The sequence below is a fragment of the Schistocerca gregaria genome, chromosome 3, assembly GCF_023897955.1.
Source record: "Schistocerca gregaria isolate iqSchGreg1 chromosome 3, iqSchGreg1.2, whole genome shotgun sequence".
Lineage (NCBI taxonomy): Eukaryota > Metazoa > Arthropoda > Insecta > Orthoptera > Acrididae > Schistocerca > Schistocerca gregaria.
Window position 1 is genome coordinate 294,344,641 of NC_064922.1, and position 144,179 is coordinate 294,488,819.

Sequence of the window (144,179 nt, forward strand, 5' to 3'; positions counted from 1 at the left end):
TTTCCCATTTGCAATCCGTCCATTCGCTAGGGTGATCCCCCATCCGCGTCTGCTTAGCTTTCTTTCTTTTGTCACAGCCTCACGTGCTGCAACGCCACCAGGCAGCATTCAACTTCGCCGTGGGCAGTGGTCATAATGTATTGGCTTCTTAGTGTACATTTACCTACAAGCATGATACATTACAAGAGTTTTGGAATTTAGACAAAAGAGAAAAAGATAAAAAAGATTTTTGCCTGTGGAGAACTTTGAGCCTTGCCACAGTACACAGTATTTCGACGAGATACTTTGCAAGCTTGCCTTATTGTTCGCGCAGTTATGAAGGCAAGTATTACTGAGCTATACAATTTCGTTTAAATAGCATGTCTAGAAAATTTTATCATCACAATCATCCCATCTTACTTCTGAAACTATTTTTAAGAATAGTTTGGAAGGAACTTTTGTTAGACCTGGATATAGGACCCTCAAGAATGCTTTCTTAAGATATCTTCAGCAAACGTTTCGTGAATCTACCGACTGCTCTGATGGAACACTTTTTTTTTCGCTATTCGCTCTGTAAAGTCTAGCTGCATGACTCACTTCTCATGTTGGCGAATGCATTGGGTGCACGGCTGAAGAGAGCTGGCTGAAGCAAAAGCGCCTTAAACTTCTTTTGTCCAGGAGAGTAAGCGGCCACGGTAGACCACTGCAGAAGCAGCCAGCCGTAAAACTCCGGTCAAAGCTCTAAAGCTCTTCCTCATTTCTCCTGCTGCCGCAGACATTTTGCAGTGTATGCCGGTGTGTACCTAATCTGCACTGACGGTACCGTTTCCACATTCATTTTTTGGAAAGATGAAATAGATTATCGAAAGTTTCGTTGTTAGCACTGTTACAATAGTCTGTCCTAGTTTGTAAGCTGCAGAAATTAAAAACAATGAGTAAAAAGAAACAAAAAGGAGATACATCATGATCTATGTCCCAAGAGCGATGTGATTGTGTAGCATTCGTAAACAACGGTTGGCCAAGAAATGTATAGGAATTAAGATTACATACTGCATTATACAAATGTTAGAATGGTACAAGACATTGTGTGAAAGAAACAGTGGAAGAATGGTCCACAAGGTCCTAGCAAACGTCATAAAACGGTACAAGGTGACATTCAATTATCCAGGTGTACGATATACTTTATCACATCCAGATACAGCGTACTTATGCATAACAAATTCACATGCGGTCATGGCGGAACAAGAGACGGCAAAGTTTTTAGTGAAATGCCCATATGTAACTGATGAGATGAAAAATTACCTCGCCAAACGGAAAGACCTACAGGACCTTCCGTGTGAAAGGTGAACGGTGTGACGTAATAAGTGTCTTGTCAAATAAACATTCAAATGAATATCTCCAAATGGACTCGCGTTATGTTCGACGCATGATCTGAGTGCGACTGGTGTCGGAGTTAAAACGTTAATACAGAAGCTACAGCTACGACCATATCTCACCCAAGAACGCTGCACTATACACTAATAGTGGCTGAAGGAGGACCTGTTTAAACTAATGACCTGTAACAATATCCGTAAGGCAGATTGTACCATAGCTGTGATACGAAGCAGTTACCTGAGACCAATATGCGGGAGTAAACCAAAGAGTAGCGACAAATTTCATAAACATATTCATTCCCACACAATATGAGGAGCTATAGGTATCATTGACTGACAGCAATGGAATGTTTCCTCTACAACTACCTTGACAAAATTTTACCCAACTGATACCCCTTATGTAAATTGAAGGTGGCGCTGCATCGGGACTTTATATGGAATCAGCAGCGACGAGTGAAAATATGTGCTGGACCTGGACTCGAACTCAAGATCTTCTGCTCACTAGGCATTGCGTTAACCCCTACGTCGTCCGAAGACTGTGCTTATCGCAATTACGCAGACTATCTCGGCACGTCTCCAGGCCAATCCCTATTCCCACCTAATACCGCCTGTCTTCAGTCCCCTCCATGTCCTCCAAGCACGCTGCTTTGAGACTCCCGCAGGAGGTAGAATGTATCTGTGCGTCCACAATGAAGGTGATGAATTCGTTGCCCATCCAGGCAAACCAGTTATGTGAATGCCTGAAAGAACAGCCACCACACATTCATAAAATTCATAACTCGTCGTTTCTGAGATGTGGCGTGATGTATCGATCCCGCTTGTGGCGAGTTACATTTGGTCAATAGATGGCATCTTCGGCGGTTGTCACTAATGGGCATCCGGAAGTTGCTTGGGTATAGACGCGCGCAAGCGAGGATGGGGAGCTCTGGTGACAGTACTCTTAGAGCGGTAATAGGCGGTGGTGCTTTGGTCTGTAAGCGGTGTGAGAGCGGTGTTCTCGACAGGAATGTTCAGTTGTGTGTCCGGGTTCGGCGTAGTACAGGAGAGGGCAGCGCAGCGTGGACAACAGTAAGCAACAGGGCTCGGTGTCCTATCAAATGGCGTGAATTTTTCGACAGGGGTCTCTAGCGCCGGGCGCAACAGACAGATTTGCCTCTACAGTGGCACGCCTCGGGAGGAGCCGTTGAGAGAATGGCACGCATTTGGGCCGCATATTCAAACTTGCACACTTACTCGATCACGCTGTGGTTCCTACTTCTTCTGCAGTTTGCCTCGTACGGGCTGCGTCTATGTCAGAACGATTAACATATACCTTTACTAAGTTCTTTCAAGTAGTTACCCTCTTCGTTCTAAGGAGTCCACAGTCTATATTATCCTGGTTTCCTATCTGTCGCCTGCCGCGGTGGCCGTGCGGGTCTAGGCGCTTCAGTCCGCAACCGCGTGACTGCTACTGTCGCAGGTTCGAATCCTACCTCGGGCATGGATGTGTGTGATGTGCTTAGGTTAGTTAGGTTTAAGTAGTTCTAAGTTCTAGGGGACTGATGACCTCAGATGTTAAGTCCCATAGTGCTCAGAGCCATTTGAACCATTTTTCTATCTGTCGCATAGTGGTTTATTAAGATTTCACTGAGAGTGTGCTGTAGTCTAAAACGTATTTAGAATACTATTAAGTAATATGTGTTCCGCTGCCTTGGAGTTAGGGAAGCGGTGCCTTTGGAAGCTTAGTTTGAAAATCTTTTTTTCGTTTGATTTGACCTTGAACTTGTACTAGCTAGGTTGGTTGTTTGGTGGTAACTTTAACGTTGTTTATCTTTGGGTGATTATGTGCATTTTCGGCTGTGAAAGAAACCTAATATATTTGCATGCGAGAATACAACATAAATTTGTCCCTATTTTGTAATTTTCTAAAAAAATATGCATACTGATAAAATCCTGAACGTAAAGGATTTAATTTCTCAATGTGGCTCCCGTGCGTTAATAATTTTCGTAGCAAACTGATCCTGAAACGAAAATATCTTACCTCGTAATGCAACTGCTTCGAAACGCAGTGCTTTGCTGCCCTCTGTGCGCTAGCTGCAAATTTCTAACTACAGTAGCTGAGAGCAGTCTAAGAGGGAACTATTTTATACACATCGTTGAGTGAAACACTCTCTAAATAAAAATGACTTGGATCGAGGATGTGGACAATGCTCTTAGGTGAAATAGCCGGCCGCGGTGGCCGTGCGGTTCTGGCGCTGCAGTCCGGAACCGCGGGACTGCTACGGTCGCAGGTCCTAATCCTGCCTCGGGCATGGATGTTTGTGATGTCCTTAGGTTAGTTAGGTTTAAGTAGTTCTAAGTTTTAGGGGACTTATGATCTAAGATGTTGAGTCCGATAGTGCTCAGAGCCATTCTTAGGTGAAATAGTTATTTAACAAACTGTTTTTAAATTAATCAAAATATCCACAGGTGTACTGCCGGTCTATAGTGTCCATCGGGCACGAGCACAGCGCCCGTTGGACACTATAGACCGGCAGTACACCCGTGGATATTTTGATTATCAAATACGCCGGGATAAACTCAAGAATCATGTTTTTAAATTATCTGATATATTATTAACAATATGAAATTCATGTTCCGAGTCTCACAAATGTTAGACAAATAACTGATCAACATAAAAAATACCTTACAGTGAAAATTACACAATCTTCAATGAAAAATTTATTGGTCCCTGATATGGATGTCTCATTCAGCAATGATTCTAAACTGCGACCCACTGCAGTGGAACTAAATAGAGTCATTGCCTTCATTCCGCTTCACACTCTTTTTCTAATCTCATTGCCTCTCATTTCATTCTAAATCGCTAGTAGAATCTTTCTCCTCTGTTTCACAATATTCGGACAAACATCATTTTACTCAGACACAGATGCACTTACCTTTACGTCTACATTGCCACGAGTGCTCTGCTCGGTGTCTGTCTCACCACTCCTCCAACGATAGAACTGCCGCGCTCATCGCTGCCAAGCATTGATGACAAAACCAGCACATCTTCCAGCGACGCACCAACTCTGACCAAAGATTGTGCGCGTATAATCAGCAAATTCGAATTGTCGCCTAATATTTTAGACATCGAAAGTATGTACAAATTCCTGAAATACAAATAACAAACTCCGAACAGACCTGTTTCAGCATTTCCCAACAGTTTCTGCGTAATTATGACTTGAGTGACGGGCGAGTGCAGCTACAATTAAGTTATAGTAACGGTTAAACAATACTTCTCTGTATATCAACTGTAAATTTCGTGAGCTGTTTGAAACTTATTTCAAGAAAAATATAAAGTTTATGGCCCATTCAGCTATGACCGTTGTGTAGCAATTTAAAGGCTGTTTCCAAGTTTACTTTCGGCTGTTGAAGTTAGGAAGGGTTATTTTTTTGTATGTGTGTGATAACTGTGCTGAAAATGGCTTATTTATTGTATTTCAGAAGACTTGAAACTATACGTGGTTACGTGGAGCCTGTGGTGTACGCTATGGAAAACAAAAAGTAGGCCGTTGTGACCCCACTGCAACTGGCGTCTTCAATTTGCGCACCAGAGCTTGCGTTCAAATGGCTCTGAGCACTATGGGACTTAACATCTATGGTCATCAGTCACCTAGAACTTAGAACTACTTAAACCTAACTAACCTAAGAACATCACGCAACACCCAGCCATCACGAGGCAGAGAAAATTCCTGACCCCGCCGGTAATAGAACCCGGGAACCCGGGCGTGGGAAGCGAGAACGCCACCGCACGACCACGAGATGCGGGCAGAGCTTGCATGGACGTTACTTCTGCAGTTTTAATTGGCTGAGGAATTTGCTTAAATAACTCCAGACATCAGTCGAATACATGCCACCTCCTGTTGCGGCACTTCTGCGTGCGCCGGCCGCGGTGTTCGAGCGGTTCTAGACGCTTCAGCCCGGAACCGTGCGACTGCTACGGTCACAGGTTCCAATCCTGCCTCGGGCATGGATGTGTGTGATGTCCTTAGGTTAGTTAGGTTTAAGTAGTTCTAAGTTCTAGGGGACTGATGACCTCAGATGTTAAGTACCATAGTGCTCAGAGCCATTTGAACTTCTGCGTGCTCGCGGGGGCCTATACGATATTAGGCAGCTGTACCAGTTTCTTTGGCTCTTCATTGTATATGCATTCTTTAAGGGTAAATACCTAGCTGAACGTCTCGCACACTTTGTAACTCCGAAGGAGTATGCGTTAGATCCTGATGGTGCGACCCTTCGTGATCACTATGACATACCAGTTTTCGTTCGGTATTCACGGTGAAAGTTAACGGTTTGTTTTCAAGATTTATTGAACGTCGACGATGTTTATTTTGTGAAGTATTCTACACACGTTGCAAAGAAGGTTGATCTCGGCACCTCCCAGGCACTCATTATCTGTCGTCCTGATGCACTCGGTGAGTCATTAGCCGCTAAAATTTTTCCTGTCATAATTGTTAACACAATACCTTCAAATGAGCCTCACTGTCTATTGGACCTGCGACCTCGAGCTCAAGGAGTTCCTCGTTAGTGTAGGCTGCGCGCGGCGTGTCTTTGGCCGCGGCTGCGCTGGGCCGCGGTGCGCCAGACCGGAACGCTTTGCGGGCAGCGTCGTGTCGCGTCGGTAGGCTGCCGCCGGCCTTGACGCATTATAATGCTGGCTGGCTGCATTACAGCTTAGCCGCCCCACGCGTGCACCTGTGCTCCGGGCTAACACGGGTGCCCGGCGTTATCGCAGTTCACTTTCTTACCAGAATATGTTAGTGATCACTTTCGTGGTAACGGCCCGGAGGGCAGGGGGTGGAAAGCCTGCTTATCGAAGAGCTTCCAGTCACTGGTAATTTCCTCACCGTCGACGGAAGGTGTCAGGGCCGAATATGATGGAGGCCGCACTGGAGGAAAGGTTTCTTGTTGCGTGGGTGAGACCGGTGTTCATATGTACAGTGTGAATGAGCGGGAGTTACAAATTCTGTTTTATGCAACCCGCACTACGTCTGTATGAGGTACGGTATCAAGACAGGCAACAGTCAAATGATCGATATACGTAAGTTCCCTCTCGGAGCTTTGGGCGAATGTTAGCAAACAGAATCATGCTTTAAAAAATACAAGTGAGGATAGGCCATGAGTTACACAGTATTCTTGGACAACATGTACCGTACTTCTGCCATACTTATCCCCGTGTCTCCAATCTTCCTTCGTGTAATTAGTGGTGTACTTGTGCAGGTTTTGGGTATCTCTGTAAGGTTGTTTCCGTTAATGGTACTTAATTTTTCATATGTGGTTGTGAAACGTTTCCTTATAACGTGTGTTTCTTAATCGGAAACAGCGAAATATACGGGAGATATCAAAACTGAAAACGTGGATGCAACAAGTATAACCCAGTGGAAAGATTAACATACAGAGTGATTCAGCAGCCCCTAGCAATATCGTTTTATGCAAACCCACACGATCAGGTACGGTATCAAGACAAGCAACTGTCAGATGATCGATATAAGTTCCCTCTCGGAGCTTTGGGTGAATGTTAGCAATCAGAATCATGCTTCAAAAACTACAAGGATTGGCCGTGAGTTACACAGAATTTTTTGACAAGTTATACGTTACTTCAGCCATACTTATCGACGTGTCTCCAATCTTCTTTCGTGTAATTAATGGAGTAGCCGTGCAGGCTTTGGGTATATTTGTAAGTTTTTCCGTTAATGGTACTTAATCTTTCAGAAGTGGTTCAGAAATGTTTCCCTATAACGTGTGTTTCATCATCGGAAACAACTTAATTAACGGGAGATATCACAACGGAAAACGTGGATGTAATATGTATAACCCAGTGGAAAGAGCAGGCCGCGGTGGTCTAGCGGTTCTAGGCGCTCAGTCAGGAACCGCGCGACTGCTACGGTTGCAGGTTCGAATCCTGCCTAGGGCATGGATGTCTGTGATGTCCTTAGGTTAGTTAGGTTTAATTAGTTCTAAGTTCTAGGGGACTTATGACCACAGATGTTGAGTCCCATAGTGCTCAGAGCCATTTGAACCCAGTGGAAAGACTAATAAACAGAGTGATTCAGCAGCCACTGGCAATATCGTTTTATGCAAACCCAAATGACCCAACAGTGTTGTTGGTCAGTTCGCTCAGGAGATTTCAAGCATATTCTCAAAATGTCGCAGAATACTTAGTAAGGTAGGTGAAGATATCTCAGACCTGTTGTGCAAATTTTATGACACTTTTTAAGAACATTAATGCGGTGCGTCATTTATTAACCTTTTCATTGGACTGTATGAAGGGAAACTGTTACTTACACGCTTCCCACTTTTGATATCTGATCTTAAGCTGAATCAGCCTGATAGCACAGTCAACAAGACCACAGTCTACAAGACCATAAAAGAAAGAATATTGGAACAAATTTCTGTAGCCGCAAATCTTAGTGCCGTGACAAGAAACTAAAATCCTGACCAGTAAGGTGCGATCGTGGTGGTGGAGGTGTATTTAAAAGGTGCTTCTTTATGTTTTTCTTGAATGACAGGAAAAAAACGTGTCTTCTAGCGAAAATATTTCCTTGTACAATATTAAAGTACATTGACTTTCTTTCGAAAAATGTCGTATTCATTGTTTTCTCGGGACTAATAGCTTTCGAATAGCATTTGTTGCACAAGTGTTTTAGTGGTGTAAGGTCAATATTTATTGTGAAGTGAACTGTGCTAAGAACAAATATTACATATGATAGTACCATATCTACGTACTCTACAACATTACTAAGTATTACCTATTCTTGAGTACTGCTCGAGCGTTTGGGATCCCTATCAGGTCGGATTGGAAGACGACATAGAAGCGATTCAGAGGCGGGCTGCTAGATTTGTTACTGGTAGGTTTGATCATCACGCGAGTGTTACGGAAATGCTTCAGGAACTCGGGTGGGAGTATCTGGAGGAAAGGAGGCGTTCTTTTCGTGAATCGCTACTGAGGAAATTTAGAGAACCAGCATTTGAGGCTGACTGCTGTACAATTTTACTGCCGCCAACTTATATTTCGCGGAAAGACCACAAAAATAAGATAAGAGAGATTAGGGCTCGTACAGAGGCATATAGTCAGTCACTTTTTCCTCGTTCTGTTTGGGAGTGGAACAGGGAGGGAAGATGCTAGTTGTGGTACGAGGTACCCTTCGCCCCGCACCGTATGGCGGATTGCGGAGTATATATCTAGATGTGGATGTAGAAGTGATAAATTGTATTCTGGGATCTGACGGGATTGGGGTTGTCGGGGGTGTGTAGGGGCTAGACGCATTATGGTAGGCAGCTCTCGCTCTTTCGTAAGCTAACAGACAAGCGAGCCCGCGCTGTCCCAGTCTCTCTCTACCCTAATAAGTCATAAGAAGCAACTACAAGGTGTGTCACAAAGCTATACCGATTCTTTCACAACTTGTCTTATGAATCACTGGCAACGCACTGTGCAGATACGCTTGTGGAGGGGGGAACTAAGGGGGGGGGGGGGGAGAGATAGAAGGTGTTCATTTTCTACTAAGTGCGTTGGAACATCTTGGAATATAGATATGAGATAGCAATTCGACTAACACAAGAAATGCATACATAAATCATTGCCCAGTGCTCGAATGGAAATTGATTCTTGTTCATCCTCCTGTACGGCACTTGTAGTAATCTTCCGGCAAAGGCGACTAACCGCATTACGATCGCTGCTCTCTTCTGAGTTTACAGAGAGACTATAGCTCCCCACCATGTCCTGTCCAGTTATTTTGGGTGAGTAGACAAAGTAACGTCACTGAGGTCGTATGATTTTCATTTTTTACTTGGGTATTTATTTGCCGTTGTTATGTAAGCTTTTATGTAAAATACGTTCCTGTAAACAATGGCTTACAAGTGTTTAATTTGTAACTGTTATCTTCTCAAGAACTTATGTAGTGTCGGTGGGAGAGAGGTTGAATGGTAAATGTGTTATCTTGTTGCTGTCTGTTGGTATCCGTGTATTCTAAAGCTGTTTGACCGTGTTGCTGTCACTTAGTACTGATTTAATGAGTAACCAGAAAGTTCTGCACTCCTGACACCAGTTACTGTGTTACTGGTGGACTGCATAAATCGTTTCCATTCGGGAACCGCTGGCACTTTAAAAGTTGGCTGCACTGAGTGAAGCTGCTTACCACGCAACCACAGTACGCAACTATCTTGCGAGGGGAGTTTCACATATAATGTGACGGAATGTAACTGTTCACTTTCAAGTCTAGAACAGTAATCTGCTGCAGTGCATTACTTGATGTATATTGAAGTATACAAAGTTTCATGACATTTTGTTGACCTGCTTCTGTTGCAGAGGGAGCTAATTTAAGCCTTTGGACTTCAGATGTTGGGAGACCTGAGGCTGGGGTAATGCACTTGATACCTGCAACTGCCGCGCGTGATAGCCAAGCAGTCTGAAGCGTCTTGCCACGGTTCGCGTGGCTGCCCCCATCCTAGGTTCCAGTCCTTCTTCAGGCATGGATGAGTGTGTTGTCCTTAGCTTAAGTTAGTTTACATTAGATTAAGTAGTGTGTAACCCTAGGGACCGATGACCTCAGCAATTTGGTCCCATACAAACTTACCACAAATTTCCTATTATCTGCAACTCCCAGTGTTAGTGTCCCACAATTTGTCCATAGTTGAGCGACACACAAATAACAAATACAAACTTATGTATACTAAATCTGATGTCCTCACTGGGGCAGTGTTTTTATTATGTGCCGTGGTCAAACTCAACGATTAGATAAAAGAATGAGCACTGCACTCGCCTTTTTTGTGTGATTAAAGACTTGTTCCACACCGGGTATTGAACTTGAGTTCGCTGACGATAATCTGGATATACTCCATCAAGTTGCTTTCACTCTCTCCACTCACGCCAATTTTAAGCAATTACAGATGGCAGTGTGGGCACACAATAGCAAGGTCTTTCCTGAGTGAATACTATGCAGCAGAAGGAAAACTTCATGAAGTTATTCCTAACTGGAAAAGGATCAAGAAAGTTTATATGGAAATGTCCAGAAATGGACACTTAGACCGTCTTGAAGGAGTCAGTACTTGAATTACATAGTTTCAATTCATTGTTTAACTAATATTTGCCAAATTACAAAGGTGTGCTGAATAAACAATCACTAAATGTGCGTGAAAGGATGCACGGTTGCAAGAATTTTGATGCTGTAGTTTGGTTAGAAGAGAGTCATTTAAGTAGTAGGGGCCATGAAGAACTAAAGAAATTATAAAGGTTGTGTAAAGGGATATAGCTAAGTGTGACACAAGAAGATCATGAGGAACAGAAGTCATGTTTCTCTCAAGATTATGTGAAACAGTTTATTGGCGACATCCACATCTATCTCTATGGTACACATAAGTTCAAAATGGCTCAAATGGCTCTGAGCACTATGGGACTTAAATGCTGTGGTCATGTCCCCTAGAACGTAGAACTACTTAAACCTAACTAACCTAACGACACCACACATATCCATGCTCGAGGAAGGATTCGAACCTGTAACCGTAACGGTCGCGCGGTTCCAGACTGTAGCGCCTAGAACCGCTCGGCCACTCCAGCCGGCCGGTACACATAAGTTATATGAGAATTTACAAGATAAGGTCATCTTCTGCAACGTGTCCCTAAGGGTTAGAAACAGCTTGAGATCTGTCATAAATGCCAGAGATACAAAGACTTACAGCCTTATGGCAGAGTATGTGGAGTTTCCAGAAGGGAAAGTGATTACACAATAAGGATAGAAGAGTATGTGGAGTTTCCAGCAGGAAAAGTGATTACACAACAAGCACAGAAGAGCTGGTAAAGTAAGTTATGGAGGAAGGAGCTGAGGAAAGGAATAAAAGACACAACAGTGAGCTGAAAGAGATAAAGTTAGACATTGGGGACCTGACATTGGTTGGAACTGAAGAAAATTACGAAGCAAAGTTCATTTGGACATACATGCAAGCATGTGCAAAAGGAATTTTGCATCGTAAATCAGAATAACGTAGGCACTGATATAACGTATTTATCCGCCGACACCGGGCAAGCGACATTCAAGCAAAAAGTATCTCACCTGTTCGTGAATATACAATACATAATGGATTAACGAGTACAGGTTGTAGAAGCATGGTTGACGACATGTGGAAGTTTGGGTCTGGCCGAGATAAGCGGGAAATCCGGGTTCGAGTCACGGTCACGGTCCGGGCCAAATTTTCACTGTCGTCATTCCATTCTACAGTCCATATTAGCAATTGCGAACACATTTCATGTATCAGCTAGAGAAAGCCCAAATCCATCTGATAGATATTCAACACAGAAACATATACAGAGACAATATATATGCAAGTGGATTGAGGATAGAAACTCCCTGCAGAAGAAAATGGCGGAATCATGGAAGATCAGAAAGAATGGCCTAATGAGGCACAATGTTTTGCGTGATTCTACAGGGTTTCGGCCCAAATAGCAATAATTATAATAACAATTAATAATAATAAAAATAATGATATATAGGAGGACTGTCTATTAAGTACAGACGTTTTTTATATATATAAGCTCTTTTCACATGATCTCAGTTTAAATTAAGGCACTGATCATACGTTGCACAAGTTATTCAATATCGTCTCTGCAGAATTCTTTTATTTCGCGTTAGTATCAGAGCGCAGTGTAGTGAGTCATGTCTTCATTGCTGCAAATAGGTAGTTATCGCTCGGAGCCAAATCCAGGCCGCATGATGAACGATCAAACACCGTCCACCCAAAACCCCATAAGAGCTCTCGGGTAAGACTGATAGTGTGGTGGAGATGCATTCTCTTGAAAAAATGTGTTACGCTAAGGTTTCCCTGAGACCTGTTTTGTGTTTGCCCGACATAACTTTTTCAGTCTTTGGCAATACCCCTCTGAGTTAACTGTTGTGCACCGTTCAAAGATATCAGCGAGAATCACTTCCTTAGAGTCCTAAAATACAGTAGCCACGGTCTTCTTCGCAGACAGTGTTTGCAAACACTTACTTGGTTTCTTGGGAGAATTTGTGTGTATCTATTCCATCGACTGCCTTTTCGTTTCACATTTGACACGTTTCACCCAAGTCTCGTCCCCAGTTACGATACGATAGATAACTTCGTTACCACTTTTCTCGTAGTCTTCGAGGAAGGTCAATGCTGCAACTGGTCTGTTTTCTTTTGTGACCTACAGTTAACATTTAGGGAACCCAACAAGAAGAAAATTTGTGGTAACCAAGCTTCTCAACCACAATTTCATACACCAAAATCCCTAAAATTTGGCGAAAATGTTGTGAAAGTTCCGTAATAGCGACACGACGATTTTCGCGGATTTTGTCATTGATTGTTACCGCCAGTTTGTCAGCCATAAGTCTGGACCTACCAATGCGGTCCCATCGAGAACATTGGTACGGATATTTTTAAGAATAACACACCACATCCTCACTCGGCATTCACTTATTATTCTTTTTTCCGTACACACAACAAAGATCGAAATAAATTGCAGTTGGTTCACAGTTTTTTGTCGACAAAAACGTAATCACAGAAGTCATTACACAAGTGGCGGCATTTTCAATTGCAGCACATTATTTACAAATCACAGAAACCAAGGGAGGCGAGACACAAACCACGCGCTACCAATGCTGTATGTCTTTTGGACTCAAGATGATTCCTGTAACCGGGGTGATCTGTAGCAGACACGTACACTACTGGCCATTAAAACTGCTACACCAAGAAGAAATGCAGATGATAAACGGGTATTCATTCGTCAAATATATAATACTAGAACTGACATGTGATTACATTTTCAGGCAATTTGGGTGCATAGATGCTGAGAAATGAGTACCCACAACAACCACCTCTGGCCTTGATACGAATGGGCATTGAGTCAAACACAGCTTGGATGGCATGTACAGGTACAGCTGCCCGTGCAGCTTCAACACGGTACCACAGTTCATCAATAGTGACTGGCGTACTGTGACGAGCCGGCTGCTCGGCCACCATTGATCAGGCCTTTTCAGTTGATGAGAAATCTGGAGAATGTGCTGGCCAGGGCAGCAGTCGAACATTTTCTGAATCCAGAAACGTCCGTATAGGATCTGCAACATGCGGTCGTGCATTATCCTGCTGAAATGTAGAGTTTCGCAGGGATCGAATGAAGGGTAGAACCACGGGTAGTAACACATTTGCAATGTAACGCCCACTGTTCAAAGTGCCGTCAATGTGAAAAAGAGGTGACCGAGACGTGTAACCAATGGTACCCCATACCATGACGCCGGGTGATACGCCAGTATAGCGATGACGGATACACGCTTCCAATGTGCGTTCACCGCGATGTCGCCCAACACGGATACGACCATTATGGTGCTGTAAAGAGAACCTGGATTCATCCGATAAAATGACGTTCTGCCGTTCGGGCACCCAAGTTTGCCGTTGAGTACACCATCGCAGGTGCTCCTGTCTGTGATGCAGCGTCGAGGGTAACCGCAGCCAAGGTCTCCGAGCTGATAGTCCATGCTGCTGCAAACATCGTGGAACTGTTCGTGCAGATGGTTGTTGTCTCGCAAAGGTCCCCATCTGTTGACTGGATCGAGACGTGGCTGCACGATCCGTTACAACCATGCGGATAAGATGCCTCTCATCTAGACTGCTAGTGACACGAGGCCGTTCGGATCCAGCACGGCGTTCCGTATTACCCTCCTGAACCTACCGATTCCATATTCTGTTAACAGTCATTGGATCTCGACCAACGCGAGCAGCAGTGTCGCGATATGATAAACCGCAATCGCGATAGGCTACAATCCGACCTTTATCAAAGTCGGAAACGTGATGGTACGCATTTCTCCTCCGTACACGAGGCATCACATCAACGTTTCACCAGGCAACCCCGGTCAACTGCTGTTTGTGTATGAGAAATCGGTTGGAAACTTTCCTTATGTCAGCACGTTGTAGGTGTCGCCACCTGCGCCAACCTTGTGTGAATGCTCTGAAACGCCAATCATTTACATATGACAGCATCTTCTTCCTGTCGGTTAAATTTCGCGTGTGTAGCACGTCGACTTCGTGGTGTAGCAATTTAAATTGCCAGTAGTGTATGAAGTACTGAAAAATCGGCTGCCAAAGTAAAACATATTCGGATGAAATGAAACCGTTGAATGAACAAACAACTTTCAACTCAATTTATTGTTCTTCGTCATCTGCGGCAACATGCATCAGTTTCTTCTGCTATGATTTTGTATGTTTAAGATGCTATTAACACATATTTCCAAATTACTTTTGTCTTCACTTTCTCTTAGAATTTAAGATATAATTGGTCTACACTTGGAGGGAATGGAAACCGTCTCTTAGGAAGATGTCAAGAGAATATTTATCTTTTTTAATGTTGTAAATATGACGTTTAACCGCATAAATAAGTGCCCGCAAGGAATCTGTGTTGATTGATCTTTTCATATTGCAAAACAACTACGTTTTGGACGCCTGAGGAAGCAGCAAAGCCAGGACCGAACTTGTTTGGGAATTACTAAGCCCGATTGCCGGCTTGATTTTCCAACTGGTGCATAACAAACAGCGTAATCTAGGGAGTGACCAGGGTTGTGTACTGAATACGCTGTAAACAAGCACCCCCACCACACACACACACACACACACACACACACACACACGAGCGCACCTACGCACACTGGCCGTCTCGCAGAAGGCAGCAATCGAAGGCCGGATAATTCCGTAGCGCTCTATTTGTACAGCTAACAGACTTTGACGAACGGTCATAGGCGGCTAGCGAACTGGCTCTGGCTGGTGATCGACTGCTGCGCGCGTCGTTTCAGAGGCAAACACGTGAGCACGCCCACCGCCCAGCGCCAGGCTGCGCTGTTTGCTCGGCTCTCGACCTTCGAGGCGGCGCGCGCTGCACAGTACCCGCACACGTGCGATGCATCTCTCTGTGAGGCTACGTCTGCCTCCACTTCAAATACGCCGCTTCTGACTTATTTATCTATCCACTCTTCGCAGAAACCTGACACAGAACATACCACGCAAATTTTTGTTATACACTCTTCGCTCCTGAGACTAAAAAAAAAAAAAAATCACAGTAAATTTTTCTTGTCATTTTTCCCTCAAATCAATTTACTTAAGGTTTTTAACATGGCTGTCAATCAGCGACTGTTGCATAATACAAAATTTTGAGAAACACAGCCATCAGTCGCGAACACAATTAATTTGTGACCTAGGTTTCGGTGTCTCAAGGGACACCTTTTCCGGACGAAATTAAAACTAAATGTTACGGCATAACATACGAAAAATACGAAAGCTGCGCTCATACCTGACAGCGACAGATAGTAAGAATTAAAATAAAATGCAACAGAGGTGCAAGCCACTGCCGGCCGCTGTAGCCGAGCGGTTCTAGACGCTACAGTCTGAAACCGCGCGACTTCTACGGTCGCAGGTTCGAATCCTGTCTCTGGCATGGATGTGTGTGGTGTCCTTAGGTTAGTTAGGTTTAAGTAGTTCTACATTCTACGGGACTGATGACCTCAGATGTTGAGTCCCACAGTGCTCAGAGCCATTTGAACCATTTTTTTGCAAGCCACTAGCGACTGCCATCTGTCCTCTGCTACAGTCCTCTGGAGTTTTGTGTTGACTGTAGCAGAGGACACATATGCAGCCCCTAGTGGCTTGCACCTCTGTTGCATTTTATTTTAATCCTGACTATCTGACGCTGTCAGGTACGACCGCAGCTTTCGTGTTTTTGGTACGTTATGCAGTAACATTTAGTTTTAATTTTGTCCGAAGACGGTGTCCCTTGTCACACCGAAACCTAGGTTACAAATTAATTCTGTTCGCGACTGATCGCTGTGTTTTCCTAATTTTTTTTTAAACTCAGTTTACAAGCATGATACAAATGCAGAAGAAGTAGTTTTTGATGATTCACAAGGTATAAACTAAACGGCCACGTGTGTGGACCTCCAATCTCACAGATCGAGAAAAGCACTGCTTTTTCTTTGTACCCAAACATGTTTCCGCGCCTCTGTGCCATCGTCAGTGGGTTTTATTTATTGGACAACTGTAAAAGCGAACATATTTTAGTTTTAACTTATCTAACAAAATGAGATCCATCTGAAAGGTGTCCTTCACTGATAGCCTGTCATTTGCAAACCAAACGATGTAAACGTGAATTCTATCAGCGAGTTAACCTATCTCTTGATTTTTTAAAAACGTATTTTGCTGTGGCAACATGTTTTATATACATATGGTAACGTATATATAACCAATATGTAACGTAGTTACAGCCAATATGTAAAGCATATGCAACAAATATTGCCTATGTTCGTCTGTGAAAATGGACTAGATAAGCAACGTGAGTTATCAGTAAACGGAAATAACCTGCATAACACTGTGTGCGGGTCGCATGATTGTTGGTTTAACTGTCATTTAAGCCCTCAACAGATTGTTACCTGAAAAACGTCAAACCAACATTTTCATAAGCTATCTGACCGCGTATTTGAATATGAAAAACTACAGGAACAAATGAACCTGTATCAACGAATACCTAAGCTATCTGACTGCATTTTTGAACGAGAATTTACAAGTGGTACATAATCTGACTTGTGCAACGGAATTTACTGGATTAGAGTACATGACATGTTGTGGCGTGTCTGTGTGTCTGTTTTGGCCCTAAGTTTTGCACTGACCTCTTCAGATGACTGCCTTTTTCCATGTGGTTTACGGCAATTCGCAACAGCATTAGAAGGGATTTCATTAATTAAGTCTACTTAAAACTTCAGAATCATCATGAACAAGTATTAATAATGACGATGACATTGACATATGTGTCAATAATGGCTGAGTTCCAGATTAACAAATTATTTCAATTTCAGTGTTACATTACCATTTAATAGCCACAGCATATTATTTAGATGCGGAGATTAATTATTATTATTATTTGAAGGATAGCGACGTTCCTTTAATTGACAAGCAAAACATGGGATTATTGCAATCTCGGAGTAACAATCACGAGTCTAACCCGGCAATTTCTTTCGCACTATGTTTGCGTATTTTACCTTGAATTCCATCTTCAAGTGTAGGTAAGCCATCTAAATCTCTCCTGGTTACATGAATGAAATCAGACCTTGAGTGTGGAAAGCTCTGCCATCACCGACGTGAGGGCAGCGTGACACGTCTTCTGCGTCCGAGCTCTCGACCGACACTATTCCTTCCACTCTCAAAGACAGAGACCTCGTCTCACAACAATGCTTGGAATCGTGCTCCCATGTTTCCCCTTCAGATTGTTATGATCGATATTTGAGTGCTTACAAAGTGCAAAGAATAGCGTTGACTATATTCTTTTCAATGTAATGGAGAGTTATGACACACTCCTTACAATATTTGTTATTACTCACGTTTTGTGGTGACTGATTCTTCATCTTTCTCGTTCCGAGGGTACTGTACACACACACACACACACACACACACACACACACACACACACAAATTAAATGTAGTTCGCGTATTTTCGGTTTTGGAACATCATCGTGTACATCATGACTTATGAAGTGAAAAGGCGACTGCAAAACTGAAAGTACGCGAAGTACATTTAATACGTGTGTACAGTGCCCTCAGAGCGAGAAAGAAGAATGATCAGTCATATATACAATATGTGCATAAAACCACTTTGTTTTAAAAAATCTGGGAATAGGTTTAATCGATGATAACATTCACATTTACATAGTTTTGTTTACAGTTGAAAAGCTATTATTGCAGAACTCCCTTCTGATGATCCTACAGAACCATATAATGTCAAATCAAAGTAAGAACAGAAACTAACAAAACTGCCTTTAGGCCTAATTTTGTTAGATAAGCTACAACGTAAAATATGTTCATTTTTACAGTTGTGCAGTAAACAAAACCACTGATGAAGGCACAGAGGTGCTGAACATGTTAGGGTCAAAAGAAGAAACAGTGTTTTGCAAAAAAATAAAAGACAGTCCCTGCATCGCGTAATTTAACTGCAAAACGCAGATGAAATACAAAACCTCAAAACCCAAAGATGGATCGTACTAGCCTTCGCTTTTTATTTCCTCTTCCTGTTACAATAAAATATTCCTTTTCTTTGAAATAGTTATCTCCATACGTTAATGTACACAGAAAATAGGTTTCTTGATGTCAACACTTTCTAAGTACACAATTACCAATACAGGTTTTTGTTGATAATTTGCTGCTGTCAGTAAAAGTTTTTAGTGTAAACTGCAAAACAATTATTTTCGGCAGTATATAAATGAATTTCATGTCTGATGATAGTGACGCTGTCATTGAAACTGCAGCGAGGCTTTCTGCATTTTGGTAGGTGCTCAACAATGTCAAACCTAATTTCTACTATTTGCTCCAAAAGAGCTCTTCTTGGCTATTTATTCATATTTCCTTTATCATCTACATCTACACTGTCACAGAAACTTACTGTATAATAATGTCTACTTCCCCTAACAAACGAGCCTGACGTATTTCCGATTAATTATAGCTTTGCCAACATGTATTTTGTAGCCAAGCACTGACAGCCTTCTTAGTTTAGGTAGGTGGTTCAGCAGGAAATCATATTGGTCTATAAAATTATTAAAAATTCACACCATCCAATTTTCGTATGAAAATGTAACGTCTGTAATATGATTAAAACCTGTCACAAAGATCAACATCTTCCATGTTTTCATTACAGAGTTGCACTGTCATTGGTTGTAGAACATCTAACATCCTTCCCGTTATCCGCATTATGTCCTGAGGTCTACGTACAATGACGCCCAGAAAGTGCTTCATTTTATAGTAATTAAATAAATTTATGCAGACGTGAATTAATACCCACCATCTATAATATTTAGCGAACTGAAGATAAAAAACACAGATTCTCAGTCTAATATTTAGCCATGATATTTTTCGTCATACCACGAACTCGAAACTAAAACACGAATCCTTTTTGCAGGATGATACCAGAAAGTCTACACTAGTGGATCATAGTTCTAAAAGTGGAAACATCGAATTTGTGGGAAAAAATAATGAGTGAAGCTCCGTATTTGTATGTCGGGAGAATGAAGGGTTAACAAAAAGTGTATATGTTACAGACATACCATGAAATCTGGCATTTAATGGAATGCCTAGGTAATAAATAGAAATACAACATGTCATTAGGTGGGGAATGAAATGCATCTTATTCAATACTTTGCCTAGCCATTCCATAGACTGACGAGCCAAATAAATTGGTATACCTGCCTAATGTAGTGTAGGGCCAAAGCGGACACTAAGGAGTACCGCAGCAAGACGTGGCATGAACTCGATTAATGTCTGAAGTAGTGCTGGATGGAATTGGCATCATGAATCCTGCAGGTCTGTACATAAATCCGTAAGAGTGCTAGGTGGTGGAGATCGCTTCTGAATAGCACGCTGCAAGGCTTCCCAGATATACTCAATAATGTTCAAGTCTGGGGAGTTTGGTGGCCAGCAAATCTGAACGTATGGGGTGTCGCACTGTCGTGCTTCAATTGCCCAAGTCAGTCGGAATGCACAATGGAATCGTTCAAATGGCTCTAAGCGCTATGGAACTTAACATCTGAGGTCATCAGTCCTCTAGAACGTAGAACTACTTAAACCTAAGTAACCTAAAGACATCACACACATCCGTACCCGAGGCAGTATTAGACTCTGCGACAGTAGCGACAGCGCGGTTCCGGACTGAAGCGCCTAGAACCGCTCGGCTACAACGGTCCGATGCACAATGGACATGAATTGATGCAGTTGATCATACAGGATGCTTACGTACGTGTCACCTGTCAGAGTCGTATCTAGACGAACCAGGGGTCCCATACACCAGCTGCACACGCCCCACACCATTACAAAGCCTCCACCAGCTAGAACAGTGCCCTGCTGACACGAGGTTTTCTCCATACCCATACACGTCTATCCGCACGATACAATTTGAAACGATAATCGTGCGACCAGGCAACATGTTTGCAGTCAACAACAGGCCGACGTCGGTGTTGACGCAAAGCTTTGTGTCGTGCAGTCATCAAGAGAAAACGAGTGGGCCTCCCATCTCGAGATTGTTTCGTTGAATGGTTCGCACACTGTCTCTTGTTGATGCCCCAGTATTGAATCTGCAGCAATCTGCGTAAGGGTTGCACTTCTGTCACACTACACGATTGTCTTCAGTCGCCGGCCGGTGTGACGGAGCGGTTCTAGGCGCTACGGTCGCAGGTTCGAATCCTACCTCGGGCAGGGATGTGTCTGATGTACTTAAGTTAGTTAGGTTGACGTAGTTCTAAGATCAAGGGGATTGATGACTTCAGATGTTAAGTCGCATAGTGCTCAGAGCCATTTGAACCATTTGTTCTCAGTCGTCTTTGGTCCCGTTCTAGCAGGATCTTTTCCCGGCCGCAGCGATGTTGGAGATTTGATGATTTACCGGATTCCTGGTTATTCACTGTACACTCGTGAATTGGTCGTACGGGAAAATCGCCACTTCACCGCTACCTCGAAGATGCTGTGTCCCATTGCTCGTGCGCTGACTATAACACCACGTTCAGATTCACTTAAATCTGGATAACGTGCCATTGTAGCAGCAATAATCGATATAACAACTGCGCCAGAGACTTGTCTTATATAGGCGTTGCCGATCATAGCGCCGTATTCTGTTTACATATATCTGTATTTGAATACGCATGCCTATATCAGTTTGTCTGGCGCTTTAGTGTATGTTGATTCCTATTTACTTTTCTATCAGGTCATCAGGCGTTTCCCCTCGTAGAGAATTCCGCTCTGTTGGAGCTCAATTGATTCAGAGTGCCACATTCGCTAAAACAGGGGCTACACGTGATGATTTAGAAATGCAATGAATCCAATACTTTGTAGAGAGTTATGGGTAATGATGAGTAATTCTTCAATAAAGAGTGTTTTTTTCTAACAGACGATAGCTATAAGAAAATAATTAGATACATGAATACGCCTTTTTCAGAATCCAGTTGTAGAGCGTACAGCCGGCCGGAGTGGCCGAGCGGTTCTACGCGCTACAGTCTGGTACAGCGAGACTGCTACGTTCGCAGTTTCGAATCCTGCCTCGGGCATGGATGTGTGTGATGTCCTTAGGTTAGTTAGGTTTAAGTAGTTCTAAGTTCTAGGGGACTGATTACCTCAGAAGTTAAGTCCCATAGTCCTCACAGCAATTTTTTTTAAATTTTTTTTTAAGAGCGTACGCTGTGAACGGTAGGTTAATTTTAACGCCACGTGTTAATGTCAAGTGTTGGAAATCAAATCAAGTGGGAAAGGGGGATTGGGTACGGATATTGCATGTCCACTTTGCATGAATAACAAAAAGCTATTATTGGTCGGCAAAACTCGATGAAAAATCTAGTCTCAGGCAAAGAAAAAGAACATGCTCTGTGACAAAATATCCTCGTTAGCTGAAAAAGGATCTACAATTAGAGTCCCGGATCCTGAAATATATAAACGTCGTGGTTGTAGTGAAAAACAACGGCTTCTATGAACTGCGTACCAAACAAGGGATTCTAAAGCAATTGTACACAAGCTCATAGTTGCAGGAAATCTCTTGTAAAGTTCGGAGATGTTGTGACGACCAAAAAAAGCATCTCTTAAGTTCAGCTGCAAACAGTGATTTCTGTACTACCTCGATGTAGATCTCTGATCTCAGAGCATGGAGCTTCGGCGTGCCTTCAGACTGTTGTCCTCTGCGTAGTTCGCCATGTTGTAGTTAGGGAAAAAAGTTTCCGCTTCCCTGTAGGTGATACAGAATTCCTTACTTACTTCTAGCGTTGAACTTCATACCAGTACAAAACGTGTTAGGCAGATGTGGGAGCAGAAACGGAATGTTTCATTTTGCATCCTCGTGACATTTCGTGGCAGCCATGTTGTTGTAATATCGAAACTACAGAACTTTTTCCATATTACATTGGTTTAGGTGCATGTACATTGTTAACACGATCAGTTCAGTGTATTAGTTTTATTGTACTTTTATTATCTTATAAAAATCTGATTCAAGTGGTACAGAAATTAGCACACTGTACATTCGTAACGGAACGGCAAGCCACATCATCTATCTATCTTGCTGCTATTTGGCGCCATCTATGAACTATTCAGTAAATAAGAGCAACCACAGACGTCGTCGAGATCATTAAATTAGAAGAAAAATAGTTCAACAGATAAAATATTTAAATAAAATCAATTCTAACAGTCGCAGCATACATCGTATGTGTAAGTATTTTATCGATCTGACGTTACTCATGTGTGTTAAAGAATAACAATTAATGGAAAATCTCATATAAAGATGTGAAACAATTACTACCAAAGAGATAGAGGGGCTGGCCAGTACTTACCTCAGCTCAGTACAGCCTATAGAAACACAAAAAACAACCGAAAATTTAAGTTCCTAGCTTTCGGAATAAATGTTTCTTCATCAGGGAGGAGAGAGGGGAAAGAAAGGGAAGAAGGGAAAGTGGATTTAGTTACTCACAACCCAGGTTATGAAGCAACAGGGAAAGGAAAACAGGGAAGGTAGCAAGGATGGAGGCATGGTTGTCAGAGGGAAGCTCTGTTTTCCTTTCCCTGTTGCTTCATAACCTGGGTTGTGAGTAACTAAATCCACTTTCCCTTCTTCCCTTTCTTTCCCCTCTCTCCTCCCTGATGAAGGAACATTTATTCCGAAAGCTAGGAACTTAAATTTTCGGTTGTTTTTTGTGTTTCTATCGGCTGTACTGAGCTGAGGTAAGTACCGGCCAGCCCCTCTATCTCTTTGGTAGTAAAAGAATAACAATTGTCTCACAATGAGAGAATCTGGATTTTTTTTTACATCTTTTGTGTTTACTGTTAAATGTGGCAGTAAGTCAGACTCCAAAGTAAATGATTTTATTTGCGTTTTGTTTTTTGTTATTCCTATGAAAATTTTAAGTTTTTTTTTTTTGTAGACACTATAACTGATTTTCTATGAATGTTACGCATTACGTAGTTTATATAGAGGGCGCCATACAGGCAACCGACGTGTTCTCCGCAAAGCCTACCTTCATTATACTGTGGTCTTGAATGAACTCTCCCAGAAGTTCGAAAGCAGCAGGCTGACTTACTGGAGTATGTATTGAAAATATGAAATATTGGTACGTAATCTAGTGTATAAGCGATCTAGGCTATGACACGAGTTATAACTTTTTATATTAATCTCCCAACTATATACGTCTTGTGGTTTCCAGGATTGATAATGGCTAGACACTAGCCGGAATCTAGATTTGCTTTAATAAAACCTGTAAGAAAAGGGCGACTGAGTGCTGAGCTCCGTTATTTTGAAAGTTTATTACATTCCACGTCTCTAATGGAAGGTAATTTGATGAATATTTTTTTTTTGCTTCGTGTTGGTCTTTGCAAGAAAAAAAAAAAACAAGAGGCCTTTGCTTAGTGGATGCGCCTTGATTTTTCAATACAGAAATTGAGTGTAAAGCCTATGTGTGAAGCCCAGACTGACGCGTGAATAGCTTGAAGTGTGTTTTCCGTGCTACAGCGATTTCTTTGAGATACTTGCGCTGATTACAATGTCACAACTTTTACATTGCCCAAGAAGTATATAGGGACCATGGTAAGACGGAACTTTTGTAAGTGTATGCTACTTTATCACTTTATATCTAAGTAAATGCAGGCACAATAGCGTGCTTTAACCATAGAAATATGTTTCTGATGACAACAGTTATGTAGCTGAAAGATTTAACGATCTGAAGATGGGCATGAATGACCGTAACCGGTTTGGGCTATAAAACAGAAATTTTAAATTCATTTGTGGCTGGATGAATAGTTCACCAACAATCTTCTCGGCATTGACTAAGCGATCAGTGCTACAGATAGTGTTGCCAACTTAGTGGATTTTCCACTAAAACCGGTGGTTTCTACCCTCCTTTTAGTTGCAAAATATTGCCTTTGGTGGCTCGTGGATTTTATAATGATTTAGTAGACTTTATTTTCAGTTATTGAAAAGGCGGTCTGCCAACCACTAAGCTATTTATATATTTCGAAATATGTTATTTCTGCATTATTTGATTTCAGAAGTATTTAACTTTTACTGGTGCATTACAACGTCACATCAAACGAACATCACACTTGCATGCGGACATTCTCTGCAGAATGAACAGTATTTAGTAGCACCTATTTATAGATCATTTAACGAGCGAAGGGGGCTTCCGCAGGTGCAAGGAGTGCAGCAACCGGTTTCAAACGAGGGGTGCATACTAGTATGCGTGTAGTTGGCCATTTGGGAGAGGTAATTAATCACAGTCATGAAAAAGATATTGAAAAAGGTGAGCTGCTAAGAACTAAGTTCACCTCAGTTACAAAAAAAAAAGTGTTAGCGCCATATTTTGCTGACGTTCTAAAACAAGATTGCAAAGATCAACCATTTAGCTTATAAATTGATGAATCTACTGATACTGCTGTACGTAAATACTTCGGATTGACTGTAGTTTATTACAGTAAATTACACGAAAAAATATTAACTACATACCTTGACCTCGTTGAACTGCACGAGTGTAATGCCAACGCTATTGTCTCTGTTATAAAGAATACACAAAGATTCGATTTGCGAGTTGAAAATTTGATGGTCGCTGGCACAGATAATGCTTCTGTCATGGTTAGCGTAAATAACGTAGCATTTACGACGTTGAAAACAGAGGTACCACACCTGATTTTAGTATGTTGCTTGTGCCATCCTTTGCAAGTGGATGTTTCAGCTGCTGCAAAGGAATTTTTACCGAGAAATTTGGAGTTTTTAATTAAAGAGACATGTGGTTGGTTTACTCGCTCCTCTTCCAGACAATCTCTTTATAAGGAGCTGTACAAAACCATCAACGATGGACAGAAACCGTTTAAAAATAGATCACGCGCCAGACAAGGTGGTAATACAATCCGATGTATCAAGGAAACGCACGCAATGGTCAGAGCTAAAAACACAGTTTTCCGTATATAATGTGCGCGAAAGGTGCCATATGGCAGAGTTACTGTACGCTATGTATGCGAACGATATTAATTTAGCATATATTTCATTTTTATATCCAATATTAATTGAAATAAACAGTCAAAAAATGCTCTAGTCAAAAGATATAGATCACACCAAACTCTTCGATGAGTTGAACAACCCGTTAGATATGCTAGTCAGCAAAGTTACGTTACCTCCGAATAAAATTAATATTTTTACTCAAAATATTCGTTATTTCTTCGATCGAAGATGTTATCTGTGATTCCTCTTTGAGAAGCAGTTGCTTGCAACGAGAGAAAAGTGATTATCACGGGAAGACGAAGAAATCTTGCGTCATCGGTGGATAACATTTATAGTAAGTCTGATTGAAGGAATAAAAAATAGCTTACCAGAAAATTTTACGTTGATGAAAATTTCCAGAATAAGTGTTGAACAAGGACGTCATCACAACAAAGAAAATCTAATGGATAGAAGTTCTCAGTTCAATAAAGCTGTAGAATTTGTACCATTTAGGGGAATCCAGATTTGAGTAAGTAGCGACTTTTGCGATTACTCTCCTAATACTGCCTCATTCCAATGCCGATATTGAGAGCCTATTTAGCAGTTTGAATATAGTAAGAAACAAGCAGAGGAATAGAATGAAGTTTAGTCTTTTAACTGCTATATTAATAATACGCTGTGTTATGATGTTAGAAGGAAAATGCTGCAATGAGTATAGAATTCCGATAAACGTAGTAAAACAAATCGGTACCAAAGAATCATATCAATCTGAAACCGACGATGATGATGATGATGTAGTCAAAAATGATACATCTGAAGGAGACGAATTCATTTAAATAATTAGCTGTTGATATAGAACTTTTTGTTTGTTCCTGATCTTGACTTGCTGATTTATTTATTGTATGTTGATTTAATGACTGTGAATATTTTATTATTTAATAATAAAGGAAAATAATTACTGATGTACTTATTGTTTTATTTCATAATAATTTAAAAAACTGTAGTGGATATCTTAGCGATTATGAGAGTAATGACATTTTTGTTAGTGGTTTTCTGGTGGTTTTTGCACTTGCAACTGGTGTGGAGCTCGCTTTAACTCTTAGCAAACACTGGCTGCAGACCGCAACTTCATTGTCGTCAGTACATTTACAGGCAGCAGTTGCGAGCTCAGTTATCGCGTCTGCCCGATACTTACCGTGTTCCATTGTCCTCTCATCCCACCGACCTTGGGGCAAAATAACACCTACATTCACATTAAGCGATCGCTGTAGTCTCATAATCACTCTGGGGCTTCAGAACAGTGGTAAAAGCACTCTGAAGACGCAAGCTGTCTATGTCACCTAGGCTGTTGTAAAATGTATATGTCTAAAGTAGCAGCTATTACGACTGGAACGACACAACGGCCAGTACGAGAAAGAGTCTTAAGCACGAGAGGAAGACTCAGTAGTGGCAACCTTGACATCGTTGTTGCGATGCACTTGTAGGCGACAGGGGCTGTCGTCTCGCCGGCACGGACGACCTCTAGGCCTCTGGTGACAGCGACCGCTTGCGTCATCCTCTGCACGTTGTGCAAGAGGCTCACAGCTGACTACCAGAACACCAACCGAGTTGTCTGCAAGGTCACGCGAGAAAACAGTACCTCTGGCATGTGCACCATAATTCCAGATGCAACTGAGGACTGTACCAAACTGTAGGAACGTACGTACTACGGTGGTTATCTCGAAGGATTCTTGTTGCTGAAATTATGTTTATACAACAAATTACGTGTATGACATTTAACGAATGCTTAGGATTGCAGAGCCATACGTGATCTGTGATTGCCGGTTCTGTACAGTGTTGGGGCCCACGTTGTGTATTGGAGCTTCTAATCGCCATTGTTATATCGTAATTAAGGAAACGAATATGAGTTATTCTAGGGTACAAGAATCTAAAACTGGAGAGCTTCTGTCACGACGGTTCGCAGCCCATGCGCTCCTGAAAGAGACCCGTGTTTCTCGGGGTTTATTCTATTTTATTTTAGCTTAACAGATAACAGCTTTCAGCCCATCTCTTTCATTTGACCAATATTTTACACACTCATCGAACCACAGTTTTCTTAAATAATGTTAGTTCTTCATCTCTCATGTGCTTGACCTTGCTCGGCCAGTTGCAACTACATTTGGGCCTTCCGCGTTTTTGCTAATGTTTTAGTGCTTCTTTTACCCTGCGAAACATACTACCAGCAATGTGTTCCTAATCTTGTCTCTTCCATTGTCAACAAATGTTATATCCATTTCTACCTGTTTTCTTCAACCTTTCCGTTCATCTCAAATATTTCCAATTTCTTCTTGATATCTTTCTTTTTACAATCCAACTTGATGTTTGCTACTATGTTCCTGGGGAAATGCGTCACATTGGCCTGTAATCTAATATTATCTTATTTCATTACCCAAGATTCACTCCCATACAGCAATTGTCGTACAGACATAACTTTATATAAATTAAGATAAGTTTGTTTCTTACTTTCTTTTTTTGAGATTTGTACTGATATTACTCTTTAGGTAACTGAACTTTTCAGTTTTTTCCTTTACATCTAGATCTCTTCTCTACATTAGCATGGTCAAATTTAAATCTAACCACTTACTCTATTATCTTGTTTCCTAATACTATCTTCGTGATTAGTTGTTTTTTCCTACTGAAAACCATGGGTATTTTTCGTACCTATATTGACATTTTATGTATATGACATAATAATAATAATAATAATAACGCAATACAGCTACATCCAAACGTACATATACAACTACAGAAATCTGTAATTATTGATACATTTTGAAGTACCCGAAAGTTCCTAAATGCAATGTAACATATACCGTGCAGTTAGAAGGAAGTCACGCTTGATCAAGTTCCGCGTCACTTTCCATTTTTAACCAGACGTAACGTCTGAGACAGGAAGGAGAAATAATGATAATGAAGTTAATGATAATGATGATGATACTCACGGGCGAGGCCTGTGCAACTTCTGCAATCCATCAGTCACGTCTTTCCAGGTATTACAAGATATCTGTCGGTATTCGACAGCTTATTTTGGTAGATGCTCATCGCTCACTCGAAAGACACTGTTAAGCCTTTTTCCTTATACTCTTTGATTTTGTGTAGTATTGAGAAGATTTTCAGTTCTCTTATGGTGTCTTCATAACGGATGATCCTATATACGACCATCTCTGATTCCTCTGACAGATTTGCTTTCTGTGGTCTGAATTCTGGTCCTGTAGTTGGTCTTCGTGATCCATACTTCACAGCATAGTTGAAACTGTCATTGCATTGCACAGTTGTGTTTGGATCTCTAAGTGGGAGGTTTTTGACAGATTTCTTCGTGTGGCAAAGCGATGAGAAATTAGCCAAATTTCTCTCGATTCCTCGGTCCTATTCATACTGGAGCCTAAGTAATTAGCATTTGATATTCGTTCGACACAAGTGTCGACTAAGGATAATTTTTAAATATTCTAGTTTCTCTTCCCTCAGAGATCAGTTTTACTTTCTGATATTTCACATTTGTAGGTTTTGGCTGTGATATGTAGTAAGTGAACTGGTTTGTGTCAGCTATTTGCAGAGTAGGTGATAACGCCACGCTCATCGGCAGAATATTCAGTAATAAAAGTAGCGTTCAATAAGTAATGCAGCACTTTTTTCTAAGCGTAGGTTGGTTTAATTCCGGATTCCAGCAGAGCAAATTATTTCCCACTCCTTTGACTACAAAACCCTATTTTTGAACATAATCTGCCTTCAATGCGACGTCCATACGCCTGTATGACCGTGTGGTACCACTCTGCTGGTAAACGCCAGAGCCAACTTTTTGTTGCATGATTAACCTAGCCACCATCCACGTAATGCTTCTGGCGGAGTACCCCTTCATTGGGCCAAACAGATGGAAGACGGAAGGTGCATGATGCGGGCTGTAGGGTGCCTGAGGAAAAACTCCCATGAAGTTCTGTGACTTCTACAGGGCGCGGTCTTGTGTGAAGCTTTGCATAATCACGGAGAAGGAGAAGTGCGTTTGCAACCGTCGATGACCTCGAATGAGAGTGTCTGCACTTTCCAACATTGCTGGGGTCACTGCTGAGTGGTCACTGCTGTATGCCAGGTGCACGGAGATCGGACAAGTTCGCGCGACCTTGTTGCGGTGGTTATAGACAGCTCGTCCAACAATTCAACGTTATTTTGTTCAGCGCCAGTTCTCCATAGAGATTCTACAAGCGTCTAAGAGTATCTCCGATGCTTTGTTTTGTCACCATTAGAAACTCAGTGACAGCTCTCCTCTGCGAACACACCTCTGTCACTGACGCCATACTGAGGGCTAAGAATAGCGCCGCCACCATTTATCGAAACTTCATGAAACTATAGGGGCTGAAGCGGGAATATTCCGCGATGTCCCACAACAAATTTCGCATTTCTACGGCAGAAACTGGCCAACACAAAAATGTGTTACATTAGATATTGAAAGTTCCTCAAACCTGTTGCTTTATATTACTTTAACACGTCATTAGAGTACAGGGGGAATAAAACTTGCAAGAGGCAGCAATCTCCTCTAACCCTTTGACTAGTTATTATAGGTTCTATGGTCTCGGAATTGTCCAAGTAAATGGAGGTGTACAGGTATAGACTTTTTACAAATTACATCTGTGTTCTGGTATATCCTTAATTTCAACCATTTTGCATGGCTTACTTCGCATCACGTTGCCGAAAGCTTTGGCATTGTCTATGAACGCAAAGTGCATTTCTAGGTGTACATAGACAGCATTGATTTTCTCGAAAACTATCTTCAAGTTAAGTGATCATCCGAGAACTAGTGGTGTTTTTAGATGGACAGAGCGGGTGACACGTCATTGACGTATAGTGAGAATAGACGTAATACTGTCCACTCATGACGCTGAAACTGCCTCCATCGCGACTCGGTAATTCTAGATATGACGCAATGTTGACCTCTAAGGTATTTTAATTCAGTACTCCGAGCATCAAACTGAATGCCTTGGTGCAGTGGTAAGACACTAGACTCACATCCGAGAGAGGAACGGTTCAGATCTCTTGCAGGATACCCAGATTTAAGTTTTCCGTGGCTTCTCTCACTTAGGACAAATGCGGGAGCAGTTCCTTTGCAAAATGGAAAATTCGAAGTCTTTCCCCTGTTCCCACAACCTGAACCTCTGCTCCGTCTCTGACGTCATCGTCCTGGAAGGAACTTTAAATATTAAACTTATTCCCTTCCAAGTCCCAAATGCGTACACTGAAACACGCAGATGTTTTTTGAATCTCTAGACTGCTCCTCAGGAATTTGTTAATTGTCTTAAATTTAAACTACCCGAAAATTTCCAGAGACCAAGAAATCAGAAAGACCAAGAACTGTGCTGAAAAGCCACTGCATAAACAAAGAGATGTACAAGTGTGCACAGTTACGTAATTTCACCAACGGAAACAATGGAGTACACAGGAGGGATGGAGGAAACAAAATGAAGACACAATTCCTGTGGTTGCTGAAGTCAAGGGGACATTTTTTTAGGTTGGAGTCAAAATAGACAGACAGTCTTGAAAGAAATTAGAGCAGAAAAGGGTTGTGATATATGTAACAATTTCTAGAAAAGCAGACTAAAATACAAGATAGATGAGCTTCTTGTATGTCTAGAAGATGAGGAAAATTCTGAAGTCATGGATATTCTGCGCCTCTCTGAACACCATGTAACGACAGGGTTGAAAAAGTTAGATATGAGGAATTATAGGCCAACAACACTTCCGTTGAGGTGGAAAAAGGGAGAATCGCAACATTCGCAAAAGTTGGAAATAAAGCCAAAACTATTGAAATAAACAGTAAGGTAGTAGCACCCTGTTTGATAAAAATTTTATAGACAGTGCTCAGGATGAAATAATTAATATATACCCAACTGGTATACGACTGAAAGAAATACAGCACGTTGACAGGCATGCCGTATGTTCATAAGAAGCAGTGAAGTTTATCAGTGAGAATGGGACCCAGTCTTTAAGAGTAAGTTGAAAGTGATTATATGGGGTGAGAAATATATGGTTAGAGATACTACTGCCAAATTCAGTTTATCCTGATGTAAACTTGTGTCAATATTTGAACGTAGCTTTCCTAAAAGTTATCCAGAAATTCCGCTAAAAAAAGTATAAGTGAGGGAATCAAATCTCAGGTAAGACATCCAACATTCCTTGAATAAAACAAACATACTTTAATATTTTAAGGAAAGTCATTAAAATGCCCAGAAATATGCACATCCTGAAAGAACAATGCACATAATGAGATTAAAAATATATGGGGAATTGTCAAATAGGAGACAAGACAGCCAGTCAGTGTACAATACATTACAACCGTTAAGCTAAATTACAATGTTTTAACCGATAATTTACAAATTCTGAGTACTTTTAAAAATCACTTTCAAGATGTAGCAACAAAAATGAGGAGTATTTTTCCAAAACTCTATAAAAGCAAAAACAGTAGACTTTTGAAGAAATTTTTAAACATCATACCGAGATACTAATTCAAAATTGTGACTGTATGTTTCACTGTTTTAAAATGTATTCTATTCATTTCAGAAAAGAGGGACGAAGTTTCCAAGTTTCTAAAAATGTCAATAAATGCAGACAGAAGTTAAAGATTTATTAATACACACATTGGAATTGACTTTTTCTGATTCTCTTTTACGCGTAACATTAATTGCAGATAAAGCTACATCAGTGTTAAGTCTGCTTAGAAATACAGTAATACATGGCAATATCATTCCTTTAGTATCATACTTTCCCATAAATGATTGATAAACGGAAGAGTAAAATAGTAATAAACACTACTGAAATACAACACGAAATTCTGGCTACAGGAATTATAAACTAGAAATCTATTGATCACTTTCATCAATGTCTTTATTAACGTCAAATGCTCCTACTGGTAAGTTCAAATGCCTCATAGGTATTAAGACATTCATTTTGTATTCCTTGCTGTCCATTTTATTCTTTTCCAAGGAGGGTGCTTCCCTCACTTTCTGGCTGCAGTTTCTGAATTCCTGTACCTCAACCTCTACAAGACTAGTGTTATAATTGTCTGATTCTTAAAACACTTCTTCAGACTTTTCATAAGCCATCACTCGCTGAGCAGTTATTTTGAAAGGCATTTTAGATTATAGCCCTTGTAGTGCTGTGGACTTGAGATACCTTGCTTCTCAATCTCCATTTAATGTGCTGATGATGCCATCTTGTTCCAGCACTTCACAGTATTCATTCAGTGAAGTAGTTTCTTCTTTCTTCCGGTAGCTGTTATCCACTCTACATGGAATCTGTCTGGCTTATAGCTGTGACGAGGAATAGGGAAATAATGTGCCAAGTTATACAATTTTCTGATTTCTTTCTTCGAGACCATTTGTGTGCATATCGTTACTGTTTTTTTTTTATTTTGGCTGCTGCAGTTGTGTGAGAATAACTAAATCTCATTTGAACCATTTTCTGACTGTATAAAGTCAAGGTTTCTAAGAAAATCCACTTGAGCAGGAGCCACTTAGCTGCATCCTTCCGATTCATTTCTTTCAACCGAAGTATAGGAAGCAATCCTTTCCTTTGCCTGTACACAGGAATAAAACAATGTACAACTTTTATAGCATAAATTGTCTTCAATAGATTGCTTCACCTATGGAGAACATTGGTATTGGGTGACTCTGTTGTCCACCAAAAACACTTAACCTCATTTGGATTTGCACTTCATTATTGCATAGAGCTTCTTTGCATTAAGTTTGAGCAACCTCTTGTTTGTTATTAACTGATTCTTTTTCTTCAGACGCTGTTCCATTTGAAACTTTATCTTTGGACATCCCTGATGTTCCTTGAAATGTTTTGCCACATACAAGAACCGTCTGGCTGTATTTTTCATTATGCTGTACTTTATCGAAACAGTGTTCTTCCTTTTTGCTTCTCTCTTGATTTTCCTACTCGCTGACAAAGTTTGATCGCACTGAGCAGCAATTGCGAATTACTCTTCTTGCGTAAATCGCTCCTAATTTTGGTCTGGTGGCAAGTGCTTTCCAACGGTGTATGTTCTTTTTATGCAGAAAATTCTCTCACATTATCATTGACAATGACGTTCTGCCATGTCATTCTCCCTTCAAGTCTCTCACAAGTAAAGCAGTCTTTTTCGTTTTATCGGCTTTTGCTTTAAGTGGCTGAGAATCAGTATCGAGTACTGCGAAGCCTTCTAGTTTTGAACGTTCTGTAAAACAGAAAATATCGGCTTTTGACTAACAAATTGCCGAAAGTTGTGCTGAATAATTTCAATTCAATTTCAATTTTAGTTACTGGGAATATCACAAGTGGAGTCTCACAGGGATCAATTTTGGGCCCACTACTATTCCTTAGGTGCATGTGGAGGACGATTTGTATCTAAACCCACAAGAAAAAAGAACACCCACAAGGAGATTTTCAGTGAATAGGAATAAAAATAATGTGTTCACTAATGTCGACACTAACCGTTTTTCCATATCTTCTAAACTGACTCATTCCACATCATTTCGATAGAAGAATACATTAAATGCAATCTGGAAATCATAACTCTGAACAAATTGAAATTATACACACATCAAAAAGAGTTTTACATCACCTTGGTTCCAAGATTTTCGGAACCTGTACAGAAAATTGGAATACAGATCAGCATAAACATAATTTCCGCCCTTTTTCATTGCTCATGAAAACTACGCATTGCATGCTGTAATACCATACAGTAAGACCTTCACTGGTGGTGGTCCAGATTGCTGTACCTCTAATACCCAGCAGTACGTCCTCTTGCATTGATGCATGCTTCTATTTGTCGTGGCATTCTATCCCTAAGTTTATCACGGCACTGGTGGTCCAGATTGTCTCACCCCTCAACGGCGATTGTCTGGTTGAAGGCATATGTGACACTCATCGGTGAGGAGAACTTGATGCCAATACTGAGCGGTCCGTTCGGCATGTTGTTGGGCTCATCTGTACCGCGCTGCGTGGTGTCGTGGTTATAAAGATGAATCTCGCCATGGACGTCGGGAGTGAAGTTGCGCATCATACAGTCTATTGCACACAGTTTGAGACTTAACATGGCGTCGTGTGGCTGCACGAAAAGCATTATTCAACATGGTGGCGTTTTTGCCAGGGTTCCTCCGAGACATAATCCGTAGGTAATGGTCATCCACTGCAGTAGTAGCTCTTGGGTGGCTTGAGCGAGGCATGTCATCGACAGTTCCTGTCTCTCTGTATCTCCTCCATATCCGAACAACATCGCTTTGGTTCACTCCGAGACGCCTGGACACTTCCCTGGTTGAGAGCCTTTCCTGGCACAAAGCAACAATGCGAGCGCGATCTAACCGCGGTATTGGCCGTCTAGGCATGGGTGAACGACATACAACACGAGCCGTGGTTCCTTCCTGATGGAATGACTGGAACTGATGGACTGCCGGACACACTCCGGCTAACAGGTGCTGCTCATACATGGTTGTTTACATCGTTCGGTGGATTTAGTGACATCTTTGAACAGTCATAGGGACTGTGTCTGTGATACAATATCCACGGTCTACTTCTAACTTTGAAACGTCCCCTTAGAAAAATGTATACTAGACTGTGCTTAAACTGACACACAATATCTTTAGCGCAACGCAATCTGACTTCCAAAAATCCCTATGAAAGAATGTCCCTGACTAGCATTAATCTATACCTTTCATAAATCACTTACCTCAGAAAAAATCTTCGTTACTCGAACTACTGCAATACAGCGAGCACCACTACTGCCAGCTAAATAAAAGATTCTAACTACGGAAGGCACTAACTACTGATAGGTATAGTTAGCAAATGAAAGATTTTAATAGAGAACAAACAGTGTATTTACCTTAATAGTCAAAAAATATATGATAGTTCATGACATCCAGTCTTACAAATTACAAAACTCCGCCATCTCTCTCCCCACGTCCACTACTGCTGGCGGCTTACCTCCAACCGCGCAACGCTACGCGCTGTTAGCATCCAGCTGCCGCTGCCCAACACTACAGTGGCGAGTATTACAACAATGCCAACCAGCCACAGACTGCACACTGCACAGCCAGTGATTTTCATACAGAGCGCTACGTGGCGGCGGCGTTACCAATAAAAAAAACTTAACCAGCCTACTTACATAGCCCCCATGTTCCCCACAAAAAAATTTACAAATTGTTTTGGGCAGTGGCCAATACAGATTTGAAAAATTTTTTCATAATTACAATGACAAAGAAATGAAATGCACACACTTATCGATACAATGTTGGTCAAAAGCTAAAATTTTCTCACAGTCCATAAAGACAGTCCTGATCATTCATCAAAGTAAAATTGCAGTGTTTTTCTCAAAGTCTGAGTAGTAAAAGAAAATGGACACGGAAGTAGTGGATTTCCATGCAGTCTTGAAGAAGTAGTGTTGTCCTTCCAACGAAAGACAGTGCTGACTCTTGACATGCAGACAGGTAATGGGCCACAACAGAGCAAACCCACAGCAGAGTCAGTCGAAGTTTTCAAGAATATTGGTAGGTAGGTCATCACAGAGTAGACCCCTTGTAGTCCTGGTAGAGATTACGGTATTGGTGGGCCACCAGAGATGCAGACCCACTGTAGACCTTGTAGAAATAATGGTATCGGTGGGTCATCAAAGGTGTAGACCCACTGTAGTCCTTGTAGAGATGGCCAGCAGCCATCTGTTTGACTGTGCAGGCGCACAATCACCATTGAAGAGTCTTGTGGATAATATAACAAGTCCATAACCACCACTTGTGCACTCAGAAAAATTGTTTTTGAAATGTCCTTAGAACCAGCAATGCTGTTATCCAGTCCCTTACTGAATTATTAACACATGTGCAAACACTATCAGTCCCCACTTCTCACATATTGTCCATATACTATGACCAACAGAAACGTGTGCAGTGAAATGTAATTTACAAGTTACTTAATTTGATGAACTGGTGTCAATTACAATTTTATAACAGAAGAATACAATAACAAAGGTACAAAATACATCATTAAAGAACATAACAATACAGATAACATTAGCAGTAGTACAGGCTTTACAAAAGAATCGAAATAGCAAATATATCAGTGTTACAAAATTACGACATAAGTACATACATAAAAGATCAGAATAACTTTTGAAACATCAACTTCACACATGAGCATTAAAACAAAACACAATAAATAATGTCAGAACATATTTACAAAGAAAATAACATAGTATTTTAAAAATTCTACAGCATAAATCTTATTAGCTAAACACATAAAGACAGGAAAAAGACAAACACACAAGGGTACATAAACACATAGAGGGATAATACGAAAGGAAAGGACAGGGTTTGTTTTACTGCAGTATTTTGCATAGAGATCTCCCTTAATTCATCATTATTCCCAAAAAGTCCTATCTAAACCTGCTTTCTGTATTCTGTTCACATCCTCTTTCAAAATAGTTTTTCTCCACTGTACACTACTTTTTTGGCCAAACCATTTTCTTAAAGCTTCTCAATGCTTTTCTTCCAATTCATCATAGTTAGTTTCTTATATAGTCTACCCCCTCTTAAGCTAACTTAAATCTACTGAGCTCAGATGCTAAACTAAGGGACGAGGCAATGCAGCAGCACAAAACAATTAACACAAACAGCAATGACAAAAAAATGGAAATTGGCAAAAAAAAGGCAGCAATATTACAACTAATATAAGGCAATGCGCAGCAAACAAGAAAAAATAAATCCGTAGTAAAACTGGCTTAACAGAGTAATACAAAGTGAAATTCAGTAGCACTATGCCTGGCACACAGTAGAAGCAAATGCAACAGCTTACAACTAAACATGACAAAGCTCAATCAGAAAAAATGTTACACTAAAGACAACAATGCAGATAAGGACAATGTCTATTCACATCTTAATGTCTATGCAATTAAAGTGGTGCACCACGACTTATTCTATTAAATAAATTACCAAGTACTTGAAAAGAAAATTATGTATGCAGTTCCTGTTACTAGTCCCTTCTTATTGTTCTTTCCTTTCCAAGTGCTCCTTTTTTTAAGAATGTGGATCATAAAATTATTATTTAACACATCTGTTGACAGAAAGTTTTCACATTAGCAAATGCATTTACTTTTATTTTATAAAATCAATGATGCAACACAGCTGGAAAACAGATATCAAATGAAATAAGCAACTATGGACAAAGCATAAAAATATCATTCAATAGTCATGTGACATTTCATAAGTTAGTAGAATTCTCTCAACTCTCATAGAAAGACGTTTGTTATAATCAGGTGTCAGATGTAAGTATCTTTCTCAGTAATGAGCGTGTCGTATTTGCGGTGCTTTCTACAAAGGAATGTCAATAGAGAGGATAATGGCCTTTTTTTTTACCTGTGCCTCTGAAAGGCACACACTAATGGCTTTCTTTTGTCAGGTGGCTGTCGCGCTGCTGGGTGCGCACGACGCATTACGTGCAGGTGGTCACTTAACTGTCTTAACGAAATATTTACGACACCAGTTTCCGCGACAGTGGCAGTCTCATGTAAAAAATTTCACAGGTCAAGAATCTGCGTTACACATCTGTAGAAACAAAATTCTATTAATATAACAGTGTCCAAAAATTTTTTGGCGGCCTTGTGATACATTCACGCGTATACACACATTTCATAACTCTTAAAGTACGATTCTTGGTTTCCAACATCCTTTTTCACAAACCAGAGTCCCTAACCACTACTCATTATTCCTTACCTTATTACACATATGTATATTCGTCGACACTTCTTCAGTATGTCATCATAACAGATACGTAGCATAACCAAATAACTCATATAGCATCAGCTTAAGCATACTTCACCAGCATAATTCACATCGTTGACGTAATAATAACATCATAACACCACAGTCAAATTCTCAAAATCTCCGTAGCTTCCTGCAATAATTTCAAAACCTAAAAAAAATTCTCTGCTCATGTCAAAAGTGTCATCTGCCTCAAACGTACTTTAAAAATCGTGATCCCATACCAAATATGTCATTCAAAGCTCTCATAGTATCACAATGGTTCCGAAAAAATATGAACAGTTCACAAAATACAACTTCGTAAGTGTGAAGTTATCCAATGGTGTAATTACGTAAACATCTGTCACTGATGTAGTAAAGTAAATGTTTGTCTCTCTCAGTTAAATGATCAGATAGCTGTGTACTTTATGTGTTAGAGAAATATGGTACCGATGTGTAAAGTTGTATAAACAAATACCATATTAGCTATGGCTCCTTGTGCTTGCCAAACACATGGTACACAAAGTAAGCGTGTACCCCCCTGAGGATTAATGTAATCATATCCTCAGGTGTTACAGATTACAGCAATGGAATGAAATGTATCACGGAAAACTTTCTTTGTAATTCAAATATGTTGAAAAATAAATAGTTTAATGCGTCTCCTGTAGCGCTAAATGTGCGTCTTGCTGTAAGACAATCTCTGTGGAAGTGTCGTAGTTATTGTCCTCCGAAAGCTAAGTTCTGCAGAAGTCAATGTACTTACCTCATGATAAACAAAATTGAAATGCTTTGCGTATAGATATCGTAGTTACTACGCTTATTGCCATGATGAAGTAAGTACTGTACTGTAACGTATTGTTGTGCTATAGAAAAGGCTGTCTCATTGTAGCTATACCACAAAAGTTACTAGTAAAACATGTTTTACTTTCCAGAATTATTCAGAAAAACTGTGCAGATATAAAACAGATAAACTGCAAAAGCAACATTGTAAATTGTCACTCATTAGTAGCGTCGTGATAAAATCGTATAGCTGTCAAAGAAACCAAATGCTAAGTCATCTTTAATCTCACAGAAAGAACTTTAAATCCAGAATTTATTTTCAAGTAAACCAAAATGTTGCATTAAAATCTCATTAGTAGTACTGGTAAATGTTCTAAGTATGTCAGCCTTATGGTCGTTACATAATCGTGCCACTAACAAGCAAGAATGTACATACACACAATGACACTGTGTCATCTGTTCACTGTAACAATGCAGTCGTTATTTCTGTTTAGATAAGTTCTCTTGGTTCTTGATTGGATATTTAACTTAAATATTGCTGCATGTTAAGAGATTATAAGTCTGACAAAGCATACTAGTAATGTGAAGTGAAAAGTTATATGGCAAATACCAAGTTAAAAAGCAGATTATCTTTCAATAAACGGTTTTACATGTGAAATGTGGTGTAAACCTTTACTCTTCCTAGTACGCAGAGTTTCAACTTCAACGCAATTATCATGTGGTATACGTCGGATTCTGTAAGGTCCATTGTAAACTAGAAAGAATTTGTGACTCAAGTGTTTCTTCTTATGTGACAATGGATGAGCTTTAATGAGAACTTTCTGACCAATATATAATTTCTTTGCATTTGCTTTGCCGTGTAATTTTTTCCTTTTGTCTGCAGCAGAATTTATATTTTTAATAGCCAAATCAATTATGTCTTTGTGTCGAAGTTTACGTGTATTCGGAAAAGGTACAAGCTCTCTGATTCTGTTTGGTGGTTCTTTATTCTTCAGTACAAGAACAGGTGGTAAAGCAGTGGAGTCATGAGGCATTTCATTCAGCACATTTGAAATAAGTGTAAATATCTGTCCCAATGCTGATGTTTTCTGTGACAATAAAGTCTGCAAAGCTTATTGATTTCTTTCATAATCCGTTCAGACGGGTTACAATGTGGTGAGTACAATGAAATAAAAACAGATTTGATTTTATGGTTACGAAGCATGCGTGACCAAACAGCAGATCTGAATTGCGGTCCGTTATCTGAAATTACTTTACTAACGTGTCCAACTTCACGTAAGAAATTTCTAACAAAGGCGTTGGATACAGACCGTCCAGTGGCTTTACGTAACGGAGTGAAAGAAACAAATTTTGAAGTAAGTTCAACAGCGACTAGAACGTACGAAAATCCATTAGATGTTCTGACAAGCGGTCCCAAGAGATCAACAGCAGCAAATTCTTTTAATTTAGAAGGAATGATAGGAAACAATGGAGCACGATGAGAGACAGTAGATGGTTTCGCCTTTTGACAAAGTTTACAAATAGACAAGACTCTTCGAATTCTCTTTTCCATATTGTTAAAATAACAAGTCGTTCGAAGAATATGATAACATTTTCGTGGACCAAAATGTGCATAGCTGAAATGAATGTACCAAATGAGCTTATTAACAAAATCGTCTGGAATGCAAAGTACCCATAGCTTGTCATCAACAGTGCATCGTTTGAACAGTGTGTTGTTTCTAACCAGATAATAATGCCGAATCTGTGTGTGTGTCTTTTCATGCCATTTACTTTTGATGTCTTTCCAAATCGGATCTTTATCTTGTTCATGAGCAACGTCCTTTAAAGATGTGGTGATGAAGTTTTCAAAGGCGACTTTCTGGATGTAAAGAATACTGAAATTTCTCTCGAGGTTGCTTTCTGTGTTACTTTTCTCAAGGCCAGCCGGTGCGCGTGACAGTGCGTCCGCAACAATGTTCTCCTTGCCGGGAATGTAGACTATTGTGAAGTGGAATTCTTGCAGAAACAATGCCCAACGTTTTAACCTGTCATGATTTAATTTTGAAGACATAAGAAATTGTAATGCACGATGGTCACTGTATACTTTTACGTGCTTACCATAAAGAAAGAAACGGAATTTGTTAAATGCCCAAACGATAGCTAAAGCTTCTAATTCAGTAACGGAATAATTTTTTTCAGATTTTGTTAGCACTCGGCTAGCAAAAGCAATGGTTTTCTGAACAGTAATATCATTTTCTGTGGCTTCTTGAAATAAATGGGCACCAAGACCGACTTTAGAAGAATCTGTGCTAAGGCAAAAATCTTGTGAGAGATCTGGATGAGCTAGTATTGGCGCGTTAAGTAACGATTCTTTCAAAGAATTGAATTCCAACTGTGCTTGTTCGTCCCAGTTCCAAATAGTATTTTTTCCAGTGAGAGAACAAAGTTTTGGTGTAACTAGAATTTGCATATTCAGAAAACGACGGTAAAAATTTACGAGACCTAGAAAACTGCGGACTTGTTTTTTTGTGGATGGAACTGGAATGGCTGTGATTGCTTCTAACTTTTCAGGATCCGGCTGGATGCCTTCAGAAGAAATAATATGTCCCAAAAACTTCACCTTTGTCCTACCGAATTCAGACTTTTCCAAGTTAACTGTAATTCCAGATTCTGCAAAAATACGTAACACGCTGTTGAGGATGCGATTATGTTGTTCCCATGAGGCTTCTGCTATCAGAATATCGTCCACATATAAGGTGATGTGACGTTTTAAGAACTCAGGTAATATGGAATTTAGCCCGCGAATGAATGCCGCCGAAGAAATGTTCAAGCCAAAAGGAATTTTCCGAAACTGATAACAAACGCCGAAACAAAGGAAAGCTGTGTATTTTCTACATTCTGGATGAAGTTCGATCTGATGAAAGCTGGATCTGAGATCAATGGAAGACAACACTTTTACACCATTAAAATTTTGAAGAAGTTCTTCCAACGTTTGCGGCCTGTCTGTTTCAGGAATAATATAGTATTGATTTGTCTCGAATCTAAGACAAGCCTGATCGATCCATTTTTCTTCTCAACAACATGTAATGGATTGTTGTATGAGCTTACTGCAGGCTCAATAATGCCGTCGTCAAGCATAGATTGCATTTATGTTCTAACACGGTCCCTATAATGTGCTGGAATTACGTATGGTCTAACACAAAATTTAGTATGCTCACGAACACGAAATTGGTATTGAAATCCCTTGATTGTTCCTGTTTTGTGAGTAAAAACTGTGGAATGTGCTTGTAAAATCTCAAAAAGGTCCTGCCTATCAGTGTTATTACAATTCTCAATTTTTTGAATTTTATTCTGAATTAACTCATTAGTTTCAAATATGCCGTCGATATCATCCCTGTCAGTACTTGCAGAGTGATTGTTAGTGTCTAGTTCCGTAGAAAATTCCGAACTGTTGTCTAACAGAAGGTAAAGCCGATTAATTTCCTCGTCATGGTTTGAGAGCCAATCTTCAAATTTCAAAGCTATTGACTTACCTTCTTTCTCTAAACTTATTTCAGCATCGTGAAAGTTTAAGATTGCTTTGTATTCATTCAAAAAGTCTACTCCCAGTATAATTTCCGTCGACAATAATGGAACAATAAGAAAATTCATAGAGAAGCTGTGGCTTTGACAAAAGAATTCTAAGTTGGTTTGTTGGCGTACATCTACACTTTTTCCAATGACTGCACCTTGTAATTTAATCTTGCGTAACGGAAGTGTGGGACAATCTTTCGATTTGCTGCATTTACTAAAAGCTGTTTCACTAATTACTGAAATGGGACTGCCTGAGTCAAGTACTGCCATAAATTTTACGTCATTTACTGTAATGTGAATCACAGGATATGCAATGTTGTTATGTTTTACGTCCTGTTCCTGGAGTAAGATGTCCCTAATGTCTTCCATTTTTACGTAATTTTTAGCTACGGCAGCTGCGTCGTCAGTTTCATGCGTACGTTTTGTGGCTGCCAGCGGTGTGAGTCATTGCCTATTGTGTCTTTGTTGGCTCGAGTCGTTAATGGGATTTGGAGACCTAACTTCTACAAATTCACCTTCTCGAGAGGGCCCTGCTCTGTTTGAATCCCTCCAGTTCTGCTGCAATTCAGGTCTGTCGTTACGATCATATCGTGTGTCGTCATGTCGGTAGATTCCATAGTTTCTTTCTTGTCGGTCACGTGGTGGAGAATTTCTCCGTGAATCGTAACTGCGCGCTGGACCGTTGCGTCTTAAGTTATTCCGTCTCCCTTGATAATAATTATTTTGGTTTCCATATTGTCTGTTTCTCTGATTGTCTCTGTGATAGTCATTACCGCGGAGAGGTGATCTTTCCCTGTAATAATTACTACTCTGCCAACGGTTGTCATACGGGTGGTGTCTGTTTTGGTCACGATTTACGTTGTACGAATAGCCTTGTCATGTATTATTTCTGTCATCGCGGAATTGTGACAGGTGTGACCTGTAATTGTTGTGCTCCTGTTTTCGCGTTCCGCGATTGTCAGTGTCAATTTCCAGTTCTTGTAACAGTCCCTGAAAAGCTTCAGTGTCGTCTTTGCATCGCCCTGCTAAAATAATCTGTCGTAAATGTTCAGGCAGTTTGATTAAGCAAATGCGGATGAGTTCTGACGGGCTGTATGGGTTTGACAGGTACTGATTCTTTTGCAACATGTCTTCAAAATATTTCACAAGACTGGAAAATTCAGATTGTTCGAAATGTTTCATCATCATGATGCCATGTTTTACTCGGTCTTGTGTGGCTTGGGACCAATATGCTGAGAGGAAGGCATGGTAAAATTCTCCTTCACTGTGGCAATCGTGAATGACCGATCGCATTCTTACAGCTGGTTCATTCTCTAAGTAGCCACACATAAATTCTAATCTGTGCTCTAGTGACCAGTTGGGAGGAAAACAATGAGAGAATTGATGGAGCCACGCTTGTGGATGAATGTCGTTGCCAGAATTCTTAAATGTTTTGAATTTACGTGTAGTAATGAACAGCTTATAGTCAATATCATCGTGTCGGCGGGTAGCATATCGTTCATTGTTACGTCGTGTCGGCAGTTCCATCTCAAAATTCGGTGCACCTTGCCAATTTCTTTCACAATTTCCGAAATGCCCTGTGTTATTATTTTGTGGCTTTTCCGTATTTATAAGTCCCTCTTCCCGTGTTGGAGCGCGACTGTCCTTTGAAATACGTAATTCTTGTATTACCTGTGTCAGCTGATCTTGTACTTCCCGGATTTCTCTTTGGTGTTGTGTATTAATTTGATTCTGATTTTGTTTGAATTTCCTAATTTGTTCGCACTCTTCTGTATCATTCAGATCATCATCTACCTTTGTAGATAAGTTAGTGAACTGATCTGAAAGTTCGGCTACTTTCTCCGATAGTGAACACATGTCCTCAGTGTGTTTTTCTGAACCAAGTTTCAGAGTGTCCATTTGTGTTGAAATCGAATCTACTGTGACCTTTAAGTTTTCCTGAGTTCTTGCAAGTTGCGTAACCGAATCGGTGGATGCAACTGAGTCCATTTTAGCTTGCAAGGTGTCGTGATTTTCACGAACAACAGTTTGCAATTCTTTTATGGCTGCTTCGTGATTCTGTAATGCATTTTCATGCCGCGAAAACATAGGTTGAAAATGCTCCCAAATTTGTGTTTTTACGTCATTACAGATTTTTTGGCATTTCGATTCAATGTTATGTAACTCAGTAGTTAAATCTTCACGTGTTTGTTCAAGTGTGGTGTCTAACTTCCGAAGATTTTGTTCCATTGTGTCTAACTTTTGAAGATTATGTTCCATTGTGTCTAACTTTTGAAGATTCTGTCCCATTTGTTTCTGATTTTGTTCAAGCGTTGTGTCTAACTTTTGAAGATTTTGTTCCATTGTGTCTAACTTTTGAAGATTTTGTTCCATTGTGTCTAACTTTTGAAGCTTTTGTCCCATTTGTTGCATTAATTGTAATAACAATGCACTGGTGTCTGAAACATGTTCCTTAGTCCTATTCGGCAATGCATTTGCACCGGCAATATTCGCAGTTTGAAAAACAGAAAATGTGTCTTGACTTATTTGAGAAAACGGTGAGGACGCAAAACCTGAATCTACAGTATTTGCAATATTGTGTCCTGTCATTTCGGAATCCTGAGGCGAGCTGTTGCCAACCGATCGATCGATAATGCTTCCCTGTTCACTAATTGTTTCACTGCCTACACCATTATTTGCAACCCGCTCCATTTCCCTATGCACAATTACCAAATTACTACTTTGAACATTAGTTGATTCATTACATGGTGGCGCTAACACACTGCTTTCGTCTTCACTGTCATTTCTCAGTTTACTTTGGAGCCTAGTATTACGTTTTTCACACGCCATTATTGTCACAATATTTCACACGACAACACAGAAAAAAACACAATTTGAAGAGCAAAAATAAGAGAATACATTAACATAGAAAATAATATCTAGTTAATTGCAAGCGCAGCTGCGAAATACTTGGTGCAACTGTACATGCATGCCACAACTGTTTTACTGTACAACAATGAAAGACTGCAACTACAAAGGAAATTCTCTCTATGATAAGGCGCTAGCAATAAACAAAGGCTACACTAACTACACAAACTACAAGAAAAAATCAGAAGATTCCAGTGAGGTATCCTTGGCTAAGGGTCGACATATGAAACGTCCCCTTAGAAAAATTTTTACTAGACTGTGCTTAAACTGACACACAATATCTTTAGCGCAACGCAATCTGACTTCCAAAAATCCCTACGAAAGAATGGCCCTGACTAGCATTAATCTATACCTTTCACAAATCACTTACCTCAGAAAAAATCTTCGTTACTCGAACTACTGCAATACAGCGAGCACCACTACTGCCAGCTAAATAAAAGATTCTAACTACGGAAGGCACTAACTACTGATAGGTATAGTTAGCAAATGAAAGATTTTAATAGAGAACAAACAGTGTATTTACCTTAATAGTCAAAAAATATATGATAGTTCATGACATCCAGTCTTACAAATTACAAAACTCCGCCATGTCTCTCCCCACGTCCACCACTGCTGGCAGCTCACCTCCAACCGCGCAACGCTACGCGCTGTTAGCATCCAGCTGCCGCTGCCCAACACTACAGTGGCGAGTATTACAACAATGCCAACCAGCCACAGACTGCACACTGCACAGCCAGTGATTTTCATACAGAGCGCTATGTGGCGGTGGCGTTACCAATAAAAAAACTTAACCAGCCTGCTTACAACTTCAGGAGTTCTGGGAACTGAGGTGATGCATAACTTTTTTTGATGTGTGTATGAATATAAAGGTATTGATTTTATTTCAGTGATTACAAAACTGAGTCCGATTTATAAAGGACTTGGCAATGTGAGCCACTTATCAGTATGACGTTTTGCGCCCCTGACTTGGATGCATGTTATGATTCGGTCTGAAAGGGTATCCTACAATCGTTGTGTCGTCTCCTGAGGAAAGCTTGTCTACAACTGTTGTAGCTGGTCCATGTAATCCTGGATACAAGAAGTCTGACAGAGCTGTTGTCAGAGCTGCTTCCACACATTTTCTATCGGGGAGAGACGCGAAGATCTTGCTGGCCATAGGAATAGCTGAACATCACGACTACATTTCATAGTGGTGCGTTTCAAGCTTGAACGCACATACCCTGCTAAGAAATGGCACCGCAATCCTGTCACAGGGGAGGTAACACATGAAGATGCAAGGTGTCAGTGACGCACCGACGCACTGTCAGAGTTTCTTCGATCAGAAACAGACGTGACTTCATATCATACTCAGTGGCTCGCCACATGGTCGCTTCAGAAGTAACACCGCTGTGCCCCTATAAGATATTTGAAAAGTGGGACAGATCCTTGAGGCCCTTCAACATAATCGCCACAATGGCTGGCTGGTTGGTCGATTTGGGAGAGAGGACCAACCAACGAGGTCATCGGTCCCATCGGATAAGGGGAATGATGGGGAAGGACATCGCTGTCATTGCATTTTCCTGAAGCGATTTAGGAAAATCACGAAATACCTAAATCAGGATAGCCGTAAGTGGATTTGAACTGTCGTCCCCCAGAATGAAACTCCAGTGTGCTAACCACTGAGCCACCTCGCTCGGTGCCCGACGATAGTCATTTGGAGTTAGCTCAGAACAGCGATTCATTACGACGCTATTAATCAGCAGTCCACGCTTCCCTGTCACAACACCACTCGAAAGGCGGCCGTTTTTGTTTGATGCTAACGGCAGCCTACGCGTGTAACAGTAATTCCTCAGTCTTGTTGCAGCTAGTTTTCAACTAGTGGTGTGCGATGGCACAGAACGTAGCAGGCGACTCTCCAATGTGGTGGCCAGACATGAACACCCGGAACTTTGACGACAAGTATGCCTGACCTCACGTTCCCATGCAGTCCAACATCAGGGTTCTGTTACTCTGAATGGTCTATAAATGCGGATACGGCACGATTTGACCAGGTGGCCAAATGGAAACTCAGAATGAGACTCCTTCCAGCCTGTCACATGTAGATAACGCTGTCTCACACGTACGTCCCATCTTCTCTACTTTAGAGTGACCACTCGGCATTTGACGTCGTTGTCCAGGTCTGGTAACAACACAAGACACGAACAAAACTAATGCACTCTGGTGGCCATTCTACTTGTCACACAGAATTGCAACATGTATCACTTACATTCCTGCTGGTAGTGCGTACATGGACGAAGTTACGTGGACACCTACCCATGCAGCCTTCAAGTAACTACTCAACAGTCCTCTCGAGCTTGTCATGCTCCCTAAGATTATGATCACATAGACACGGGGCCAAACAATTAACCTCACTGTGTAGCGCAAGCTTTTATTATTTTGTACATTTTTGTTTTTTTGTTTTCTAGAAATCAGGAGCATCTGTGACTACTATCACGGTTATTCATAAGTACGTCCAGAGTTTCTGAAGGCAATTTCACGAAAACTACAAGACATAGAGGAAAAAAAGATTGGCATACGTAACATTGGTCTGCGAATTCCTTTCTAAGTAGTTCGCCCACTTGGTGCGAGTCTTTTTATTTCACGCTACTTCGGCGAATTGGACAACGGTAATAACTAAATTATGATGAGATGATGAGGATAACGCACACACCTAGTCCCCAACACACTTACCCAGTCCCACTATATTTGTAGCTACTAAATCATCATCATCATCATCATTTAAGACTGATTATGCCTTTCAGCGTTCAGTCTGGAGCATAGCCCCCTTATAAAATTCCTCCATGATCCCCTATTCAGTGCTAACATTGGTGCCTTTTCTGATGTTAAACCTATTACTTCAAAATCATTCTTAACCGAATCCAGGTACCTTCTCCTTGGTCTGCCCCGACTCCTCCTACCCTCTACTGCTCAACACATGAGTCTCTTGGGTAACCTTGCTTCTCCCATGCGTGTAACATGACCCCACCATCTAAGCCTGTTCGCCCTGACTGCTGCATCTATAGAGTTCATTCCCAGTTTTTCTTTGATTTCCTCGTTGTGGACACCCTCCTGCCATTGTTCCCATCTACTAGTACCTGCAATCATCATAGCTACTTTCATATCCGTAACCTCAACCTTGTTGATAAGGTAACCTGAATCCACCCAGGTTTCGCTCCCATACAACAAAGTTGGTCGAAAGATTGAACGGTGCACAGATAACTTAGTCTTGGTACTGATTTCCTTCTTCCAGAAGAGAGTAGATCGTAGCTGACCGCTCACTGCATTAGCTTCGCTACACCTCGCTTCCAGTTCTTTCAGAGCTACTAAATAAAATTAAAAATATTTTTTCTCACTAAACAGATTTTTCTTTCGAAACACTGTTCATTACAAAACTTTTATCCATTTATCTTTTTATTTGTGCGTACAGCAGGCTTTTTCTTGGCAAATTTAACGTTAAACGTAAATATCTTTACTTGTTTTGTCAGGCAATATATTTACAAATAACGCTGTGCAACAGGGTATTCTGAAACATAGATTGCAAAAATAAATAATTAGAGAAGCAGAGGCAAAAAGTGTACTTTCTCCGTGTAATCGTATTTCGCTTTGTGCCTACAATTAAGTAGAAAGAAATTTTTAATTCATAGAGTTTTATCACTATGTGAAGCCATGAAGTTTCTCTCCATGAGATGACATTTGTGGTAAATTTGTCGTCGGTTAAGCTTTCCATGCTGCCAGAGGAGAGACTGATGTGTGTGTCTTTCTGCTCCGGCAGATACTGCTGCAATTTTAATGTCATCAGGAAGACGTTTCTTGTAATTGTTAGCCACGTCTCCTAACACCGGAATGCTCAGATATTAGTCTTTCCGTAAAATTTCATTATTTATCTGAAAAGTTTTATCAGATCTTTCAGTCACAGATTATGTCTTCGTCTTGTACAACTTCAGTAAATCATTTGCAACATTCGAATATTCGCGCGAACGAGACTGCATTAACTTCTAACAACTCCGTTAAAAACTTAATTACGTTGGAGATTTTTTTTAAATCCCGGAGTGACACTGAAGCAATGATCAGCTTCAAGGCACTGAAACTCTTTCTGATTAACGAGAGGAACTTCATCTTATTGAGACAAAGGTAATTTATGTCTCTCCTTTCTGTGTTATACCAGTAGTCAATGTAAATCGTGTTTGTATGAAACAAACACAGTCTTCCACATGGTACCTATATTGAATTATTAGTTCAAAAATTTTAACGTAATTTATCGGTAAATCATTATTTCCCTTCATCACGTCAGGAGTTATGAAAGAAATCGCATTTCGGGAGTAAGGTGATATCTATGAGTCCAATACATGTATGTATATAGCTGCCATATTTTGTGTGACAGTTCGGCGTATTTATTGTTCATTTCATATTTTGCAATATTACGTTAATTTCCCTTGTCTCGATAGCATTCGGACGCAGTTTTCAGTTCAAATATTCGATTTAAAATCTTGCCCAGAGATAGCCATCTAACTTCAGTACATTTTCTTCTTGGGTGATAATATGTGAACGATTAAAACAAAAATTAATCTTCTTTTTGTTTGTTTTTCTTTTGGTTTTTTTTCATGTAGAATGTAAGAATTTTTTCGCACGGTTTCTTTTCTGCTGCTCAGAAGGAAGGAGCGAAGAGTATGGTTTAAGGTCCGTCAGTGCCAAGATCGTTAGAGGAAATTGGTTGGGTTCTGTCACAAAGGAACCATCCCAGCATATGCCTTAATCAATTTAGGATCACCTTGGAAAATGTAAATCACGGTGGCTAAACGGATATTTGAATTGCCATCGTCCCCTGCTTACACCTTTATTTTGTATGGAGCCGGTTTCTTTTTCCTTTCTGCATACAGCTGGGTATTTGGAAAATGTCTTACAACTATTTCTTTCGATTTTGGGTGTTCTTTCAATCTTCCTTGCAGAAATTTTCACAACACAAAAATAGTGATAACACCGACTAAAAACGTTATTTTTTGAAGCTAAATGTGGAGAGCGAAGAACTGCATCTAACTTGTGTTTTTGTATTTCATGAATACGTGAAATACAGCATCAGTACATCTGACCGATATGAAAGAAATCTGATGGTGAAATATTTTTGACATTGACTTAGAGACGGGGTGTAGTAATGACAACTAAATGCATGATGGAACAATTTCGTTGTTGCTCAATTTAGACAGACATGTATCTGCAATTTTTTATGTTGATTAATTTTGTGTGCATAATATGTCATATGATATAGACTTCTATCACACTGTATCTTATTTACAACGAATGGTAATGGAAAACATAAGCTATTAAAATATAGAGCTTTCCAGCACAAACATTTTTTAACTTTGATCAAGTTATGTCACCTGACAATTATGAACGATTTTCTACAGAGCATAACGGGTGTAAGTGGGGATACTTTTATATGTGGTACCTTACTATGAACACACACACCATTGCGTTGGTTGCTTTTTCTCTGTGTCGAACAGTCTAACTACAAACAGGTCACGAACTTTGCGAGGTGGTGTTTTCTGCATGGTTGTATATGATCCGTGAAGTGAACGGTGTCTGGCAGTATAGACAGTCCGTTTCTCATCCATGCATTTTCACTTATTACATTTATGGCTTCCTTGTATCCGGACACTTACAAAAACATACGTTTTTCATATTAGGTGCACTGTGCTGTCACCTACTGCCAGATACTCCATATCGCCGTCCTCATTACTCATTGGACATCGTGAGACAGCAGAATGGGGCGTTCCGCGGAACTCACGGACTTCAAACGTGGTCAGATCATTGGGTGTCTCTTGAGTCATACGTCTGTACGTGAGATTTCCACATTCCTAAACATCCCTAGGCGCCCTGTTTCCGATGTGATAGTGAAGTGGAAATGTGAAGGGACACGTACAGCACAAAGCGTACAGGCCGACCTCTTCTGTTGACTGACAGAGACCGCCAACAGTTGAGGAGGGTCGTAATGTGTAATAGGCAGACATCTATCCAGACCATCACGCAGGATTTCCAAACTGCATCAGGATCCACGTGAAAGAACTATGACAGTTAGGCGAGAGGTGAGAAAACTGACGTAATTTGTAATCGTGTGTGATGGTCTGGATATATGTCTGCCTATTACACATTACGATTATCTTCAGTTGTCGGCAATTTCTATCAGTTTAAATGGTTCAAATGGCTCCGAGTACTATGGGACTTAACATCTGTGGTCATCAGTCCCCTAGAACTTAGAACTACTTAAACCTAACTATCCTAAGGACATCACACACATCCATGCCCGAGGCAGGATTCGAACCTGCGACCGTAGCGGTCACGCGGTTCCAGACTGAAGCGCTAGAACCGCACGGCCACACCGCCCGGCTTCTGTCAGTCAACAGGCGAGATCGGCCTGTACGCTTTTGTGCTGCACTTGTCCCTTAACGTTTCCACTTCACTGTCACATCGGAAACAGTGGACCTAGGGACGTTTAGGAGTGTGGACATCTCGCGTACAGACGTATGACTCAAGTGACGCCTACTGACGTGACCACTGAAACGTCCCCTTAGAAAAATTGTACAAGACTGTGCTTAAACTGACACACAATATTTTTGGCGCAACGCAATCTGACTTTCAATAATCCCTACAAGAGAATGGCCCTGACTAAATTAACCTATACGTTACACAAATCACTTACCTCACAAAAATCTTCATTACTCAAACTACTGCAATACAGCGAGCGCCACTACCGCCAGCTAACTAAAAGATTCAAACTACGGGAGTCACTAACTACTGAGGCACAGTTAGCAAATGAAAGATTTTAATAGAGAACAAACAATGTATTTTCCTTAATAGTCATAATATATATATCAGTTCATTAGACCAATTCTTACAAATTTCAAAACTCCGCCATCTCTCTCCCCACGTCCACCACTGCTGGCGGCTCACCTCCAACTGCGCAACCCTGCGCGCTGTTCACATCCAGCTGCCGCTGCCCAACACTACAATAGCAGACAACAATGCAAACCAGCCACAGACTGCACACAGCTCAGCCAGTGATTTTCTTACAGAGCGCTACGTGGCGTTGGCGTTACCAATAAAAAAACCTAAACAGCCTACTTACACCACGTTCGAAGCTCCCCAGCCTGCTCTCTCACGATGTCAGCAGGTAGTAACAAAATACACAGAATTAAAAAGACTATGTATTTTTGGGGTGTCCGGATACGTTGGATCACGTATTGTGTATACCTTACTAAGCTGGTCGCGACTGCATTGTTTTTACTGGTAAACGTGGGAGTTTCACCGTCTTATCGTAACTGTTCTATGGATTTATACGCATAAAAGTACAGAGGTGTTGTAGCTTGACGAGTATTTTGACATAAGTTCGAAATTCGCGCTCCTATTACCCAGTTGTGGTGTAGTCCACTGAACATGACAGACGATCAGCGTGTGACAGCAGCACTCCAAGCGGCCAGTTAACTTCACTTCTGAATACAATCGCCACTTATTCCCGTTATGCTCTGTATAAAATCGTTCCTAATCATCAGGTGACATAACTTGATCAAACTTAATAAATGATTGTGCAGGAAAATCTGCATTTTAATAGCGAGTGGAACCATTTATATTTGTAATATTAATTTTACAAATGGGAGCGTATGTAGTGTCATAAATATCGCCACTGACAAAAAAAAGTCATACGGTTTGTCTTTCACCTACACAATTACTCTGCCATTCACAATTATTTATTTATTTATTTATTTATGCATTTATTTTACCTGGCAAGATTAGGGCCTTCAGGCCCTCTCTTACACCTAACCAGGCATACTCAGATTGAACGAGTTACAGTTTCTACTTAACATTAAGGACATATAGCCTATTATGCAGTATTGATGTTAAAGAAAAAAAAATAGATATCATAACAGTAGTACAATGATAATTATAACAATAAAAAATAATTATAACAATCAATAATAATAGTAATAATAATAATAATAGTAATAGTAATAATAATAATAATAATAATAATAATAATGACTATGTATATGAAAGTAAACATACTTTTCTTTTCTGAATGTCAGTCACATTGTTAGTTGGGAATTTTCTCGCTATGTTCTTGCAGCTTGTGAGTTATTCTCATCGAGCAGAGACATAAGGCGATAGAATGGGGTGAAAGAGATATATAAGAGGTAGATAGGTTAGAGGAAGAGAAATAGAACGGTAAAATTCAAAGCTGTGATGGAGAGGAGAAAGAAAGAGATGGGAGGGGCACAAGAATGGTGGCTATACCGTCCCTAAAATGTATGTTTTGAGTTCCCTCTTGAATGTTGAGTAGTTCTGGATAAGACGCAGATCACAGGGGAGCGCGTTCCATAGTCGTATGGCTGAGATGGAGAATGACACGGAGAAAGATTTTGTATTATGTAAAGGTACAGCCAAGATGATAGACGTATCCGATCTGGTGTTGCGATTGTGGAATGATGATAGGTGTTTAATGTGAGAAGATAAGTATTGGGGGCACCAGTGGCTAAGAAATCGATGAAGTAAGCACATCGTGTGGAGATCGCGTGCCGTATGTGGGCGTATCCAACCTAGCTGGGAGTATGAAGGACTGATATGATCATACAACCGAATATTGCACACGTATCTAACGCAAGCATTCATCACTAGCTCGAGGCATCTAGAATTTTCACTATTTGTGCCGTGTTGAACTACATCGCAGTAGTAAAGATTAGGCAAGACTAGTGTTTGGACTAATTTTTGTTTAACATGGGTTGGAAATATTTTTCTAAATTTTTGAATTGCATGTAGGGAGGAGAGCGATTTCCGGCAAGCTGTGACTGTTTGTTCTTCCCAGTTTAGGTGTTCATCCAAGATTATTCCAAGGTCTTTTACTGTTTTTTGGTATGGTAGTTGGGTACCATTGAGGAGTATTTTAGGGACTGTTTCGCGAAAGTACCGGCTGATTAACTTTGGATGAGATATAAGTATGACCTGGGATTTCTTGGGGTTTAGTTTCAGACCTAGGTTCTGTGCCCATCGAGAAACAGAGCAAAGATCTGCGTTCATACTCGCTACTGCGCCAGCAATGTTCTTGGGGCTTGCACTTATGTACAGTTGGATGTCGTCGGCATAAAGATGGTAGTTGCAGGAGTGAATCACTGAAGAAATATCATTAATGTACAGTGAGAAGAGTAGTGGACCAAGGACGGAGCCTTGGGGAACTCCAGAGCGCACGCTTTTCCATGATGACTTTTCCGACCCACAGATGACTTGTTGACTTCTGTTTTTGAGGTAGCTGTCGAACCATTGTATTGCGCTGTTTGAGAAATTCAGCTGTTTCATTTTAATTAGTAATATATCGAAGTCAACTGTGTCAAAAGCCTTGCTAAAGTCAAGCAGTGTTAGGATAGTAGCTTCACGTCTGTCCATAGCATGTTTAATGTCATCAGTTACTTTGATTAATGCGGTTGCTGTACTATGGTGCTTTCGAAAGCCTGACTGATATTCGTCATGGATGTTATGAGTTTTGAGGTAATCCGTCAGTTGTTCATGGACGATGTGCTCTAGGGCTTTAGAAATTGCAGGTAGTATGCTGATCGGCCTGTAGTCACCTGGCGAATTAGGGTTGTCAGTCTTGGGTATAGGCTTAATTAAACTTTGCTTCCACTCAGTAGGATATGTACTACTGACAAGAGACAGGTTGAAGATGTCTGTGATAACTGGAATAATAGTGTCTACGACGTTCTTAATCATGCCAATGCTCACTCCATCATTTCCTACTGCCTCGGAAGAGATTCTCATAATTGCCTTGTGTACTGTGCCGGTAGTGACATGTTTTAGGAAAAACTTGTCTCTCGAGAGATTAATATCTTGGGGCTGGTAATTTGTCGCTGCGTGGCAGTTTGCAGCTGTTGAGAAGAAATCGTTTAATTCTTCTGCAGACGCTTGATAAACAGCGTCAGATCTTCGCTTCCCTATACCGAAACTGCGCAGCTTTTTCCACAGTGCAGCAGGTTTTGATATGCCGCATACGACAGAGCGGGCATGTCTGATTTTGGCATTCCTCACGCTTTGCTTGGTTCTGTTTCGGAGTTTCCTATAAGCTTCGTACGCCTCGGGAGTTGGGTTACGCTTGAAGGCCCTATGTGCAGCATCACGTTTATTCATTAACTGACGTAATGCAGTGGTGAGCCACGGAGCGGGAGCTCTCTTTACCCTAACAGTGCGTTGAGGAGCATGTTTATCATACAGTGCAATAATTTTGAGACATAATTGCCGAATTTTTTCGTCTAAAGTCGGTTCATCGCTTATATCATGCCAAGGGATGTCTGAGAAATCCTTTTGAAGAGCGTCATGGTTAACATTTTTTAAGTTTCTGTAGGTTACCAGGTGAGATTTTTCTTTGGTAGTATGCATTGAGTAATTTAAAAATATCACGTCATGAGCAGAGAGTCCCGGAGCGGATGTCTGATTGGCGCGGATTATTTTATCTGGTCGCTTTGTTGCTATTATATCTATGATTGTGTGGCTGTGTGGCGTGTGATGAGTTGGGTCCAGCGGTGTTAAACTCATATCATTGGAGTGGAACAGTCGCCTTAGTTTTTCGGCAGAGGGAGATTTTAACTGTAAGTCGATGTTTGTGTCGCCCATAATGATTATGTGTTCATACTGTGTCACGAGTGAGGACAGGGCAGACTGAAAGGAGGACATGGCACCGATGTTTGGAGGTTTATAGATTACTCCAATTAGCAGTTTCTGATTTGATGTATTTATTTCGAAAAACAAGAACTCTGCTTCTCCTTCGCCCTTTGCATCCGATGTGCATAGCACAGTAGGTGTCAGATCAGAGCGAACATAGGCACCCACACCACCCCCGCGTCGTGTTTCACGATCTGCCCTTAGGAGAGAGTAACCAGCGATTCGGATAGCGTCGGAAGAAATGTTTGGTTTCAACCAAGTTTCAGAGACGAGGATAATGTGGAACAGCGATTGGCAGAACAGGTCACAGAACTCGTCGAAGTGAGCCGTTAGCGACTGCGCGTTCGCGTGGGCCACAAAGAGCCCGCCGCCGGAACCGGTCCGTCCCATTGTGGCCGCCTGTAGGACCGAACGCGCTCCGTTTACCTGCTGGCCGGAAGAGGGACAAAAGCTGGATTTCGCGGGGCAAGACATATTTACAGGTGTGTCCAAGGTCGTGACTGACTCAAGCGTCTGTGGACTAAAGGTGAAAAACACGCTGGAAGTATCGAAGAAGGGAGTGAAAAGAAAGATGGAAAGTGGCAGTAGTAGTTACGAAAAAGATAGTAGTAGTAGTGGTGGTGGCGAAGATGAAAATAACAGATATAGAAAGGCGGTTGTAAGGGGATTCCTGTTAATGGAGAATGTTAATTCCCATTTGACTGACAATATGAATATACATGAGCACTTATAATAGACAAATAAAGAAACAATATTTTTGTGAAACAATTGACTGATTTTAAATAGAGTACTTATGGTACTTATAGAAATAACGGAGCAGTATTTAAGCTAAAAAAATGAAAAGAAAGAATAAAAAATTAACTTATATTAGACAGATTACAATATGAGACTTTGTGTCTCGCGAGATTTCGCTCAGTCTTTCAGTTCGAACATGTTTGTCACCGTTTTCCTCCCTCCTTCCGTCTTGATTACGATCCTGCCATCCTGGGTCCATACATTTTGAAGGCCAAACTGTGTGATCGCAGCGTTCAAAACTTTTAGTCTTTCGCGCGTCAGATCTTCCCTCAGGGTAACCCCACTCTTGGCGAGTTTTCTTTTCTGAGCAAACACTTCAGCTCTTTTCCGGTAAGACACAAATTTAATTATTATGGGCCTGGGTTTCATGGCACCTGGTATCCTGCGCCCAACACGGTGGCTTCTGTCAATATCGCCCAAGTCGATCTGCACGCCAAGTTTCTCACGCACGAGGCTAATGCCCAGGTCGTCGGTGTTTTCGCGATCGTTTTCAGCTACCCGGAACAAGCGCAAGCTGTTCCTTCGCTGATACTGCTCAATTTCATCGGTGGCAGCAGACAGTTTAGCCTCTAGGTCGGCGGCTTTTTTCTCTTGTGCGGCCAGGGACTTTCTAAGAGACTGGATTTCGGTGCTGTTGCGCCCGACAGACTCTTGTAGTTTGTCCATGACCGCGGCCGTCACGGAGTCCGTGATGGATTGCACGATTACGTCTAGCGTGTCTTTGCTGTGCAGCGCCGCACTCACCTGGGACCGGACGAGCTCCCCGATGTCGGGAAGCGGGGCCTCACCTGCCGCCGGAGACCGGGCCTGGTAAAGGGTTCGCCGAACCACCTTCAAGTTATTTCAGTACCACTCCGATCTCTAACAGCACGAGCGAAAAGTGAGCATTTAAATCTTTCTGTGCGTTCTCTGATATCTCTTATTTTGTTACAGCGATAATTGCTCCCTATGTAGTGGGCACCCAAAAAATATTTTAACGTTCAGAAGAGGAAGTTGGTGACGGAAATTCCGCGAAGAGATCCTGCAGCAACGGAAAACGCGTTTGTTAATGACTGCCACCCCAATTCACTTATAATATCGGTGGCATCCTTTCTCAATACAAGGCGATCTGCAGTTCTCTGAACTTTTTCGATGTCCTCCGTCAATCGTATCTGATGCGAATCCCACACTGTGCAGTAGTACTCCAGAAGAGGACCGAGAAGTGTAGCGTAGACAGCTTCTTTAATGGACTTGTAGCATGTTCTCAATGCCTTGTCAGATAAATGGGAATCCTAGAAGAGAGAGTTGAAAATTCTAAATTTGCTTATGTGATCTGACTGCCAATCTGCTTTGGTTCACTACCCCCACAATATTTACTGAAATGTATGACAAAATCAATGGTACATGTAGATAGCATACAAGATTCTGGTGTGGAAAGCCAGTGGGCCGGACTTATCAAATAATTTTAAACAGTTTTATTTACTAACAACAATTCCACTTACAACACTTGTTGGTACTATGAGCACGGAACCAAACCATGTAGCCGGCCGGAGGGGCCGAGCGGTTCTAGGAGCTACAGGCTGGACCGGCGCGACTGCTACAGTCGTAGTTTCGAATCGTGTCTCAGTCATGGATGTAAGTAATGTCCTTAGGTTGGTTAAGTTTAGGTAGCTCTAAGTTCCAGGGGACTGATGATCTCATCAGTTAAGTCCCATAGTGCTCAGAGAAATTTGATCCATTTGAACCAAACCATTTAAACTAATGTTTTATAATAAAAATATTCAAGAAATCAGCAGTCACTGGCGTTTAAAATTTTACCAGAAATAAAAATAAAGCTGTAAAGGTACAGTTTCAGCAATGACTGGCAGCTATTACACATTCACTTAGTTATAAAACAAACGGTTTTAAACATTAGTCAAAGGCTCGTGAAAAATTATTTACCAAAAAAGAAAAGAAAACACATGTTAATTAAGCAACTTGAACACGGTGGTGGCCGTAGGTGTTTACAAGGAAGTACAGTTCATTAAATTAAAAAAATGGTTCAAATGGCTCTGAGCACTACGCTGCTTAACATCTATGGTCATCAGTCCCCTAAAACTTAGAACTACTTAAACCTAACTAACCTAGGACATCACACAACACCCAGTCATCACGAGGCGGAGAAATTATTAAATTAAACAACCTGAATAAGGCAAAAGGAGTATAGTAAACAAAAATGTCGTAACATATTATTAAATGAGTTGAATTTATTTGAGGAACGTTCGGTACGCCATCCTTCCTAATATTCAAGGACCACAGTGCATAGCCAATGGTCAAAGTTAATTTAACTACTTTAACTAAAACCATCCAGGATTTACTTTACTCTGCGATATTTGACAGTTTAAATACAACGAAGGCATGAAATAGATGATCTCACCAGGCTGTTAATACCAGGTGATTAAAAAGGCAGCATAAATTTGAAAATTTAGCAAACCACGGAATAATGTAGATAGAGAGGTAAAAATTGACACACATGCTTGGAATGACATGGTGTTTTATTAGAACCACCCCATACTGCTAGACGCGTGAAAAATCTCTGGCGCGCATCGTTTGGTGATGATCGTGTGCTCAGCCGCCACTTTCGTCATGCTTGGCCTCCCAGGCCCCCAGACCTCAGCCAGTGCGATTATTGGCTTGGGGGTTACCTGAAGTCGCAAGTGTATCGTGATCGACCAACATCTCTAGGGATGCTGAAAAACAACATCCGACGCCAATGCCACACCATAACTCCGGACATGCTTTACAGTGCTGTTCACAACATTATTCCTCTACTATAGCTATTGTTGAGGAATGATGGTGGACATATTGAGCATTTCCTATACAGAACATCATCTTTGCTTTGTCTTACTTTGTTATGCTAATTATTGCTATTCTGATCAGATGAAGCGGCATCTGTCGGACATTTTTTGAACTACGGTGTTTTTGAACTTTTCTATAAAACCCCATGTCATTCCAAGCATGTGTGTCAATTCGTACCTCTCTATATACATTATTCCGTGATTTATTCATATATATATATATATATATATATATATATATATATATATATATATATATATATATATATACACTCACACCCATCAGAGCAGAACAGCCACTATCAACATGATGCACGATCGATGAGTCACCTTTGAGCTCAGTATGACACAGTTTCGTTTAAAACAGTTAGAAACGGAAGCTCACCACTGTTCGAAGAGACTGAGAGAAATAAGGCAGCCATGACGGCTCCGCAGCACGGTGCGGTACTTGCTCCCCTGCACCACGACCTTCCAGGCCACCAACGACACGCAACGTCATACCGTGTAACTTGTGCCCGCTTGTCGCCGGTTCCAGACTGTTAGCCTCGCTGTCTGTCCATACCCGTCAACGTCAACATGGGCGTGGCAGCGTTCACGTGGGCACGGCTGCTCTCAAACTTTCTTGCCCGACGCCCACCAAGAGCCAACTACCCCGTTCCCACTCGCTCGCAGCCTTCAAAATTGTCTCCTGCCTTGGAGCATGCCCTCTCGCCACACCAGCGGTAAGAGCGACTACTGCGCAACCAATGTTCGGTGGCGCCGTTTCGATACGAACGAATCAGTTATTGTGATTGTTCCAATTAAAGTTCTTCGTAACTCTAATCCCTAAGTCATAATTCAATTCACAGACTTCAGATGTGTACGAATTGTGTATCCGAAATTTAGTGGATTACATTTAGTACCGACATTCATGTGGATGACTTTACACTTTTCATTTGTTAGACTCAACTGCCACACTTCGTACCATTCAGACATATCCGAAAGAACAGATACCATCTTCATATTGTAAGAGGTCCATGATTATGGAATTTACTGATAGCGCACTCGAGCAGAAGTAATTTCGATGGATTGTTCATGCGCTGCTTGCGATATGTAAGGTATAAGAGAATCACAGACCACAGAGTAGTGTTGTCAGCAGTAGGAACTGTGTAGCTATAGGAGTAAGTAGTAGCTCGCAGTCTGGTGTATCGTGCTGGCTAGACCGGTCGTGTGGAGCGATGGGGAAGCCTGAGAGATATAATACACTCCTGGAAATTGAAATAAGAACACCGTGAATTCATTGTCCCATGAAGGGGAAACTTTATTGACACATTCCTGGGGTCAGATACATCACATGATCACACTGACAGAACCACAGGCACATAGACACAGGCAACAGAGCATGCACAATGTCGGCACTAGTACAGTGTATATCCACCTTTCGCAGCAATGCAGGCTGCTATTCTCCCATAGAGACCATCGTAAAGATGCTGGATGTAGTCCTGTGGAACGGCTTGCCATGCCATTTCCACCTGGCGCCTCAGTTGGACCAGCGTTCGTGCTGGACGTGAGGACCGCGTGAGACGACGCTTCATCCAGTCCCAAACATACTCAATGGGGGACAGATCCGGAGATCTTGCTGGCCAGGGTAGTTGACTTACACCTTCTAGAGCACGTTAGGTGGCACGGGATACATGCGGACGTGCATTGTCCTGTTGGAACAGGAAGTTCCCTTGCCGGTCTAGGAATGGTAGAACGATGGGTTCGATGACGGTTTGGATGTACCGTGCACTATTCAGTGTCCCCTCGACGATCACCAGAGGTGTACGGCCAGTGTAGGAGTTCGCTCCCCACACCATGATGCCGGGTGTTGGCCCTGTGTGCCTCGGTCGTGTGCAGTCCTGATTGTGGCGCTCACCTGCACGGCGCCAAACACGCATACGACCATCATTGGCACCAAGGCAGAAGCGACTCTCATCGCTGAAGACGACACGTCTCCATTCGTCCCTCCATTCACGCCTGTCGCGACACCACTGGAGGTGAGCTGCACGATGTTGGGGCGTGAACGGAAGACGGCCTAGCGGTGTGCGGGACCGTAGCCCACCTTCATGGAGACGGTTGCGAATGGTCGTCGCCGATACCCCAGGAGCAACAGTGTCCCTAATTTGCTGGGAAGTGGCGGTGCGGTCCCCTACGGCACTTCGTAGGATCCTACGGTCTTGGCGTGCATCCGTGCGTCGCTGCGGTCCGGTCCCAGGTCGACGGGCACGTGCACCTTCCGCCGACCACTGGCGACAACATCGATGTACTGTGGAGACCTCACGCCCTACGTGTTGAGCAATTCGGCGGTACGTCCACCCGGCCTCCCGCATGCCCACTATACGGCCTCGCTCAAAGTCCGTCAACTGCACATACGGTTCACGTCCACACTGTCGCGGCATGCTACCAGTGTTAAAGACTGCGATGGAGCTCCGTATGCGACGGCAAACTGGCTGACACTGACGGCGGCGGTACACAAATTCTGCGCAGCTAGCGCCATTCGACGGGCAACACCGCGGTTCCTGGTGTGTCCGCTGTGCCGTGCGTGTGATCATTGCTTGTACAGCTCTCTCGCAGTGTCCGGAGCAAGTATGGTGGGTCTGACACACCGGTGTCAATATGTTCTTTTTTCCATTTCCAGGAGTGTATAAGGTAAAAGCAGCCTCGCGCAAATGTACTATTGTTATGTTAATCCCTATGTAAATGTTTTTAAAAAGAAATCTCTTAATAATAATCTTTCTTATAAAAATTAACTTTTGACAATCATTCAACACAATTTAAAGATTTTACTAATTTCTCCAATCCATGATCATTCTGATTATTGTAAAGAAAAATCAGCTGTTTCTTTTTATACATGACAAATCTATCGGTCAGCATTGCACTGAGCTGTGTCAGAAAATTTTTTTATAGGAGCAGATATATACGCGTTATCTGGCGACCTTATTGAGGTAAGAATTTTCAATTTATTCAGAATGATCTTTCAGGGCCATAACGCAGCGCTGCTGACGTCCAAAATTCACCAGTTACTGAAAGGTTATAAGTGAACGACAGTTTTATTGAGAAGTTAGTCACATTGTATTATTGGTAGGTTACGAAATTTTACTGTTGGGAGGTTACACTGAATGTGAATGATATAAATAGTTATATTTTTTTACTGTTGGGAGGTTTCGGAACATATCTGTTGGAAGGTTACAATATAAAGAAGGCTTACCAGCCAGTGATCTTCTTCAGTGCGGATGCACTCACATTTCTCAAACTCTTACGGTAATCAGTAGACTGACTGCCGCGAGTAATGAGTATTGTGGGCAGGGCCATTGCAGATGCAGTGTGTGGACTGTATGTTGGAAATGTGGGTCTCACAGGGAGCACGCCAGAGGTAAGACCCTGCAGTCGCGCTATCCGCTAGGTCCTCTATGGGTTAGTCGGAGGCCGGCTTGGTAGTTCAGCGTGTTCGATCAGAGGGTTAGCTGCCAACTGTAACAAAAAAACTAAGTGAATGGATCAACAATGAACTTGGACAGGTGAGATGGGCTGTCCGTGCCGAAGAAACGCAACGAACAAAATGAGATCAGGAAAAGAAGTAAACGTTGGATAGAGTGTCTGCCATGTAAGCAGGAGATGCCGGGTTCGAGTTCCGGTCGGGGCACACATTTTCAACTGTCACCGTTGATATTTATTAACGCCTGTAAGCAGCTAATGGTCTGATTTCATTGTAATTTTATACATATATCTTGTATAAATCTTTTGCAATTGGTTTTGATCATCTGATGACTTTACACATCGGTAAATGGCAGCAGCAGCAAAAGATGGAAGACCGCAGCTAAAATTGTCTCCTAATTCGGTTATATACTATAGTGTCCCTTTTCATTTATTAGACATGAACAATACAAATAACAACAAAAGAACTATACACGCGAAATATTATGTGAACTTTGATGCCTAATTGTGATACGGACAAAGTGACGAAATAACTTTAAAGACAATTTATCGATTCTGATAACTGAAAAAAGACATTATTCTCCGTGATATAAGATCAAATATGTAAACTTAAGAATTGAACACTACTACTTTTGTTATATTATAAAAGGACTGGAAGACAAAGAACTTAGTCGTCTACTGATGTTTTATTGTATCTTAGCTATTGTTTGAGTGCAGAAGGTACAATTGTATTGCGATAGCTTTTGTCTGACTTTCGTTTAATTACTAGAACATAATTGATGTGTAAAAGAGTTACAAAAACAGAATAAAATAATCTGGACTGCAGAGTAATCATTTAAGGAACCTACACCACATTTGTTACAACGCAAGAGTATGTGTTGCATTTTTTACAGCTGCTGCGGAGCTAGCTGTGATCATCTTTGACTAAGAAAAGTTGACCACCAACACGCGGCGCATTTAAACTTTTTATTTCCACAGGAAATACGACGAAGCCGGAGCAGAAGAACTTATTTAAGAATACTATCAAAATTAATTACCATCAAATCACAAGATTTATTTTATCATAAAGTGACTATTTTCAGTGATACCATTTATTATAGGTCAGGTGCTTCTTTGCATAAATTTTATTACGCTAACGCATCTGATATTATTTTTAGGGAGCCTGGTGCTCGTTTTCAATCAGAGTTTAAAGTTTAATTTGGCAACCTGCAAATACAATGTTGCTTATTTGTACCTGTTCCTTATTAGGTTTTATGAAGATAGCTTTACGAAATTTAACTTCACGAACTTAATAGAGTCCTCATGTAACTTATAGCAGAAAGAGACATTACAAAACACCCGAAAAATAAAAGAAAAAGCAGACTCACCATGAAGGAATTATCAGAATGGGGCTGAAGTTAGTACATGTGTCGTACATCTACAGACAAACATTGATCAAAATTTCAGAAATATTCGATGATTTATTCAAGAATAGGAGCTTCACAAATTGCGTAAATCTAATAACTCGTTGGTTCATCTCTGGCATTTATGGTAGCAGTTATTAGACTTGGCATTGATTGATATAGTTGCTAATGTCCTGCTAAGGGATATCGTGCCAAATTCTCTCCAATTGGCACGTTAGATCGCCAACATCCCGAACTGAGCGCTAGTTTTCCTGGTGCCTGCCAGCCAGCCAGACACCCAGCCAGCGGTACCGCCGAGCAGCAGCAGCAGCAGCGGTCCCGTCCGGCAGCAGCCAGCCAGCCAGCCAGCCACCCAGCCAGCACGCTCTCCAGCAGCGCCAGCTGCGGCATTCCTGCCAGTCGGCGTCAGCTTCCGCGCCAGCAGCGTGGGACTCTGGTCGTCGTCCGTCTTCGTCTGCCCCCAGTCTTCTTCTTCTTCTTCTTCTTCTTCCCCTTTCCTTTTTGTCCTGTGTCCTTTTGTATATCCTTGTCGCCATGTCAGCCCCCACCACCACTACCATCACTACCACCATAGCCATAGTCTACACGTCCCCCTCTGCCGCCACCACCACCATTACATGGTGTGCCCAATCACACCCCCCTCTTTCCATCCCTCCTCTTCTCACTCTCCCTTCGCCTTCGCTCTTTGTCGCCCCCTCTCCAGCTTCTTCCTCTTCTTCCTCCCGCTCCTCTCCCTCTGATCCTTTCCCCCCCACTCCCCCAGCCTGTTACTGCAGCTCCAGCTAGGGTGGTGGCCCGTCGGGCCACTGCCCACGCCCAACTCTCCCCATCGCCTTCGCCATCACCGCCACCGCCGTCGCCATCGCTGTCGCCTTCACCATCACCATCTCCGGCGCCGTCTGCTGCGTCCACACCGGGACCTGCCCGTTCCCGCCACCTCCCTATAGCTCCCATCCCTCATATCACCACCCACCCTTCTGCCGCCGTTAAACGCCCTAGTGGCACCGCCACCTCCTCTGCTCCCATAAAGGCCCCGCCCCGTCCTCCTTCCCCCTCCTAGGATGCCATGGATGTCTCCCCACCTGCCCCTGCTCCCTCCGCTTCCTCCTCCTCCTCCTCCCCCCCTTCTTTATACAAGTACCTCCTCTCCCGTCCGGATCCTTCCCTTCTCGAGGCCCGGAATCTCTCCCTCCTCCTCTGTAACACGTCCCTGGTGCCCCCATCTCACTCCTCACTCCCAGACGAGATTCCGTTCTCATCTCCTCCCCCAGCCCTACCCTCCATACTGACATCCTATCCCGCCTCCCCATCACCCGTTTTGGCCCCAACGCTTCCCTCACACCTGCTCCTTCTCCATCTCCAACCCACCAAACCCAAACCCCGCGTCGCCCGCCAACCCTCACCGCTGTGATTACTCGGCTCAGTCCGACGATCACGGAGGAGGAGGTGTTGGCGGAGCTCAAGGCGCATCCCATGCTGGAGGTGTGGGTGGTCCGCCGCATTTTCAACTCGTCCAGCCCCACCCGCCCTATGCGGGTTTTCTTCGAGGACGCCCCCCTCCATTGACCGTCTCTTGAAGGAGGGTGCCCTCCTCTTCCACCAACGCTATAAGGTCAACCCCTCCCATTCCCCTCCTCAATCCCTGTGCTGCCAGAGGTGTCTGCGCTATAATGCACACCCAACAGCTGAGTGCCGCGAGGCCCCCACCTGCCTGTATTGTAGACAAGCGCACTTCCTCCGGCAGTGCCCTAACCGACAATCCCCTCCCTCCGGCAATACCTGCAATCTCCCCCATCCCACCTACTCCCAAAGTGTAAAGCCCAACCCCCTCTGGCCACTCCTGAACTCACTGTACCTGTCCGTCCTCTGGATGCTCCCACCCCTCCTGGCAATTCCCTTCGTCCGCCCCCCCCCCTCCACAGCTGAGGACATCATCAGGTTCCTCACCATTGTCTTACAAAACGTCCACCCTTTCCAGCGCCCTCACACCCTTCAACAGGTCTCCCTCGCCACCTGTTCCATTTTCCACTTGAAAATGTATGCCACCTACTCCAACAACTAGGCCTATTTCACCTTCTCCCGGCTTGACACCCTTGTCTAAATCCCTGTCATGGTGCGACAGCACCGTATCCTTTTCAACAACATCTGCTCCCTTCCTGTCAACAAGAACCTCTTCCTGCACACCCTTGCCACCCACCGCGTGGATGTCTTCCTCCTCAATGAAACTTTCCTCCAACCCCACCACACCATCCACACGTCGCCCTACCTCCTTCACCGCTCCAATAATCCCCTCCCGTTTGCGCGTGGTGGAGTTGCCATTGGTCACCACCGCCAGATCCCAGTTCGGCTGTAACCTCTCCTTCCCGACCCCACTGAACACCTGATTCTTAGTCTCTTCTTCCCTCGCCTTACCGTCACCTGCGCCACCATCTATGTCCGCCCAAACGTCCCTATTCCCTTCGACTTCCTCTCCCACATTGACCGTACCTTCTCCTCCTACGTGATCGCCGCCGACCTCAACATCCATACTCGTTCCGCCGCCCAGTTACGACGGTGGCATCGGTTCCTCTCCTCCCTTCAAGGGGACCTCATCCCCATCCCCCAGCACACTCGTCCCGAATCCAACTCCACTCCCGATGTTATCCTTTCCTCCTCTAACCTCCTTGGCTGCATAATGGTGGATGTCCTGGAGCCTATTGGTAGCGACCATCTCCCTGTCCTCCTCACCGTTTCCGACGAGCACGTAGGCAAATTGCACATGTTCCTTTAATCAGGTCTTCTAAAGCATGTTTTACTAACAAAGAAGTGTTCAAATTCCGCTGATTCTTGAATCGGCGAACTCGCTATCTGTTTAGATTTATGCAAGCTATGATCCTTGAATGGTCTGAAAGGAACGTACGAATAGTTTCTACTTTTGTCATGGAAGTCTCAAGATTTTTAGAAATATATAAGCTATCTGTGCTGCTACGTGATGTTGCCGGGACGTAAGTGAACTCAACAATGGAGAGGTATTTGATTTCCCATATATCCTTTAATTCTAAACCAGTAGCTAGTTGTTTTAGTACACTTGAGAAATTAAAATTAGGTACCTGATATTTCCGATTTAAAACAGAATTAAAATCACCTCCAAGTAATAGCTGTCTTGGACATTTCCTTAACAAGTCATATTTGAAGAAAGGTGCCCTGTCAGCTCGGTGAGAACTTCCTGAAGAGGCATACATGTTGATGATTGTCACATAATAGATATTTAGTCCTATTCCCCTTCTGGATTCCAGTCGTTCCACCTCGCTTATTGTAATCCCTTCCCTCACCAAAACAGCTGTTCCAACACTTGTATCGGGAGACCCATTAATGTAACTGACAAAACCGAGAATTACTAAATCCGAAATTAGAACTTATTGTAACAGGGCAATATCAGTCGCGGATTCGTACAAAAATTCCTTAAGGGCTGATAATTTCAAAACGGACGTAATTTTATTGATGTTTATATTGGTGACAGAATAAGACTGCGTCATTGCGCTGTCACTATACATTGTTTTGATGAACTAATTTAGTTTCCTGTGGTTTAGGTTTCAGTTAAGCTTTAACAGTTTTCTCGGAAGGCTGAACATGGAATAACACTTCGATCAGTTTATTAGTTACTGTCCCGTTTTTTCCTACTTCTGATGTTTTCTCTTGTACCGCAAGCAGACTGATTTCCTGGTAAACTTTCTGATTTTCCTTCCAGTGATTCGTGTAGAATCATTTCGGACCGCACATTCTCTGGGCTTGGGTCTCCCTTTCCGGATTTTCCCTTTCCATGGTTACGAGCTACATTCTCATTTGGTTGCGTCGGTGTTTTACTTCGCGGCTCATCTGGAGCAGCAGCAGACTCTTTCGCAATTTCTGTTGGCGGCGCCTGCTCTTAGGTGTTGACTGTGATTTCAATTTGGCCACCACTTCCTAGTTCTTTATTTGTATCACTTACTTCCTGATCGAAGGAAACAAATGGAGACCGCAGTTTTGCAACCTCTCCCTGGATTTATTTATTAACAGATAGCTGCACCTATTGTTTCTTGCAAATTAATACTGATTACACCCCTTTCATTTTCTGGTAGCGTATGTGTATTATCTTTCTGTTCATCAGTTTCCATTCACAATTTGCATTCCGGTTCTTCTGCCACCTCATCGCACTGTTTTTGCTTGCGAAGTGAGGGAGTTGGACAGGATAGCTCGTCCTCTGAACAACTATCAGTTTCCAGAATGAGATTTTCACTCTGCAGCGGAGTGTACGCTGATATGAAACTTCCTGGCAGATTAAAACTGTGTGCCCGACCGAGACTCGAACTCGGGACCTTTGCCTTTCGCGGGCAAGTGCTCTACCAACTGAGCTACCGAAGCACGACTCACGCCCGGTACTCACAGCTTTACTTCTGCCAGTATCCGTCTCCTACCTTCCAAACTTTACAGAAGCTCTTCTGGCAAACATGCAGAACTAGCACTCCTGAAAGAAAGGATACTGTGGAGACATGGCTTAGCCACAGCCTGGGGGATGTTTCCAGAATGAGATTTTCACTCTGCAGCGGAGTGTACGCTGATATGAAACTTCCTGGCAGATTAAAACTGTGTGCCCGACCGAGACTCGAACTCGGGACCTTTGCCTTTCGCAGGCAAGTGCTCTACCAACTGAGCTACCGAAGCACGACTCACGCCCGGTACTCACAGCTTTACTTCTGCCAGTATCCGTCTCCTACCTTCCAAACTTTACAGAAGCTCTTCTGGCAAACATGCAGAACTAGCACTCCTGAAAGAAAGGATACTGTGGAGACATGGCTTAGCCACAGCCTGGGGGATGTTTCCAGAATGAGATTTTCACTCTGCAGCGGAGTGTACGCTGATATGAAACTTCCTGGCAGATTAAAACTGTGTGCCCGACCGAGACTCGAACTCGGGACCTTTGCCTTTCGCGGGCAAGTGCTCTACCAACTGAGCTACCGAAGCACGACTCACGCCCGGTACTCACAGCTTTACTTCTGCCAGTATCCGTTCCTACCTTCCAAACTTTACAGAAGCTCTTCTGGCAAACATGCAGAACTAGCACTCCTGTAAAGTTGCGTGAGTACCGGGCGTGAGTCGTGCTTCGGTAGCTCAGTTGGTAGAGCACTTGCCCGCGAAAGGCAAAGGTCCCGAGTTCGAGTCTCGGTCGGGCACACAGTTTTAATCTGCCAGGAAGTTTCATATCAGCGTACACTCCGCTGCAGAGTGAAAATCTCATTCTGGAAACATCCCCCAGGCTGTGGCTAAGCCATGTCTCCACAGTATCCTTTCTTTCAGGAGTGCTAGTTCTGCATGTTTGCCAGAAGAGCTTCTGTAAAGTTTGGAAGGTAGGAGACGGATACTGGCAGAAGTAAAGCTGTGAGTACCGGGCGTGAGTCGTGCTTCGGTAGCTCAGTTGGTAGAGCACTTGCCCGCGAAAGGCAAAGGTCCCGAGTTCGAGTCTCGGTCGGGCACACAGTTTTAATCTGCCAGGAAGTTTCAACTATCAGTTTGTCTCCAGAGGTCGTGTAATTAGATGAATGACGAACACTAATTTCACATAACGAACGTGTATTCAGATCTTGCACATATAAAAGGGCGGAGGGAACTGCCTCCCGCCAAAACGCATAGGGTACACATACAGTTACAGAACATTCCAGTTCAATGATACTTGACATTTGTGGATACTTCCAGAATGTACTCGATTGGAATATAGGAATTGAAATATTTTAGAGTTCAACTCACGATCCTCCATACAACAGTCTAGTATTATAACCATTACACAACGGAAACTGTGCTACGCAGCTTCTCCTGCAACAATATTTATACTGTAAGTGATTGTGGTTAATAGTGTTCTTTTTACTGTATGTTAGCAAAGCTAGTCAGCATTGATCGTAGTCACTGAGAGAATGGTACCTGGTCCCCTATACAAATTTCAAAGCCAGCTTTGCTTCCCAGATTACAGTTGTTGTACTAATAAAGTGCAGATACCTATCTTACAATATCTGCGTGGTATACACTGAAACGGCAAAGAAACTGGTATAGGCATGCGTATTCAAATACAGAGATGTGTAAACGGTCAGAATACGGCGCTGTTGTTGGCAAAGTCTACAAAAGACAAGTGTCTGGCGTGATTGATAGATCGGTTACTGCTGCTACAATGGCAGATTGTGAAGATTTAAGTTAGTTACAACACCGTGTTATAGACGGCGCATGAGCCACGGGACACAGCATGTAAGAGGTAGCGATTTTCACGTACGAATATTTCACGAATGTACCGTGAATATCAGTAATCTGGTAAAACATCAAATCTCCGACATCGCTGTGGCCCGAAAAAGATTCTGGAAGAACGCGACCAGTGACGACTGAAGAGAATCGTTCAACGTGACAGAAGTGCAACCCTTCCGCAAATTGTTGTGGATTTCAATTCTAGGCCATCAACAAGTTTCAACGTGCGAACCATTAAACGAAACATCATAGATATGGGCTTTCGGAGCCGAAGGCCCATTCGTGTGTCCTTGATGACTACATGACACAAAGCTTTACGCCTTTTCCCGGGTTCGATTCCCGGCGGGGTCAGGGATTTTCTCTGCCTCATGATGAGTGGGTGTTGTGTGATGTCCTTAGCTTAGTTAGGTTTAAGTAGTTCTAAGTTCTAGGAGACTGATGACCATAGCTGTTAAGTCCCATAGTGCTCAGAGCCATTTGAACTTTCACCTTGTCTGGGCCCGTTGATAACTGGAAACATGTTGCCTATTCGAACGAGCCTAATTGGGAGGAGCGAATGGACACATGCGGATATGGAGAAACCTCATGAATCGTTGGACCTTGCATGTCAGCAGGGAACTGTTCAAGCTGGTGGAGGCTCCGTAATGGTGTGGGGCGTAGGCAGTTGGAGTGATATGGGACCTCTGATACGTCTATATACGACTCTGACAGGTGACACTTGCGTAATCACCCTGTCTGATCACCTGCATCGATTCACGTCCATTGTGCAGTCCGACTGACTTGGGCAGTTCCAGCAGGACAATGTGACACCTCAGGCATCCAGAACTGCTACAGAGTGGCTCCAGGAACACTCTTCTGGGTTAAAACACTTCCGCTGGCCACCAAACTCTCCAAACATGAACATTATTGAGCTTAAGTTGGATGCCTTGCGACATGCTGTTCAGAAGAGATCTCCACCCTTTCGTACTCTAACGGATTTACGAACAGCCCTGCAGGATTGATGGTGTCAGTTCTCTCGAGCACTACTTCAGACATCAGTAGAGTTCACGCCACGTCGTTTGCGGCACTTCTGGGTGCTCGTGGGTCCACTACACGATGTTAGGCATATCTACAACTTACCTCGGCTCTTCAGTGTATATTGTAGAACGAAAAAGACGTTTTATTATTCATGAGAGCCATAAATCTTGTTTGGGATGCAATAGGAAAGCCAGAATTTTCATATCAGGTTCCTGGCAATACTTTCATGAACTGATACAGAATGGTTTTAGGCTTGAGATGAAAATGCTGATTTCTCTGCCTCGTGATGAATGGGTGTTGTGTGATGTCCTTAGGATAGTTAGGTTTAAGTAGTTCTAAATTCTAGGGGACTGATGAACGTAGATGTTAAGTCCCATAGTGCTCAGAGCCATTTGAACCATAATCCTGATGATGACATTCAGATGCAGTTTGACTGCATGCAACAACGAAAGTGTGGGTATATCCGTACCTGTGGCGGTTGCACCTCAATTTGGTGTTAATGATGGACATCAGTTCCATATGGATTACAAATTTAATCATTTAATACCAAATATGTGATGAACATCTGGTTGAAGTCTGTTAAGTACCAGAAAAGTGCTTCATTGTTTAACACTGGTCATTTCCGATAAGGATAGGAGCTGATGTAATGAACTAAAATTTGTACCATAGCCGGGACTTAAAGCTGGTTCTTTTGCTTACTGGGCAGCATTGTAGCTACTACAGTTTCCATGGGGTGAGGGTGTTAATTAAAGGTTGTGCTAGGGGCGGCTTTGGACTAGAGTAGTCCATCCAAGTACGGTAGCTTCATTGCTCCAGCGGTGTGGCGGTTGGCACATCTGCCTATTAAGCTAGAAAATCTGTGTTGAAGTGTCAACGCTGACATAAATCTTAATTCGTTTAGTTCCTTATAGGAGATCAAGTTGGGACCCATACGTCTCCAGAAAAATGTAATGTGATATTTTCCGCCAGTATACATTGCGTAGACGAATCGTCGTCTGCCTAACTGAGACCTTTGTACCAAAAATTTTGGAACCTTTTCTCCTAGAATACCAATGACTTCATGTAAAGACGTTTCACCATTCACCTTCACTTTTCAGAATCCTCATCTGATTTCGATTTCAGCGGTGATTCACAAGCACGAGTTTAAGTTAGCTCCGTCCAATTTATTTCCAAACCGGAGTGTCCTCGTAAAAGGCTGCAAGAAAAATACTTTCGCCCTGATTATACAACCATTACCCGGGAGAGTGGGCTGTAAAAGCGGAGAGACGTGAATGGATGATTACCGGCTGGTTTGCTTCAAAAGAGACTCCGCCCAGCGGCGATAAGCAGAAAGGGTGTGGCAGCCAACCCCCGAAATAGCAGCTCTGCTCTGCTCTGCTCCCAGTCCACAACCAGCTCCGACTCATCGGCGCCGAGACGCCCACAAACCGGCGTCTACGCAGACGAGTACAGCAGTTTACCCATAAACGGCTGGAGTAGTGTGTGAATATGTGTCCCTAAGTGCTTGTTTATCGCAGCTTATGTTAACGTCCCAAGACGACGGTCGGCAATAATAGGCCGATAGTTACTACATACGAGATGTCCTAAACGAATAAATTCGCGTAATTGCCACTACAGAGTCCCCCAACAGTAACACTGACTCCAATGGCTCTTACATGTCGCAGTATGGGGACTGTCCGACCATGCTTGGAGGCTTTATAAGCAGCCACATGTCTTCCATTCTGCCTACTTTAACGGTAAGTTATACTTCCTAAGCGGTATACCTAGACAATTCAATACTTATTCGAAATAAAAGTCCCTCACATGAGCGTAGTAACGCCGCACTGAAAATTGACGACAGCAGAAATCTGTCAGCAACTCTATTGTAGGAAGCTGAATTTGCATACATTTTTTTTCCACTTGACACAGTTGAGGAAATTTCATAGTTTCAAACCATCAAATTACCAGCAAGTCTTTTGCTGCTACTGCTCATTTTTAAGAACATAGGCTGCGAGAGGTAGGGTCCACGTATAACGTAAGGAATCAAACTGTGATGTGTGAGTATGGGAAATGCTGCTAGACCAATTCAAATGTTCATTTTCAGAACTTTTTGCATGGTCTCTAGTGGGAAACATCGCAGAACAATAATATCGTCTGTGAACAATGTTACATTTTATCATCGCTATGCTCATCAAATTGGAAACAATAAACCACAATAAAGCTAATCGTCAATGGTAGAGCAGATCACACTCGAAAAAAGAATTGTCGATCCAAAAAATCACATTAACCTTAAAAACTATTAGTGTGGTAAGTAAATCAATGAAACCACAGATCAGATGTAGAGAACGATCACCCTGTCTTCCTTAATCCGACACACATCCTTCTTCTTCCTTATGCCGTAGCCATATTGACGTTCTCTGCCTTCTAGGAAAGATATTACACAATGGCTTGTATGGATGCATTATTTCACACACTAAACATACGTCTCTCATCATCAGTTGTCACAATCTTCGCGATTAAATTTAAGTCCTTGAGGTAACTTCCGAATACCGCATTTGAGATGCGCTGCGTCTTTGCTCTATCGTCTTTTAGACATTTAACCAGTTTTGATGATTTGCTCTGAAAAGCTATGGAGCTTAACAGAGGACATTTGCACGTAGTTAAAAAATGAGAAATTATTTACCGTTATTCGTCGCCCAAATATCGACAATGCAAATACTTTCCATCTGCAAGATCCGAGCTGATATTCATTGATTTGGCAGAACTGGAATTTACCGTCCCATCGACGAAGGAATCATTAGCTTCACGAAAATGTGGGTTACTGTACACCATGCATTTTCAGCATATGTTAACAAGAACTTGTTTTCAAGCTGAAGTTGAATGCTTGCCTTTTGGCAAACTCTGTAGCTCATAATGAGATTTTCACTCTGCAGCGGAGTGTGCGCTGATATGAAACTTCCTGGCAGATTAAAACTGTGTGCCCGACCGAGACTCGAACTCGGGACCTTTGCCTTTCACGGGCAAGTGCTCTACCAACTGAGCTACCGAAGCACGACTCACGTCCGGTACTCACAGCTTTACTTCTGCCAGTATCCGTCTCCTACCTTCCAAACTTTACAGAAGCTCTTCTGCGAAACTTGCAGAACTAGCACTCCTGAAAGAAAGGATATTGCGGAGACATGGCTTAGCCACAGCCTGGGGGATGTTTCCAGAATGAGCTCATTTATATGTGACTCCCATGGAATAAACAGAATTTACGATACACAGTTTTCGTAAGACTGGCTAAAATTAATTGTAACACTTCATAAAACAAACAGTCACATACTAAGCACCAATATTATTTTAGGCACTGACTACTTACTTAATAAAAAAATACATTTCAGGTTCGTGTTGAGGTTACAGTGGCCTTAGAGAATAAATAATAAGAAAAAATAGAAACTTAAGGTTCAATCAGATGGAAAGTAGGCAGATGGAAAATACAGTAAGTGAACTGTTTATTAGTTCAAAAGTAATAGCCAGAACATACAGTCATCTCCCTATCACACAAGTCGATCAGTGCCCTCATGGAACCATGCCTATGGAACCATGATTGTACCCAAGCGCGTACGTCCTCGTGCGAAGCAAAGCGGATGTCTTTACTCAGAGCTCCAAAAATATAGAAACCGCAAGGTGAGAGATCGGGACAGCATGGAGGATGTGGAAATTTCGATCACATGTTGCCAAGGTTGTTTAGAGTAAGCTGCAGAAGTTTCGCTGGGAAGCCCTTACACGTGCTCCATATACTCACGATGTGATTTCCATATCTTTGGAGCCTTGAAGAAAGACGCTCGTGGCCGTCGACTTGCTATGGGAGAAGAGGAGCACGACTGGGTACGATCATGGTTTCGTAGGCAATAACAAAAATTTTTCTGTACAGCCACTGACTGTCTTGTCTCACAATAGGATAAATATATTAACGGCTATGGCAATGAATTTGGAAATAATAAACAGTGCACCAATTTTTTGCATCTTTATCATTTTAATTAGTCCACCCTTGGGAAAGGCTAATTAGAAAGAGTGAAACAGGTTTCGCATATAACAAATACGGACGTAAAACACGGCTGCAGCAAGGGAAATATTACGAGGTATGTTTTCTACGTAAGTACCGTTTTGAAATTTAAAAAAAAGACGTTCTAAGATATCTCATTAATTTTACATGAAAGCCTCTACCTTAATCTACACACTGACGCCAGTAGAGTCTGATTCTTCCTTGTTTAGGTTGTGTACTGAGTGTTTAAGATGCCTCCGATAATCGTGAGTCCCACCGACTGTGAAGTACGGCCTGTTATAAGATTTCTTAGTGCTAAAGGCCTAAAAGCGATCGATATTCATCGTGAGATCTGTGCAGTTCACGGAGAAAACATTTTGAGTGATGGAATGGTAAGAAAGTGGGTGAGAGCATTTAAATGTGGCAGCACAAATGTGCATGATGAACAACGTAGTGGGTGTCCTACGGTCGTTAATGAAAGTTTCGTGCAGGAAGTGGACAATGAGGTGAGAGAAAACAGATGCTTTACGATTTGCTCCTTGCGGGACGGCTTTCCTAATGTTTCTCGTAGTATTATGTATGGCATTGTGATCGAGCACTTGAATTACGGAAAATTGTGCGCACGTTGGGTACTGACAATGTTGACGGATGTGCACAAAACCAAACGTTTAGACAGCGCTTTAACTTTCCTTGAGCGGTACCACAACGACGGTGATGATTACTTAAGCCAAATTGTTACGGGCGATGAAATATGGGTGACCTACGTCACACCTGAATCAAAGCAACAGTCCATGAAAGGGCATCGTTTTGCTGCAAGACAATGCCCGTCCTGCAGACGAAAGATCTCATCACATCTTTTCGATGGGAAACTCTAGATCATCCTCCGTACAGCCTCGATCTTGCGCCCAGAGACTACCATCTGTTCCTGCGGTCAGCGTCTTCAAGACGATGTCAAAACAGTGGTGATGCAGTGGTTAACAAGTCAGGCGGCAGACTTCTATGTGGAGGGTATTCAGAAACTGGTACAACGTTATGACAAGTGCCTCAATATTGACGGAAATTATGTAGAAAAGTAGATTAAGGTACAGGCTTTCATGTAAAAATAAAATTATTGAGACATCTTAGCACGTCTTTTACTAATTTCAAAACGGTACTTACTTAAAAACCACGCCTCGCATAACCAGAGCTGTGCATACAAAAGAAGTAAGGGGGATGCGAACAGTGTAAAACATGAAAAATCAGCGTGCTTACAGTAGGGTATGTTTATCAGTATCATAGATTTAAGGAAGCATATTTATGGCACAGCACGTAATTAAGTGAAACATGAACTACGGGTAAGCTTGACAAGAAAGAAGTAGTAGTATTCAAATCATAGTTCTGTAGAAGGTTGTTGTCACTTAAACAATCAGATGACGTATGCAATGAAAGTTCTTTTGCAAAAAAGGTTAAAAACGACATCTATGGAAAACCCTAACTTTAGCGGCGATATGTTGCAGCAAGATCTACGTCAGGGGTGTCCAACCTTGTGGCTTACCTGGGCTACATAGAAAGAAGGCGAGTGTCTTAGGGCCGCGGATAGTATACTTAACACTACTCACTACTAACAATTACTGTTAAAAATAAGATGAGCCAATGAGAGAACAGCAGCGGATGGCGGGAGTTTCAGATTAAAGTTTTCAATATAACGTATCTTTACATAAAATATAAAAAGATAGACGCTCGCTCTTTGCATCGCAAAATGTTCAAATGGCTCTGAGAACTATAGGACTTAACTTCTGAGGTCATCAGTCCCCTAGAACTTAGAACTACTTAAAACTAACTAACTTAATGACATCACACACATCCATGCTCCAGGCAGGATTCGAACCTGCGACCGTAGCCGTAGCACGGTTCCAGACTGTAGCGCCTCGAACCGGTCGGCCACCCCGGCAGGCTCTCTGCATCGCACTGATTCTTGTTTTGGACCGCACGGGTTCCACTGGCCGCGGATTGGACACCCCTGATCTACGTCATTCAGGAACATGTGACGCGACACTGTTCTAAATAGTATAACTTGACTCACGAACTGACAGGGAAGGTTTAAGACCTGAGCGACATAAGCGCCGTTTCGGTCGCCAAAGTAAGTGTGTGGGGAAGGGGTGGGGATTGTGCAAGAATTGTACACAGGGTGTATCAATGAAGCAATTTCCATGTCAACAGATTCAGGCTCATTTTTAAACTCCTGACTTACAACCCAAGGAACAGCAACTGAAGTACGCGGTAGGGAGGTAAAGTACAGCGGGAAAAAAAGGGGGGGGGGGGGGGAGAGTCGCCGCATGGTACGTCGATTGTTTAGAAATATGGGGGAAGGGAAATTATATGTTGCTTATGCCGAAAAATTTTCTCGAACGAGCCCTGTGGACTGGTGCTAGCTTCTTTACTTAAAGCCTCTTCAATGGTTTGCATTTCAAGTGTCACAAGTATAAATATTTAGGTGTATACACTGATCCGAAACAACATTATGAACGCATATCTCATAGACGGTATGTCCACCCTTGTACGGATAACAGCGGCGACTAGTCGTGGCATGTAAGCACTGAGGCCTTGGTAGGACGTTGGAGGGTGTTGGCATCACATTGCGCACAGAAGTCACCTAATTCCCGGTAATTCCGAGCGTGAGGCCGAAGAATTCTGACGCCACGTTCAGTCACATCCCAGATCTGTTCGATCAGGTACAAATCTGGCAGATTGGGGGGGGGGGGGGGGGGGGTAGCACATCAACTGGAACTCACCACTGCGTTCATCGAGCTACTCCATCATACTCCTGGTCTTGAGACGAGGAGCCTTATTTTGTTGCAAAATGTCACTGCCGTCGTGAAATATGACTGTCACGAAGGGGTGTACGCGGTTTCTCCACAAGTATACGATAGTCCTTGATCATCATGGTACCTTGCAAATGCTCCACTGGACCCATTGATGCCCAAGTGAATGTTCTCCAGAGTTTAATGGAGCTGCACAGTAGTCAAGGAGCTATTTCCGAGAAGACGATGGATTCGCGCCCTCCCATTCGGAGGTATCTGGTTCATCAGACCATGCAATGCTCCGCCACTGCACCAACGTCTAGTGACGATGGTCACCTGCCCATTTCAGTCGCAGATACCGATGTCGTGGTGTTAACATTGGCCAACACTTGAGCCGTGAACTGAGGAGACCCATCGTTAGGAGTGTTCGGTGCACTCTGTGTCCAGACACGCTTGTACGCTGCACAGTATTAAAGTCTGATGTTAGTTCCGCCACAGTTGGCCACCTGTCCTGTTTTACCAATCTGCACAAGCTACGAGGTCCGACACTTGTAACGAGGGGTGGCCACCCAACCCCACGACCTCTGGACGTCGTAACATCTTGGCTTCGCTACGTGTTGAAGACACCCACCACAGCACTCCTCGAACATCCGACAAGTCGTGCGACTACGTCTGGACGTGATTTCTTCATGGTTTCGTCACGTGTTGAGGACACTCACTACAGCACACCTCGAAAACGGGATAAGATGTGCAGTTTCCGAAATGATCGTCCCGAGAATCTGGGCCGTCACTATCTGCCCTAGGTAAAAGTGAATAGGTGGTGTCCCTCCACCATTCTATACACGTACAACATGCTCACTCATACTACATGGACCGTGCGTGTGTCAGACTAGGCAGTCATTCCTTATCAGGTGACGCTGCTGTCGCCTGGACGGGCTCAGAGCAATAGTAGGTCGGTGTTCTTTCTCATCACTGTATGTCTGTATTGGGTGTGTGGGCAGTCAACTGCCGTGTTGGCGACAGTAACGAAGAGTGGAGTGGGTGTGACAAGCTTACGCCTCTCGAACGCCAGCTTCTAGGTTTAACGTTTTTCATCCAAGGTACGTATTACCATTAACATTAGCGCATATCCCATCTCCATGATTCAGTGACACAGTTGCCTGGTTTGGTAATAAACTCAAGTCAGTGATGTACTACCTGACCACTTTACGAGGGTAAAAAATGTTTTTCACCTTCCAGATTCGAACCAGTTGCCTTCGCGCCAAGGGCCACTGCACTACCAAACAGCTGGAACCCCGGCTACAGAGGCACTTACAGGAGTAATGGAGGATAAAATTGACAGAGGCACGTAATGATTCTAGTGTATACAGAGTTCAGTTTATCTTAGGCATGTATTTGAAACTGGCACATAATGGGAAGAGATGGAAGACGCCATCAAACCAAGTAATGCGTAAATTTGAATATGAATATCTATTTAGAGTGTTAAAAACAAAAAAGTCAGCTTACTTTCTTTTCTTTTCTAAGAATGGTTCAAATGGCTCTGAGCACTATGGGACTCAACTGCTGAGGTCATCAGTCCCGTAGAACTTAGAACTACTTAAACCTAACTAACGTAAAACATCAAACACATCCATGCCCGAGGCAGGATTCGAACCTGCGACCATAGCGTTCACGCGGTTCCAGATTGTAGCGCCTAGAACCGCTCGGCTACTCTCACCGGCTCTTTTCTAATAGTTTGTACGACTGTCTAAACGGTTTCATCGTCTTATCGATCCTTCCAGAACAAAGGAAAGATATGGTTGTGAAGAAATAATTGTGTTAAATATTGTTTGGTAGGTACACGGATTTTAGCGTCCTGTGTGAGTTTGACGAAGGAGGTGTGTATGAGAAAATATACAGGGTGAATCACATAAAACTTGTACTGCAGATATTTAAAAAAATGGAGTGAGCTATTGAAATAAGAATATCACAGATTGTAATGGCAGGCAGGGGCCGGCTTTTACAGCCCGTACACGGAGTGTTGTCAGCTAGCGATGTGGTTGGTTGTGTTGGGTTGGTTTGGGAGAGGAGACAAAACGGCGAAGTCATCGGTCTCGTCGGATTACGAAAATATGGGGAAGGAAGTCGGCCGTGCCCTTTCGAAGCAAACATCCAGGAATTTGCCTGATGCGATTGAGGAAAACCACGGGAAACCCGAATCACACTAGATCGCGTGTTGATTGAACCGTCGTCCTCCCGAATGCGAGTCGAGTATTTTAACCGTTGCGCCACCTCGCTCGGTATTCCGAAGTGTATTTATTTACAAAAGGTACAAATATTTCAATGAAACAAAGGCTATTGACTGTACCAAAATCAAAGCAGAGTATATTAGATCGTCAGTGCTGTTTGTTTCAGGAGTCTAGTGCTAGTGGTTTGAAACTGTAAACATCAACAGTTATTTGTTCGACGTTGTAGCACAAATGAATGTCAATTTCAAATGGAGCGTATGTACAGCCCTACACAGGTGTTAGTACGTCTCCGAAGGTGTCGTGTTGTTAAATGGGACATTACTTGAAACAAAAGAAAGACAAAAGAGGGTGAATCCAGTACCTCTATGAGGTCTGATAAGCAATGAATCAATGAACCCTCAAAGGTGGTGCTCAAAATGGACACTGCCAGCGTCAATACAAAATTGCAGTGTGCCATGCAACAACTGTTGCATACGTTCTAACAGTTCAGCAGAAATTTCAGCGCAGGCAACAGTAATAAGGCGTTTCACATAATCTGTAATGGTTTGAAGAGGTTAACGTCTATTGGGATGTCTTTCACCTTACACGGTACACGAACGGCGTGCTTCCTAATACACTATAAGCCATGAGCATGTCCAGAATTTTTTTTTTTTTTTGGGAAGTACCATTTTCCAAGCACGTCCTACTACGTCCACCATCAGACAATAGATGACACACAGTGTACACATAATACAATGTAAACAAACATAACGTTGTCGCCTAGCGTCTAAGCAGTAGGATAGAACAAATAACTGTCACTGTTTGCAGCATTATAAGAACTCGTAAAATACTTGCACTATCTTCCTGCAACAAACTGCATCGACATTTACTGTCAATGGGCATTGCGCCACTTAAAAATTTGTAACTGTTTTAAAAAACTGCACTTTCGTCAACGTATGAAAATATGGGTATTGACTGCAAATATGCGCCCTTGCCTATAACTCAGCTCTGTGAAAACTGAACGTCGACAGTGCCTTCCATGTCCGATATATTTGCGGTACAGGTGTTAGATGATTCACTCTGTAGATTCTCAGGATTTAAGCTCAAGAATGAAATGAAAATGTAACTGGTATAGTGTTTCTGAAATGCGTAGGTGTTCAGTGAAAAAGAATGGAACTTCGTAATAACGTGAAACAGGCCTTTGATTAGTGTAGGTGGATGTCGAAAGACAATTTGACTGTGGGCATGTGAGCATTTCCAAAGAATGACAGACTTTTGGGATAGCAGAAATCGAGAACAGAGGAAAATGCAGCTTATATCGAGAATTTGTAGTTGTAAAAGTAGTTAAACGAGTGCAATACCAACGTAGGGGAGCTTAATAATTTTATTCGCTTCAGTCTATGTTGGTCAGCCTAAGACTCCACTTTGGTGGTTTACGTGTATGTTTCGCTACTTATTTTATCACGTGGCTTCTCATTTGGTATTTGTAGCCTGCGTGGACCCCGTTTTAGATTTTTCCACCACACAAAAATCTGAAACGGTCACCACTAATCGAAGCCGAGACCTCAGTAGGCAACGCCAGCCGCTAGACAATAGTTTTTTCTTCTTTCCGCTATAATTTTTATTTATTTGCGTATTTATTTTTGAATTAAAGGAACTTCTTACTCCCCTTCGTTCCCTCCTTTAGCTCGTTATCCGTTTCCTTTCTGAACTGGTTCTCTCTATAATCTATATTCTTACACGAATCCTTGACCATGGATGGATGGATCTAGTTGTTATGAAGCACGATAATATCAGAGAAGGGAATACACAATAACACTGCTATGTATAAACTTAAAAATAAAGAAAATGCTTGTCAGAAATGCATAACACGATGATCCCATTCAGACACCTGCCATCCTGGCAAGTGCTGTAAAATACTGACAGGAATAACTTCTATAACAATTATCTTCGAAATCTATTTCATAATACTCTGTGAACAGTTCCATGTGTCAGGATGTTTCTAGTTTCCCTCACAAAGTGCTTGTAGTCAAACTGCGTGCTTACGGAATGTGGCCTCAGTTATGTGACTGGATTCGTGACGTCCTGTCACAGGAGTCTAAGTTCGTAGTAATTGACGGAAAGTCATCGAATAAAAGAGAAGTGATTTCTGATGCTCCCCATGTTAGTGTTAAAGGCCCTCTACTGTTCCTTATGTATATAAACGATTTATGAGACAATCTGAGCAGCCGGCGTAAGTCGCTTGCAGATGATGTTGTCGCTTATAGATTATTAGAGTCGTCTGAAGATCAAGACAAACTGCCAAACTATTTAGTAAAGATGTATGTATGCAGCGAAAATTGGATATTAACCCTACATAAAGTTTGGGATCATCCACATGTCAGCTAAAAGAAATCTGTTAGGCTTCGGTTACACGATAAATCAATCAAATATAAAGCCGTAACTTCAACTAAATACCTAGGAACTACAATCACTAGTGACTTAACACACAGAAAATGTTATTGTGAAGGCGAACCAAAGACTTAGAAGACGCAACAGATATACCAAAAAGACTGCCTACACTACGTTTGTCCGTCCTCTTTTGGAATACTGCTGCGTGGTGTGGGATCCTTAGCAGACAGGGTGAAAGGAGTACATCGAGATAGTTCAAAGAAGATAAGCATATTTTGTATTATCGTGAAATAGGGGACAGAATGTCACTGAAATGATACAGGATTTGGGGTGGACATCATAAAAAAGGCGGTTTTCGTTGCTGCGGAATCTTCTCAAAAAATTTCAGTCACCAGTATTCTACTCCTAATTCGAAAATATATTGTTGACGCCGACCGACATAGGGCGAAACGACCATCATAATAAGACAATGGAAAGCAGAGCTCGCACGGAAAGATGTAGGTGTCCGTTTTTCCCGCGCGCTGTTCGTGAGTGGAATAAGAGAGTATTATTGTGAAGTTGGTTCGATGAATCCTGTGCGAGAAATTTGAGTGTAATTTGCAGTGTATACATGTAGTTGTAGATCTATAAATAGCCTGGTCCACATAAAGAATCATCCCAGTGAAAGAAGATCGTGGTAGAGGAAATAGGTAGGAATAGTGTGTAAGGCGAAATTAGAGACTTCCGCGCCGCTTTGTTTTCACACACACTTTACGGGAGGGGCGAGGTACATCGGCGGTGAACCAGCTGCACCCACGGGCCGGGCGAGCGAGTTTACACCGTGATGCCTCTAATTGAAAATTTCGTAGGCTGCCCGCAGTACGCAGCCTACTGACAAAGCCAACAACTTCATCAAGAAGACAAATGAATTATCTTTTACCATACCAGTGACTATCTGTACAACCTTTAAGTATGACGTATTTTATCGACTGATATCTGTCATCACTGATATAGCCTACTTAAGTTACTATCATACTTGTTAATAAGAAATAATGAACTTTGAGAGTTCACTGGACATCATTTATTAGCTCAGAGCAGAAACTGCAGTCTTTAATTTAGCATTCTCCGCAAGAACTCCAGAAGAGGTGGCAAGGAGGATCCAAACGATCAGAACGAAGTACCAAAACAATAATCTATGAAGGAGGGACGTTTGAGTTAACAGACAGCAATCTAAAATGGTGGTAAAGTTGTACACAAGTTACAAAGAGCATACTGACAGCTTTTACCGTAGGCATTCGCAAATTTTACGCCGTAACACAGACTGCCTTTTGTTTCCTAAGGGTCAGCTAAATCGTGTGCCCAACTGAGAAAAACTGACCCTCAATATACAGACATATCATATGCAAAACTTGAAAAGCCAAACCTAGTGGAAACGCGTCCATGCAATTACGAGGCTTGAAGATGGCAAGCAACCATATTTCTGTGCTTTTCTTTCTTTGCCGGGTGGAGTGGCCGAGCGGTTCTAGGCGCTACAGTCTGGAACCGCGCGACCGCTACGGTCGCAGGTTCGAATCCTGCCTCGGGCAAGGATGTGTGTGATGTCCTTAGGTTAGTTAGGTTTAAGGAGTTCTACTTTCTAGGGGACTGATGACCTCAGAAGTTAAGTCCCATAGTGCTCAGAGCCATTTTCTTTCTTTATTTTAGTCTCTTCCCTCTTCTAAACTACTAACATACTTTGTTTCTAAAAACTAATTTGCATTATCTACTTTGTTTCACTTTATTAGTGACTAATTGCACGGATGCAGAAGACGTTGAAACACCAGAAAGGAGCTGTGCGACATAATCGAAAGTCGGTAGGCGTGTTTCTACATATGAAGGATTACATTTATTAAAAATATTGCACGACTCGCATAAAAGTGGCGCTAGTAAGTCCGCTATGAGAGTGAAAATCAGGTCTGCTTTAAATACACGCTGTAGCTATTGTGAGCGTTACTTACCTTTGAGATTGGATGTGGCGATTTGATTTTAGCTAAGAATGCCCTTAAGGCGACAAAGATGTCACTGAGTTTAAACGAGGTCGCTTAATAGGGCTATGAGCGGCTGAATGTTCCGTCTGCGATTTTAGAGAATGAGCTGGTATGAATGTATCCACTGTACATGATTCCTGGTCACGACAATGTACGGTCGAAATGTGACGGTTATCCGGACTGCCACGTGGCACTGACGAGCGGGAGGACCATCGTGTTCAGCGTGTGGCTCTGCTGCATCGAAATGCATCTGCTACAGCAATCTGATCAGTGACTGGCTCCACAGTGACCCAACGAATTGTTACAAATCGGTTACTTCAAGCACGGCTCCGAGCCAGACGTCCTGTGGCGTGGATTCCAGTTAGCCCCAATCTCGGCGTTGTACGACCACAGTCATGTCATGCGAGAGCTCATTGGATGGCAGGTTCAAATGGTTCAAATGGCTCTGAGCACTACGGGACTTAACATCTGAGGTCATTAGTCCCCTAGAACTTAGAACTACTTAATTCTAACGAACCTAAGGACATCAGACATCCATGTCCGAGGCAGGATTCGAACCTGCAGTCCGTAGGAGTGGCCATGCGGTTGTAGGCGCTACAGTCTGGAGCATAGCGACCGCAACGGTCGCAGTTTCGAATCCTGCCTCGGGAATGAATGTGTGTGATGTCCTTAGGGTAGTTAGGTTTAATTAGTTCTACTTTCTACGCGACTGGTGACCTCAGAAGTTAAGTCGCATAGTGCTCAGAACCATATGAACCATTTTTGAACCTGCGACCGTAGCAGCCGCGTGATTCCGGACGGACGCGCCTAGAACCGCTCGGCCACCGCGGCCGGCCGGAGGTCAGGGTAAAGTGTTTTCTGATTAAATCTGGTTCTGCCTCGGTGCCAGTGATGGCCCTGTGCTGATTGAAGGAGCTCAGCTGACGGCCAGCAGCCAACTTTTTGGTGCGCTGGGCGCACTAGACCTACACATGAAGTTATGGTGTAGCATGCAATTCTTTATGATAGCAGTAGCAATCTCGAGGTTATTCCACGCACCTTGACCAAAATTTGTATGTCACTCTGGCGATCCAGCCTGTTGTGCTGCCGTCCATGCCAAGAATTCCAGTGGGTGTTTTCCAACAGGATAACGCTAACCAACATACCGCTGCTGTAATCCAACAGGCTCTACATGCTCACCTTGACCTGGTCGATCATCACGTCTGTCTCCTTGGGACACCGTCGGACAACAGCTCCCTGTATCGACCGTCCAAATGATAAAAAATAACGTCCGGCACCTGTACAACACAATGCGCACACCTTTGCATACCTGCATGCAACGTTCTAGCAGTTACACCAGTTCTTACAGTACCAGCGTTTCACATTTACAATTGCTTATCTCGCGCTTACATTTACCTCTGATGTTGGAATGTTAATCACTTAAATACACTACTAGCCATTAAAATTGCAACACCACGAAGATGACGTGCTATAGACGCGAAATTTAACTCGCAGGAAGAAGATGATGTTATACGCAAAAGATTAGCTTTTCAGAGTATTCACACAAGTCTGGCGCCGGTGGCGACACCTACAACGTGCTGACATGAGGAAAGTTGAAACGTCCCCTTAGAAAAATTATACATGACTGTGCTTAAACACACAGTATTTTTAGCGCAACGCAATCTGACTTTCAAAAATCCCTACAAAAGAATGGCCCTGATTAACATTAACCTATACCTTTCACAAATCACTTACCTCACCAAAAATATTCGTGACTCGAACTACTGCAATACCAGGAGCGCCACTACAGCCAACTAAATAAAAGATTCATATTACTGAAGGCACTAACTACTCATAGGCATAGTTAGAAAATGAAAGATTTTGATAGATGATAAACAATGTATTTACCTTAATAGTGTTCAAAATTCATTTTATATATATATATATATATATATATATATATATATATATATATATATATATATATATATATATAGCAGTTCATGACATACAGTCCTACAAATTTCAAAACTCCGCCATTTCTCTCCCCATATCCACCACTGCTGGCAGCTCACCTCCAACTGCGCGCCGCTACGCACTGTTAACAGCCAACTGCCCAACACTACAATGGCCAACAACAATGCAAACCAGCCACAGACTGCACACAGCACGGCCAGTGATTTTCATACAGAGCGCTACATGGCGTTACCAATAAGAAAGCCAAAACGGCCTACCTACATAGCCCCCATGCTCCCCAAAAAAAAAATTTACAAATTGTTTTGGGCAGTGGCCAATACAGATTTGAAAAAATTTTTCATAATTACAAAAACAAGGAAATCAAATGCACACACTTGTCTATACAATCTTGGTCAAAAGCTAAAATTTTCTCACAGTCCATAAAGACAGTCCTGATCATTCTTCACAGTAAAATTGCAGTGTTTTTCTCAATGTCTGAGCAGTAAAAGAAAATGCACACGGAAGTAGTGGATATCCATGCAGTCTTGAAGAAGTAGTGTTGTCCTTCCAACGGAAAGATAGTGCTGACTCTTGACATGCAGACAGGTAATGGGCCACAACAGAGCAAACCCACAGCAGCGTCAGTCGAAGTTTTGAAGAATATTGATAGGTAGGTCATCACAGAGCAGACCACTGTAGTCTTGTAAGTGATTACGGTATTGGTGGGCCACCAGACATGCAGACCCACTGCAGTCCTTGTAGAAATAATGGTGTTGGTGAGTCATCAAACGTGTAGACCCACTGTAGTTCTTGTAGAGATGGCTAGCAGCCATCTGTTGCGACTGTGCAGCTGCACAATCACCAACGAAGAGTCTTGTATTATATAGCAAGTCCATAAACCATCACTTTTGCACTCACAAAGGTTTTTTTTAATTGTCCTTAGAACCAGCAATGCTGTTATCCAGTCCCTTGCTAAATTATTAACACACGTGCAAACATTATCAGTCCCTACTTCTCACATATTGTCCATATACTATGACCAACAGAAACGTGTGCAGTGAAATGTAACTTACAAGTTAATTAATTTGATGAACTGGTGTCAATTACAATTTGATAACATAAGAATACAATAACAAAGGCACAAAATATATCATTAAAGAACATAACAATACAGATAACATTTGTAGTAAAACAGGCTTTACAAAAGAATAGAAATAAACAGATACATCAGTGTTACAGGAATTATGACATAAGTAAATATATAAAATAATGAGAATAGTTTCCTAAACATTAATTTCACACATGAGCACCAAAACAGAACAGAATAAATAATGTCTAAACGTCTTTACAAAAAAATAACATAGTACTTGAAAAATTCTACAACATAAATCTTATTAGCTAAATGCATAAAGACAGGAAAAACAGAAATACACAAGAGTACACAAACACATAGCAGAATAACACAGGAGGAAAGGACAGGGTTTGTTTTCAGTGTAACATTTGGTACTGCAGTCCAACCCAAAACTTCATTCCATAGATCTTTCGTCTTATTTCAACATTTGTTTCCACCAAAAAAATCCTATCTGTATTTATGTGTTCACATATTTCTTACCTAATTATTTATTTTTCATTATCTTACCTTATCATTTATTTCCAACAAAATACTACCTAAACCCGTTGTCCCTAACTCAACTTTTTTGTTCATATCCTATTTCAAAATCCTTTTTTGGCCAAACCATTTTCTTATAGATTCTCAATGCATTTCCTACAATTCATCACATCTCTTTCTCTTACATAGCCTACCCCATCTTAAGCTAACTTAAATCTACTGAGCTCAGATGCATAAACTAAGGGATGAGGCAATGCAGCAGCACAAAACAATTAACACAAACAGCAATGACAAAAAAATGAAAATTGACAAAGCAAGCAGCATAAATTAGCAAAGCAAATGCAATATTACAACTAATATAAGGCAATGTGCAGCAAACAAGAAAAATAAATCCATAGTAAAACTGGCTTAACAGAGGAATAGAAAGTCAAATTCACTAACATTATGCCTGGCAAACAGCAGCAGCAAATGCAATAACTTATATATAAACATGACAATGCTCAAGCAGAAAAAATATTACAGTAAAAATGGCCATGTTTAATACCTATGTCACATCTTAACACTAGAGTGATGCATTATTGTAACTTACTCTAGCAGACAAGTTACCAAGTCATTGACAAAATTTATGTATGCAATTCCTGTGAAGTGGAAATGTCTTTTTTTTGGCAATAGATCATAAAATTATTCTTTACTGGGTCTGTAGACAAAAAATAGTGATATCACTACATCTATGAAATTTTATTTTAACCAATGCTGCAGTGCAGCTAGAGACTAGATATTAAACGAAATGAGCAAATCTCTCAACTAGAAAGACAATAGATGTAAAATGTTTCTCATCATTAGGCATTTTAGTAAATATCATAAATTAAGAGCTCCACAGTGTAATCGTATGTTTTCAAGTTTGATCGTGTCGTATTTGCGATGCTTTCTACAAAGAAATGTCAATAGCGATGATAATGGCTTTTTTTTTTACCTTATGGCTTTCTTTTGTCAGACGACTATTTCTCAGCTGGGCGCCCAAAACGCATTACGTCAAGGCCACTGACCTTTCTTACCGAAATATTTACGACACCAGTTTCCGCTACAGTGACAGTGTCACATAAAAATTTTCACAGGTCAAGAATTTGCGTTACAAATGTGTAGAAACAAAATCCTATTAATAGAACAGTGTCCAAAAGATTTTCGTCGGCATTGTAATACATTCACGCATTTACACACATTTCATAACTCTTAAAGTCGATTCTTGGTTCCCAACATCCTTTTTCACAAATCAGAGTCCCTAACCACTACTCATTATTCCTTACCTTATTATACATATACATATTCGTCGACATTTCTTCAATATTTCATCATAAGAAATACGTAGCATAATCAAATTCCTCATATACGGTAGCATCATCTTATTAATTATAAACATACCTCAACATCATAATAAATATCGTCGTCGTAATAATAACATCATAACACCTCAGTCAAATCTCAAAAACGTCGTAGCTTTCTGCAATAATTTCAAAACCTTCAATGAAGTCATCTACCTCAAGCGTACTTCAAAAATCATGACCCCATACCAAATACATCATTCAAAGCTCTCATAATATCAGGATGGTTCCGAAAAAATATGAACAGTTCACAAAGTACAGACAAAATTCAATTACATAAGTGTGAAGTTATCCAACTGTGTAATTGCGTAAACACCTGTCACTGATGTAGTAAAAAAATGTTTGTCTCTCTCAGTTAAATGATCAGATAGCTGTGTAATTTATGTGTTAGAAAAATATGGTACCGATGTGTAAAGTTGTATAAGCAAATACGATGATAGCTAGAGCTCCTTGTGTTTGCCTGACACATAGTACACAATGTAGGCGTGTACCCCCTGAGGATTAATGTAATTATACCATCAAGTGTTACAAATTACAGCAATGGAATGAAATGTATCACAGAAAACCTTTGTATCTTTGTAATTCAATAATCTTTAAAAATAAATGTTTTAAGTACAAAATTAATCACTCAAATGCGTGTACTGTAGCGCTAAACTGTGCGTCTTGTTGTGAGACAATCTCAGTCATTACTTAAGGGTAAGAAATGTGCCAAGTGTCGTAATTATCGTCGTCCTTAAGCAAAGTTCTGTAGAAGTCAATGTACTTACCTAGTAATAAACAAAAGCAAAATGATATGCGTATAGATATCGTAGCTATAACGCTTATTGCCGTGATGAAGAATGTACTGCGCTGTAACGTATTGTTGTGCTATGGAAAAGGCTGTATCATTGTAGCTATACCACAAACTTACTACTAAAACAAGTTTTACTTTCCAGAATAATACATAAAAACTGTGCAGATATAAAACAGAAACACCGCAAAAGCAACATTGTAAATTGTCACTCATTAGTAGCGTCGTGATAAAATCGTGTAGTTTGAGACCAATATGCTGAGAGGAAGGCATGATAAAGTTTGTGAATGACCGATCGCATTCTTACAGCTGGTTCATTCTCTAAATAGCCACACATAAATTCTAATCTGTGCTCTAATGACCAGTTGGGAGGAAAACAATGAGAGAATTGATGGAGCCTAACTTGTGGATGAATTTCGTTGCCAGGATTCTTAAATGTTTTGAATTTACGTGTAGTAATGAACAGCTTATAGTCAAAATCATCGTGTCGGCGAGTAGCACATCGGTCATTGTTACGTCGTGTCGGCGGTTCCATCTCAAAATTCGGTGCACCTTGCCAATTTCTTTCATAATTTCCGAAATGCCCTGTGTTATTATTTTGTGGCTTTTCCGTATTTTTAAGTCCCTCTTCCCCTGTTGGAGCGCGAGTATCCTCTGAAATATGTAATTTTTGTATTACTTGTGCCAACTGATCTTGTACTTACCGGATTTCTCTTTTGTGTTGCGCATTAATTTGATTCTGATTTTGTTTGAATTTCTTAATTTGTTCATACGCTTCTGTGTCAGTGATGACTACAGGTCTTGTGCTATCCAGATCATCATCTATCTTTGCAGATAAGTTAGTGAACTGATCCGAAAGTTTGGCTACTTTCTCCGATAGTGTACTTATTTCCTCAGTGTGTTTTTCTGAACCAAGTTTCAGAGTGTCCATTTGTGTTGAAATCGTATCTACTGTGTCCTTTACGTTTTCTTGACTTTTTGGAAGTAGCATAACCGAATCGGTAGATGCAACTGAGTCAATTTTAGCCCACAAGGTCTCATGATTTTCATGAACAATGGTTTGCAGTTCTTTTATGGCTCACTCGTGATTCTGTAATGCATTTTCATGCCGCGAAAAAATAGGTTGAAAATGCTCACAAATTTGTGTTTTTACGTCATTACAGACTTTTTAACATTTCGATTCAATGCTATATAACTCAGTAGTTCACGTGTTTGTTCAAGTGTGGTGTCTAACTTTTGAAGCTTTTGCTGTATTTGTTTCTGATTTTGTTCCATTGTGTCTAACTGTTGCTGTGTTTGTCTCTGGTGTTGTTCCATTGTGTCTAACGTTTGAAGATTTTGTTCCATTGTGTCTAAGGTTTGAAGATTTTGCCCATTTGTTGCATTAATTGTAATAACAATCCACTGGTGTCTGAAACATGTTCCTCAGTGCTATTCGGCAATGCATTTGAACCGGAAATATTCGCATTTTGAAAAGCAGGAAATGTGTCTTGACTTATTTGAGAAAACGGCGAGGACGCAAAACCTGAATCTACAGTATTTGTAGGATTGTGTACTGTCATTTCGGATTCCTGAGGCAAGCTGTTGCCGACCGATCGATCGATAATGCTTCCCTGTTCACTAATTGTTTAACTGCCTACACCATTATTTGCGGCCCGCTCCATTTCCCTATGCACAATTACCAAATTACAATTGAACATTAGTTAATTCATTACATGGTGGCGCTAACACACTGCTTTCGTCTTCACTGTCGTTTCTCAGTTTACTTTGGAGCCTAGTATTATCTTTTTCACACGCCATTATTGTCAAAAATATTTCTCACGACAACACAGAAAAGCACAATTTGAAGAGTAAAATAAGAAAAAACATTAACATAGGACTGAAAATAATATCTCGTTAATTGCAAGTGCAGCTGCGAAATACTTGGTGCAAATCTACATGCATGCCACAACTGTTTTACTGTATAAGAATGAAAAACTACAAATACAAAGGAAATTCTCTCTACAATTACGTGCTAGCAATAAACAAACGCTGCACTAACTGCACAAACTACAAGTAAAAAATCAGAAGATTCCAGTGAGGTGTCTTCGGCTAAGGGTCGACATTTCAAACGTCCCCTTAGAAAAATTATACATGACTGTGCTTAGACTGTCACACAGTATTTTTAGGGCAACGCAATCTGACTTTCAAAAATCCCTACAAAAGAATGGCCCTGACTAACGTTAACCTATACCTTTCACAAATCACTTACCTCACCAAAAATCTTCGTTTCTCGAGCTACTGCAATACAGCGAGCGCCACTACTGCCAGCTAAATAAAAGATTCAAACTACGGAAGGCACTAACTACTGATAGGCACAGTTAGCAAATGAAAGATTCTGATAGAGAACAAACAATTTATTTACCTTAATAGTGTTCAAAAGTCATAATATATATAGCAGTTCATGACATCCAGTCTTATAAATTTCAAAACTCCGCCATTTCTCTCCCCACATCCACCACTGCTGGCGGCTCACCTCCAACTGCGCAACGCTACGCGCTGTTAACAGCCAACTGCCCAACACTACAATGGCCAACAACAATGCAAACCATCCACAGACTGCACACAGCACAGCCAGTGATTTTCTTACAGAGCGCTACGTGGCGTTACCAATATAAAAACCTAAACAGCCTACCTACAAAGTATCCAACCGATTTCTCATACACAAACAGCAGTTGACCGGCGTTGCCTGGTGAAACGTTATTGTGATGCCGAGTGTAAGGAGGAGAAATACGTACCATCACGTTTCTGACTTTGTTAAAGGTCGGATTGTAGCCTATCGCAATTGCAGTTTGTCGTATCGCCACATTGCTTGCTGCTCGCGTTGGTCGCGACATCGCGGTGAACGCGCATTGGAAGAGTGTATTCGTCATCGACATACTGGCGTATCACCTGGCTTGATGGTACGGGGTGCCACTGGTTACACATCTCGGTCACCTTTTGTTCGCATTGACGGCACTTTCAACAGCGGACGTTACATTTCAGATATGTTACGACCCGTGGCTCTACCCTTCATTCGATCCCTGCGAAGCCCTACATTCCAACAGGATAGTTGCACGACCGCATGTTGCATGTCTTTTACGGGCCTTTCTGGATATAGAAAATGTTCGACTGCTGCCATGGCCAGCACATTCTCCAGATCTCTCACCAACTAAAAACGTCTGGTCAATGCTGGGCGAGCAACAGGCTCGTCACAATACGCCAGTCACTACTCGTGATGAACTGTGGTATGGTGTTGAAGCTACATGGGTAGCTGTACCTGTAGACACCATCCAGGCTCTGTTTGACTAAATGCCCAGACGTATCAAGGCCGTTATTACGAACAGAGGTTGATGTTCTGGGTACTGATTTCTCAGCATCTATGCACCCAGATTGCGTGACAATGTAATGTCAGTTCTAGTATAATATATTTGTCCAATGAATACCCGTTTATCGTCTGCGTTTCCTTTTGGTGTAGCAATTTTAATGGCCAGTAGTGTATGTTGCCTAGGCAAATGTATTACCTAATTTTCATTACTCTACATTAATTATTTCTTGGTGACGCGACTTTTTCCCTTCAGTGTACTATTATTTATGTTTTATCTTTGCTGAAGAAAAGTTTGCTTGTAATATGGAACAATTTATGTTATTGCGTGATGAAAACTGTAAAAATACGATCTGTTTCGAAATTAGAGGTAACTTGTCTTGAAACAGGTAGTATATTAAAATATTGAAACGAAGCATATTTGTAGCACTAAGCATATTTGTAGCAAGAAAACAATGAAAGATTAGCGCCGTAATGCAGCTAATGAACGCTGAAGACGAATCGTGGCTGTTAGCGGAGGCAAGACAAATGGGAACAGAGCAGGAGTCGAGAGGGCCACAGGTGCAGCGCATTAATGCAGCGACAAATTGATCGGTATTCGCTTCCTCTTCCGACGCGCATGGCCACCCAGTGTCTGTCGATCGTCATGTATGCGCGCCGGCGCCCATACTGGTATGTTAACCTTTAGCGCCGAGCAATTCCCAAGTGAGTCACGTATGCGCAAACGTCCGCCGCCGCCGCATGCAGGCGATTACCGAGACGCGGGGCCAAACGTGAGCGCGCGCGCGCCAGCCACGCATGCGGGCGTGCGTGCCGCGTTTCGGCAAACACGCACGACGTACGCAACGGCTGGCCGACGCAGGAGCTGCAGGCGCCTCTGCTGGCGGCAGTTGCAGCTGCAGGCGGCGGCTCTGGCAGAGGCCGGGCCCGCATTCTGTGTGTGTGTGTGTGTGTGTGTGTGTGTGAGTTCCGGCGGGTGACGGGAAGGCGGGCACTGCAAGGTCGCGTCAAGGCGAAAATAGGCGAGCCGCTGCCGCCTGCAACTCAGGCGTGCAGCGTCAAAGGTCACACGGCTCCGCTCCGCAGCTCGAAGTCCCGCATCCGCCTCGCTCGATTGCTCTCTTCCTAGCGCCGGAGGCGACTTTTGTGAATTTCCGGGACGCCGTCTGCTGCCATTCGTATGGACAATTCACACAGTACTACATGGAAGGAATGCCGGACATTTGCCACGCCGGAAATTTGCCACACTTGCCCCTTCGCGAGGTAGCTTCAGTAGCGATCCCTCAGGTAAGGGACGCCCTTCCTCGTACTACTTCTGTCCGCTTTCAAACCGCCGTCTCCACATCTCACTCGATACAACCAGTACGTAAGGGACCTTTGTAAGTAGGCTGTTTAGGTTGGTAACGTCACCTAGCACTCGGTGTGAAAATCACTGGTTGCGCTGTGTGCAGTATGTGGCTGGTTTGCATTGTTGGAATGTTCTAGTGTTGGGCAGTTGGCTGTTAACAGCGCGTAGCGTTGCACAGTTGGAGGTGAGCCGCCAGCAGTGGTGGATGTGGGGAGAGAGATGGCGCAGTTTTGAGAGCGGATGATTGGACGTGTGTCCATCAGAGACAGTAAATTTGTAAGACTGGATGTCATGAACTGATATATATTATGACTTTTGAACACTGTTAACGTAAATACATTGTTTGTTCTCTATCAAAATATTTCATTTGCTAACTATGCCTATCAGTAGTTAGTGCCTTAAGTAGCTAGAATCTTTTATTTAGCTGGCAGTAGTGGCGCTCGCTGTACTGCAGTAGTTCGAGTAACAAAGATTTTTGTGAGGTAAGAATTTATGAAAGGTATAGGTTAGGGCTATTCTTTTGTAGGGATTACCGAAAGTCAGATTGCGTTGCGCTAAAAATATTGTGTGTCAGTTTAGTGTTGATCAGAATAGGTAAAAAGCGAAATGTCTGAGTACGTTCAGTTCTGCTCAGCTGTTTGAAAATCAAATAATGTAAGAGGTTTATCAGAACAGTAATTCATTAATTTTTCTAAGGGGACGTTTCACCTTCTTCTTCGACATCTTGTCGAAATACAGAGCTTCTTTTCCGAAAGCGAAATATTTATAACTTTTGGGAAACGAAAGAAATTCCGACAATTATCTCAGTATGTAATTAGTTTTGCCAAGTATAAATATAGATCTCTATGTCTGTATAGTCTGTCGGTAAACTGAAGAGCGAGCGAGCGAGTCGCCAGTCTGCCAACCCATCTACGTCACAGTGAGCGTCTACAGGCTGTTTCACAAAGGAGTACCGCCCGTGCCGCAGCGCGCGCTTTAAATCTGTGGCGACGCCGTGTACAGATACGTCTCGGGTGCGTTCAGTTTTCGATATATGTATTAAGACCTTAAGGAATACAAAAAACGATACCTTCTTCCGAAATACAACAAGTAAATAATATTAAGATAAGAATGGAAGTCAGGATTACACTACAAACATAGAACCGAATGCCTGTTCATGTGAATGTATTGCATCTTCCTCTATTGCTATTCGTAAAACGAACCCCATATAATGCAATCAATCTGTAAAATTTGGGCTTGTTTTTACTTTGTGTTTCTACTAAAAGGTAGAAGTTTTCTTTGAAGGATTGCATAGAAACTTAACAATTTTTGCAACACGAAGAGTGTTTAAAATGTAGGCTGAAATTTATAATTTTGCTTGTCACTGTCTTCGTAAACATGTCTCTAAAGTATGTGTACAATGTTATTCATATTGGGTATTTACTCTGTTGTCAGCTGTCAAAAAGGTTAAATTTTGTTATAGGAATGGAATGAAGTGTATGAAATTTTTACAAATGTTAAATATTGCTTTTGGTGAGCCTGTTATAAGTGAACCAAGGGCATACAAGTGGTACAAATATTTCAAAACAGCGGTTTTACAAGCATGGATGATATTAAAAATGCACAGTTAAGAGACCTGTTAACTACCCCGAAGAAACAGTTCCTAAAGAACGGGGAATATTTTGAAGAGGATAACATTGCTGTAGTTTAAATGAAACAACAGGTTTACTTTTACCAGTCACCGTTTTATTTTTCCACGACGCGTTTCGAAGGTTTAAACCTCCATCATCGTGTGGATTTACATTAGTTAGTATTACATATGTGTGTATGTTGTGTTACGATTTTGGAGGAACGTGTGGCACTGCCTAGTGGAAAAAGAAGACACTATTTCAGAATATGGTTTTGGATAACTTTTGACAAAAAATTAAACTGACATCTAATGGTAAACTTTAATAAGTAAACTAGAGTACCTCCAGTGATCACAGGTTCCTTTTTCTGTCATAACACTTCACATGTATACTGCAACACTTGTAAATAAATATGGCGTCTGGAATCAGTTGGGTGCTAGGTTCGTACAGCAGAAGAGAAGACATAATCGCTAAGTGCAAAGAATATACATCGTAACAACATTATTACAGAATAATCGTTTAAAGTATTTGGAGGTGTTTGTTTTGAGGTGTCGAATATATGTGTGTGTACTTCAGGTGGTATATAAATCCAATTTTGAAAAGTTAAAACAGCTAAACATTCGTACTCGTTTATACACTCAGGTGAAATGTTAAAATGGCTTAAACTTCATACTTGCTAATAACAATTAGGTGAAATGTTACAGGCTTGAATTCAATGATCATATTGGCTACAGCAGTAAAATCATACATAGATGACACTCTTTGAAGAAAGAGAGAGAGATAGGAAAGTGATTATATGAGAGCAAACATTTACGTGGCAAGGAGTCTTAAGATTACATGTTGCATATATTAGCTGCCTGAAGATTGGGGTAATACACTGGTTAACGCTATAAAATATGCAGATAGATATACATTTGTGCCAGTAGTTGATGTACATACAGTTTTAAGCTGACAAGGGGTACAAGCTGTTGGTCTGATGAATTATCTGTGAATGAGGTTAATCTCTTGTACTCTTGGCGGCTGTCAATATTTCTGGTAAATATTTGGATGTGTGCACATGTGTGTGTGTGTGTGTGTGTAAATCCACCCGATAATGGAGGTTTAAAACTTCGAAACGCGTCGTGGAAAAACTAAAACTGTGACTGGTAACAGTAAACTTGTTGTTTCAATTAATGTCAATAACAGTCACGGTAAAGCCTAACTTAAAAATGTTCGCATTTAAAGTTGCTGTAGTTTAACAAATAAAGTTCGTGCCAAAAAATAAAAATTAATACGTGAACGTATTTCTAAGAAAATTTCAGCAGTGTTTAGAATAGCTATTGCGCACAAATTTCAAGCAATATATCTCAGTATAAAGGTGAATAGTGACCGAGATAGAGATTTAATGTTCCATAAGCATCAAAGGTTTTACGTGATTTTGAAACTGTTTATAACGATCGGTTTCCTCCCAAGATTATTAGTTTTCCATCGCGGTGATTCCACTAAACCATGCGGCTTACTTTCGCGTTCCTTTCTTATGCGTCCTATTGGACGAGGCTAACGTTTGCATAAATTGCAGCCCTTTGATTGTCACTGGTAATATCAGCCAACAGTTCTTCTTGGGTCGCCTCTATAAAACACGATGTAATAACATTAGAGACGATCGAACGCTCGTTACTCCGCAAATACCACCTCTTCCTCATATTCTGCACATTTTCTTGCAATGCTAGATGATTATCTATCCCTTCCGGAAATTGAAGTATATCAGTAATTATACAAAGTTAACTGACTGACATTGGCAACTAAGATCATACGAACAGAAACGACGTATACCACTGCAAGCCGATCTACACAGATAACGGGCAACAGATTGTGGGTGCCCCTGTAGGCCGGTGGCAGCGTTCTCCAAATGGCTCTGAGCACTATGGGACTTAACTTCTCAGATCATCAGTCCCCCAGAACTTAGAACTACTTAAACCTAACTAGCCTAAGGACATCACACACATCCATGCCCGAGGCAGGATTCGAACCTGCAACCGTAGCGGTCGCGCGGTTCCAGACTGTAGCACCTAGAACCTCTCGGCCACGCCGGCCGGACAGCGTTCTTCCGGGAAAGGCCAAATCCCCCACCAAAAGCGCTGCTCGCTCTTGAGTTTACAGACAGACTATACAGTAGCTTTCTTTCATGCTTATTGATTGCGATAAAAACAGTCCATCGTCATGGGAGCAACAAGAAAGGAACGCTGTAAAGAGAATGCGAACGTACGCTAATCATTTCTTTTTGATCACTGTATTTGTGCCTATTTTAATTATTACAACTGCATGCCCAAAAGACAATAAGGAGAGAAGAAATGGGTATGCGAATGTTCGAAAAGAAGAACGACATACTCCATATTAATTTACTCTCTAAAATCCGATATCCCTTGCGGCGAAACGTTAGTTAATAAAATGTAGCAAGACAATGTTCAAAACATGACTAAAAGTACGTTCATAAACAGAGATAAGAACATCTATGATTGACATGTCATCTAAATTCGACGTACAGTTTTAAAATGTTAGAAATAAGGAAATGAAGGAATACAGAATGTCATGCTTGTAACGTACATTGTTGTTCTACAATGTCTAGCTCTGGTACGAGGTGCATTCAGGTTCTAAGGCCTCCGATTTTTTTTCTAATTAACTACTCACTCGAAATTGATGAAACTGGCGTTACTTCTCGACGTAATCGCCCTGCAGACGTACACATTTTTCGCAACGCTGACGCCATGATTCCATGGCAGCGGCGAAGGCTTCTTTAGGAGTCTGTTTTGACCACTGGAAAATCGATGCAATAGCAGCACGGCTGGTGAATGTGCGACAACGGAGAGTGTCTTTCATTGTTGGAAAAAGCCAAAAGTCACTAGAAGCCAGGTCAGGTGAGTAGGGAGCATGAGGAATCACTTTAAAGTTGTTATCACGAATAAACTGTTGCGTAACGTTAGCTCGATGTGCGGGTGCGTTGTCTTGCTGAAACAGCACATGCGCAGCCCTTCCCGGACGTTTTTGTTGCAGTGCAGGAAGGACTTTGTTCTTCAAAACATTTTCATAGGATGCACCTGTTACCGTAGAGCCCTTTGGAACGTAATGGGTAAGGATTACGCCCTCGCTGTCCCAGGGACAGCATCGTTTTTTCATCTGTGGCGGTTACCCGAAATATTTTTGGTGGCGGTGAGTCTGTGTGCTTCCATTGAGCTGACTGCCGCTTTGTTTCTGGATTGAAAAATGGCATCCACGTCTCATCCATTGTCACAACCGACGAAAAGAAAGTCCCATTCATGCTGTCGTTGCGCGTCAACATTGCTTGGCAACATGCCACACGGGCAGCCGTGTGGTCATCTGTCAGCATTCGTGGCACCCACCTGGATGACACTTTTCGCATTTTCAGGTCGTCATGCAGGATTGTGTGCATAGAACCCACAGAAATGCAAACTCTGGAGGCGATCTGTTCAACAGTCATTCGGCTTTCCCCCAAAACAATTCTCTCCACTTTCTCGATCATGTCGTCAGACCCGCTTGTGAGAGCCCGAGGTTGTTTCGGTTTGTTGTAACACGATGTTCTGCCTCCATTAAACTGTCGCACCCACGAACGCACTTTCGACACATCCATAACTCCATCACCACATGTCTCCTTCAACTGTCGATGAATTTCAATTCGTTTCACACCACGCAAATTAAGAAAACGAATGATTGCACGCTGTTCGAGTAAGGAAAACGTCGCCATTTTAAGTATTTAAAACAGTTCTCATTCTCGGCGCTGGTGGTAAAATTCCATCTGTCGGACGGTGCTGCCATCTCTGGGACGTATTGACAATGAACGCGGCCTCATTTTAAAACAATGCGCGTGTTTCTATCTCTTTCCAGCCCGGAGAAAAAAAATCGGAGGCCTTAGAACTTGAATGCACGTCGTATTATCATCCTAGGTTTCGAAGGAAAAGCCGTAATTGTAATGATCTCCACAACAACAGAAACAAGAAGCACAACTTAATGAAAAATAATGTAATGTGTGTTCCAGCTCAGAAGCGACACTGAAGCAGGCAGTTCCTGTGACTTAGTATGGGCAGAGGTTATATTAGACAACCGGAATAAATTAATAACTGGCTCCTTTTATCGACCCCCGGTCTCAGATGAAACAGTTATTGAACATTTCAATTAAAACTCGAGTTTCATCGCTAATAGCTACCCTACTCATACAATTATAGTTGGCAGTGACTTGAATCTACCTTCCACCCAAAGATGTAAACAACCATGCATGAGCAGCACCTATTAGACGCAGGGGGTCCGACAGCCGATCAATTCCAGTCATTCCACCAGGAGACAACCCTTCCCACCAGGAAGGAGGTACACGGCTAGTGTTCTCTGCCTAGACGGTCAATACCGCGGTTAGATCGCCCCCGCAGTGTTACTGTGTGCCAGTAAGGGCTCTCAACAAGGGAAGTCTCCAGGCGTCTCGGAGTGAACCAAAGCGATGTTGTTCAGATATGGAGGAGATACAGAGAGACAAGAACTGTCGATGACATGTCTCCTTCAGGCCGCCCAAGAGCTACTACTGCGGTAGAAGACCGCTGCCTACGGATTATGGCTCGGGGGAACCCTGACAGAAACGCCATCATGTTGAGTAATGCTTTTTGTGCAGCCACAGGAATTCGTGTTACGAGTCAAACTGTGCGCAATAGGCTACATGATGCGTCCGGCGTCCACGGCGAGGTCCATCTTTGCAACCACGACACCATGAAGCGCTGCACCGATGGGCCCAACAACATGACGAATGTACAGCTCAGGATTGGCGTCACTTTCTCTTCACCGATGAGTCTCACATATGCCTTCAACCAGACAATCGTCGGAGACGTGTTTGGAGGCAATCCTGTCAGGCTGAACGCCTTAGACACACTGTCCAGCGAGTGCAGCTAGGTGGAGGTTCCCTGCTGTTTTGGGGTGGCATTATGTGTAGCCGACGTACGCTGCTGGTGGCCGTGGAAGGCTCCATAACGGCTGTACAGTACGCGAATGCCATCCTCCGACCGATAGTGCAACCATGGCAGGGTATTGACGAGGCATTCGTCTTCATGGACGACAATTCACGCCCGCATCGTGCACATCTTCTGAATGACTTCGCTCAGGATAACATCGCTGGAGTAAAGTGCCCAGCATGTTCGATAGACATGAAACCTATCGGACATCTCTGGAATAGATTGAAAAGGGCTGTTTATGCCCGACGTGACCCACCAACCACTCTAAGGGATCTACGCCGAATCGCCGTTGAGGAGTAGGACAATCTGTACCAACAGTGCCTTGATGAACTGATCTGGAGGCCTCGCTGTATGGTGGTACATCAAGCGTGGTTTTCATGAGCAATAAAAAGGGCGGAAACGATGTTTATGTTCATGTCTATTCCAATTTTCTGTACGGGTTCCAGAACTCTCGGATCCGTGGTGATGTAAAACTTTAGTGATGTGTGTAGCTCAGATTCCACTTTATTTAAATAAAAAAATATATTTTTTACGTTTTCTATGCACTTATTCATAGTCTGGAATTTCTATTCTAATTATTTACGTCACAATTACACTGCATAGAGCGTCGAAATGTCACGAAGAAGCAACTAACGTGCAACCGTGAAATAGTTACAGTAATTAAGCTAATCGCACCACCTGTTTTGACTCTTCATTCATCTTTGCCGGCCGCGGTGGTCTCGCGGTTCTAGGCGCGCAGTCCGGAACCGTGCGACTGCTACGGTCGCACGGTTCGAATCTTGCTTCGGGCATGGATGTGTGTGATGTCCTTAGGTTAGTTAGGTTTAAGTAGTTCTGAGTTCTAGGGGACTGATGACCACAGCAGTTGAGTCTCATAGTGCTCAGAGCCATTTGAACCATTTGATTCATCTTTCGGGAAATTGGAATACAAAAATCACAATTGTAGAAAACTGTCTCATGCAGAAGTACTTAAATACACACAACGGTTTCAAAACCTGTATAAATTGGAGGAAATTACTCAGACTTTCACGTATGAATCATATTTGCATATGAACATAGTACGAATATGTATGCTCTGACTGGCAGTCTCCTCAAACACACTAGCAGATCTAGCACCTGCGTTGTAATTACGTGGCCAAAAATCACAGAAAGTAACTCTATAAGACTAGACTTTATAATACCATCGGTCGGTACTTTTCCAACATATAAAGTTTCTCATATTAACATGAAATTTATGGTTATACACTTGCTGTACTTACCTCTGAAAAGTATCTGGTCGTCGTTCCAAATAAAATGTCTCTTTACATCCGCAGCAACAGCGATAAAACGTGGAAAAGCTAAAAGAACAGTAAGCAGGAAACTCATCTGTTACCATCGTTAAAAATCGATTCGAGGCACTTCGAGATCAACTTGATGACGATAAAACACAATGGTTTAATCTCAAGCATTTTGTGGTTACGTGTGCTGGTGAGCCAATTTGGCGATTGAGAGAGAGCGACGCATTCATAACTGACGTTGACTTTTGATACGTGAAAGAAAGATAGTAAAGCAACAGTATGAACAAGTTAGAAGATAATGAAATGAAATGTCGTGTGGCTAGGGCCTCGGAGTTCACCGCCTAGTCCAAAGTAGATGACAGCCGACGAAGACGAGTGGTTTCAGCGAAAAGGTAATAGACGCAAAACGCTGCCTCTAGAAATGCCATCAAGAAACTGAGCCTTGGCGGCTTCACTTTTGGCGGGCATGGCGCTCCGCTGACGCCACTAACTACTTGGCCTGTCGACATCGATCCTTATATGTCTTTGGTCGAGGCGTATGGTGTGAGTTTTTGGCGGGCCCCGGTACTGGCAGTTAGCTGTAGGGCACAAGTGTGGCAAGTTGTTGGTTTTGGGGGCTCCTGCTGCCCGGTACGGGCCTCGAGAAGCCGCGAGTGGTTAAATAGGTTGGAGGCACGCATTGGTAGCTGGATTAAAGATTGACAGCGGCGAGTTGCGGGAACAGCAGTAGGCGCCGCGTGGAACCTGGTCGGAGTTCCTGGCCTACTCTGCAAGCTTAAATTTTACGGGGCCGCGAAGACCACCTGTACGTATAAAAGGTAATAACCCCCCACCTGGGAATTCTGGAAGTCACCGCTTCTTCACACCTGAGTGGAGTTAAGTGTCTTTTTTTATTTGGTACTTGTTATCGTAAGGCCACGTCTGCATTAACGTGGAAATGGAGCTGTTATATTAACACACCTCCGAATGATTGTGTGTACGGTCGTCGGTCAGTCTAACTGATAGTAATTTGTTGTTCCAGGCCATATAGCCGGCCGGTGTGGCCGAGCGATTCTAGGCGTTAGGTTTACGTAGTTCTAAGTTCTAGGGGACTGATGGCCTCAGAAGTCTCATAGTGCTCAGAGCCATCTGAACCATCTCTGTTAACAGTGCAAATGCTAGGGCCGTCGACTGTGGAGGCCCATCGTTAAGAGTGTTGGTGCATTCAGTGTTCAGACACGCTTGTACGCTACCCAGCATTATAGTCTGATGTTAGTTCCACCACAGACGGCCACCTGTCCTGTTTTACCAGTGTGCCCAAAGCGACGACGTCTGGGCGTTGTTCCTTCTTGGTATCGTCACGTGTTGAGGACACTAACCACAGCACTGCTCGAACACGGGATAAGGTGTGTAGTTTCCGAAATGCTCGTCCCGAGCCTTCGGAACCTCACTATCTGCCATCGCTGAAACTGAATAGATGGTGCGCCTTCCCCATTCTATACACGGACAACACGCTCAGTCATACTAGATGGACCGTGCGTGTGTCTGACTAGCAGTCATTCCTCGCCAGGTGACGCTGTTGTTGCCTGCGCGGGCTTAGATCAATAGTAGGTCGGTAGTCACAGTGTTCTTTCTCATCACTTTATGTGCGTATTGAGTGTGTGCGCAGTCTGCTGCCGTGTTGCTATTGACGACGGTGACTGAGTGGAATGGGTGTGACAAGCTTACGCCTCTCGAACAGTAGCTGCTACGTTTAACGTTTTCCATCCAAGGTACGTGTTACCATCAACATCGGCGCATATCCCATCTCCATGATTCAGCGACACAGCTGCCTGGTTTGGTAATTAACTCAAATCAGTGATGTACTATCTGACCATTCAACGAGGATAAAAAAATTTTTCACTTTCCGGATTCGAACCAATTGCCTTCGCGCCAAGCGCCACTGCACTAGCAAACAGCTGCAGCCACGGACAGAGGCACTTACAGGAGTAATAGAGGATAAAATTGATAGAGGCACGCAAATATTCTAGTGTATACAGTGTTTAGTGTATTTTAGGCATGTATTTGAAACTGGCACTTAATAGGAAGAGATGGAAGACGGCATCAAACCAACTAAAGCCATTTGAACCATTTGAACCAGGCCATATTCCGTGCAAGTGTACGAGTATTCTCTGTTATAAATTGAGTTGATGAAATTCAGATTGTAACGTAGTCCGTGTCGAAGGCAAGGCACCCTTTGCAGATGAGCATGCCCTTGCCATAGCATTAGCTGATGTTTCGCTTGTTGTCTTCAAGTAATTTTATGGACTGTTAAGCTTGTGTCTTGTATGTGTAGTCGCTTTCAAAATAACTTAATGTTCCCTACTCTTAAAGATTCTCGTCTGTAGCATTATTTGGGTAGATTATTGTTCCTTTCCAATGTGCATTGGCAGGGTAGCTACGGCAGCGGACTGCGCGTTCCTGTTTCCTGGGCATGGAGCAGAGAAGAGATTTCTTTCTGCTGCGTCGGCACTTCCGTCGTCGCACAAAGTCCAGGTTGGCCCGCAATGTAGTGCCTGTGCCAGCCTTATCGTGTTGGGTCAAGTTAAGTAAATTTGATCATTTGATATATGCTACGGCGAAATGCCGCCAGTTAATTTGGAATTGTTGATCTATTCAGTATTGTGAATTCAGTAAGCACGTAAGCTTTGAAGAGTATTCTGCAAGCCCGAAGTTGCTCGTCAGTATACCTGCTCTTTAACTACTCGTTTAAACCTTGCATTCTAATTGCTACTTCTCAAGCGCTTTAAGTTTTAAAGCCTTTTACTTATGTGTATAAACTCTTGAGTTTTTCCTCGTCATCCACAGTCGTTAGCTAACCCCACTTCCTGTAAAACTTGCCTGCTTGTTGTCTGTTCGTTGTGATAGGCGGCTGCTGTGTTTGCCAGCTTATCTTGTATTGTGCGAGATTATATTTTTATGTAAGGGTAATTGTTAATGTTGCTGCTGATGTGTACCAGTTGGGAGCCACATTTAAATTGCATCTCCTCTCATCTTGTCTTGTATTTTGTGGGATTATATATTAATTTAAGGACTACTGTCAGTGTATGCGCTGGTGTGAAAGACCTGCTCGGAGTCACATTTAGATTGTATTCCTTCCCAGCTTCGCTAGAATTTTGGGTTATTGTGCCTTTTATTGCTTAGAGTATTATATTAAGGCTTATGGATTGTTAAGGGCCGTCCAACTGCCTCAGTCAGTGGCGTGACTTTTGGATGGGAGTTATCTATTTGTCTAACGTGTTATCCGTACTTGGGAATTGTTGTACATTTGGAAATTGAAAATTTGTGGTAAGGTCTTATGGCATCAAACTGCTGAGGTTATCGATCCCTAAACTTACGCACTACTGAACCTAACTTAAACTAACGTACGAACGTACTGTAAGGACAACACACATACCCATGCCCGAGGGTGGACTCGAACCTCCGACGGGGGAAGTCCGAGGACCGCGAGAAGATGCCGCTGACCGCGCGGCTACCCCGGGCGGCCGTTAGTACATTTAGTGGCAGTCATTTTAATTCGTTTTACTGAAAAACCTCAGTCTGTTGAACCCCTTGCAGCCACATCTAGTTGGTGTGACTTCTTACGTGTATTTGGGGACTGTATGTTCTTGATTTCAAGCCCTATTCTTAGTGGTAGACATTACTTAAGTTTCAATATTATGAGAAGGCACTCACTATATAGCGGAGTTGCTGAGTCGCACATGGACACAACAAAAAGACTGTCACAAGTAAAGCTTTCGACGTGTAAGACGACAGACAAAAATACACACTCACGCAAACGCAACTGACACACAGATGACTGCAGCCTCAGGGAACTGTGACAGTGTGGCTACAGACATGTGTGTGTTTGAGTTGCATATGCAAGTGTGTGTGTGTGTGTGTGTGTGTGTGTGTGCGTGTGTGTGCGTATGTGTGTGTGTGTGTGTGTGTGTGTGTGTGTCCGTCGTCTATTTTTGACAAAGGCCTTATGGGCTTTTTGTTGCGGCTATCTGCGATTCAGCATCTCCGCTATGAAGTGAGTGGCAACTTCCGATTTTATAATATTGTTACATTCCATCCTGGACTTTCCATTGTTAAATGATTAAGGCTTGTTATTAATGAACTGATCCTGTTCAAGTTCTTTAAATTATTGTGTGTGCTGTTACTCTTTTTGACAAGGTTTGCAATTTGTAATTATATTAATTGTTGTTAAACAATAAAGTGTATTCTATGAAACAACAAATAACGAAATATTTGGGTCTACCTTCGATGTGTTTTCTCTTGAAATTATCCCAACCCTTGTTGTGAGGTATCAAAAACTATACTATCTGATCAAAAACTAGTGGTTGACTTAAGCACCTTCAGAAGGGTTGTAATGTCGCTGATGGATTTGTTACTTAGGTGTCATCTAACATGTAATGGCGTAAAGTGCTGGCATGCCAATCGGGAACTAAAGAGAAGAGACGGCTGTGAGAAGAGGTCAGCCAATCACACGCTGAACGAATGCCTTCCAGGACGACAACGCTACAGTAGTGGCCTGTAGATGATGAGGACGTAAGCACCGCGCCCGACTGGAGGCGGCGCACTTCGACTGCAGCGTCAATGTTAGCGACTTCGTTAGGAATCTCTACGTAGCACAGACTTGTGTTTGTCTGTTCTGACGAAGACAGATTATTTTGTATGTCGCCCTTTGTCCGCAACACATTTATCGAAGTTAAGTATTTGTAATTTTCACATGGCAATAAAACTCATTAATATGAGTTGTTTGATTGTTTGTATAGTGAACTGAGTAGCCGGCTCCTATGACCGAGTGGTTCTAGGCGCTTCAGTCCGGAACCGTGCGACCGCTGAGGTCGCAGTTTCCAATCCTGCCTTGGGCATGGTTGTGTGCCATTTGAACTGAGTAGACAGGATTCCTAGACTCAACAACACTCAGTCACTGAGCTCTCCTGATTGACCCATTCTGTTGTTACTGTTTCTCCACTGCCAACACAGCACAATACTCCAGCTCCCCGCGTAACATCTAGTGGTCAGTTCTGCATTAAATAGGGGTTTCTGCATACTTCTGATCACATAGTCTACATCGTATCACTCGAGAAACTACTGGATCCCTTTGTTTTTCAGACAGCTCCAAGGAGGATAAAAATGGCAAACTCCTCTCTACAATAGATGAACGAGCTGCCCGGTGGTTTGAGAACTTCAAAGAATCGTTGAACCAGTCCCACCTAGCTTTGCTAATGACTCAAAAATGCAAAAGCTAACGGTAAAAAAGCTGATCACAACACTTATAAACAATGGTGAAGATAATTTTGAAACCACTGAAGTGGAAGCTTAAGTCATTATACATAACGGATTGACCGTTAATACAGTGTAATAACACGAGTAATTACGATGATAAAACTATTACAGTATAAAACTGAATGAAAAGTCCAAAGTCAGCAATAGCTGTAGTTACTGAAGCACACAACCGATTTCGAAACTTCTAAGTTGCATCTTCTGGCATGTATCTGTATAGATATTTTGAGATATTAATACTTTGACAATAGGGAACTGAAGCTACCTGAGATATTTTAAAGTAATGACTGAACAGATTGTTTCATACATTGACAAAACTCACAACGTGAACGGAAACAAACGAGTAGGCACAAACACTGTAGCAGTGATGAATGAAAAACAGTTAATAAAGTCAGTTATAAACAATGCAGCGCAGGAAATAACGCAAAATGCCAAAAAACAGGAGATGTGAAATGAAGCCTGTCGACGTCAACCACTGTTAGCAAGAGAGGAAGGTGCAGAGTATGTAAAGAAACACCACTAGCTTACAGACTAACTTCATGAAGAACACGCTATTTTTATCCTAAATGAATCAAAAAATTAATGTACAAACTATGTATCCAATTTACAGAATGCCACAGAAAATAAAAGCGAAATGCATCTGGAGTAAATCTTTTTAATTACTTTGGAGTCAGCTCAAGATAGATAACCTATAATAAGACAATAGATTAATATTTTAATAGGTCAAGTGACGACAGTTCATCGTGATTTTAACACACGTCATTCCAGTTTTTGTTAATTGTTCCACTTTATGTGGGACTCTCGCCATCTCTTTTACATTTTAGTTACTGCTTCACTGTTCTTTAGTTAAGGATCAGTTTCTGATTCCAAAATCCATTCCTTCGCTTTTATAGACTGTACATTAATCATTGATGATGGTTTCACCAATTGAAGATGGCGAAGAACTTCGCTTAGCCACGCCACCTGTTATTCTGCGGCGGTAGCGTTCTCGCTTTCCGCGCCCGCGTTCCCGGGTTCGATTCCCGTCGGGGTCAGGGATTTTCTCTGCCTCGTGATGACTGGGTGTTGTGTGATGTCCTTAGGTTAGTTAGGTTTAAGTAGTTCTAAGTTCTAGGGGACTGATGACTATAGATGTTAAATCCCATCGTACTCAGAGCTATTTTTTATTTATTTATTTATTTTTTTGTTGTTCTGCGGCATTCTATGGCTTCCTATACCATATGACGTAGTTTTGGAAGTACCGGAAACCATTTTTTGGTATGGAACTATAAATGTAATTTATTGTATACGAATAGGTCCGTTCTTTGTTGGGCGTTTGTGTTCCACACCTAGTTTCCTAACTAGATGAATAATCTTTTCTTCCTTGTTTAAATTAATGCACTCAGTGCTTTAAAATATGTCAGATAACTGGATTTCCCCTACTATCAAAGCATTAGTATATAACAATTTCTGTACAGATACATACCATAATATGTGACTTGTAAGTTGTGAAACCGGTTGTGTGTCTTTTATCGACTTCAATAAATACAGCTACTGTGGACCATCAAACTTTTCAATCAGTTTTATATTTTAGTAGTTTCAACATCTGTATATCAACGTGTGTACTATATTGTACAAATCTATCACGTATAATGAAGAAGGCGGTTTGGATTAAATGTCAACCGGGATTGAGAAGTATGTAGGGCCGTACTTAATTAATCGCCTTACTTAACTGTGAAAAAGCTGTTGGCAACAAGGCAGAAAGAAGGAAGCGTAAAATCCATCTTGAACTACCGAAAAAAGAAAGTCCAGCCGAATGTGAATGTAAAATTTGGAGCGGTAGCATGCTTCTCTCAGTGCCATGACAAATGTTTTGCCTCGTCTTTGTAAAAAGTATATAAGAAGCAGCAGATTGTCAACCACGAGAACACTCTGTCTTTCGAAGTGGGAAATCCTTGTCTGAACAAATATTTCTTCCGTTAAACGTAATAGAACAGCTCGTAGAATTCCACTGCAACTAAACTTCATTGATTAAAAAAAAAAGCTGTTGATAGTATACACTGCGAGTCATTGTCGAATATTGTAATTCTGTGTGGAATCCCTGAGCATTTCACTGCTGTTTTCAGAAACCAGTACCCTGACTCGAGATGCAGTGTAGGTACAGAAGATGACATCAATCACCATTTTCTCACAGGCGCCAGGCAAGGATACGTTTCCTCGTGATTCCTTTTGATATTAGTCACAGATTTCTTGATGAGAGGAAGTATGCAAAGTATAGACAAGTCCAGCATTAACATACGTTGTAAAGTGCATTCGAGGCTTACGGCTCTGGAATTTACTGGTGACATCGTTTTCCTGGCAGAAACACCACAAGGTTACAACTAATGACTAGCATGTTGAATGGAATGGCTACTTATGTAGGGCTAAAAATAAGTGTTGATAAAACGAAAATAGCGTCTGTAAAAATGTAGCTCATCAAATTATAGCACAGTAGAAGATACTACAAGATGCTGATGGATTTCTGTGTCTTGTCAGATTTATCTGTAATAACAAGGACTTAGATGCCGATAGCAGCAGCAGAACTTTGAAAGCTTCTGCAGTTCCCAATGAATGAGATACATAAGGCCATTACAGTTTATAAATATGTCCGAAAAGCTTCGACTGCACTGCTCTGTCATCCTACCGACGACCATAAACGCAAGTAATACCTGAAAAGTCAATAAAGTCTCGTACAGACTTTATGTTTTGTACCAGCTATGGCTGAGGAGAATTTTGAAGATCATTTATCACGACTACCTTCAAAACTCTGAAGTGCTGAGTAGTCTACGTAGCCTGAGCAAAATCTTTGCTGAAAAGAGAATGTGTAGTGACCTTACGCCTCTTCTCCCGATGCTTGTAATTTTTGTGACTTTTGTCGTCTATTATTGCGAGTAGCTGGTCCCGTCAGTAATATTGCGTGACCTTGACGTGACCTTAAATGGCTTACGTAGCGTCTAGCTAAATAATCTCAAAGAACAACAAACTTCCGTTATCACAACACTTTTCATTCAAAATTAACTTTCTCTGACAAATACAACCCGCATGAAAACGTGTTAGGATAATCTTGAGGCTACCGTCCTTTTTCTGTAGCGTTTAGTGAAATACTAACCGGTCATGCTATCACGGAACAAAGTTATAAGACTTCGCTTCCTGTCCTTACCTTTAAAAATCACCCTAATATATCATGTTTCGCACTAAAGCACAGTATTGGTATCCACAGCTGATCGAGCGGGGTAATGCAGTGGACCCGTTCAAAATGGCTCTGAGCACTATGGGACTCAACTGCTGTGGTCCTCAGTCCTCTAGAACATAGAACTAATTAAACCTAACTAACCTAAGGACATCACACAAATCCATGCCCGAGGCAAGATTCGAACCTGCAACCGCAAAAGTCTCACGGTTCCGGACTGCGCGCCTAGAACTGCGAGACCACCGCGGCCGGCAGTGGACCCGTATTGGACTCACATTCTGTAGGGCGACGGTTAAACTCACGTCCGGCCACCCTGGTTTAGATTTTTCCGTGATTTTCCTAAATCGCTTAAAGCAAATACCTGAATGGTTCCTTCCAACGTGTCCGGCCGCTTTCCTTCTCCATCCTTTTTCTAATCCGAGCTGGTGCTCTGTCTCTAATGACCCTTTTGGTGACGGTACGTTAACCACTAACCTCCTCAACAGCTGAATCAGGAACCAGGTCTGCCTCACCTTGAGAAATTTCCTCCTGAACGATAAACAGTTCTGTTTACCTGAAGGAACGAATTGTGAAAACAGTTCTCTACACTTAACATGACAGAATTAATGACTTTATCTTTCAATAAGTATGTTTCAGCTTACCGCACCAGAATGAAACTCACAAGAACATCAACGGCTTACTTTTCTCAGTCAACACTTTCTGTAAGCTTGCAAACAAAACTGAAGCTGTTGTTCTTTCCAGTTTAATGTACCCTAGTTTTCATAAACTAAGCAAATGAATTTAATCAAGTACTGCAACAATGAGATCCACCAAAATTGTGTGCCTCCATAATTCTTATGGAAATAAACAACACACACTTGACCTGGATTGCAATTACTTTTCACTTATCATTTAATGGCTTTAAAGCAGGATTTAAGCAAAGAAAATGAAAGATGCTAGAAATGCAAAGTTAATACGCTGCAGTCAAACAATTGCTTTATTAACCCGAAAAACCATTTTCGGCAAAGTGAATTTCAACATCTTTCCTTTCCGAAGCTGACCACAAAATAAAATGTCAGTCACTTGCTTTGTCTGTACCAGATCAGTTAAGAATGTACTGCAGACTTTTTTTCTGCGGTTTCTTCACATCTCTTAGTAGTTAGATAGAAGAAACACGGCATTATGATTCTTGCAACATGTAGCTTGCACCCAGACACTCAATACAGGCAATGTGGCCATCACATACAGCGTTTTGTGGTAGGTCTTACGTGGACGGCTTGATAATGCACTACAGAAGTCCGAAACTCGTCGCCATTTAAATAAAAACAAACTTCTGTACAACTTTGACGGTTTTATAATTTTATTAAAACATACTTTGGCCGAGGAGTATTAGTTCATCAAGGTAAGGGATTTCTGTGAAGATCTGGAAGTATGAGAGACACATCAGCGGCACTGAAGCAGTGAGGCCAGGTCATGAGTATTGTCTGGTTAGGTGAATCGCTAAGTTCTTTGGCCGCTAGTTGCAAGATTCCTTGCTGATGTGCTGGTCCGAGACAGGGTGTCAAATTGCCTCGATATTTCACGTCTTAGTTCGTGATTGTGTCACGCTTCTACAGTTTCGTCCGAATTCTGTGTCGCCACTAAGCCATCTTAGTAGCCCATTCAAACCAGTCGGAATGAAGCGTCGAATGAAGTCACGTGACACTGGTGCTGGCGAACAATTGGTATGATATGGACGCTATAATAATGGAACTGGTCAGTAACACACTTTTCTCTTCTAGTATTCATCGATACCAAAAGACGAGGATTGTGATAAAAACCAGTGACTGCTCCAATAAGTAGTGATAGCTAAGCCCTAAAATCTTCGAACTTTTAAAAACGTATGCAGAAAGTATATTTCTGATACCCCAGAAATTAATTTTGGAAACGCTGCCTGACTCGAAAGCTTTAATAGAAATAGCCACACACATACACACACACATTTGCACCTTCATAACCCTGCGCAACTAGGAAATGGACTTGCATAGCTAAAATTTGAGTATTACGCATTGGATACTGCTTCACTAGGTGGTGACAATAGTTGAACAAATCTTAGCTTTCTGCTCATAGCATCCAGCTACCTAGTTGAGGATATCTCCTCTGTTTCGTAATCATTGACTTTAAACACAAAGAATAATTAACAATCTGAATGAACGTACAAAAATTTGAATAGCATTTTTACATAATTTCACAATAATATGGGCGATATCTCCGCACGATAGTTAACAAACAGCAATCGGCGAAACAGTACCTTCAAGGCTACCTTACTTTCACCTGAAACCAGATAGCACGTAACGAGAAACAGATTATTACTAATGTTCTGTGAATGGAGCTCAATACATAATTTAGGATGTTCCATATTATTAATAGATTGTGGGGCGAACCCACAACACATAACAAGACAGCTGCTATGTAATGTGGCATCGTATGGTGGATTAATAACAGAGAATGCCGATATTTCCGAAATGTGTAAATTACAAGCAATTATATTGTTGCTGAGCAGAAGTAAGTGGTTTACAATCCCACGTGGGTATTCGGAGCAAAAGGTACAGTAACCAAACTCACAAATAATCGGAACATCACGTTCTCTGTTCACAACTTTGAACATAGCAAAAACTATTTCATACGCGTAATTCAGGAGACAATGACATCTTTGAATTTACTGCACGGCGACGTGAAATAATAATAATAATAATAATAATAATAATAATAATGTGCTAAAATCCGCTACCATTCAATCAAAGATGACCATCCTACAGTTACAAATCGCCAGCACATTGCCCAATTCTAAATCACCGAGTAATCACGACCAAGCAATGCCGATAATATAATCTAACTACTTTAATCAAGGTTTACCACGGAAAGTAACGGCATTGCCTCATTAAAATCCTTACTCATTGCAGAATCTCTACACGAACGCAGATCGCGCCGGACAAAGGCAGTGTTCCTCTACACCAAAACACAGAACAGAACAGAATGGCGAATACTTTTTGAAACTGGGTCAGCAGCATGGTTTGCAACCTGCGACAGCGTACCATTGGACGAAAAATAGACAACTAAACTTACGAGACAGCTCCAAGGAACATACAAATAGGTGGCTTAGAGAAATTTTAACAACTAATCGAAACTGATCATCGTAGATACGCGTAATGTATTGCAGAAGTTATTGAAATGATCCGTTAAAAGCAAAATATAATGGGCAGAAGGGAAGTTCGAAATGAACAGCCAACTTTCAATAAATTCAATAAAGTTATGATCCAAACCAATAACATTTATTATACAACATAAATTCTGACATTCATTTACGCTTGAACATTTAGTAAAATATTGTTTATTCATATTCAAATATAAAAATATACGATGAAAAATTATTTTAGACAAAAGATTGAAATACTTATAATGTGTGAAACATGTTATTATAATTTCTAAGAAATCTGTAATGAGTATTATTATTATTGCTACAGTTTTATGATCATTTAAAAACATTTAAATGTCATTTATCAAGATTATTAATTAAACATAAATCTGTGATTATTTGTATAGATCGACGTTAAACATCTTTGTATGCCGAAATACTTTGCTTATCTATTTGTCTTTGTGGCGTGTTAAGTACTTCTTGTTCAGAAGGGTTAAGGCAGACATTTTTATAGAAAAGTTCTATAATCTAATATTTTGTATGATAGGATGTGTTCTTCACATCGAAATTGTGAATAAAGGAAACATTGAAAGATGTTAAGATGGACTCGTGAGACACCCAGCATATTTGGCTACTTCTCTGAGTGCCACTCTCATGTTTATAGTGTTGCACAATCAGTGCTGCACTCTGCTTGCCCTTTCCTCCCCCCCCTGGAATGATACAACGAATGAGCATATATATATATATTCCTTTGGAGGGTTAGACCCCGGCTTCGTGACGGGAGCTCGTCATTGTTCACTAGGAGCACGGTAAGATGGGTTACTCGTAAGAACTTCCTCTAGATATTTGAATTTGTGTGAGTTTTCAGTCTGACTGAAGCCCTAACGCTTTTCTCTTACAACTTTATATTCTACCAGTTCTCGTGACGAATTTTATTTTAATATCGCGAGTCTTGAATACTATGAAACTTAGGTGATTTTGTAGGGTATTCTTTCTAGTCACTTGAACACGTGGAGGTGTGTTGACTGGGTAACGATACTGTTCAACGAGTTTCTCCTTTTTATAACCACTAGTGCGTATGAATTGTGTGATACCAGTAAGATTATGCCACTGATTTTTCAATCCATTATATTCCGTATCTTCCATTGTTCGGACGTGCTTTGTTCGTTACAGTCACCTGTTAGCGTTCATGATTAACAGTCTTCAGTTGTCACATCTTGTTACCTTTGCGATAAATTCAATGAAACTGAAGTCGTTTTATCCTGAAATTCGTATTTGGTTGTTTCTTTTCTTTGCTCGTTGCCACCATTTGGTCGTATTCTGGTTTAAGACACTTTTGTGCTGTTGGTTCCGTCATCATCCACATATACTGCGCATATAAATTAAGTCCCCCCCCATGAACCATGTACCTAGCCGTTGGTGGGGAGGCTTGCGATACAGATGGCCGTACCGTAGGTGCAACCACAATGGAGGGGTATCTGTTGAGAGGACAGACAAACGTGTGGTTCCTGAAGAGGGGCAGCAGCCTTTTCAGTAGTTGCAGGGCAACAGTCTGGATGAGTGACTGATCTGGCCTTGTAACAATAACCAAAACAGACTTGTTGTGCTGGTACCGCCAACGGCTGAAAGCAAGGGGAAACTACAGCCGTAATTTTTCCCTAGGGCATGCAGCTTTACTGTATGATTAAATGATGATGGCATCCTCTTGGGTAAAATATTCCGGAGGTAAAATGGTCCCCCATTCGCATCTCCGGGCGGGGACTACTCAAGAGGATGTCGTTATCAGGAGAAAGAAAACTGGCGTTAAACGGGTCGGAGCGTGGAATTTCAGATCCCTTAATCGGGCAGGTAGGTTAGAAAATTTAAAAAGGCAAATGGATAGGTTAAAGTTAGATATAGTGGGAATTAGTTAAGTTCGGTGGCAAGAGGAACAAGACTTCTGGCCAGGTGACTACAGGGTTATTAACACAAAATCAAATAGGGATAATGCAGGAGTAGCTTTAATAATGAATAGGAAAATAGGAATACGGGTAAGCTACTACAAACAACATAGTGAACGCATTATTGTGGCCAAGATACATACAAAGCCCACACCTACTACAGTAGTACAAGTTTATATGCCAACTAGCTCTGCAGATGACGAAGAAATTGAAGAAATCTATGATCAAATAAAAGAAATTATTTAGATAGTGAAGGGTGACGAAAATTTAATAGTCATGGGTGACTGGAATTCGGTAGTAGGAAAACGGAGAGAAGGACACGTAGTAGGTGAATATGGACTGGGGCAAATAAATGAAAGAGGAAGCCGCCTGGTAGAATTTTGCACAGAGCACAACTTAATCATAGGTAACACTTGGTTCAAGAATCATAAAAGAAGGCTGTATACATGGAAGAACCCTGGAGATACTAAAAGGTATCAGATAGATTATATAATGGTAAGACAGAGATTTAGGAACCAGGTTTTAAATTGTAAGACATTTCCAGGGGCATATGTGGACTTTGACCACAATCTATTGGTTATGACCTGTAGATTAAAACTGAAGAAACTGCAAAAAGGTGGGAATTTAAGGAGATGGGACCTGGATAAACTGAAAGAACCAGAGGCTGTACAGAGTTTCAGGCAGAGGATAAGGGAACAATTGACATGGATGGGGGAAAGAAATACAGTAGAAGAAGAATGGGTAGCTTTGAGGGATGAAGTAGTGAGGGCAGCAGAGGATCAAGTAGCTAAAAAGACGAGGGCTAGTAGAAATCCTTGGGTAACAGAAGAAATATTGAATTTAATTGATGAAAGGAGAAAATATAAAAATGCAGTAAATGAAGCAGGCAAAAAGGAATACAAACGTCTCAAAAATGAGATTGACAGGAAGTGCAAAATGGCTAAGCAGGGATGGCTAGAGGACAAATGTAAGGATGTAGAGGCTTATCTCACGAGGGGTAAGATAGATACTGCCTACAGGAAAATTAAAGAGACGTTTGGAGATAAGAAAACCACTTGTATGAACATCAAGAGCTCAGATGGAAACCCAGTTCTAAGCAAAGAAGGGAAAGCAGAAAGGTGGAAGGAGTATATAGAGAGTCTATACAAAGGCAATGTACTTGAGGACAATATTATGGACATGGAAGAGGATGTAGATGAAGATGAAATGGGAGATACGATATTGCGTGAAGAGTTTGACAGGGCACTGAAAGACCTAAGTCGAAACAAGGCGCCAGGAGTAGACAACATTCCATTAGAACTACTGACAGCCTTGGGAGAGCCAGTCCTGACAAAACTCTACCATCTGGTGAGCAAGATGTATGAGACAGGCGAAATACCCTCAGACTTCAAGAAGAATATAATAATTCCAATCCCAAAGAAAGCAGGTGTTGACAGATGTAAAAATTACCGAACTATCAGTTTAATAAGTCACAGCTGCAAAATACTAATGCGAGTTCTTTACAGACGAATGGAAAAACTAGTAGAAGCCGACCTCGGGGAAGATCAGTTTGGATTCCGTAGAAATGTTGGAACACGTGAGGCAATACTGACCCTACGACTTATCTTAGAAGCTGGATTAAGGAAGGGCAAACCTACGTTTCTAGCATTTGTACACTTAGACAAAGCTTTTGACAATGTTGACTGGAATACTCTCTTTCAAATTCTGAAGGTGGCAGGGGTAAAATACAGGGAGCGAAAGGCTATTTACAATTTGTACAGAAACCAGATGGCAGTTATAAGAGTCGAGGGACATGAAAGGGAAGCAGTGGTTGGGAAGGGAGTGAGACAGGGCTTTAGTCTATCCCTGATGTTACTCAATCTGTATATTGAGCAAGCAGTGAACGAAACAAAAGAAAAATTCGGAGTAGGTATTAAAGCCCATGGAGAAGAAATAAAACTTTGAGGTTCGCCGATGACATCGTAATTCTGTCAGAGACAGCAAAGGACTTGGAAGAGCAGTTGAACGGAATGGATAGTGTATTGAAAGGAGGATATAAGATGACCATCAACAAAAGCAAAAGGAGGGTAATGGAATGTAGTCGAATTAAGTCGGGTGATGCTGAGGGAATTAGATTAGGAAATGAGACACTTAAAGTAGTAAAGGAGTTTTGCTATATGGGGAGCAAAATAACTGATGATGGTCGAAGTAGAGAGGATATAAAATGTAGACTGGCAATGGCAAGGAAAGCGTTTCTGAAGAAGAGAAGTTTGTTAACATCCAGTGTAGATTTAAGTGTCAGGAAGTCATTTCTGAAAGTGTTTGTATGGAGTGTAGCCATGTATGGAAGTGAATCATGGACGATAAATAGTTTGGACAAGAAGAGAATAGAAGCTTTCGAAATGTGGTGCTACAGAAGAATGCTGAAGATTAGATGGGTAGATCACATAACTAATGAGGAAGTATTGAATCGGATTGGGGAGAAGACAATTTGTGGCACAACTTGACCAGAAGAAGGGATCGGTTGGTAGGACATGTTCTGATGCATCAAGGAATCACCAATTTAGTATTGGAGGGCAGTGTGGAGGATAAAAATTGTAGAGGGAGACCAAGAGATGACTACACTAAGCAGATTCAGAAGGATGTAGGTTGCAGTAGGTACTGGGAGATGAAGAAGCTTGCACAGGATAGAGTAGCATGGAGAGCTGCATCAAACCAGTTTCAGGACTGAAGACCACAACAACAACATAAATTAAATGTGTTTCTTAGTTGGTCACAGTTGAGATGTTTCAACGTTAGCTTTACATATTCGTTCCGCGGGTTAAAATCGAGGGAGCAGCATCTCTTTGTAAGCCACCAATGGTAGCGGTGGAATGCTTTTGTACTTTTCTCCTCTATGCAAGCCTGATCAGTTGCATTTATGTGTTAAGTGAGTGTATGGTTAACCCATTCTTCGATTTTTCAGGCACCATCCACTGTCACATTTTATTGTTTTCACATATGTTTTAGTTAAGTTACCGAAGCCAATTATCCCGTAATTACATTCAGGATTTCCATAAATGACATTCGTTCCCATGTCGTATCCACCTCCGAACCAGGCCAAATACTACAGCATTTCCTCGCGCAATACGTGAATACAGGCCATCGTCTTTCATGAATTATTGAGTTATTGAAATCAGACCGATGTTAGATACGTTGGGTCTTACATTTTTAAATGCTCGCCTTAACTACAAAACCAGGACAGTCAATGCTGTCATTTACCGTCTTCTAAAATCGACAAATGATCAAAACCAATTACAAAGTCATTTAGTCCAGATATCTATATGGTGGGAAAAGTAGCAATTGACTCTCACCCACATGAATAATAGAAGAATTCTGTTAAATTTCGGTTATGCAGTAAATCACACAAATCTAAATCGTTTAAAATGTGTCAGGTACTTAGGGATTACAGTTAAGGATTACTTAAATTTGAAAGATCACCCAGATAATATTGTCGTTAAGCCAGAGACTGCTGTTTATTGGCAGACACTTACAAAGTGCAACAGGTCGACTAACAGACCTCTTGCACCACGCTGCCATCCTTCTTCTGGAGTACTGACATGCGGTGAGGGACTGACGAAGGACATAGAAATAGTTCAACGGAGGACGGTTCGTTTTGTATTATTGTTGAATAGGGAGAGAGAACCTCGGACATGATATCTGAATTGAGGTGTCAGTCATTAAAAAAAAGACGTTTTTCGTTGCGGTATGATCTTCTCGTGAAATTTCAGTCATCAATTGCGAAAATATTCTGGTAACCCCCACCTATTTAGGGAGAAATGATCAAATGGCTCTGAGCACTATGTGGTCATCAGTCCCCTAGAACTCAGAAGTACTTAAAACTAGCTAACCTAAAGACATCACACACATACGTACCCGAGGCAGGATTCGAACAAGCGACCGTAGCCGCCGCGCGGTTCCAGAGTGTAGAACCTAGAACCGCTCGGCCACTTCGGCCGGCGGAGAAATGATCATCATCATGACTTATTTTTCAGTTCTCGACTCGCAGGGTATCGATACAAATACACAGAACCACATCACTCAGCATAAACAGAGGCATTTATCATCTGAGATTCCCAGAATGAATTTTTGGCTCTGGAGCGGTGTGTACACAGATATGAAACTTCCTGGAAGATTAAAACCCGAACTCGGGACCTTTCCCTTTCGCGGGCAAGTGCTCTACCGACTGAGCTACCGAAGTACGACTCAGGGCTCGTCTTACAGCTTTACTTCCGGCAGTACCTCGTCTCCTCAGCTCGTGGTCTAGTGGCTAGCATTGTTGCCTCTGGATCATGTGGGCCGTGTTCGATTACCGGCCAGGTTGGGGATTTTCTCTGCTCGGGGACTGGTTGTTTGTGTTGTCCTCATCATTTCATCATCATTCGTGACAGTGGCTAGATTGGATTGTCTAAAAAACTTGACTGCGTAAAAACTAGGACTTTGTACGGGCGCTGATAAACGCGCAGTTGAGCGCCCCACGAACGAAACATCATCATTATGAACTTCTCCTGCAATGCTGCAAAGCTATCACTCTTGGTGAAAGGATATTGCGGAGACAAGACTTGCCACAGGCGGGGAGGATGTTTACCAGAATGAAATTTTCAATGTGCACTGGTGTTTGTGCTGAAATGAAATATCCTGGCAGATCAAAACTGTGTGCCGTCCGCCCCACCCCCCACCCAACCCTCCCCCCTCCCCCGCCCCGCCCCCCACACTGTGCCAAGCCATGTCTCCGCAATATACTTTCTTCCAGAAGTGCTAGTTCTGCAGCGTCGCAGGATGGCTTCTGTGAAGTCTGGAAGGTAGGAGACGAAGTACTGGCGGAAGCAAAGCTGTGCGGACGCGATGTGAGTCGTGCTTAGGTAGCCCCATCGAACGCCGGCACGGTACCTCTGCTTGTTCGGTCAGAGTGCTGGCTGTTCTCTGTAATAAAAAGATTGAGTGAGAGGATCAACAACGAACTTCAACGGATATCATGGCACGTACTATACGACCAAGTTGAACGAAAGAGGTTACAGCACTTTCCCGTGAAAAGCAAAGGTCCCGAGTTCGAGTCTCTGTCCGGAACACAGTTTTAATCATCAGAGTCATGGACATTATACAGATACATACCTTACCCTACATAAAACTCTCATAGTTACAAAACATTGATTAGGTAATTGCCCGTAGAACAATGTAGGATTTGCACAGTATTCGTATTGCTCACTCCACATCCACGTGTGTGTGTGTGTTTGTCTTTTACTGTGCAAGAGTTCTAGGATTCCAAAGTTTATGCTCGATCCGAATTCGACTCCTGGCCCGTAACATAGTTTTGATGTCTCTGGAAATTTCATTGAGCTGCGACTAAGTTAGATATTCACTCTGAGAACTCCTGTTCCAGTTTCAGTCAGAAATGTCACTAGCGCAGAGTAGTGTGCCACGTCAAAAGTGCACTGGCATGGCGACAGACGCACGGTTGGAGGTCGCGCCCGACGCGGACACAATTTCACGGGCTGGCGCTCTTTACTACTGGCCAGCCAGTCCCGTGCGACCTGTGCCCGACGGCCATGCCAGACCCGTATGCTGCTCGCGGCGTTTATGCAACCTAGTGCAGTGACGACAGTGGGTCGATCTCGCGACCCACCGTCTGGGCCTCCATAGAAACTGTCCAGCTGGAAGAACTCTGTCAGTGCAGAAATTCTTTTTACTATCTTCCTATTCAAATGTAGTTGTAAAACAAGCAATAAATCCAAAGATTTTTCTGTCTTACGGTGTACACTCTGCATACTGTCATTTCAGTTTGGTGACAGAGTTTTATAGTTCAGCGTGGAAACTGTTTGAGCTAGGAACATCTGCCAAAATTTTGTTGGTTTAGCCCGGACCAGATACCATTTGTGTAGCCATCTGAACATCTGTCGGACCTTAGCTGTGTTATACGAGCGAGTATATAGTATATTAAGCAAGATTTGAACGACGAAAGAAAGCTGGTGCTCAAGAAAATTGAGCAAATGCATTAATTTCTTTGGAAAAGATGTTAACTGCGCTGAAATTAATGTTTAGATAGTGCCTCCATTTTTATGTGCACCATTGAGATTTTACGTGCAATTACGCACTAAAAACACGTTTTTCTGGGAGATTCTCGAAGCGCGCCAATCCTGTACTTTAAACTTGTACGAATCGGTTCAAATTTGCACTAAGGTAGCTAAATAGATAAACTGAAAACTAATTTCTCTTATCCAGTAATATTTATCGGTTGTCAAGATACGATGGCGTAAAGTCGAGGTAAACGTAGCATGTAAAATTGATTCTTACTTGAACTGAATGCGCATGAACGGTTTAAAGCGATTCAAATAAATAAAAAATGCGTTCTTACGATACAATTGAAAACTTGATTTCAGAAATCTAGTGTCATTTGGATTTTACGCGCAAGAAACAGCTTTTTTTTATAGTTTTTGTACGCGGGCCACTTTTGTGTTTCAAACGTGTGCGGATCGGTTCAAATTTGAAAGAAGGTAAACAAATACACGTAATTAATAGTCATTCTGTTTTTTTCTTTTTTTTCTGTCGGGACATAAAACAAAGGAACTAGCTTTTCGACTTATCTCGCAGCTTCAGAGGCATTTACGTTAAAATATCCTGACTTATTTGCGCCTTCTTCCGGCTTCAGCAGAAGATTCTCTAGTCGTAGTAAACAATGCTTACATGTAATAGCTAAAAAAATTCTTTTCTGGAAGGACAAAATTTCTGGGGCTGGATTTGTTCCTGTGGGAATGACTTTACTTCACACGATGTATTTTATGTATGATATACACTCCTGGAAATTGAAATAAGAACATCGTGAATTCATTGTCCCAGGAAGGGGAAACTTTATTGACACATTCCTGGGGTCAGATACATCACATGATCTCACTGACAGAACCACAGGCACATAGACACATGCAACAGAGCATGCACAATGTCGCCACTACTACAGTGTATATCCACCTTTCGCAGCAATGCAGGCTGCTATTCTCCCATGGAGACGATCGTAGAGATGCTGGATGTAGTCCTGTGGAACGGCTTGCCATGCCATTTCCACCTGGCGCCTCAGTTGGACCAGCGTTCGTGCTGGACGTGCAGACCGCGTGAGACGACGCTTCATCCAGTCCCAAACATGCTCAATGGGGGACAGATCCGGAGATCTTGCTGGCCAGGGTAGTTGACTTAACACCTTCTAGAGCACGTTGGGTGGCACGGGATACATGCGGACGTGCATTGTCCTGTTGGAACAGCAAGTTCCCTTGCCGGTCTAGGAATGGTAGAACGATGGGTTCGATGACGGTTTGGATGTACCGTGCACTATTCAGTGTCCCCTCGACGATCACCAGAGGTGTACGGCCAGTGTAGGAGATCGCTCCCCACACCATGATGCCGGGTGTTGGCCCTGTGTGCCTCGGTCGTATGCAGTCCTGATTGTGGCGCTCACCTGCACGGCGCCAAACACGCATACGACCATCATTGGCACCAAGGCAGAAGCGACTCTCATCGCTGGACGACACGTCTCCATTCGTCCCTCCATTCACGCCTGTCGCGTCACCACTGGAGGCGGGCTGCACGATGTTGGGGCGTGAGCGGAAGACGGCCTAACGGTGTGCGGGACCGTAGCCCAGCTTCATGGAGACGGTTGCGAATGGTCCTCGCCGATACCCCAGGAGCAACAGTGTCCCTAATTTGCTGGGAAGTGGCGGTGCGGTCCCCTACGGCACTGCGTAGGATCCTACGGTCTTGGCGTGCATCCGCTGTGCCGTGCGTGTGATTATTGCTTGTACAGCCCTCTCGCAGTGTCCGGAGCAAGTATGATGGGTCTGACACACCGGTGTCAATGTGTTCTTTTTTCCATTTCCAGGAGTGTAGATACCAGTTCAAAGCTCGAATGTGTCAAGGTGTTTTTATTTGAATGTGTAACGTATATGTAGCCAATATGTGTATGTGCGCCAGTGAAAATGGACGGATCGCCATACTTAGTGTATATGCAACAAATATGTAACGTAGCTGCAGCTAATTTTTAGCCTGTGTTCGAATGTGAAAAAGGAATCAGTAAGGAACCTAAGTTATCAGTAATCGGAATCTAACCTGCATAACACTGTGTGTGTGTGTGTGTGTGTGTGTGTGTGTGTGTGTGTGTGTGTGTGTGTGGTATGAGTGTCAGTTTCAGTGTCATTTAAGCCCTCAACGGATCGTTACATGAAAAACTTGAAACTAACATTTGGATAAGTTATCTCACTGAGTATTTGAATACGAAAAACTACAGGAACAAAATGAACTTGTTCTAATGAATGCCTAATCTACCTGACTGCGTTTTTGAATAAGAATACACAAGTGACACATAATAATTGAAACGTTCATTAAAATGAGAAACAAGAAAACTACTCCTAAAAGAAACTACATACAAGAACAAATGGAATAGCTGTCTAATTCAACCATTATCCGGTATGAATACCTGCAAAACATCAGTCTCTCCCACTTACATAATTCCATTAGACATGCTTGACAATCGAAAGTTTGCTTGTACTGTACTTATATTATGAAAAAATGAAATGTCGTGTGACGAGGACCTCTCGTCGGGTAGACCGTTCACCTGGTGCAAGTCTTTCGATTTGACGCCACTTCGGTGACTTGCGTATCGATGAGGATGGAATGATGATGATTAGGACAACACAACACCCAGTCCCTGAGCGGAGAAAATCTCCGACCCAGCCGGGTATCGAACCCGGGCCCTTTGGATTGACAATCTGTCGCGCTGCCCACTTTTTTTTGTTAAATCTCATTTGTTCGCTTTTGTTCGTTGCATCTGCTCGGGGCAAACGTCGTATGACATCCGTTTCAGTTAGTTGTTGATGGATTAACTCCGTTTTTTTATTACAGAGGGCGAGCAGCCCCCTGACCGAACACCGCGCTGGCAACCACTCAGCTACCGGGGGCGAACACTTATATTATGAGGATATCAAAAAGCCAAACGTTTTAACCACTACTGCATGTAGATATCCTAAGTTTGTGTAAAATGGGAAGGGAAATGTTATGGCATGGTTGATAGCTTATGGGAATCAACACGTACGCTGTGGAAAAAGAAGACTGCAACTAAAGGGAATCAGTATGTCCAATGTCGGATAAATACGGTAGCGGCAATAGGAATCAAGACGTCGGTTTTGCAGTCAATTCAGGGTCAGCTGACGTCACGAAGAGTGTGTTTACTGGGAGGCTGTAGAATTTCGGAGATAAAGCGTATACGTATATTGTTCTATGTAGTTGATCTAACGTGAAACAACTGTTACCAGATATCATGCACGTATTCGTAATATAATGGTAAGGAAGCGTTGGTCAGATGTTTGGAATAAAATCGAAATTACGCTCGTCGTTAGGGCTAATCTAAGCGTTACTCTGCCTAACGCTGTTCTTTTGCTGTGATCGATAATTAGACCTCAGGTCCTTGATTTAAGATCGGATTGTTTTCCAGCCACGTTGTGTTGTGGACTGTGTAGAACTGCAATTCACCAGTAGTACAGGATATTTCTGTTTTCAAGCGGCGAAGGCGTAACCAACCGACAATTGTAATGTAAGAACGACGAGTCATATTTCTTTGCGTCTCCGACTCGAGCGGTAAGGCTCCTCTTGCCTTACGGTAGCCGTCAAGACAGCGTTTTTATTGTGTCACGTCCGTTGCTTAACTCACAGTTAGTGAGTGAGGAATGCAAGCGGGATGGCTGGTCACGGTAGTAACCAGAGTTAGGTGGCGGTAAACAATAGCAGTTATACAGGCAGCTAAACGTACGCCGGCAGTAGACCGTCTAGCTTCTGGAAACAGCGGGCAAAACACACAACTCAGCAAGACGGCAAGGCTTCTTCACGCGACATAAACTAGTAAAACGGTAAGACTATAAAGGTGCCGGCGTAATCCTCCCAGACAGTCGGTTATAAAATCACGTAAGAAGCAGCGCACACTCTGTGCAGCTGACGTCGAGTAATGCAACGTTGAGGGTCACAGTGATCCCTCATTCTCTTTCTCTTGCAGTTTCTACAGTACGACAGCCTCGTAAAAGCATGCCTCCTTAATAACCCTCATATGTTACGGTGATGTGCTTCGCGTTCAGAACGACAAAGGACGCAAATAAAGGAGAATGTTAAGTGGCTTGTAGTCATCCAAGTTATTGGTCGAGCGTAAACGTAGTTGGACGCCGATCTCGGAAATCTGTGACGAACGTGTTGAACGAGGTATCTCGGTGCTTACCAGAACCTTAACCATTCACATGTGAATTGCTGAAGCTGGATTACATCACAGCCACTCCAGGATATGAGTCTAGGACATTAATAGACCAAAAGTATCCCGACGCTCCCCTTTTTTTTATATATAGAGATGGGGCCCTTCCACGCCCGCACCAACGTGGTGACCAAACCAAAACCTCCGTAAACATGTTAGTTATCTAGTAAGTGGATCACAGGAAACTGGGCTGTGATGTTGTCCGTGCGTCTGGGTAAGACTACCCATTAACAAGGTCCATGAGGTGATAGTGGACGAAACGTGAGTGAGGGTAGCGATTTGAAGAGCAGAGGGAAAGAAGTGCCAAGGCTCGTGCCGTGGAAAAAAAAACCTCTGCGACATTGGGGTGGGTAGTAAGAGCACTAGTGGCTTACTAGCTGCGATAGTTCACGCATGGTTGGATTTGTTACTATAGGTATCATGCATCATTACCGTGACAAGCGATGGCGATGTGTCCCAGTTGCTGCAGCCGCTACATCCCTGGAACAATCAAGGTCGTTATACAGTAGTGGGAGATCAGCCATAGATCATCTCACTGTGTGGGGGATGTGTGGAGCTTGTCTGCATGCAGTGTACGGTGTGTGGTGCCAGTTATTCGGCAGTGTATTTCAGCTGGATATCCAGTAATGGCGTATAATTAGCAGGGGCTCGCCTGTACCGTTATGTTTGCGTATGCTTGGCCATAGATGTTATGTCCTTACAAGTATGTCTTTTGGCCTTTTATGTTTCCATCTATGGTTGTGTTCGTAGTTCCCCAGATTCAGAATAAACGGGTTCTGGGAATGTCTGGAGTTTCTGTATAGTCTTGTGGTGAGTTTGTGGATTACCTCCTTGAGAGTCTCAAGTCGGTATTCCCGGTGAAGGTCCGCGATGTATGTGTATCGTGAATCATTGCTTATGATTTTGAGTACATTGTTTTTTATGAGCTGCAGACGGCGCAGGCGTGTAGGCGCAGCGTATCCCTAGACAGGAGCTGCGTACGTCATCAGGGGTCGGATAAGTGTCATGTACGTGGACCTCGACACCCTTCTGTTCAGTGTGTTACGCCTGTTGAGCATAGGATAGAGCTGTTTGAGCCTTGCGCTAACTCGGTTGGTCATGTGTTGTATGTCGTCCCCCCAGAGTAATTTCCGGTCCAGCCAGACACCGAGGTATTTGACTTTCTCACGCCCCTATGTAATACGGAATTAACCACCAGGTGCCATGAGAGGCGGACCCGCCAATATAAGAGGAAGCGGGAAACTGTGTTGTCAGTAGAGAAGCTGTGACATCAGAACGGGTCAGTCTGGAGGTCATAGTGACTTCGAACCTGGACCAGTCATTGGACAGCCGGCTGGAGTGGCCGAGGGGTTCTAGACGCTACAGTCTGGAACCGAGCGACTGTTATGGTCGCTGGTTCAATTCCTGCCTCGGGCATGGATGTGTGTGATGTCCTTAGGTTTAAATAGTCCTACGTTCTAGGGGACTGATGAGCTCAGAAGTCAAGTCCCATAGTGCTCAGAGCCATTTGAACCAGTCATTGGACATTACCTGAGTAACAAATGCATTTGGGCCATTCCAACCCTTACAGTGAAGCCTATGTCGACTGTTAGTGATGTGATTGTGAAGTGGAAAAGCCGAAGAACAACCACCGGTAAACCAAAAGCAGGCAGATATCATGTTCTGTCGGGCAGGGTGTTGAGCATTGCGGAGTGTGGTTGTAGAAAGTCGCAGTGGAAGGAATCTCTCATGAGTTCCAGAGAGCTCAGTGATGTGTGCATAGGGAAATAAAAAGAATGAGGTACAGTGGTCGATCAGCTACCCGTAAGCCACAAATATCCGTAGTCGATGCTAAGCTACTGCAGTACATGGTTGATACCTGGAAACGAGTGTTCTGGACTGATGGATCGTACTACACCCTTTGGGGATCCGATTGAAAGGTTTGGGTTCGGCGAGTGCGTGGGGGATGTCACTTGCCATCACGTGTAGCGCCATCAGTGAAGTTCGGAGAAGGTGGTGTTACACTGTGGGTGAGATTATGGTGATCAGATTGGGGTCCGCTTATTGCGCTTAAGAAAACTCTAAATATGTGGAAACCTGAAAGTAATTTACAGCGTTGAGTACTGGGTACAGTCGAAGAACAGTTGGGAGACAATAATTGTTTTGGCACCATGGCAATGCGCCCTGCCATGAAGCAACATATATGAGGCATGGCAATCGTATGTGGACTATAATATTGCCTGGCGTGCCCGGAGTCCCTACCTAGGATTTCGGCTGCTGGCGAAGCATGAGATACCATTCCTCCACTGATATTCAGACACCTCTCTGAAAGTGCCCCAGCAGTTTTCACGCCATCATAGAGGCGGAGGATGGACACACACCATATTAATGTCCAATAACGGGAATCTGCATACCTTTGCTCAGATTACGAATATCTGTCCCCTCTTCATCGATATCGATATTAGTACTCCGGTATCTAAAAACAATGAGGGTATTTCAAACGAACACAGCTCCAAAAGCCGACAGAATCAGTTAGATTTTACCCTTAATACGATGCACAATTAGCTCCTCTCCAAGCTCATGTTAACAGAGAACCTCTTGCCGAGCTAATACCCCGTATAACGGTGTAAGTAGGCTGTTTAGGTTTTCTTGTTGGTAACGCCACGTAGTGCTCTGTATGAAAATCACTGGCTGTGTTGCGTGCAGTCTGTGGCTGGTTTGCATTGTTGTTGGCTTTTGTAGTGTTGGGCAGTTGGCTGTTGACAGCGCGTAGCGTTGCGCACTTGGAGGTGAGCAGCCAACAGTGGTGGATGTGGGGAGAGAAATGGCGGAGTTTTGAAATTTATAAGACTGGATGTCATGAACTGCTATATATATTATGACTTTTGATGACTATTAAGTATATACATTGTTTGTTCTCTATTAAAATCTTTCATTTGCTAACTATGCCTATCAGTAGTTAGTGCCTTCTGTAGTTTGAATCTTTTATTTAGCTGGCAGTAGTGGCGCTCGCTGTATTGCAGTAGTTCGAGTAACGAAGATTTTTGTGAGTTAAGTGATTTGTGAAACGTATAGGTTAATGTTAGTCAGGGTCATTCTTTTGTAGGGATTTTTGAAAGTCAGATTGCGTTGCGCTAAAAATATTGTGTGTCAGTTTAAGCACAGACTTATATAATTTTTCTAAGGGGACGTTTCACAACGGGAAACGAGCGCAGATCACAAAAAGGATAAAATATAGGATGTACAGAATTACAGACCAACATTGCTGATGCTCGTCTCTTGCAGGATCCTAGAGCATATTCTAGCTCAAATACACTGAAGCGCCAAAGATACTGGTTCACCTGCCTAATATCGTGTAGGGCCCCCACGATCACGCAGAAGTGCTACAACACGATGTGGCTTGGACTCGGCTGATGTCTGAAGTAGTGCTGCAGGGAGCTGACACCATGAATCCTCCAGCACTGCTCATAGAGCCGTAAGAGTACGAGAGGGTGGAGATCTGAGCAGCACATTGCTAGACATCAAAGATATGCTCAATAATGTTTACGTCTGGTGAGTTTGGTGGCGGAAGTGTTTAACCTCAGAATAGTGTTCCTGGAGCCACTTTGTAACAATTCTGGACGTGTGGAGTGTCGCATTCTCCTGCTGGAATTGGCCAAGTCCGTCGGAATGCACAATGGACATCAATGGATGTAGGTGGTCAGACAGGGAGCTTACGCAAGTGTCACCTGTCAGAGTAGTATATAGGCATATCAGGCGTCCCATATCACTCCAACTGCACACGCCCCACACCATTACAGAGCCTGCACCAGCTTGAACCGTCTCCTGCTGACACGCAGGTTCCATTGCATTCATGAGGTTGTCTCCATACCTGTACACGTCCATCCGCTAGATACAATTTTAAACGAGACGGTGCTGATGCGCCAGGCGAGGCGTAAAGCTTTGTGCCGTGCAATCATCAAGGGTTCACAAGTGGGCTTTCGGCTCCGAAAGCCCATATCGATGATGTTTCGTTGAATGGTTCGCACGCTGATACTTGCTGATGACCCAGCACTGAAATCTGCAGCAATTTGAGGAGGGGTCGCACTTCTGTCACGTTGAACGATAATCTTCAGTCGTCGTTGGTCCCGTTCTTGCAGAATCTTCCATCCGCAGCGATGTGGAATATTTGATTTTTTACCGAATTCCTGAAATACAAATACACTCGTGAAATGATCGTACGGGAATATCCCCACTTCATAGCTACCTCGGACATGCTGTGTCCCATCGCTCGTGCGCCGACTATAACACCACGTTAAAACTCACTTAAATTTTCATAAACGGCCATTGTTGCAGCAGTAACCGATCTAGCAACTGCTCCAGACGCTTGTTGTCTTGCGTATGCGTTGCCGGCCGCAGCGCCACATTCTGCCTCTTTATATATTTTTGTATTTGAATACGCATGCTTATAACAGTTTCTTTGGCGTTTCAGTGTATTACGACGTTACTGGAAGAAAATTAGCGTCTCTCAAAGGATGATCACGAATAAAGGGACAAATGCAATTCGAATTGGGAAGGACGACGGTTCAGATCCGCTTCCGACCACCCTGTCTTGGGTTTTCCTGGATTTCTCTAAATCTCTCGAAGCAAAATCCGGTATGGTTTCTTTGAAAGCGCACGGCCGAGTTCCATACCCATCTTTGAAATTATCCGAGCTTGTGCTCCGTCTATAATGACCTTCGATGTCGACAGGATGTTAAACTCTACTCTTCTTTGCTGCCTCCGCGTGACGAAAAACCTATTCGTATGAAACTATCATCTTGGGAACAATAACAATCTTTGTACAGGTAGATACTACCCTCTCACATTTCCGAAAGACTTTAGAGAATGTATCATGTCGTCGACAGGTAACCAAGATACAATCATACGAAGTATGCGATTCGCCTGCGGAGTATTTGACTGACAAAGCACAGTACGTGTCACTGGAAGGCGAGTTTTCCACTGACTCAAAAGTATCCTCGGGTGTGCCGTAAGGCTGCGAAAGAGGACCTGCAGTGTTCTCAATATACGTAAACAATTTATCCGACAATACACTGGTGTGCGCCAACGTTACTGGTTGGTTTTTCTAGTCTTATTAGTCCGAAATATCAGGAATCCCTCCCATCTTCAAATCTGACAAATATCAACTTCTCTCCAACAGCAATGAGTCTAGGAGTAACAACAGATCAAAATCTAAATTCGATTGATCACATAACTGCAATGTTAAAGAAGGCATCAGTAGCTCTCGACGTCCTACAAAAATATAAAAAGCTCTTCTCGCTTGACCTGAAAAAGATACTTTTACAAACACATATATCCAGTTATTGATTACAGAGATTTTATTCTACAAGACATCTGTTTCTCAGGGAAGCCCAAGGCGCGTGGTACTACCTATGAATGTCTATATTCGTTATATCCGTAATGTTATACTCTTTGATCATATTTCACCATCATATGCTCAGCTATCATGGTTGTCTGCAGACAAGAGCAGAGATTTGCACACCCTCTACCTCCTCTACTGGCTACTGGCTAATCAACGTACACTGTCCCTCATATCTTTCATCGACCTTAAAGCTCTTGTCTGAAAAACGTAATGGAAACACTAGTTCCTATCAGAGCAAAATACTTTCTGTCCCGCTCCATTGTTCAGTTACTTTCTCGAAGCTCTTCTCAGTAGCAGGAACCCTACTTTCAAGTAACCTCCCGCATTACACCAGAGAAGTGAGTGGCACCTACTGCTTCTAGAGCCTCTTAATAAGATATCTACTAAACAACAATAATGGCTACCATTGTCCCTGTTTCGCACTCGTTATCCTTGACGTCCTTCTTTCCAGCCAGATTTTGTCAATTCCTTAATATTCTCAGCTGATGCATTCTCCTTAAATTTCCTTCCTCGAAAATCGCTGTATTAGAAAACATTTATTTTGTACATCTATAAATTCTTTTTATATCTGTCACTATCATCATTGATATTGTTGTATCGGCTAGTGTGTGAGTCAGCACCGACACGAATAAGGAAGGAGAGAAATTGTGAAGGCCGGCGGCATGAATCCAAAATCATCTGTACACAACACTTTCTAATTAGAAGGGCACTTTATTTCTAAGAAGAATATAAACTTTTCTTGATTCCTGCACTTTCTGTGCCTGTTAAATGTAAGGTATTTGACAACCTATTACTACTCCCAGAACGCAGACTAAGTAACGTCTTCGTATTATCAGTACTGATGCCCTTGAAGACTGCGACCGGAAGGGGCCGATCAGCGAAGAGCGGCAGGTTAAAACAGCGTTGTCAGGGGGCGCTGAACTATGTCTTTGTGGAGGTGTGGCGCTGCCCACTCTTTCCATTGGCCCATGGGTCAGCGCCTTCTTGACGCTGTTTCGCGGCACTGCGCTGGTCGGTGTGCAGTCGACGCTTTAGGACTGCACAGATATTATTAACAATTATTACTATCAGTAGCAACAGCAGCAGTACATGTGTTGCCAGTATTAACCTCTTTAGTTCATAGTGAGTGTGGTGTGCGTACTGTAAGACCTTCGGTACACACACCATCAGATTATTTGACTTCTCGCTCTAGCGAAGTAGGCGAGTGTCAGCAATATGTCTCGTGGTCTTATCGTGGCGTGTTTATCTTCTGCCGTTAGGTCAGACGATAGAAATGCCACTTGCACGCTTAGAGTTGCAGATTGACGGTGATCAACTTTAAACAGAACTTGATTAATTTTCACACACATTTATTAAAATAATAGAAAGCATTGAAATAACTTAACTTGATTCTGGATGCTGTTTACAATTGACAATCTGGAGTTCCTTTGGTCTTGGTACGTTAATCTTATTCTCACATATCTCTGCTACTCACAAAGTGTCTATTCAATTATCTTCATGAGTATGTACAGGGATATGGTAATCTTATTAGGCGCAGACTGAAACTTGACTACAGACTAATGCAGACTGGTACAGACTGGTGCAGACAAAAGCAGACTGAGTAATCGGAGGTCTGTACACTCGTTGTAATACCTCGCGCGTTCGTGTATCACTGCGCGAGTGTGATCCGCGAGGAGAAAAGGTTCTACGTTAGCAGCAATCTCATTGGCTGCGTTACATATTAATACACGGATCGGCGGAAGCAGAATTTGGTCCGTCTGTATGACAGCGGCATCTCGTAGTGCGGAGACGGACGAGCGCTGCGCCTGCGCTCTTGTGCTTAGCGGGGCGCGCTCTAGTGGGAAAACTGTATACGCGCTGACTACGCGGAACTATGTACACAACAGTGAGTATTACTTACTCACATTGCACAACAGTCACTCAGTTCATTTTAATACTATTCGTCGTATTAGAAATGCTATTTCTTAGACAACTACGATATAAAAGAAAATGTACTGGTCTGATGTAAGAGACAGCCTGATGGTCCTAATCAGACAAGGTTAACAAATAAAACTTAAGCACGAAACTAACTTTCGCATTATCTGTCACCTACCAAGTAACATATCTCGATAAAACTCGGGCCATATATAGAAAGAACTGCTACAGTATAGTACAGTACAATACAGAAAGTAACTGAAATAAATGCATTATGAGACGAACAGAAATGACACTTCGTTCTGTAGATTAGCTGAGACGTTCTTTGCACAACAGTTTTTAGCATGGATAGGGACTGCAACTGCTGTGTTCGGATGCAGGCTGAGTTGGCATCCCTTCGCTCCCAGCTTCAGGCAGTGTTGGCTTCGGTCACACAGCTTGAGGCTTTGCCAATGGGCATCACTGTGGGGGTCCGGATGGGGGTTTGTCGGGGACGGCCAGCTCGTCCCACGCATCCCCCGATCGGACTACGACTGTGGCTGCCCGGGATACTGCCCGCATTGAGGCTGATCCCTCACCTGTGGTAGAGTGGGAGGTCGTCTCGAGGTGTGGCAGGGGGCGAAAGACATTCTGGAGGGCTGAACGGAAGGCCTTTCCGGTTTGTCTGACGAACCGGTTTCAGGCTCTGTCTCAGGCTGATACTGATCTTCGGCCTGACATGGTTGCTTGTCCTATTCCAGAGGTTGCCCCTCAGTCTGCAAGATCCGGGCGGTCGCAGAGGGTGGGCTTACTGGTAGTTGGGAGCTCCAACGTCAGGCGCATAATGGGGCCCCTTAGGGATATGGCAGCAAGAGAGGGGAAGAAAACCAATGTGCACTCCGTGTGCATACCGGGGGGAGTCATTCCAGATGTGGAAAGGGTCCTTCTGGATGCCATGAAGAGTACAGGGTGCACCCGTCTGCAGGTGGTCGCTCATGTCGGCACCAATGATGTGTGTCGCTATGGATCGGAGGAAATCCTCTCTGGCTTCCGGCGGCTATCTGATTTGGTGAAGACTGCCAGTCTCGGGATGAAAGCAGAGCTCACCATCTGCAGCATCGTCGACAGGACTGACTGCGGACTTTTGGTACAGAGCCGAGTGGAGGGTCTGAATCAGAGGCTGAGACGGTTCTGCAACCATGTGGGCTGCAGATTCCTCGACTTGCGCCATAGGGTGGTGGGGTTTCGGGTTCCGCTGGATAGGTCAGGAGTCCACTACACGCAACAAGCGGCTACACGGGTAGCAGGGGTTGTGTGGCGTGGGCTGGGCGGTTTTTTAGGTTAGATGGCCTCGGACAAGTACAGAAAGGGCAACAGGCTCAACGGGTGTGGGGCAAAGTCAGGACATGCGGGGACCAAGCAGCAATCGGTATTGTAATTGTAAACTGTCGAAGCTGCGTTGCTAAAGTACCGGAACTTCAAGCGCTGATAGAAAGCACCGAAGCTGAAATCGTTATAGGTACAGAAAGCTGGCTGAAGCCAGAGATAAATTCTGCAGAAATTTTTACAAACGTACAGAAAGTGTTTAGAAAGGACGGATTGCATGCAATCGGTGGTGGAGTGTTCGTCGCTGTTAGTAGTAGTTTATCCTGTAGTGAAGTAGAAGTGGATAGTTCCTGTGAATTATTATGGGTGGAGGCTACACTCAACAACCGAACTAGGTTAATAATTGGCTCCTTTTACCGACCTCCCGACTCAGCAGCATTAGTGGCAGAACATCTGAGAGAAAATTTGGAATACATTTCACATAAGTTTTCTCAGCATGTTATAGTCGTAGGTGGAGATTTCAATTTACCAGATATAGATTGGGACACTCATATGTTTAGGACGGGTGGTAGTGACAGAGCATCGAGTGACATTATACTGAGTGCACTATCGGAAAATTACCTCGAGCAATTAAACAGAGAACCGACTGGTGGAGATAACATCTTGGACCTACTGATAACAAACAGACCCGAACTTTTCGACTCTGTATGTGCAAGTGGCACGTAAAGTGCCCTCCGCCACACACCGTTGGGTGGCTTACGGAGTATAAATGTAGATGTAGAAGACAATAATTGCACTGAAATTACCGCAACTAATCATGGTTCCCTGGACATTACAGAAGGCGGGACGTAGTTCTTAATAGGGTGTGTGACCACCACAGAAAGCAACGCATGCTACCTAAAGGAATAAATATCATTTAACTTAATATAGACGTCTTATTATTTATTAATACACATTTTTTACCCTGAATTCCGAAATAGTTGCCAAAAACTACTTGAAGCAACGCCAAATTTCACCAGTTTGTCAGTAGAGTACCCCAACTCTCCTTTTGTTAAGCCATATTCCATTCCCCCGAACGGCCTCCCCCTCTTACCTCCCCCCCCCCCCCCACCACCCTCTTGACCAACTTCTAGAATCGCTCCTGGCCGGAAGGCAGTTCTTGTGGCAGGATAATCCGTTCCTCCACCAACGTCGTTGATATCTCTTACATGTTCATCACTGCACTTGGACGTGCTGCAATACTTCCCACAACGCATTCCACATTTGTTCGATGAGATTTAATTCAGGGAGAAAGTATAGACCAGTCCATGCACCGAAAATATTGTTGTTCCGAGGGCTCCTCCACCTGCGCAGTTCGATGCTGTCACTAATTGTGATCCACAAGAATGAAACAAGGGCAGAATGTACCCCTAAAAAGACGCACCTGTGGTAGGAGTACAGTTTTACACCAAAACTGACGAGGAATGTACCGTGTTCAAAGATATCGAGGCCAGTACGGCCATTAAATTTTATACTTCCCCACACTGTAGAACATAGACACCAAAACAATATAGTTCGCCAACATTATTGAGTGCATTACGTGTTCCCACCTCTCGCCATGCTAGGATACGTTCTGAATCACTACTCATACTGAATCTGCTCTCATCCGATAAGAGCACGCGACCCTACGCCTCGCTGATACAGCCCCTAAGCTCCTGACACCATGGTAAAACAGTGTCGCCGATGTGCGGATGCAAACAGAATGCAACGCACTGGCCGTTAGGCTACGAGACAACCCTCATGCAGTCGCTGTGGCTTTTTGGACAGTGAGACGGCTTGCCTTGCGGTCCTGTTAAATGTGATTGAAATTGTACCTTCTGTCTGGCGTGGCTCCCTTGTTCCCTGCTACACAGTGTAGAGGCCGTCCGCTGCTGTATTTGCTCGTCATCGACCAGCCCCTCTCCATCGGGCAACAAAGCCTGTGATTCGGGACGCTTCCCAAGCGCGTGAAACAATGTTGTGTACTGTACTAATCTCCTGGGATACACCCGTCACCCTTTGCCCTTCTTCCAGTTTCCCTAGGGCTCTGCCCCGTGTGAAGTCATGCAAATGTAATGAAGAACAGTACCGCAGGGTACCGTAACTGCCCGCTGGTTAACACAAACTGTGTTTCCGCGTTCTCTCATGTGCGTCTTGCTGTGGGGCGAGCCACATTTGAGGCTATTGTACCGCTCACCTAACGCCATGTAACGTCAAACTTTCTGTGCACGACTGGGAGTCCTCAGGCAACATGCTGTCGCACTTGCATTCATTTGGAGTGAGTATCTAATATGTTATGTTACTTTGTCTCTCTTCTCCCCTCCCCTCTCCAAGTCCTTTCGAATTCTCCCCCTCTGCCTTCCCCACTCCCTCTCGCGTTTGCCCAGCCCCCCTCCTCCTCTTATGGGTCCACGTCCTCCGTCGGCTCCTTCCCCCCTCCCCCTCCGTTTTTCCTCTCCTTCCCCCTTTTCTTTCCCATCATCGTCTGCCCTCGGTGTGGTATGTCATATTTGTGCCAACTTTTTAGTGCAGTGGTCAAGTGAGTTTTCTGTGTTTGTGCGTCTTTCCAAAGTGTTGCGAACAGAAATCAAGCTGTCGCTGGGTGTGATTTTTATATCTCTTGCGAACAGAAACCAGACTGTCGCGGTGTTTTTTAATTGTCTGTGTATTATTTTACCTGCCTGCTTCCTGTATTTGATTAGCATCACCAAACCATTGTTTTATGTTTTAACTTACACAATTTTCCGCCAATTTACCATTTAAGTCACCGATTCTATGGCCTCCTGTTATTATTTATTGTCTTCAAATTATGTAGGCTTTGGAGCTGCGTACTAAGCTACTGCCAGCCCGCCCACTTCGGGGGGAATCGCAACTCAATAAAGTAAAAAAAAAAAAAAAGTCTGTCTCGGCCTTAAGTTTAGCTGAGTGATGTATCAGTAGCGTTGTAAGATTGTTCTCTGAGGATGTTCGTGGGTACTGGAAAGCACTGCTGTTGGACAACAGTAAAGAATTCCAGCAAGACTTGGACAAAATTTTCGCTTGTTCTGATGAATAGTAGCTCATACTGAATGGCAGTTTTAAACTGATACTATGTATTGAACGGTGCTTACAGCTGTTGTAGTCGCGTCGAAGAGAAATTTGACACTATGCTGCAGTGCCTGTATTGTTAACAAGAACGATGAAGTGTCCCTTCAGGCATGCATTCATGTCCGAATGAACAGGCCCTGCGGCGACCACAGCCGTTATGAAATACATGAAACGTATTCCCAGTTGCGAATACGAACAACCATCAGCTGTATAACAGAGTGACCATGGAGAACATTTGTTCCGGACCGCGAGATGTTAACTCAAACGTTTTATCTATCCGTGCACAACACTCAACGACATCCAAACTTCCATGCGAGGTGTGTTCAAAAAATTCCGGAACATTCGTAATTTCGCGCCAATGGTGTGTTGGAGTGAAATGCGATTGGTACTTCTGCACACTCCTGTGTTTAATGTGTAACCACCGAAAGTTTCAGTGTTGTATGTCTGTTAGTTAACCGTTCAGTGCCGTATCGAGTAGAACGTTGCGTCGCACAGTCTGCGAATTTCGAGATGGCAGAGTTAGAGGATCACCGTGTCTGCATTAGATTTTGCGTGAAAATCAAGTAAACCTTTACAGAGATTCACCAAATGATGCAGGAAGCCTACGGCGATGAGTGCTTAAGCCGTACTCGGTGTTATGAATGGTTCACAAGGTTTCAAAATGGCAGGACGGAAGTTAAAGACGACCCTCGTTCAGATCGTCCTTCGACGACTACCGACGACGCTATCTCAGGAACGTCAACGAAATTGTGCGTAACAATCGAAAACTGACTCTCCGAGAGATGTCAGAAGAATGTAACATTTCAGTTGGATAATGACATGAAATTCTCACACAGCTCCTTGGAATGCATCGTGTTGCCACCAAGTTCGTCCCAAGGCTAATGAGCCAAGACTAGAAAAACTTCTCCTCGCAATCTGTGGCTTTTGGATCGCACAAATGAAGATCAAATGGCTCTGAGCACTACGGTATTTAACATCTGAGGTCATCAGTCCCCTAGAACTTAGAACTACTTAAAGTTAACTAACTAAGGACACCATACACATCCATGCCCGAGGCAGGATTCGAACCTGCGACCGTAGCGGTCGCGCGGTTCCAGACTGAAGCGCCTAGAACCGCTCGGCCACAACGGCCGGCCGAGCAAATGAGGACGAGATGTTTCTTAAAAGAATCGTAACTAGTGATGAGACTTGGTTCTACAGTTATGATGTTGAGAACCAGGTTGCGTCATATGAATAGGTCGTAAAAAGTTCTCCAGAACAAAAAATGGTTGTCAGGTCAGGTGAAATGTTAAATGTTCTTTGACTTTAAGGGATTAGTTCATCAGGAATTCGTGCCACAAGGGACAAATTCTTAATCGATGGTACTATCGGGACACGTAACGAAGCCTGCGAGAGAATGTGACAAGGAAACGGCCTGAAATGTGGCGAGACAATTCATGGTTCTTGCATCACGATAACGCACCATCACATTCATTCCTGTTGGTACATGACTATTGCACAAAAAACGGAATAACTGTGCTGCGTCATCGTTCGTACTCTCCAGACCTGATATGTTTCTATTTCCATAGTTGAAAGCCCCGTTGAAAGGCTGAAGATTTGCAATGACAGACGCGATAAAAAAGTTTTCGCAGACGGCACTTCGCGCAATCCTGCAAGAGGCGTACCAAAACTGCTCCTGGAAGTGGAAACGGCGTTGGGAACCGTTTATCAATTGTGGAGGAGAGTATTTCGGAGGAGACCATGCACAACAAGTAAAAGGTAAGGGTAGAAAAATTTTGTGGACAAAGTTCTCGAATTTTTTTTAACAGACGTAGTATATCGCCCCTACCACGTCAAACCCTATACTCAAACACACATATAATTCCAGTGCAGGGGAGGACATTTTGTATGAAATTCGCTGCCTGGTATCGGCGAATAAATACTGTACTGCAGTGTCCGAGTTGTTACGAAGAACTATGCAATATTCCTTCGAAGTTTCATGCACAGGCTTTTAACATAGGATTGGGCCCCTCCACGCCCACACCAACGTGGTGACCAAACCAAAAGCTCTACTGTTACCTCCGTAAACATGTTAGTTTTTTTTAATCAGGCGTCACAGGATGCTTGCTGTGATGTTGTCCATGCGTCTGGGTAAGATTACTCATTAACATGGTTCATCAGGAGATAGAAGTGGTCGAAAACGATTGACGGGTAGCGGTTTTAAAGGCAGAGGAAAAAAAGTGCCAAGGCAAGAGCCAAGGGAAAAAAACCTCTGCGAAAGTAGGACGGGTAGTAAGGGCAGTAGCGGCTTGCTATCTGCGACAGCGCATGCAAGGTGTGGTTGTGTTAGTTCGAGGTATCGTGCATCGTTACCTTTGTCGTTGTTGGAGCTTGTTGCGGCGCTTGCTGCGGTTGCTGCGTCCCTGCAACAGTTCAAGGTCGTTGTAGATTAGTGGGCGATCGGTCATAGATCGGCTCACAGGCGGTGTAGGGGGTGTGTGTGGCTGGTTTGCGTGCTGTGTACAGTACGGTTTCCCTGCGGTTGCCTGATTTGCGGCTGGTCGCACATCTGGGTTCCCAGTAATAACTGTGTTGCAGGGGCTCGCCAGTACTGTCGCGTTAGCGTTCTATGGACCATAGATGTTTAGTTCCTAGCCAGTAATGTCTTTGGTCTGTTATGTTTCCATCTATGGTTGTGGTCGTAGTTACCCAGAGAAAGAATAAACGGGTTGCGCGAGTGTCTCGTGTTATTGTACAGTCGTGTGGAGAGTTTTTGATACCTGCAAGATGGTATCTAGCCGGTATTCCCGGTGAAGGTCCGCGATGCGTGTGTAGCGCGGAGCGTTGCTTATGATTTTGAGTACTTTGTTCTGTATGAGCTGCAGACGGCGCAGGCGAGTTGGCGCAGCGTATCCCCAGACAGGGGCTGCGTACGTCATGGACCTAGACATCCTCCTGTTCAGTGTGCTACGCCTGTTAAGCATAGGGTAGAGTTCTTTGAGCCTCGCGTTAGCTTTGTTGGTCACGTGTTGGATGTGGTCCCCCCCCCCCCCCCCCCCCCAGAGTAGTTTCCTGTCCAGCCAGACACCGAGGTATTTGACCTTCTCGCGGAAACGTATTGGGCGTGTGTGTATTGTTATTGGGTTGCAGTGCTGATGTTTGCGCAGTTGCTTCGGTCTTCTATTGAACAGAACGGCCTCGCACTTGTCGACGTTTACTCTAACACGCCATTTCACCAGCCAAGTCTCCGCCATTCTGAGTGCAGTCTGTAGTCGTGAGTTAATGTTAGACGGCTTCCAATCTTGCGCGAGGATGGCAGTGTCATCCGCGTAGATTGCTACCGTCGTGTTATGTGTAGCTGGGAGGTCGTTAATGTAGAGGTTAAACAGTAAGGGCCCTAGGATACTTCCTTGGGGTACTCCTGCCTGTATACCATGTCGTGTCGATTGTTTGCCCTGCACGTCGGTGTTGAAACTCCTGTCCGTGAGATATGAGACGTACGAGCCCGTCGGGTAACCCTGCGTCACTAAGTTTGCGTATTAGGCCGTTGTGCCATAGACGATCGAAACCTTTTCGATGTCCAGGAACACCGCCCCAGTTGCCTTGTTTGTGTTGTATCCATGTATTATGTATTCAACGACGCGAAGGAGTTGTTGTGTTGTTGAGTGGTGATTCCTGTAACCGAATTGCTCCGGTCTCAGAGTGTCATTTGTGATGCAGTGCCTGGTGAGTCGTTTTAGTATTACCTTCTCAACGATCTTGCTGAGCGCGCTCAGCAGACTGATGGGTCGGTAATTTTGTGGGAGGGAGTGGTCTTTCCCAGGCATGCACAGGCTGCGACTTTCAGTTATAATGTCTTCCCCTGCACGGGAGTTATGTGATGTTTGTACAAGGACAGGCTGTAACGAAGAAACAACATATAGAAGCTAATGTCGTGCACGTGTAGCCAAAGCAATTAAGGTGACCGCTCGTGTAACTGGGAAACCTTTGTTCGGGTCCCGATTCGGCACAAATTTTCACTGTCGTCATTCTCTTCTGCTGCTGATGGTTGTTGGTATTCACAGCTGAGAATACACTTCATCTAAAAAAATGTGAGTTTCCTAGAGATGCAGGAGGTGGTGAGGTATAACAGCATCAAACAATGCGATGTCACGGTGGCGGGAAGAGGCAACTGAGAACGAAATAAGCACGGGAGACCCAAATTTGAGTGACTCGTCCAGTGTGCATGAGGTCTGTGGGCAAATGGTATCATACCGCGTGAAAGATTGAGAATCACGCAATGACTCGCTCATATTTGCTACGAGAGGGAGACGAATCGGAAGCGTGGTTCATACAGCCTTGCTACCTATTATTGTCATGTAGCCACTCGTCCCCTATCTGGACTCCCTGGGAAACCCTCAGTACTTCTGGTCAGCAGATTTCTAGTTGTAACTAACTGTAGTTAGTACGGGAAAGTGGGAAGTTATGGCTACTTGGTATTTCTTGGGTGCGCAGTTACACATGGAACGTATACAGTGCTTCAATTAAACCACAGACATCACTTCGCCATTTGCTGGAACCTGAGTAATATAGCTGTTGAGTTTGTCTCACAACTTTTTTTGTGTGTCGAAGCTGGTGAACGATGTAATTTTCAGCATCTATTTATGCTGTTGAAGGTAAGAAGTAGAATCATCATACTAGTACTCATATTTATGGGGGAATATAGTTTGTATGGTAATACTGAAATCCCGCTCATACAAGCCGGTTTCTATTTCCCTCATTCGGGTAGTAAGGGCAAAACTAAAGTAGTTTGCTGAATTTCATTGACAAGAAGATTAAAATCAGAGTCAGACGTCTGTTTCATCTCGGACTCTGTTTTTTAATCCGACATCTTTTGTGCCAAATTTTTGAAGTAAATTGCATCCAGTGTGAAAGAAGTGAGGACTGAGCACATGAACTTTGTGCAGACATTGAGGACTAATTCTGTTTTTACTCCAGATCTGAAAATGACGCAATTATTGTTTAGGTAACTAGCATCATGTCAAAGAACCCAACCATTATTTACCATAGTAAAATTTCTGTTGTAAGATTTTACTTTAAATTGTTTTATTATGTTTTGCTTTTTTAGGTACAAACAGATTACATTTGTTTCTGGAGCACA

At 42.6% G+C, this 144,179-nt stretch overlaps 1 non-coding gene across 1 annotated transcript; it reads right to left on the reverse strand.

Annotated features, from left to right (window-relative positions):
* Positions 1-74,764: 74,764 nt before the first annotated feature.
* Positions 74,765-74,839, reverse strand: Trnas-uga (transfer RNA serine (anticodon UGA)). Its single transcript has one exon. It is a non-coding gene; the product is annotated as a tRNA-Ser (tRNA).
* Positions 74,840-144,179: the final 69,340 nt, after the last annotated feature.